Source organism: Eulemur rufifrons, chromosome 6 (genome assembly GCF_041146395.1).
Source record: "Eulemur rufifrons isolate Redbay chromosome 6, OSU_ERuf_1, whole genome shotgun sequence".
In the NCBI taxonomy this organism is placed as follows: Eukaryota; Metazoa; Chordata; class Mammalia; order Primates; family Lemuridae; genus Eulemur; species Eulemur rufifrons.
In genome coordinates, this window is record NC_090988.1 from 1,963,644 (window position 1) to 2,107,291 (window position 143,648).

General features: G+C 45.6%; 1 protein-coding gene across 4 annotated transcripts; it reads left to right on the forward strand.

Annotated features, from left to right (window-relative positions):
• Nucleotides 1-16,977: 16,977 nt before the first annotated feature.
• Nucleotides 16,978-112,085, forward strand: ETS1 (ETS proto-oncogene 1, transcription factor). Of its 4 annotated transcripts, none has more exons than XM_069470689.1 (8): nt 16,978-17,080; nt 80,972-81,091; nt 82,509-82,709; nt 85,487-85,564; nt 86,578-86,826; nt 91,075-91,335; nt 107,779-107,897; nt 108,819-112,085. In XM_069470689.1, exons 1-8 carry the CDS (start codon nt 17,035-17,037, stop codon nt 109,032-109,034), a joined length of 1,290 nt encoding a protein of 429 aa, XP_069326790.1. In that variant the 5' UTR covers nt 16,978-17,034; the 3' UTR covers nt 109,035-112,085. The 4 variants fall into 4 exon arrangements, with proteins under 4 accessions (XP_069326790.1, XP_069326789.1, XP_069326791.1 ...); XM_069470688.1 differs by lacking the exon at nt 16,978-17,080 and adding an exon at nt 49,200-49,581; XM_069470690.1 differs by lacking the exons at nt 16,978-17,080; nt 91,075-91,335 and adding an exon at nt 49,200-49,581.
• The last annotated feature ends 31,563 nt before the right edge of the window (nt 112,086-143,648 follow it).

The window sequence follows — 143,648 nt, forward strand, 5'->3', positions numbered from 1 at the left end:
AGAAACAGACACAGATACAGGAAGTATCATGGATTTTGTTGCATTTCTAGAGTTAAATCCCACGGAGGAGGATCAAGGATGTCCGCATAACTGCCTAGGAAGATCAGGGAAAGCTTCCTGAAAGAGGTGACGCTCTGAGTCTTTAAAAATACATTTATTTGGTATTCAGAAGGAAGATAAAAGTCTGTACATTGCCAGTTAAAGATGTTGCCTTGATAGCAACGGTATTGTCTTTAGCTTAGCAAAGGTGCCGTTGTTTGGAGCAAGTTTCCTTTAAATGGCTAGTGCTTTTGGAAGCCAATTTTTTTCTCTCCTGCATTCCAAGCCAAAAGGATATCCTTTTTGTAAAAGTTGATGGGAATTCTAAATTGTTGATATTATGAGAAATACTAATTGTAAATCTATTCAAATTTTGCATAGCTTTCAAAGAGGAAAGTCTAGGGGAAAAAATCAGCGTTATTGCACTTTTGTATTGGCCACGTGCAATCTTCATACTAGAATGTGTTTTAGCCACAATTCCTGGCCTGTGAAGCTAGCATGAAGATTAGAGGGTAAACTGAAATTTAAAACACAATGCCTTTGTCAGGGGGCTATAATTTTGGCCTATCTATTATGGAATGCATTTTGTCAATATGTATTCAAACATAGAATGCACACATTCTCTGTCCCAAAAACACTACTTTTAAATCTTTAATGAGAATATAAATATTTTAGGAATTTTTGTAATGACAAGGGATTGGGGACAAATTAATTAAACAATAATATTTATTGACATAGGAAAATGTCCATAGCATTATGTCAAATGTCAATGAAAAACGCAGATTGCAAAACATGTAGTGAATAACATGAAGGTGCAATTATCATAATATGTATGTGTCACATCTGTATTTGTATAGATACATTAAAATACCCCGAAGAAAGGCCGGACGTGGTGGCTCACGGCTGTAATCCCAGCGCTTTGGGAGGCCGAGGCGGGAGGATAACTTGAGGCCAGGAGTTCCAGACCATCCTGAGCAAGAGCGAGACCCCATCTCTACAAACAATAGAAAAAATTAGCCGGTCATGGTGGCACGTGCCTGTAGCCCCAGCTACTCAGGAGGCTGGAAGGATTCAGGAAGGATTCCAGGCAGTGATAACTTCTGAGATGAGCCTAAAAACTTGAAGAGGAGGGTTCACTAGACGTGAGGAACAGGAGGGTGGGTGGGCATTTCTAGCAGAGGGGATGGCACCAGAAGGCCAGCGGAGTGAGACGTGGCACCGTGTGTTCAAGGGAACAGCAGAGAGTTCCCTGTTTTGCTGGAGGATGGTGAGAAGGGCAGCCTCATTTGGGACCCACTCATTCCGACCCACCCACGGCTCTGGCGGTGCTGGTCCCATTAAAGAAAAATGAACTCAGCTCTTCAGGAACCTCTGTTGCCAAGTGTCCAAATCATTTCGGCACTATCCAGACAGGTCTCATGGCTGCTTCTTGGTTGGAGATAAATCTTAGAATCACACAGTTGCTTTGTATTTAGGTAATAAACATGTGCACATGCCAAGACGAAAAGTTTGTCCAATTGATGTTCAATCAGTTGCCATGTGGGAGGAATTCTCTCTGGCCAAAAAGCCAAAAAAAAAAATTAAAAAAAAAAACAACCCACAAAACATCCACCTAAACACTCCTTTTACTTCTGAAAGGCTTTATGTCTCTAGCAGCTGTTCTGTGTCACAATGTACAAGTGGAAAAAGGGCGGGTTCTTTTTTTCTTTCTCCAAAAAATAATAAAGCAGCAATCCATTTCTGTCCCAGAGTCATTTCCTGAGATGACAGCCCTTGAGAGCCCTGGCGACTCCCACTTGTCAGTTTCCTCTCTGGGCAAAGGGCTTTTCCCCAAGGGAAGTGTTGTTCATGTAGTCAGAGCTTCAAGAATACAGTCCGGCACAGAACGCACCAGATGTTGGACCAGAGGTTTCTTCCCTCCCTCTGTCAATTAGAAGAGAAAACATTTCCACCAAACCCTTTTCCAAGGGTGGTGTTATGAGGGGGAGTGTCGTCTGGCCGGCGGACCAAAACTCTTGGTGCCTTTAAGCTGGGCCTTCAGGACGTGGCTGCCAATTTCAAAAGTTCTTTCTTTTACAAATATATAAGTAAAATAGGCATTCCGATGGGGAGAGGTCCTTTGCTGCTTGTGAAAGCCTAGGGCTGGTTTATAGGGCCATGTGGTCACACCAAGCTTTGTGTAGTCTCTGCATTGCCTGTTCCCTGCACCCAGCAGAACTGTCTGTTTGCTCCCCATTTTTTTCCATGTTGCTGGCCAGCTACTCACCACGTTACGTGATGGTTATATGTGAGGCTGTCTTCTCCACCGCCTGAAGATAGAGCCTCGGTCTTTCTCAGCTTTGTGCTGAGTCTGATAGAATCTAAGGGCCATGAGGTCAGGAGTCTTTGTTTACCAGTGTGTCTCAAGTGTCCAAAACAGCGCCTGGCACATAGTAGGCACACGGTAATTATTTACTGACTGAATAAACAGATTCCTAACACAGGAAGCCTACTACTGGGTTGTTGACTACATACAGTTGTAGCCCTTATCGTCGGAGGTCTTGCTTCCCAAAGTTTTAGTTATTCCTGGTCAACCAGTTTGAAATCGTACAATGAGATCTTTTGAGAGAGAGAGAGAGAGAGAGAGAGATACTATAATAGTTAATGTTGCTAATCACTTACTGTGTCTCATTTATAAATTAAACTTTCTCACAGCCACGTATGTGCAGGAAAAACCATAGCATGCGCAGGTTCGGTACTGTCCAAGGTTTCAGGCATCCACTGGAGGTCTTGGAACGTATCAGCAGATGGGGGGCCATAGAACTGAGGCCCGTGAGGATTCAGGAGCTCCTTGGGACTTTTTTGGAGGAAATCAGAGAGTCGAACAGCTTGCACAAAGCCGAATTCCCCCTCTCTGGGGGAATTCCAAAAGGTACTCATTTCCAAAAGATGTAAGTTGCCCCGCAGGACCCTGGAGGGATGATCAGCTTTTCTCTAGGGGATCTGATCGTGGTTAAGCTGTTCTCAGTATGACACAGTCAGTCTTGTTAAATTTTAAGTCGCATCCATGAGTGGATCAAACACCTTGAAGTGGGGATATATTGTTTGATGACGATTTCATTAGGGACTTAAAACTCGATTTTAAGATGAAAAATTAGGAATGTTTCGCTGGGAAGGGGCCATCGAGCTCATCGAGATGGACCCTCACAGTGCGTGGTGAGGACAGGTCCGTGCTGGTCTCTGTCATGTGCGCCTCGTTCTTATTTCACGCCCCGTGTCCAGCTCGGAGTCTGGCACCCAACAGCTGCTCGCTGTTCTCAGAAACAAACTCTGAACAGGTGACCACCGATGCGGGTGTTGACAATGTTCCCGGACTGGAGCACTTCATCTTTCCCTGCTACTCGGCTTCACCGCTGAGGAGCTCTTCCTGGGGCTGTTTCGCTGCAGTAGAGATCAGTCCCTTGAAAAACTAGAGGCGGGGATCTTGATGAACATAGCCTAGTTATCCAAAACCCTTAGTTATTTGTTTTTTAAAAAAATTAATGTTGTTTTGACTGTATTTCTACGTTTGAGAGGAAAGACATCATAAAAAGGCAAAGTTTTAGTTAAAACAAAAAACGTAGTTCTGGAATGTTATGTCTTTGGGAGGTTTTTAGCTTACATCTCTCGCCGTGTGGTTTCAGTGGCTTTGTGATTGTAGCCCTTGGCAGTATAGTTTTATATTGCTGAGCCTGTTTGTATCATGTAAACACATTTCCTGTTAAAGAAGGTGTGTCCAACTGGCTGTCCTGCCGTATCCACATGGTGGACCGAAACTGACGCTTGAACATGAGACAAATCTTACTACTCTCTTTTTCTTGAAATGTATCCATTGCCTTAAATGTTAACAAGGGTAAAGGAAAAGGACGCACCAATGCAAACTGGAGAGCAATGAAGTTGAAATGTCACCTCCTAACAACAGGAATTTGGCCTCTGAATGATGTGCCTAGAAATTTAAGCTCCTAAATCATTCAACAAAGACATTTTTTAAGTGTAGAGTATTAAATTTATGAAAGTGTATAAACTAACGCACTTCAGAAAGCGTGTAGGACAGAGAAATGTTCGACGTGTGATCGTGGCCAGCGGCTGGCTGGAGAGTCTGTTGGGCCGGAGCACCGCCCCCCAGTCTGGTCATTCACACTTCCAGTGTCCACGATGGCTCTCAGCAAGGGTTACTTAATAGCCCTTCTCCTTTTTTAAAAGATGACTCCTGTTCACTCCCTTTCGCAAGGCTTCTCCCTGTCTGTCTGTGTCTTGGGGTACTACTGCTTGACGTGCCTCTGTAGGAGAACTAACTCCATCCTTCCTTTCTCTGATCCTTTCTCTATTCATCCTTTATCAGTGAATTTATGCCCCAACTGTGTATTGTGTGTCTGCTATGTGCCAGGCCTGGTTGGGGGTGGAGGAGGGTGGCACGGGGATGGAGATTTTATTTAAAAAGGCACACGAGACCTGGTCACTGCCCAACACCCAGCCCAGGGCGCCTGCTGCACGCTCCCTCACTGCCGTTGCCCGCGGCGTGCATACACAACTTGTTACCTGTGTTACCTTGCAGCCAGGGGGCTGCTCACTCTGTGCTGGGGGCAGTCGCTTTATCTTTCTGAATTCCATTTTCCTTTTCTCCCACACAACGAAGTGAACTGGTTGGTTCCTAAGACTTCTAGTTCTGAGCGTCGTGCCCTCCTCGTGGGTTCTAGGCCAGGTATCCTGTGCACCCAGCGGCTCAGCAAACGCTTTCTCCCCCCAGGTGCTGAGAGCAGGATGAGCTACTTTGTGGATCCCGCTGTGAGCAGCCCTGCGTACTCAGCAGCTCGCCCTGCAGCGGCGGTGAGTGGCGGCCCCTTCCCTGCCCCCCCACGCCTCCTCCTCACCTCCCCTTGCGTCCTGTGCCCGGACTCTCCAGGGCAGGAGAGCCAGGGACCTGAGCTCCCAGGTGGGAATCAGCTTTGAATCTTACGCAGAGGCTCAATCGTGAGATCATCTATCATTTTATCAGCATATGAAGGAAAATCCAAGATCGACAGATTTGCCAAGGAAGAGTTTTTAGTATGTTTGAATTTCAGAGAATGTGACTCAAACCTGATGAACAGTTAAAGCCAGTTGATTTTCCCTGCTCAGCTCATTTGGCGAAGGTTTTCCACGTATTGATGTACCTTAGACCTATTATATCATAACTTAACTTGTATTTGGCCTCAGACATAAAAATTCAGTAATGCAGGTTTTCTAGTCACAGAAACTGAAAGTGAAAATGAAATGTGACAACAAATTGATGGGAAAATTTTATGAATCCTAGAGTAAGGGAGGTAAGTGGAACTTTAAAATCAGACTTGATAAAGCTTTTTGTCCATAGGTGAGAAGACCCTTGCCCAAGCTATATGCTGATCAGTAGAAACGCTTCTCTTTTAACTTTTTCTAACTTTTTAAAAAATTTACTGTATAAGAGGTCCTATGATGCTTTCATTGATTCATTCCAATGTTAAATGAAACTTTAATGTGTTATTAACTCCTCTTTCTAAATTCCGTTATGTTTTTATACAAAGATAGCCATCGTAAGCATTGAATTTTCTTTTTACTCTGAAAATGAACAGATAAGGTTATCATTATTATTATGATTAACTCTTCCCAGTACATTTATGGATGTAAATAAACACCAGTCAACCTGAGCTCCCTTCTGACTTCAGTCTTTGTCCTGCCTCAGGTTCCGTGTCGTTTTCAACACTGGTGCCCTGAAGTTAACGTGACTTCACTGTAATTTTATGTTAAAAGATCTGAATTGTTTGAAATTCTTTTCTGTAGTATTAAAAATAATTTCTCAGAAGCTATTCTGTGTTCAAAGGAAAAGACACACTGTAAGGATGATGGATACTTCTCTCTTCATTGGCTGCTTGTACCACATTTTTCTTCTTTTGGAAACGGCTTCTGTTTTCATGTAAGCACCACTCACTATTCTAAAAACTTAGAATCAGAAACTATGTTTTGATTGCCCCACAAACACACACACAGCACACACAGCACGTTCAGGCCGGGGGTCGCTCGTGTCTGCCAGCAGATGTTGCCAGGGGACTTGCAGGTGAAGGCCACATACCGGCTGGAACAGTCGCCAAGAAGGTTCCTCTGGCTCCTCCCGTGGAGGCTAACATCTGAAATCAACACAAATTAACTGGATTTTTCTGAAAGATGATCTTGTAGGGATTTATTAAAAGGAATAATTATATTGTGATTTTAGGCAAAATGTGTCATTGACTTAAAAAAGAAGATTTAAAAGCCAGCCCATGTTAATTCTCTTTACCAGTATTATAATCAAACCCAACCAGATTAATATCTTGGCTAAGAAAGGAATGCCACACAAAGGCAATGAAATTAAAAAATGTTGTGTGTACACAACATGCAGGTATAATATGATGTTATCCTAGACAGGGTATCTTGAAATCGTAGGAGAATAAAAATCCTAAAACCAAATCACTCTAATTGCATATATTCAACTAAAGACTCCTCCTCCCAGTTGAATACAGTAGATATTTTTAAAACATTTTTGCATGGTTTTCATTGGTTTCAAAACAAAGAACCTACCTATACCCTACCTGACAGCCATATCTGAAAAACATTATCCACACGTGAGATCCTTTTCCCTACAAATTTCAAAGTTGCCAGAGTAAAAGCAGAAGGTGCATAAGAGAGCTGCTAAATTATTGTTCCAGCACTTTCGCTCATAACTTCTTCCTGGGACTCAGTTTCCCCATCACTGGAACTGTTAGGCAACCTCTCAGAACCGTAAAGCAAGCAAAGAAGTCCTTTAATTTCTTCACATACTCTCTCTCTAATAAAAATAAGTAAATAACATTTATTTTTTTAATTTTATTTTTTATTTTTATTTTTTTTGAGACAGAGTCTCACTCTGTTGCCCAGGGTAGAGTACCATAGTGTCAGCCTAGCTTATAGCAACCTCAAACTCCCAGGCTCAAGCAATCCTCCTGCCTTAGCTTCCTGAGTAGCTGGGACTACAGGCATGTGCCACTGTGCCCGGCTAATTTTTCCTATATATGTTTTTAGTTGTCCAGCTAATTTCTTTCTATTTTTAGTAGAGACGGGGGTCTCGCTCTTGCTCAGGCTGGTCCCGAACTCCTGACCTCGAGCGATCCTTCTGCCTCGGCCTCTCAGAGTGCTAGGATTACAGGCGTGAGCCACCGCGCCCGGTAATAACATTTACTAGTACAAACTCAAGTTCAATAAACCAGCTCTAACAGATAACCTCCAACTTTGGGCGGAGCTGTAATAAAGAGAGAATCTGTGAATTGGTCTACAAAATACAAGCTTGGGGTGCTGGCACTAGGGATACCAGCAAACAAGCCTTAGCCTCAATCCGGTCTGCTATTTCGTGCAGGAGTGAGCGCAGCCTGGTGAGCTCTCCCCCACGAGGCCGTCAAAGCCCCGGGCACCGGGTGTCTTCTCGCTTCTGCTGGAGCCTCCTTTCCTGGAGCTCAGCCCAGGGTGTTTAATCCAATAATCCAAGTCCTCCTGCCTGCTGCTCTAGTCTCTGGCTTAGTTAGACTGATCCACCAAGAAAAGAAACTCTGTCCCAGGTTTGGTAATTTTGAGAGCAAAAGGAAAACCATGACATTAGCGGGGTTTTCAGCAGGGGGAGATTTTGCCCCCCAAGGGGATATTTGGCGATGTTTGAAGACATGTTTGGTTGTCAGAATTTGAGGAGTGCTACTGGTATCAGAGGGTAGAGGTTGGGGGTGTCACTAAACACCCCACAGCACACAAGTTAGTCTTCCATGACAACCGATGAGGTTACCTGGCCCAAAATACAAACAGTGCTGAGACTGGGAAACTCTGGCCTGGAGCAGCCACGGTCAAATCCGAAGGCAGGACGGCATTATGTGTGCAGGCTGGTCCTAGCAGGTCCTGGCTACTTATACATTATTGCTTTAGAAAGAGAAATCTAAAACAAGAAGACAGTGAGAATGTGTTCCTGCTCTGAGGGGCTCTATTTAGCATGCTGTGTCGTTTGGCCAGTAAAGAATCTTCTAAAATATTCTAAAATTTTCTACTACCAGCAGATTGCTAAGTCTCAGATTTCTTGTTTATAAGTGAGAGGTTGCATTAGCATTATCGGTCATTTGCTGTGCCAGAAGAGTTCTTGACAATAATCACAGGCACAGTTGCTGCAATCCGCGCCACCCTCAGGTCATGCCCGCTGTACACGGAATGCACATTCTCTGCCTCAGGGCAGTTTATCAAAAGCAGGACACATGTTTTGCCACTTGAAAGGCCAGCCCCTCAGGAGACTATAATGAATGAAGTGATGTCACAGCTGGGGAGGTAGAGGAACAACAATTTTGGAAGTTGTCTGGCCATTGTGTGGGAGAGGGTGACCCTTCCAGGTACTTCTATGGGTTGTGTGTCAGGGACCCTTTCATCCAAGGGGAGGAAGCAGTCCTTCCTGTTATGCTCCCTCGGCCAGCCAAAGCCGGCTGGAAGCCCTGGAAGCCCCTCCCGAGGCCAGTACTTTTGTCCTCACATGCGTCATTCTGTCCTCCATGCTGTAGCGCTGGCCCAGCTGAGGGAGGGCAGCAATGAGTGGCGGGGCTGTCTCAGTTGTGACGGAACAGAACCCGTCCCAGGCCTTGGCTAGCCCGCAGCGGAGGATGCGTGCCGCAGGGCCTCGGGGTGGTGATCCCCAGGCCGCGCGGACTTTAGGACGCACCGTGAGCATTCAGAGGAAGGGGATAGATAACACTGCCCACTCATACTCTCTCGGCTTCAGACTTTCGGGGATGTAGCAATACGCTCGGGGCAAGAGTGGCTGCCCAGAGTGCTTAACTACATGGAGGTTACAGATGCCCAAGAGGTTACATGAATACTCCAAAATGCCAGAATTCCTGCGATAAGACCCTGGGTTTAGAGGACATTCCTGAAAGTTCAAGGGTGCAGTAACTGCGTTTAAAACTTGCCACTCTTTCATCCTCCTTGGATCAAAATGCTTCTCTTCTAAATATGGTGCCTGTATGTTTTGGATGAAAACAGGGGTTTAGAAACTGTCCAACAAAAGACTTTTTTCAGCTTGTGAATTCATGATACGAAAGACTTCAAAGGTGTGTAAATGGATGCCATTTATTAGACACGTAATTGCTTTTGTTGTACAGAATACAATGACATGACATGAAATCAGGGCTGTTGAAACGTGATCACTGAGTGAACACAGGGATGGAGATGTGCCTGAGTTGGGCAAATTCTCTTGTGTAAATTCTTCTTCCTTCCACGATTGGTTGATTGACTGATACACAGAACTCCATTTCCACCTTCAGGCACTCTGGAGAGGTAGAGGGGGACCCAGCTTACTGTCTCCTTTACACCAGACATTGGCCGGAGCCTTTAGTCCTGGGCCGGGCAGCTGTGCGACGAGTCTCAGCCAGTGAGAGTGGAGCACCTCGGCTTTAGAGTCAGAAAGACCCGGATTAAATTCTGTCTGTTATTCCTTAGCCCCATGACCGTGGGCAAATTCCTTAACCTCTCTGAACCTCAGTGTCCTCATCTGTAAAACAGGCAGAATGTAACTCGTCGTGAAGGTCATGGTGATGGTTACGTGAGAAAATGCTTGTCAAGTGCTTCCACGAAGATGGCCTCAGTTCATTTCCTTTTCCTTTTTAGCCACTGTCTTGTCTCTTTTAATTCTAGACTTGTGATTGTGTTAGGTGGATATGTGGGTGGAGGAGTGGGGATGATTTCCACTGGTTTGTCCATGCAGTTGTGTTGCCAGAACAAGATGGGGCTACTGGGGTGAAGATGGAGACATCCTCATTGGGAAACCTCCTTGCTTCATCACTCTGCATGAGAAACACCTCCCTTGCCACCAGATCAAAGTTCTCCTGTTCCAGGCTGGTGGTTTACAGCCCCATTGTGTAAACAGACCTGGTCCTCTTATCTTGAGTAATTGCAATTTAATTGGGCCTCCTTGGGAAGCAGTTCCCTTCCTACCCAGGGCTCTGGCTGTGGCACTCTTCACCTCCACTTCATAGGCCTCGGCAGGTCTGCCTTTGCACCTTTGCACGTGTCCACAGAAGAGCCACTGAGCCGTCCCTGCACTTCCCTGCAGTGATTGTGCTGATTCCACGAAGCTCTGTGCAGACAGCCTTTCCCTCTCTCTGGGAGTCCTGGAGAGCCATGGATAAGGTATTTGGGATTAGAGAAGTGGGAATTGGGTAAAAAGGTATTTAGAATCTAAATGGAAACCAGAAATTTTTTCTTGTTGCTGGTATGGTGATGGCTTTACTCCTGGAAAGATTGCCGAAATATGATGTTTAGGAAAATTATTTATACTCATAACTCTTAGTGGTTGTCATAGAAATTTAAGGAACAAAAGTAATAAAATGTATTTTTTCCAGCATCTTAGAAAGTGAGCGTCTCTAAGCTACTAGGTTCAATCAGCACGAACTAGAGAATTTCAGAGTCAAGCCACAACTTAAGGACCATCTCACAACATCAGGAAATTAAGGTCCTAAGAAGTTGAACGAATTGTCCCAGTTTCCAAAGCTGGCAAGGGATGGGATTTGGTTGAAATCTCCTGACTCCTGGCTTAGCGCTCTCCTGTCTTAGTCTGTTTGTGCTGCTGTAACAAAATACCCTACACTGGGCAATTTATCAAGAACAGGCATGTATCGCTCACAGTTCTGGAGGCTGGAAAGTCCAAGGTCAAGGCATCAGCAGGTTCAGTGTCTGGTGAGGGTCCCATCTCTGCTTCCAAGATTGTGCCTCGTTGCTGTGTCCTCGCAGGGCAGAAGGATGGAAGGGGCTGAACCCATTCCCTCAAGCCCTTTTATAAGGGCCCTAATCTCATCCATGAGGGCTTTGTTTCAACATACGAATTTTGAGGAACACATTTAGACCATAACAAATGGTCCTTACTATCAAATTCATCTTATTCTTTCTGTTTTTTTAGATTTTTGGTGATATAGAACTTATACTTTTATTCATGTGTTCATATGCCTTGTTCATGATAAATTGGCCTTCCCTGACTTAGGAAAAATAGCACAACTCCATTTTGTAGACTGCTGAGCAAGTTGGAATTACTGGATGATCTTTTGGCCATGACGAGTTCTGCCAACCATGTCCTGTGACAAGGTTCTGAGTCAGCCTCACCTGTATCTACACCATGGGGTGCCTGAAACTGTCACCTGTGGTGCCACTGGGCGTCTGAAGCCTTCATGCTAAGTGAGGGGCAACCCAGGGCTCTGCAGAGCTAGAAGCTGACAATGACATGCACCTCAGCTAAGATCTCTCAGCAAGAGAGTGTCAACTGCGGGCCCCAGGTTCTGCCCACTCCCTGTCCCTCAGACATGTTGAGTTTTGGCTGTGCGTGAAGGCCGTCGTGCCCACAGGCCGGTTTGAGGCGTTACAGCGTTAGGGGTGCTGTAAGCACCTCCACGTCGCCCCAGGTGGTCTGTACAGAAGCCAAGCGCAGCCTTGCCACAAGGACACAATTAGGTACCCCTTCTCTACAGCCCCCTCTCGGTGCTTCAGCCTGGAAACCTGCGGTGCATCGGGCCTGCACTTTCACCAAGGCCCAAGCCCATGGCTCTTATTGTTTTTAAAAGAATTTCCTGGCCTGAGTCTAAAATTAAATTGCCCTTTGAGAGTTTCCTATTTTGTCTGTTCCTGCCTCTCCTGGTGGCGGCGCCCCCTCGACCCCGCCTCCCCGATAGGCCTACTCCAAAGAGCTGGGAGCACTTCTGCCCCTTCCCTCTGCCTCTCCAGGGGGCAGGACAGATGTGCCCCAGAAACCGCCTCTCCCTGCCTTTGCCCTTCTGAGGCCAAGCGCGGTCTGACCCAAACTTCCCCTTAGCGTTGCCAAAACAGCTTATCCCAAAAGTGCTTGACAATGGGCGTAAGGAGGTCCCAGCTCACCAAGCATCTTCTGAGGATGAGGGAGTCCAGATTTAACGAGAAGCCTGTGCAGTTGTTCAGCCCAGTGTCTACGGACAACTGCACGCAATGAACTGGAAGGCTTTGGGCTGAGAAAGGGCCTCTGTGTGTCGTGTCGCACAGACTCTTACTGAGCCCCTGCCGGGCGAGAGCCTCTGTAACTGTCGGAGCCGGTCACTTCCTGAGCTCCGCTTCTCTCTGCTGAGACCCGGGAACGCGGTGGCAAGCGTGTTGGAGGATGGCTTCGGGGAGGAGTGAAGACAAACAATGTAAGGGCTTTAATAAATTTTAAGGGGACAGTGAATGCCACGCATCCACCTGATGACTCCGATGCCTTTTGGCTCTGCAGGCGTCCCACTTTGGTGTGCCCGTTTATTAGATGAAAGTTGTCGGTCACAAGGTGGAGAAAAAGCGCAAATGGATCGCAGGAAGGAGACGGCGTTGGCAGGGAACTTGGAGATCACGGAGGCCAGCCTCCTCAGGAAGCAAAGGCTTGGCATGGCCGAGGGACAGCCCAGAGGTTACGCAGCTCCTCGGTGGTAGGGCAGGGCTTGAACCCAGGCTTCCGGATTTCTAGCCTTCTGTCTTTCTCCCAGAGTGCATGAGCGCCTGAGGTACTTGTAGGAAAGAAAGAACACAAAAAATCCAAATTGTAAAGTCAGGCTTGCTATTACCGAGTTTTCCTTTTGCCTGAGGCCCCAGCGTGGCTCAGCCAAACTCTGCCGGTGCCTGTGGCCGCCTCCTCGCCTTCTGCCCCAGCCCAGTCCAGCCACCCGCGCACTCTGCAGCGAGCCTTTCTAGAACGTGCTGATTCACCGTGTCACGGACCTCAAATGCAGCCTCCAGTGGCTTTTTCCTGAGGCCAGATTCCCGCCTGGCCTTCGTGGCCCTTTGCGCCGTGGCCTTGCCCTGCGTGCCAGCTTGCTCAGTCACCGCTCCGCGCTGCAGCCTCCTCCCTGCCCAAGAGCGTGTCCACCCCGCACACGCGCCACCACCAGCAACACTGTTTTTATTTCTCTAAACACCTCCCTGAAGCGTTCTCATCCCTCCTGTTTCACCTTTGGGTGTGTCACCTTCCTCTTCTTTTCTTCTCTTGGCTCTTCATTGAATGTTTTAGGTCAAATCTTTCTCAGCCTTACAGTTATCGCCTTAGTCTGCTTCCTCCAGGAAGCCTTCCCTGCTGGCCTCCCCCCCTCCCCACATTGGTATTTAATCCTGTCACATGCCCTGCTGTCTTTTCCTGGTTATTGTCTGGGTGCTCCTAACGTCGCGGTTTATTTCTTGCCCATATTGTCTTCTTAACATCTAACATAATACTTAGCATAGACTGGGTGCAGCAGTCATATTCGTTCCACGCGTGCACATTGCCGTAATTCACCAGTGCCTGTCACAGAACAGCAACCACCGTTCTTGAGCAGTCTGTACTTCAGCCGTGCAAGCCGTATGCTGTACACACAGCAGAAAAGAAGGTCTGAAATCAAACAACCTGTGTTAGAATTGTCTCCATTGTTTCATTAGCTACGTGGACTTTGGAAATTTACTTGCCCTCTTAGAGCCTCAGTTTGCTCTTCTGTAAAATGGACATGAAAATACTAATCCGGCAAGATTGTAGTGAGGATTGGAAGTCACCATCGCTGTACAATGCCTGGCACACCAGCGGGCACCGAGCCGGTGTGTGATGCATGATAGTTCTTTTCAGCAGTCACCTGTGGGGTGAAAGTCTGAGAACCTGTGCTGTGGTCTCCTTAAAACTGTGACAGAGATGAGGAGTGTTGCTGGCATCCCACTGACTCCTCTCCACTTGCAGCCAGGAGAGGAAGGTGCCGATGAAGAGACTAAAAGGGCAGGAACCTGTTTTGGGTGGTATGTTTTTCAAGCAATGAGGTGGGGACTAGGCTGCCCAGGTTTCTGACCTGCTAACACCCTGCTTGTTCTCTTCAACTGAGACAGTTTCATAATGAATTGTAACTGGAGATGTGGTTCTCTTAGTAAAAATATCCTTTTCATAGTCTATGAAATAGTTATTAAGCCAGTTCATGAAATGTCTAATAAACAGGCAGGTGTCTAGATAATAAACCATGAAATGGGTCTTAGGGCATCCACTAGCAAAGATGCTTGCGGTTTATGGTAGGTTTGGGGTATGAGTGCCTTCTCATTCTTAAAAATAGGGTTGCCTGGCTTATTGAGAACAGCTACAGAGGAAGTATGTCTTAACAACACACAGAGAGTTTCATTTATAAAATAAAATATGAACTATCCTTGTTGACGAAAAGCCTGGTTTGGGGGCAGGAGTGACTCCATGAAAAAGGCCAGTCAGATAAAACCAAGCTGATGCTGCACATGGTTGTTACCCGAAGGCTGTGAGCTGACCCACGACACAGCTGCACCGTCGTCACCGGGCCTGGAGCCTCAGCGCTGTGTACCTTACCCACGAACAGGCTGGCTGCCTTCTCGCTCTCCTCTGTGCCCTGTCCCCAGATCATCTTTCTTCAGCACCTCTTTGCATCTACACCTTGCCTTCAAGGGGCCTCTGTTTAGTAGAGAAAACCTAAAGTTTTAAATAGGGATTCAAGTTCTTAGGTTCCCACCCTCCTAGCAGGGCCTGTAACAAACTGCCCACTTCCAACCTCCACAGACCCTGTTTATAACCTATGACCACCTTGCAAGGATCTCTTGCTTTCTGCAAACCATGCACAGACTGTCCCCAAAAAGGACAGATGTAGGTAACTTAGAGTTCTCCTTCGTATGATTTAGAATCAAAATTTCCTTGCTCGACGCCCTGTTCTTACAACTTTGATACTTGGTGTTGAACTTCGAGGAAGGCGCCGAAGCAACATGAAAGGACGGGGATAGATACCGAGAGTACACGGCTGGACTGATAAGTCTAGGAAACGTGTTTTAAATTGATTCACAGTATTGTTGAAGACCTGCTTATTGTTGGGAATTCAAAAGAAGTGCCTAATGCGGCTGGTTCAGGAGCTTGCAGTATTCAAGCAAATGTCAGCAAAATGGTTTGAAGCCAGAATTAAGGAAACATTTTTTGACTGAAACTCCGTAGTGTATGCTTGCTGATGCGTTCTCTGAATCTCTTGGCCCTAAACACATATAGGTGGCAAGTGTGTCATTGCTCTGTTTATGTGCTCATAGCGCTCATCAAGGCCTCCGGGCTGTGCCAGGCTGGGGATGTGAGCCTTCCATACGCGGCAGCTCGTGCGCCTCCGCGAGTCTGAAAGGTGTTAGTGTAACACAGTTGGAAAATGAACAGCCCCAAAGTAAACTTCATCCAGCCTAGTTTGAATGATTTTATGAATATTATGGAAAATAAGGTCCAAATTAATGAGGTTTTGCAATGTGCATAAAACCTTCTTCCACATTTTGCATTCAATTGTCATTTTTTCCCCTGTGCCAATATACTCTATCTTTTGTTATTTTTACTGAGATTACATGAACAGACTGTTGCAAAATGGGAGAAAGAGTAGATAGTGAGCACCTGAATCTAATGGAATAGTGCTGAATTCTTGTGTGCTCAAGGGGAGAGGGGACATAAAAGGTTGTCCACTTAGGGGATTGTCTTGGGTCTTAGCAAGATACCCTTTGGGGCTGAGAATACCATCTTAGGAACTACATTTGTTAGTAACTTAACATCAGTAAATTTAATCACATCAAATTCTGACAGAGTTTGATTGAGGTTTTTGTGTAGGTGGAAGAGCCATAAGAGAAGACAGTAGAAATAAAACAGAAAAAAAGAAAGTTGAGGATGGGCCAGTATAGATTCCCATTCTCAAGAAATCTTTCCATGAATCTGCTGTTTTTCCTTTTGCATTTTAATTTTTAACTCACTCAAATCCAGGAATGTTAAGGGTCTCATATTAAGATGATACCTACCTTATATGGAGGACCAGGCTTCACATTATATACTATTTATAACATGCATTTCATATAAAACATAATCTTATTAAATGCACTTCATATTTTATTTTGCTTTATATATAATTTTCTTATACATATTATTTTATTCAATCCTTCTACCTTATGAGATAAGTATTATTATTCCTCTACTTTTTTTTTTCCAAGACGGAGTCTTGCTGTTGTTGCCCAGGTTGGCCTTGAACTCCTGGGCTCAAGAGAGCCTCCTGCTTCAGCCTCCCTAGCAGCTGAGATTACAGATTTGCACCACCGCTCCAGCTTCTATTATTACCATCTTACAGTTGAGTCAGCTGAAGTTTAGATTAAGGAATGGGCCCATTAGTAATTGGTGGAGCCAGGATTTAAATCTATGTATGCCTGGCTTGAAAGAATAGGATTTTAAACACCAAAAAATATGGTCTTCTACACAGCACATTTGCCTTCCCTAGGGAGTACTGGGTGGAGGGTATATTCTACGTATTTCAGTAAACTAGTAAGATGGCGGCACAAGAGAAACAGACAATTCCTCTCTGGCAACCAGTGTCATGAAAACCTGCACACACTGATTAATTGAAAAATCAAGTGCATTTTATTATATAAGTCCAGTTTTTGTTTTTCCTTTGGTATTTGTAACCTATTAGTTCTATGATATTGGAATAAATTTTGTAAGAATATCCTTTCATGGTGTTTTTACAGAGTGAGATACCGTTTCTAAAAGCCAGAATTGTATAAATTTAAGATGATCAACCTTCTGCCCTGCTGTTAACCATGGATTCTTATTTGAATGTTAGAAACAGTAGCCTTCAAATTTTTGAAGAAATGGGTGAAGACAAAGGTATACATAGCCCAAGTCAGAAATTCTTCTCATTCCTTGTGTCTTTTTTGGGGGTGGGGAGGTAGGGAATCAATAGTTGGTTCTGTTCTGTCGATCATCTATAGATGATTCCTACTTATGTGTGATTGAATAATATGAAGTTGTAATTCCATTAGGGCTAAACTATAGAGATTTTCCTCCTAATATGTTTCCTTTTATTTTCCTGGTTACAGAGGCAGGGACCTAGCAACACTTACGAAGATCTTCGAATGACCTGTGGTTTCCAGGCCAATTATCACCAGCAAAGACCTTGCTACCCATTCTGGGATGAGATGCCCATTCAGGAAGTTCCAACTGGTCTTGAACACTGTGGCTCAGGTAGGAACATAAGTGACAGCTTCAGCTGGGAATGAGGATAGAGCTGAAGGACAATGGAAATTTGATGAGAGCTGCATTCTTTGAAATGACAGCTGCCGTGGCTTACGTAGGTGCGATCCCATTGTTCTCCATAGCAAGTTCCAGTCCCCCTCAATCATGTTGGGCTACTTTATGCTCTCACAGCAAGACTGAACTCTAGGAATGGGCCCAAGAAAGGTTGCTTTAAGTCTCCATTTTGTGACGAGTTCTGCCTACTGTGCATTTCCTGACACTCACCTGTTTTGGCTGTTAACAGAGGTTAGCAGTTTTGAACTGGGTAAGGCGGAGGTGTGTGAGTTTAGCTTTCCTATAGGACACAGTGTTCTCTAACTCTCTGCCCACGCCTGTCTAGGTCTGGCGTCGTTTCCCTCTGCCCTCTCCCAACCCTCCTGCTAGGGAAGCTCTTGCTCTCTCCCTTCTCCCCAGACCTCCAGCCGCGGTGCTGCCTTGGTGAACGGGAGTCTCTCTCCTCCAGGGAGGGCTGGAGTTAAGGGATCTGCTTTCCGAGGACCTGACAAGTCCAAAGTCCTGACCTGGTTCTGTTTGCAGAGTTACTCTGTTTCTCACAGAATCCATTCATCCTAGTTCATCAGCTTGGGTGTTTTCTTAAAAATAATACAAAACTGTTAAATTTGAATTTTGGGATTTCTGAAATGATTGAGTCAATTCTATTCAATTCAAATTGAGCTATTAAGTTCAATTTTCCATGAGACCATGATATGGTAATATATCTGAATAGCAAAAAGCCAGTTGAAATCTGTGTTTTCTCCCAGGATGAATTCTTAGCACAAGAAATGGCATTACTCTTACATGTTGAAAAAATGTAATTTCTCTGAGGAATTACAGGGGTAGGCCAGACGGGGGCGGGGGGGGGGCAGGGAGCCCCTGACACTAACTTGAAGGCAACTTTTTTGGTCAGTGTCTCTTTGCCCACACAATCCTTTGGCAAACCACTTTTATGATAGTGAAGAAATAAAATAATGTTTTGCTTTCTCGTGCATGCTGTGCGTTCATCAGAAATAGACAGACAGACACGGGGCAGGCGCTGCAGCACCCAGGAGGGTGGGTGCGGCAGGCGGGGAGGCTGGGGGTGCTTGCTAGCTGCCTGGCTCCTCTCCAGGGCAGAATGAAATGGATTCCTGTGTCCCGGGCTCTCTGGACCCAGTAGCCATGGATCTTGGCGGTGTTCTTTGTCACCCCTCTAGATTGCAGACATAACATTTATGCTGACATGTTCTATTTGTCACGTTTTACTCTTAGTTCCTCCAAGCATAACTACAAATGTTTCAACTGTCTACTCATTTTACAAGGAGGCCGGGAGGATTTTGTACCTGTTCACTGATTAGACTTAAGGACTTAAAGTTTGAGGACATGATAAAAGTGATCCTTTAAAAGTCTAAACAAAATAGATTTTATTTGTATAAGCCAAAGGTGAAAATGGCTATATCTGTATTTATATAATTCTCGACTCTTAATGCCACAAGGCTTAAGACTTATATTTCCCAATGCAACTGACATTAAAGCTGCCCTGCTGTAGCACTGTCAGCTCTGGATATGCTTCTGCCTGCTACAGGCCACACCTTGTTGTCACTAGTAGCTGAGGTTATCGCCACACTTGCCCATGGCCTCAAGGCCAGAATGTCTCTTCTCATGGCAAAGAGACATGATCCTTCTCTTCCTTAACTGAGAAGTACATCAACTCCCGAGTGGAGATGATTTTTCATTCTCCTCTGTGTCAAAGTTCTCGAAGGTAAAAAGGTTTTCATTTCAGGGCCAATGAGATGTTGTCTATGAAGCATATGAACAACCCCTTAGGATGGAACTGCTTTAAAATGCAAGGACTGTTAGCACTATAATACAGTCTGCTTCCCACAGTCTGTTTAGTATTGCGAGAAGGATGAGAGGATCTGGGCACATGATAGCCATTCCTAGAATGACCTGGGTTGCTGTCAGCTGCAGCTCAGAGAGGGTAGATAGCTTCCGTGGGGGTGTGGCCCCCTACCAGTTGGTGGCGATCTCTCTGCAAATGTGATGGTTGTAGCTCCCACTGTCCTACACTCCCTCTGATGGATGGATTTGGCAAGAACCCTGAGCCTTCCCAGCCCCGCCTTTGTCTTTTGAGCTTTGCAGAGGAAGGAGTTGCAGGGATATTTCTGGGCTGTGGTCCAGCTCTCCTCAGTGATGGGTATCATTTGGAGGGGGATTGTGGGGTTACAGGGAAGGGAGATGAAGACATAGATCCACCAATAATTTCTCCAGCTGTGGCATATTTCCTTGGAGATGTGTTGAATATAAAGAAAGAGAGAAAAAAATGCTCTCCTTTTTTTTCATCTTCTTTTATCCTATTTATAACTTCAGTTTCCTTCCCGTCCTCTGTCTCATGGCTACTGCCCACCCCTGCTCCCCCTACCCCACGTTTCTGCTCCCAGAAGGGATGAATGAACTTCTTTTCCAAGGACTACACATCTGTCAGTGCGTGGAATACTGACAGGAGGGGCCATCGAGGAACGATTAGGCCCCTCTCGGCGGCCCGGCCTTCGTCTGAATGTTGTTCTGTTCACGAAGGGGCAGAGGCTGAGGAGGAGGAGGGCTGGGAGGGCTGGAGAGGAGGAGAGAGAGTCAGGCTGAAGGAAAACGTGAATGAGGGAAGAAAGCCTGGCCAGGTGGGTGGGGGAGAACACGCCTTCCCCAGAGCCAGGGGGGCCGTCTGGGTAGAACAGACGTCCGAGGGGTGCGGAGGAGGAAGGAAGACGTGGTGGATGGGCAGCAGATAAAGGTGGCTGTCCGTGGACAGGGAGAGAATAATGGGAAGAGAAGTTGAAAGATGAATGGAAAGTGAAGTGGGGAGCCCAGAAAAAGACAAGGCAAGAAGGGCGGGAGGGGAAGACATGAAAGAGAAAAATAGATGAATCTGAGGACGTTAACTATGCAGCTAAAATGGGAAGCCACATTTGCATGCAATTGCCCGTGCAGCTGTACATTTCTTCATGACAATCTTGTAGTCATCATTTTCTTTCATTTCCACCTCCTCCTCCCGCCCGCCTCTCCCCTCCTCCCCATCAGCCTGGAGCCATTAGCAGGAGCCAATGGGGCTGAGCGCTGTGTTCGGCATGAATGAATGGGCCCTTTCTGTCTCAGCTTCTCGTCATCCTCTGTCAGGGAACCTTGTGAATCAATGCAGCCTCTTACACAAGACACGGCTGAAATGTCTGTTGCTGTTTATAGTCCGACTGGAGAAGGGCCCACTGACCCTGCCTCCTCTCTGTTCCCTTCCTCTAGTCTGTCCCTCAGCTTCGGCCCTTCTCTCACCCATCATAACGAGAATCAATTTTATGTCCGTCTCTCGCTCCCCGTCTGTGAGGACTCAACTCACTGACATTTTGCTGTCATTAACTACCCTAGTGGTTCCCAACCACAGCCGGGCTGAGAAGCAACAGGGAAGCAGCGAGCCTGGGGGCGGGGGCGGGGAGGAGGGGGACCCAGACCTGGCCGGAGCCCGCTTTCCACTGAGAGCTAGAAAACTGACATCAGAGACCCAGCTGAACACCCAGGACACAAGACCACAATCCCGCCCATCAATACCTGCTGTCCTTGTTGGATTTCGACCTCACAGTTATCATGGTTGTGAATGACCATCACTTGTATCAGAAAATATGACAGTTACTTGGTATTCTTCCACAGTGATACAGTTCAAACTATTTTTCATTTCAGAGATGGATGTGTCTCGAATCAGCCAAACTTATGCGTGTGATGTTGTGACCAAAGTACGTGTTTGCAAAATACTTGCTTAGCGCCAGGAAGCAGTCTGCAGCTCCCGAACACAGCAAGCCCGGCTCACCCTTACGAGAATGGGCCCATGGTCTCATTCCACGGTCCTTGATTTAAAAAGCAAGATGATACTACTTTTTTGCTTCTTGTATTATGCATATTGGTATGTCTTTGGTCACTGAACACAGTAAAACCCTCATCCGCTCACATGCAGCCTACCTGCCACTTGCCCTTCTTCATGAGAAAGGACGTCTGCGTAGTGCAGTGGTAATAAAGAAACCAGACTCGGGCCAGATTGCTTGGGTCTGTGTGCCCTTCCTGACTGTGGCACCTCAGACAACTTGATCTCTGTCCTTCGGTTCCCTCATCTATACTGACGGTGCTCAAAAGCGTGGTCTGGGACCAGCAGCATCAATATCACCTGAGAACTTGTTAGAAATGCAAAATCTTGGGCCCTACCCCAGACCTATTGAACCAGAAACTCCTGAGTGCATGAGAATCACTTGCAGAGCTTGGTAAAACACAGGTTGTGGGCTTGCGCCCCCGAGTTTTCTGATTCAGTGGGTCTAGGTCAGGGCTCAAGAATTTGCATTTCTAGGCCGGGCGCGGTGGCTCACACCTGTAATCCTAGCACTCTGGGAGGCCGAGGTGGGCGGATTGTTTGAGCTCAGGAGTTCGAGACCAGCCTGAGCAAGAGCGAGACCCCGTCTCTACTAAAAATAGAAAGAAATTATATGGACAGCTAAATATATATAGAAAAAATTAGCCGGGCATGGTGGTGCATGCCTGTAGTCCCAGCTACTCGGGAGGCTGAGACAGGAGGATCCTTTGAGCTCAGGAGTTTGAGGTTGCTGTGAGCTAGGCTGACGCCACGGCACTCACTCTAGCCTGGACAACAGAGTGAGACTCTGTCTCAAAAAAAAAAAAAAAAAAAGAATTTTCATTTATAACCAAGTTCTCAGGTGCTGCTGCTGCAGGTCCAGAGATCCCATTTGGAGAAACACTGAGTTAATATATGGAAATCATAAAGCAGCGCCGTCACTCAGCAAGCACGGTACGGATACTTGCTGTTATAACTCATTGTCCTGAAGTGCCTTCTGGGAGTCCAAAGGCAGTCAGAGTATCATTGAGTCAGAAAGCGACCCATTTACCGGCTGAGCACGTTCGGGGCCAGTGCTGCGTACTGCAGACTGAGAAGATACAATGAGCAAGGGGAAGACCCAGTCTTTGTTAAGCAACTTTTACCCACGTGTATGTGGGTGTACATTTACATGACAGAGCAAATGGTTTCCATATGAAATATTATACGTATTTATGACATCAAATTTGGCAATGTAAATGTGTGATTTCAGATCTCACTATTTAAAATCTCTAAAACAAATTGACTAACAGAATGGTGGAACTAAAGAATGCCTTTCCCAAACAAACTCTGGAAGTTCAAGTGGGAGATACATGGCGGTGAGTCCAAGTTCACAGTCTCTCCTGGGGCTTTCTCAGATGGCCGGGCGGCTGGGAGAGATCAAACCTGGGCCAGTGTTTGGAAAGGGCTATCGACAACCAGGTGGGAAACTTCAGCAGGAAAAACATACCTCCAAATTGGCTCTTAAGTGTTGAGAACATTGAGGGAATGCCAGACTGAGACGGAGATCCACCTTGCTCTGAAATGTTTATTCTCACAGCAGGTTTGTGCTTTTAACTGACCATCTCGGATGGCCCCGAGGTTCTACAAAATGGTGTTTTAAACTCTGTCTGCTGCACATATCTGTTCTTCCCTCATTCAGGGTGTGCTTTTCTTTTCTAGAGGCCCTGTTTCAGGTTCCTTGTTCTTCAAACCAGTTCTAATCCTGTGAGTGTGTGTGTTTCAGGGATGTTGTAATATTGGACTACTAAAATATTAGACTGATACTGTCCCGGAGAGGATGTTGGGCCATTCCTCTCAGCGGAAACTTACAGGTGGTCCCAGGGAGGTGAATTGGGAACCTGCTGGGATGCTCTAGTCTCAGGATTTTATTTTCTCAATTTTCCAGCTCAATGTGGAACATCTTAAATTTTCAAGACACTAAGGTACAACTGTTCTCTAGCACCAGACTAGGGAATAAAACTCCTTTCAGTAAATAAAGTCCAAACTTAAGGAAGATGGGAAGATGTGGACCTTCTCAGATTCCGACGTGACCATCATGGTGTTTGGGAAGGAGCAAGCTGCAACCCTGTCTCAGGTCCTGGCTTTTCACCGGAGCCCAGGAGGACTTGCTGGAGGAAGGAAGCAGGATTGGCCTAGCCCAGGGAGTGCATTAGGGAGAGAATCCACGTGCAAAAAGTACCCTCCCCCCACTTGTATCATTTAGTTCATCTGATAACGAGATTTCGACCAATGCCTGGCCCTGTTCTCCGTAAGAGAGGGCATGGCCCTGATGGCCGAGGCCTGCAGTTACTCCTGTTGACACTATGTTACATTGCCTCTTCCTTTCTACAGCCACCGCCCGCTCCCTTGCTTCCTTTCCAGCCAGTACTATTTCACATTCAGATTACAAGAACTTTGGGTCTAAGTTTTGGAGTACAAGCTGAAGAGCATTGAGTCTAAGCAGGAGGCGCAGCCTGGTGTGGTGGAAAGAGGGAAAGTATGCCCGGGAGTCCTTCAGCACTGCCCACTGCCCGGCACAGGCCCTGTGTGGCCTTGGTTAAGTTCTCTGAGCTTCCGGACCCTCCCCTTTAACAGGTGGGACACTGACACTCATTTCAAAGAGTTCTTGTGCCCATTAAATGGGGGTCGTATACTTAAAAGGTCAGGATGTATAGCAGGTAACCAATGAATGCTACCTTTCTTCTTTTTCTTTTCAGCATGGTTAGAGTGTGAATTTAGGTGAGTAGAAGGAGCTAGATGCCCACTCTTACCAGAGTCTTGCCCACCCGCATCTGGCTCAAGGCTAATTTTCTGCCACCTGCCAACCTGAGGCCCTTCACTGTGCCTTGTTTCACCAGCAAAAGGAGAGGCAAGCCTGGAGCACCAGGCAGGGCAGCTCGGCAGCTTAGAGACCAGGAGAACTGTGCTGTCTGGACAGACCCAGACAGCCCGGGGAAGTTAGGAAGGTAAAAGACTTTTACAAATGTTAATCACCTTTCCAGGTCCTTGGGAAAGAAGGTAACCAAGACCAAGAAAGTGAAGGCTGCAGGCAGGGTTAGTGGAGCTACAATCGAGAGCAGGGTTCCCTCCGCCTGCCTTCTGATGCCTGCTTCTCAAACGTCCTAGGAAGTAACAGCATTGCACTGCAACTCCCAGGGGCTGGGGAGAAAAAAGTTCTCTCAACTTTTTCAAACCACAAATATTTAGTCCTAGTTGGGAAAAAGTCCCGGGGGCACTGAGTTCTTATTTGATCCAAGCAGTTTGACCCCTCTTCTGGCACTGGGAGCGCGGGGGCTGGGGACTGGGACGCTGTTGGCTGGCGTCAGGCGAGCGGGCCGCACTCTGTGAATGGAAATCTCCGGGTGGGTGGATGGTGTGGGAGCCGGAGCCCAGCAGAGGGGAAAGGGGAGTGGGGGTGGGGTGGCTGCGCAGGGACAGCCTGTTGTGCTCAGTGTCTGGCCGCCGGGAGACTCTGACTCTCCAGATGTTCGCTGTGTTTATAGCTGCTGAAGCAGGAGACCCAGCTCCCTCATTAATAAGCTGCTTTCTTGCACCGCAGCCAGGGGTCTCGGCCCAGCCTGCAGCTGGAGGCGGCGGCCGCTCCCCTCCCCCCGCCTCCCCGGCCCTAACCCCTGCCCCGCCTTCCTCCTCTGCAATCCTCCCAAAATACACGAGCACACAAAAAGAAAAACACCAGCAGATTTTTTATTTCAGAGAGTAAACACTTGGGCCATGGGGGTCTGGAGGTTATGGGAAAAGAGGAAACCATCAGGCTAATCAGGCTGCACACACTTCCCCTGCTGAAATAAAACAGAAATCATTGCTCCGCGGGGCGGGCGGGTTAACCCTCGCGCTGCCAGTAAGGCGGGCGCAGGCAAGGCTGGCCCGGCGGGGCGTCCCCGGAGGGTTTCCACGCCAGAGCCTCCTGCCCGGGATGGGGACGGAGGACAGGCGTGGGCTGCCTCGGCCTCAGCGCTCTCATTCGGTCTCTGGTAGCAAGTCTGCCCCAAGCTGGGCGCAAGACAGGCGGTTGGACCAGAAGAGATGCTGGGTTTAGATTTAATTTTGCAAGAGGTTAGCGGGAGTTCTAGATAGGCCGGGGAGATACACAGATAGGTGAGGGAGTGCAACGCTCTACCCACAGCCACAGCGCACGTGGGTGTTGTTACCATTTAAGACGTGATCAAGAGAGTTGAGTGGTGCTGACTTGGGCCCAGGTTTTAGCTCTGACACCAACCAGCTCTGCAACCATGGACAAAGCATTGAACCTTTCTGAGCCTCAGTTTCTTCATTTGCAATGTAATAGTGTTGACCTCACAGAATTATTGTGAGAAAAAAAGTATTGGATATGGAAATGGTAAAGCACCAGGCATGGCATAGAGAAGGCGCTTAATTCATGATTTTGTAGATTACTGTAAATTGATCAGGTCCGTCCTTCCTTTCTTCCCTCCCTTCTCTCTTTCCCTCTCTCTCCCTTCCTTCCTTCCTTCCTTTCACTATTAAATGCCTTCAGCTTCCATCTTCATGAATCTGTCCCCTTGCTGCCTGTCTAAACAGCATAAATATCTCCTGGGAGAGGGGTCATCTGTCAAACATGAGGTCTAATTGCACTCTGAGAAAAATTACCTTTCCACTGATGCATGGGGCAACCTCTGGCTGCCTCCAAGGCTGCCAGTGTGAGTGGCCCCAGCTTTCAGTCCAGAGCCTGCCCCAATATCACTGTCTAGCCAGGTGACCACCCCTCCCCATCATTGCTGTTTTTACCAGGGCAATCCCACTCCACTCCTGAACATCCCAGTTAGAGTCACTTGAGACCTTTGAAGGATTTGACTCTTTTGAACTTTTTTGCTATTTAAGAAAATAGAACTTTGGAATCTGTTTATCTCTGCAGGTGGAATTAAAAAAACAAAAAACAAACAAACAAACAAAAAAAGCTGCCAATTCCCACTGTTGTTTCACCAGTCTTTTCTTGTTTTCCTCCTCAGACTTGCTGAAGTGGTGCTAGAGAAGCAGGAATGTAAATATCTATAGAACCAGAGTTCTAGTTGCCTCTGCCATTTTCTTTACCTCATACATAGTTTTTATCAACCCTGACAACTTTCTGCCCAGCCTTAGACCCGCCGATTCTCATAGAGCAGGGGTTCTTGCCCCAGACGACTTTCAGAAACGTGTGATCCTGCTGAAATGGCATGCAAGACTTTCCCAAGGATCTGGAGCTTTCCTCTGGATCTGAAAGTGGTCTGAGACTCCCAAGAGTTTAACAACTACTGCACCAAGTGAAAAGGTGCCTTGGTACCCTCCTGCAGTACTTAGCGTATTGTACTTAGAGAGTATGTATGCATATTTTGTAGAACTGGGATGCATTTACTGGTATACACTGTCTTCCTATAAATCTCTTTTCACTGCTGTGGTCAGTCCTGAGAGAGGGTATTAACATCTGGAAGCTGTTTCCATCCCATTGTCTCAGAGACAGAAACATTGCAGCCTTGCCCAAAGGGCAGCCACATCTGTCCTTTTTTCTTTTCAAAACCTTTTATTTCACCATCCTCAGGATGATCTCTGCACACCTATGAAGGCTGTGGACTGTGGCCTCTCTAGAGTGAGCTGGGGGTGGGTATGGGCCACTTTGGTCCACTGCAGAGGAACACAGGGAAGCCACACTGTGATCTGCTTCTCAGGGACTTTCTGGTGAATGAGAGATTTTCTCCAGCATTGTTATATCACATAGGAAAAAAAAAGTATAGTAGAAATAGTGCCTCTGAAGGGGGCAGACATTCAGAGCTAACACCCTCTCCCACCCCGAGACAATGCACAGCATCCCTCCGCGTCAGTGGGTTCTGTGTCTGTGGCTTCAACCAAGTGCGGAGAGAAAATACTCGGGGGAAAAATGAATGGTTGCATCTGCATTGAACACATACAGACTTTTTTCTTGTTATATCCTCTACACAATACAGTATAATATAACAGCTATGTACACAGCATTTACATTGTGTTAGCTATTATAAGTAATCTAGAGATGATTTAAAGCATACGGGAGGATGTGCATAGATAATACACAAATACTACACCATTCTATTAATATATAAGGGACTTGAGCATCCATGGATTTTGGAATTCGCAGGGGAGTCCTGGAACTAATCCCCCATAGATACTGAGGGACAACTGTATACAGAAGCAATTAAAGCACACAAACCACTGTATGCTGCTGTCTCTTCCAGCTGACTGCCCCGACCCTAGGTCATCTTTAGCCCTCACTTCTGATCTTTGTCTTCTCTTTGAACCACTGACTGTTACATCTCCTGCTACAAACTCAGACAAGAGCAGACCATTTTCAGACTTCTCCAATCTAGAGAGAGAGAGCTCACCCCAACCCAAGTCAGCTATTTTGATCATGATGTCTTAGCATTTCCATCTTTGGTCACTACATCAGATGGGCATTCTCAGCTGAGCAGGGAAGAGCTTGCATCCTGGTGAGTGCTCATAGGTTGAATTGTGGGTTGGATAACGAAAGTGGCGATACTTCTGGAAACAGATGCCTGTGGGCTGTTTCCTGGAGAGTTGAGTAAAGATTGGAAATAATAGAAAAGTAGGCATTTTATCCGTACTTTGTGCTTTGAAAAGTGTGGGTTTAAAGTTGCTGAGCATTAAAACCACCCTATGATGATGCAAAGTTTTTGAATTTTACTCTTTTGTTACATTTTTCAACATGGTTTAGATTCCTCTGAATTTCTAGTTAGATATCTTGGCCTCTCTATTTCTATGTTGCTTCTGTACTAACTGATTAAAAAATTAACAACATAGATGAAAAATAGTTCATAGCCCATCCTTCTCCAATTTTAAGTGACCTTCTAGAAAGTCCAAAGGAAGTCCTGTTCTTCTAGATATACTTGAGAGGTGGAGTGGTTACTGCTCATTAAATATTTTCTCTATTGAGGATCACAAGGATGTGGTCTTTTGCTTTTACAATATTCCTATGTGCTTGATATCATTCCCATTTTACAGATGAGATGAATGAGACTCAGAGACATAAAGTTACCTCCCCAAAGAAACCTAACTGTAATTTCAGGAGGCAGGTTGGTCATTAAACTCAAACCTTACTCCCAAGCCCATGCTCTTAATCATTATGTAAACTTTGCCTGCCCAAATATTTTTCTACATCTCCATTGCCACCTCGCCCTTAGTAACTATTGTCTACCCTCCAGGAGAAAAGAATAAAGCTTTTCCTCGGTTTCCCACAAACCCAAGACCCATGAAACTTTCACAGAGATGGAATAGGGAAAACAAAGCACTGTTGCCTCATTTCTTTTGGATCTTCTCTCTGGTTTCTTTTGGTCCAACACTGGTTATTTAAGCACATGAAGAAGCCTGGCAATTTGCAAGATTTCTCCAGAGACTGTTTTTTCCTTTGCTGGGCATTCTGTTCATGTCTGGAGGGTTGTCTAACCCCTTCCCCTAAGTATGGCTCCTCCTTTCCCCTCACTCCTCCCCCACACCCCCATCAACCGGCTTTGTGGCAGACAGAGCTGCTGAGCAAGACTAAATGCTAAGAAGTTTCTGAAAGGTTATACCCTTGAAGCTATCCACAGTGTACACAGCACGTGCTGAAGTTTACACAGACTTCGCAGACCTCTGAATAGAGAGACTAATTGTGGGGAAGCTGCTTTTCAGCACACAGGATGGGCTGTTCCCTGTGGGTTTTACTATCAAAAGGCTTTTAAAAGTGCAGTGTAGCCATTGTTGAATATTTCACAATGAATTAAATACCATTTCTCTCCTCGCAGCTGTTCTATGTGAGTGAGCGTAGAGTGCAATTTTTTTTTTCCTGGCAAAAGACGTCTGCTGTATAAACCTAAGCACTGGAGTAATGAGATTATTTGTGCGAATTCTTTAGGAAAAGCATTTCTTTATTTTAAGCTCAATGCAATGCAAGGCTGCTGCTCTGGAGACAGGAGAGGAGAACCTTGGAAGAGAATAGAATTGAAATGTCTCTGAGCAGAACTGGGAGAAGGCAGGGGTGATGGGTGACGGGTGAGGGGATTAGGCTTCTAGCTTGGCGCATTTATCCAGGTTTCCCTGGGGCTGCCTGCATCTCTCAGCCCTACTCACTGGGCTATGGAGGAGGGAAATTCCATATTTTTTTTTGTAAACAATTAATCACGTTTCCATCTGCCCTTTCAAAATTCCTTTCTGATCTTACATATTTTTAATTGCACTTTGCTTATTTTTACCTCAAAGAGCTTTTAAAAAACTTTAAGTGGCAAAATATATAAGGAACCAACTTTCTTTAATATTTAAGGTAGCTTCCACAACTCAGACATATCCGACCTAATAGTGTTGTACCATTAAGTGCTATACGGAGTATCCACGTGTCTCTCCTTGCTTGACTTATTTTTCTTCTTCAAATTTTTCGTTGCCTTTCTTAGGAATTGGGCTGCAGGAAAGCAGTGAGTTGGAACTAAGTATACACTCGATTAAGGTTAAATACTAGTGTAGATATAACTGTTCCTCAGGTATCATCAGGGAGTGACCAGTTGTTCTTTAGCTCTACTGAAGACCAAGAAAAAGATGGGAATAAATGGGAAAAGAAGGATTTAGATTAGCAAGCGGGAAATTTGACTCCGAGATGTGTTATTGGAGTTTATAAATTACCTCTCCCTTGGTATCTTTCAGGATATTTTGGGAGTTTGAGTAATTTTTTATTACTGTCCTTCTGGTTTTATTACATAAGACAAAAATGTCAAAAACCTTTTAAGGGAAACTGAAAGGAATGTTTTAGGAACTATCAAGTGGGAAAGAGCAGGCCAGATATGAAAAGAGAGCCATTGACTTCGAGAATAATCTTTTAATTCTGCGTCAGGGAGAGAAGCAAAATGGGGCCGCCGGCCTGGCATACTGACATGAAAGCTCAGCAAGTAAGATTCTGGGGCCAAGAAGAGAAAGTCTGAGATGGAATTTAGCATCCCTCCCATTGTTATTGGTCACTCACTCTTTTTGTCTTCCAAATTTTCCAATGTCTGTGGTAGAATGGGCAGGTGGAAATTAATAATTTTTGCCTCCCTCTAACAGATGTGAAAGTTCTGCTGGGATGTGTGAGAGAGAGAATCTATGTTGTTCTGGTTGTTTTCAGATGCATAATCTTTTCCCTCTTCCTGGCTATGAATTAGTACTTTCCATGTGCATATATATAGCGTTTAGTTCGTTTTTGTAAAAAATAATTGTTATAAAAATAATATGCCTCTTTAAAAAAATGTATAAACTAAAATCTAATGGGAAAGGCAGCCTGGCCTCGTCACTTGAATGTCACACGTTGTGGTGTCTTCCATGGGCATCGTTCTGGGACAGGTTTGCCTGGACCCCACACAGATACCTCAGAGCTACAGGTGAGCTCGCCACTTTCTCCCCGACTCGGTAACCAAATCTTCACCCTCTCTCCTGTCTTGGTGAAGGACACCACCAGCTACCAATCCCCAGGCTAGAAAACTGGTAGCTACTGACTCCCTCCTTGCTACCTTAACCCTTGTGTTGGTTAAAACTCTTTTCGTTTGCACGCGGCAGAAACCTGACTCAAACTAGCTTAAGTGTAAGAGGGAATTGATTGACTAACAGATGGCAAGTCTGGTAGAAGAGCCAGCCATGGGGACTCTCAGGAATCAAATAATCCTGTCGAGTCTCTCTGGTTTTCTCCTCTTCCTGCTCTTCTTCCTTCCTCTCATCCTCTTCCTCCCTCTCCTCCTCCCTCTCCTCCTTCTCCGCCTCCTCCCTCTCTCTCCAGCTCATATCTTTGCTTTGGTAGAAGGGAAGTCTGTAGTCATAGAAATCACCAAAGAATGTCTTCCTCCTAATGTTCACATATAAAATTGCTGGGCTGTACGCCCATCCCCAAGGCAATTAATGAGGTAATGGGGGTGGGGTGCTCTAATTGGCCATGTGGGGTCGTGGACCAGCCTGTGCGTGGGAGGCACAGGGGTGCTGTGCTCAGCAGTCCGCACTGTGTGAGGAAGGGCAGTTTCCTAAGGGAAGTGGGAAGAGTTCTGGCTCGAAGAAGAAGAAAAGGACTCCGGAGGGAGAAAATCAGCGGATGACCACTAACCACTGTGTCCTCATGTTCAGTCAGCCACCAAGTCCCGTCACCTTTGCCTGCTAAACAGCTCTTGAGTTTATCGCATGTTGTCTATTATCATCATCAGTGCCTTCGTGCAGGCCCAGGTGTGTTTCCTTGATACGGGTGAGCACCTGTGTTGTAGAGATGATCGCACTGTGTTACGATCACCGCTGTTGTCTTCCCCGGGAGACTGTACGAACCTGTGTCCTTGTCATGTTCTTGGTACCCAGCAGAGCACCTGCATTGTCACAGGCACTCAGTTAAGGTCTGTTGGGTGAACAAGCCGGGGTTGTTAAATAAATTCACCTGTCAGGGTGATTGTGATTATTACCCAGGATTTTTAAAATCAGTTGAGAGGTTACTACAATTAAACAAAACAAAACAGAACAACACAAACCCTCAATAATTTAGAATAAAATCCAAAGATCGGCTCAGAAGGCTTTTCGTGTTATGTGGTTCCTTTTGTTTCAGGGCCGGGAGGCTTGACCATTTATTCCACATTCCCAGTGCCCAGCCTAGTACTGGCCACAGGGCAGAAGGTTTGATAGCACTTGTGTCTCGGCTGGTATCTTGGTCCTCATTTGAATCATAGGTAATACAGGTTTTTGACTGGGTTAGGGTCTTAGTTACATTAGTCCCCCTTTCTTCTGTCCCCTGTTGATCAACACGTGTCGATTGGGCCCTTATTCTGCTTGGGGGATTGGGCCTGCAAAGCAGGGCCCCCTTGTCCTCCAGGAACATCAGCACCACCTGGCTGGCGGGGTGAGACCCACGTGGCCCAGCCGGGCAGAGTCGGGGCGCCCCAGGGGACTGGCGTGCTGAGCGGGAGATGTCTGCGGAGACTGGAGGTCAGGAGGGACCCAGGCATGGTGGTTCCTCCTTGGGCCTCCAGAACCCGGAGGAGGGTGAGGGTGAGGCAGTTTGCCCTGAGGGGCACTCATTTGTCCAAACTTGGTCAACAGAGTGAGGACAGAGTTTGATTTGAAAAGGGTTGTTTTAATGGTGTTTAGAATAGTGGTCACTCAGGCTCTGCTTTATGTATCCTACATCATTGTTATTCTTTCTTCTCTACCCCGAGTGGTTTCCACCGCCCCGGCCCTGGCCCGGCCCCTCCTGGCCTTCCTGCCCCCGGTGGGATGAGCGTAGACTCTGCCGTGCTTCGCGAGCTGAATGAAATATTCCATTTCTGCGTCTGCTGCTCCTCACTTCATTAGAGTTCCTGATGTTTATAAAGCCAGGAGATAATATTTTTAGGTTCCATTTGGAGTTTCCCGGGCAGCCTCTCTTTTAAGCCACTTAGGAAGTTTAGAAAAGAAGGTCACAGAAATGTTAGACGTTTTTCCACTGAACTTTGGTTAAGCAAACGGCCTTAAGATGGTGGGCACAGGCCCACGGTCAGGCTGCACTGGGTGGCAGGAAATCCTTGCTCCTTTTCGTCTGTCTTCATCTCTGGAAAAGCAAAGTTTTGTTTTGTTTTTAAAACAGTTTTATTGAGGTGAGCTTTATTGAGGTATAAGTCACATATTATACAATTCACCCATTTAGAGTGTACAATTAAGGTGTTTTTTTTTTTTTTTAGTACATTCACAGTATTGTGCAACCATCACCACAATTTAATTTTAGAACATTGTTGTCCTCGTGGGAGAAACCCCATCCCCGTCAGCAGCCAGTGTCCACCCCCGTCCTCTCTGCCGCTCCGCACCCGCTCTGGTTCCCGTCTTCATAAACCTGCCTGCCCTGGACCTGCCGTACACGCAGAGCCATGTAGGACATGGCCTTTGGGACTGCCTCTTTCACTGAGTGTAATGTTTTTAAGGTTCATCCATGTTGTAGCATTTACCAGTATTTCATGCCTTTTTGTCACCAAAATAATATTTCATTACATGGCTGTGCCACATTTTATTTGTGCATCATTTGATGGACATCTGGGTGCTCTCCGCTCCGTGGTGGTTATAAATCATGCCGTTGCGAACATGCGTGTACCAGTTTTTGTGTGGATGCCCCACAGGCTTGTCTGAGAACCAGATGGGATGATTTAAGAGCAAGTCTTTTTTGTAAAACAGAAAGGAAACTGCAACTTTAAGTTGCTACTGCTAGTCTCCCTCTAGGCTGCCTAGCAAACTAGTTCTCCCCCTTAGCTTTCTGCGTTGAGTTCTAGAACGCAGCGCGGGCCATCAGTGGGTCCCTCTGTACCCCTGCGCCTCGGAACCTGCTGTGCCTCATAACCTCCCCTCGCCCTTGCAGGTCGTTTGGTGTATCACAGTCAAACATGTGACTCCAGAGAAAGAAAAGAAAATGCAACCTTGTGTTCCTTCTAGGTATTTATTGTTCACTGAAAAATAATGACTTGCCATCTGTAAGTCAATTAATTTTCTCTTAAGCTGGTTTGCAGGTCGTTTGGTGTATCACAGTCAAACATGTGACTCCAGAGAAAGAAAAGAAAATGCAACCTTGTGTTCCTTCTAGGTATTTATTGTTCACTGAAAAATAATGACTTGCCATCTGTAAGTCAATTAATTTTCTCTTAAGCTGGTTTGAGTCAGGTTTCTGCCGCGTGCAAACAAAAAGAGTTTTAACCAACACAAGGGTTAAGGTAGAAAGGAGGGAGTCAGTAGCTACCAGTTTTCTAGCCCGGGGATTGGTAGCTGGTGGTGTTCTTCTTAATCTATGGTATAAATAATTATTTGTATTAAGGATTCTTCAACATTGCTCCCTATGATAAATATTTTGAGGCTATTTGAGTTCAAAGCTGGTTTGGGGGTGTGTGTGTGTGTGTGTGTGTGTGTTGAACTTGGAAAAAAAATGCTCTGCCCTTTATTATTTACTTTAAGCGAGACACTGCCATACAATTTATGTATGTTACCCTATTTAAATCTTACCAAAAGTCCTGTAAGTTATTATTAACTCCATTTTACAGACTAGTAAGCTGAGCCTTGCATAGTTGAAGTAACTTGCCAAAAGTTACGCTCTTTGTAAGTGACAGAGCCCAGATTTGAGCTCAGGTCAGCCTGGCTCTATCGCCTAATACTGAATAAACAGTGTGCTGGGCCTTGCACAAGTCACGAGAGATAATAGTAACCAGGAAAAGGCAGCAGAAAGCAGGCCCTGCGTGTACAATTTGTGAAGAATGCAAACTCTGAAGCTCTGGTTATGCTAAATGGCTGTGAATTTCCTCATCTCTGAACAGGAACGTTGACAGCCCTCCCTTACCTCCTGAATTACAACTAAACCAAAACAAACAGTGTTTAATTTTTAATTTACTTCAGTGTATTTGAACTCCAAGAAGAAAAAAGAAGTCAGCAGACTTTCCTAGGATAAGTTCATCATACTTTTATGATTCAATTGTATAAATCTCATTTAATGCAAGTTTGTTTGCCCAACACATTAATATTAACATATATATTTTTATTTTTCTTGTCTTATCTTTGATAAGTTTTAAAGAAAGTAACTAATAGTTGTCTGGCAGACATCCTGAATCCACAGAGTTTACCATATAGAAGACTTTTAATAAAATTAATATATTCAATGTGGGCATCTTGAGGGAATAAACACTGTGACTCCAAGGCAAGTAGAAGTATCTTTTGTCCTGGAGGTGTCAGTACATACTATTTCAGAGATCGCCCCATGTCTTCTTCCCCATCTCTCTCCCTTGTTGCAGGTGCTCACTTGGCTTTTGGTGAAGAATTTGGAATACGTGGCTTTAGAACAATGGAAAGTTTCCCAGAATGTATTGTTTGTGTGTTTGTAATGCTGTGTCCTACTTGTCCTGAAGTCTCTACTGGAACGTGTTATTACAAAATCCCAATATACACATATAAGTGGAAAGAAAAACAATTAGAAATGCATGTTTTGTGACCAGCTGCTCTTATTTCCAAGTCTTCCCAAAGTTTTCCTGCTGCAGCTGTGAGGGAGATGCGCAGCGGACTTTGAACATTCTGGGTGCAGGGGTGTGTTTCATGTCAGTTTCCCTCGCCCCCAGTTCCCATGGGAAGGGAGTGGAGTCCTTGCTCTCCTTTCCCCTAATCCCCAACTGTGATTTCATTCCTCCTCTGGTTCATCCTTGAGCTGAAACAGATGCATCACGTGGGATCCTACCGTATCCACCTCCCAGTGACGGCTTCACTTATTCCTACTCTGAGTGGAGATAAGTTGGAATTAGTGCATTAATAGCCTCTTTATCCACCTCCCCATGCTCTCCCTCCCTCTCCCCCTACACACTTTTTCTTGGTGGGAAAATAATGACTCACATGGTTTATGGTACATAAGTGATAAAAGGCCTAATAAAAAATCCAACAAATGATGACAAAAGACTTGGCAGGAGAAGGCCACATTTTAAGGTCTAGGAGTGGTAGGTGAGAGTGATTTTGGACACATGAATGATTTGAGAGAGTTGAGCTAATGTGCATCTTCAGTGTTTTGCACAGCTGACTTGGATCAAAGTTGTGCAAGACATTGGAGAGAATCCTATACCCTTGACCCTCCCTGCATGCAGGGAAGCTGGGATGCTGTCCCTCCTCTTAGGCATTTCTCAGAGGTGCTATGAGATGACATTGATCAAGTATTTTGTGATCCTTCCATGCCAAACAAGAGACAGCACTGCGGTTACTTCAATCAGAGGAAAGAGGCAATGTTAATTCACATTTACTTCTGAGGTTTGGCACATAAAACTTCTTAAAGTGACCCAAACTCTATGAAGATTATATGAAATAAGTTTCTCCTACTTGCTCCCCTAAAGGATCCCATTTGCAGCACTGTGTGGTCAGCTTAGCTTGAAGTCATCTTTCCTGCTCACTGGACTGTATTGACATGAACTGTCCACACGCCGCTCCCTTCAGTCAGTTCCAAGCTCTTCCTCCCCCTAACGAGAGGTTTCTTGTGTGTCTTGATTTGTCTATATTATGCCTTTTAACATTGCTCACAACCTCCACTGGATTCAGAAAACACCTATTTCAGGTCCACGTAAGGTATGCTATCTCTAAGATCTTAATATTGTGTTTACCAAGTGTACTTAATTCTTGTACCCAGTATCTTCCTGATAGTGCTCATATTTGCAAAACATATTTCTTATCTTCTGTTCTTACTCTAATATGCTAAAGTGCATTGATTATATGCATCTGATATTTCTAGTTAATTAATACAATGACATTCACACTTAGGTTCATTTCCAATCATTCTTCTTTTTCAACCATGTTTTCCATTTATCTTTGTTGTAATAATTTATTTCTGCCTTGTAGTATATTTTATCTGTCCTTGATAAATTAACAGGTGTGATTTTTACATGCTTAATGTTCAATGGCTGCTTTGAATTCATGCCAAGCTGTATCTGGAGGAGATAAATCTGTATTAAAATGCAGATCCCTTTATCTTCATTTATTGTCCTGTTTTCTCTGTCTTAGAAGTCTTGGATTAGTCTTAAGGCAACATCTGAGAAAGGAGGCACACTGCGGTAGAGGAGAGTAATAATGAGCTTGTTGCCAGCCAGAGTCTAATTTTACAGCTTTCAGTCCATTATGAGTATTATAAAGTGAGCTTTCCACTTCAGCAAGTGGGAAGCTTGCCAGAACAAAGTGGATGCCAGTGTTTTCTCCCGTAGTCTCGGGTTGGAGGTTATGAACTCTCTTCCTGATATGATTACTTATTAACTGCATCATTGTGGAATGTTCCTTTGTTGCTTTATGCCTTATTTTCTCTTTCTATGTGGAAGGCACCCATAAATATTAGAAAAACACATCTTTTTGAAAGTTGAGATTGTGATGGTAAAATAACAAGGAAAGAACTGACCCTAAATGTCATTGTGCACGGAAGTGAAGTTAGACAAGATTCATCAGCAGTGACTTTTGCTACAGGGCTTTATATGTTAGGGATGGGAACCATTCAGCGACTTTGGTTGTTTTTAAATGTTTGGGGATAGGACTGAGTTCAAAATTTATTTCACCAAGTACTTTAATTTTTCTTTTTCTCATTGCTAATTTTGAGGCCCATGTGTATTTCATGGGAGACTTAAATTGCATATGGGATTACTTTATAGTCTAGTCATCTACTCATCTGTATGGGCCATCCAAGAAGACTGGTGAGTCTTCTTAAAAACACCTGCAAGGAAAGGTTTGTATGGTCTAAAGAGTAAATGAGCTAGAACCTCAAAGACTGGAGTTGGTTTGAAAAGGTAAGCTCTAGAACTGTTAAGCAGATTTAGAAAATGGCTAGCCTGTTCTCATTAAAAAATTGTATCTAAAAAGTGTGTGTACCTGCGTGTGCATGCGTATGAGACCTGACAGTTTCAAACAGAGAGAAACATGTTGTCAAATCATAATGCCCTTTCCTGAGCACAATGAACGTCTGCAGTGAAGCTGGAAGTAGGCCTGGATTTACCATCTCAGGTCATATTTAATATAAAATGGTTGCTTTATTCCTTCATTCCCACATTCATTCATTCCTTATCTCATTTATTTCTTCATTTATTCAGTTATCTATTCTTCCAACATTTATGAAGCATTCACTATGTCTAAGTCACTGTGTTTAAAGCTGGAAATTAAAATTTGAATAGAATATAGTTCCTGGCCTTGAGCGGCTCAGATTGTCTTCCACGATGTGAGTTCTCCATTGGAAGCCTGTGCATGCAGGTTATCCCCAGAGTGTAGCGGAGAAAGTGCCTGATGTTTTCTAGGAAGGCCCTGGAAGCCTTCACAGGGGAGGTGATGTTTGCTTCTGAGTCTTGTTTGAGGTGTGGGGCAGGTGGATCAGGGCTTTCCAGAAAGGGCAAAGCCTGTCAAAGTGCACAAAGGGTGAAGAACTAGGTGTGTCCCGGGAGTTGCCACCAGGCCAGGATTGTTGAAGAGCACTGTCTCTCTGGGGTAAGGAAAGTGAGATGCAGGTCAAGGTGGACAGGACCAATTTGGCATTTTGGGCTAGGCTTGGATTTCTTCTGCTTGGCAGTAAGGAGTCTTTGAGGGAATTTAACCTGAGGTGTGGCGTGTTATTTCTACATCATGTGTAAAAAAAATCTGGTGGAAATATTTTTTCTTACCCCTGCTTTCCTATATAATATCTTCCCGAGAAGGCTGTGCTTCCTCTTTCACAGGTCTGAGTACTCTACAAAGAGTGGAGGAAGGTGAGGAGCAGCCGGTGGCCACCTTGGCCGCACCTCCCCAGCCCGTGACGCTGGGAAAGCCCTTGACAAACGCCACTGCAGAGGCAGCTGCGGCACTCTGCTGCGCTGCGAAGGGGCTCCCAGCACAGATTATACCTTACGATGGAAACTTTTGCCTTCCCAAAGAATTTATTTAAAAAGTAGCATCAATTTTCTCCCTTCTTTTAAGCTGGAGGTGGCTAGAGTCTGAGCTGTGGGTGAATATGGAGCGTGAACAAACTCGACAATATTGGCAGGCACAGCTTTGCACAGGCCATGGCTAATTGGCGATGGCGGTGGGGCTGATGGGATGGGGGACATTGGCTTGTCTAACTCTAGGCTCTTTGCAGAGGTTTCTGACCAAGGAAAGCTGATCAGAAGACCTGCATGGGAAGACAGGCGTGTTATTTAATTAGCTTTACAATGGGCTGACTTGAAGGCACGTGGTGGTTTTAATAGAGGGAGATAGATGTCCTTTTTTGCAGGGCTAATTGTTGGGAAAAAGCAGGGTCTTTGTTCAGGCCCAGCGTGAGGGCTCTGATCTCTTGAAGCCTAGGGCTGCCCCTGCTAATAATTTTAGCCAGAGCTATTCAAGGCTGCTCTGCAGAGAAAAGAAGAACAAGAGCAGTATTGTGCATGCAGGATCACTGCCCAAACCTCCCCAAAGTCACTGTGTAAAAAAGGAGAGGGGAGACCAAGCCATGTGCGTATTGGAGCATGTCCCCATCATTTATTTGCTACGGTTGTTGGAAAGGGCAAAGCTACACTTTCACCAACTTGGAGCTGAGGTGGGTTGACTTAACTAAGCACCCCCAGAAAACCCATTAAGTCTTCTTTCCCAACGATACGGCATTCGTCCTGCCAAGATGGAGCCGGCAACCAGTGAGAAGACTGTGGGTGTTCTCTGCTGCCAGCCTTGAGGGCTGCGCGCCAGGCAATGGCAGTGTCAGAATGCAAATTATGTAGTTGATGCCCCCTAAGTAGCAGAATCTATGATAGTAGAGGGCAGTACTAAGAGCAGCGATGGCTCTGACTGGCGGCCCAAGGGGCAAGGCAAGATACCTTTCCCTAAGATTCTTTTGGGCAGCTGGCCGGCACAGGTAGTTGATGCCAGGACATCTGAATTCCAGGTGGCAAGTCCAAGGTTGGAGGGAGTGCTACATGGGTCCAGAATTCTGTCACTAAAATGCATGTATATGGCACAATTAGAGATGTCCAGAGGTTTAGGGTTATAGCACAAGTTGCACTGTTAGAAACCTTTCAGGCGGCAGAAAAAAAAAAAAAAAAAAACCAGCCAAGGAAAATGGAAGATGAGATAAGAAAAGACTTCTGTGAAGTGAGTGCAGTGGGTGCTGGTTTGGGGAACACCTCAAGCAGCATGGCACAGGGCATATTAGACAGCACCTAGGGTTCTACTAAATTTCTGCCCAGCTTGAAAATCCGTTGCTTAAGAAGGTCTCATTTCGCTCAGGTTGTACAAAATCACTGAATGGGTATCAAATGTGCAACCCGGAGGATGCAGAGCCCACTATTGGAAGGAGTTCAAAAGGTGCATGTTCTTCTCTTAGCTGTTAATTTTTAATGGAGCTGTGAGTATATGTATGATTATAACTTCTAAATTGTATCTCACGTCTATATAGTGGAAATTAATCCCCTTTCATCCAAGAGGGATGGTGTCAAGGACTTGTGTAATGTGCATACCCAGACATGAAATTATCTTTGTCACTATGTCATGATTTTAATGGCACACACCATGAAGGACACCAGGCCCTAATCTCTGTATGAAAATACTATATACTACAGTTTGGATTAAAATTTCTGAAGAGTTTATGCTCACTGAATCTGCAGTCACAATTCTGATTTTTAAAAAAATTAATAACAACAGGTAAGAGTTATTGAGTGCTCACTCTGTATCAGGCACCGTGCAAAGCACCTGGTGCACACTCATCTCCTATTTGGTTCAACTCCGCGACCGGGCACTTTTCTCAGCTCCATTCTATAGATGAAGAAGTTGAGGTTTTCGCAGGCCAATGGACTGACAGCCGGAGAGCAGCTGAGAGGAACTCAGATTCTTGCCTATCCACTGCCAAGCTTGTGCTCTTAGCCCCTTGACTATATTGTCTCCCCAGTTATTTCAGAGTTGAAGTTTATTCTATATAATAGTGAGGAAACCAAAGCCTGATAGTTTCTGCTTGGTGAGGAACTGCAGGTGTTTGCACGGGCTATTTGGAAACAGGAACGTTTGTTTGGAATTGCCTCTTTGCCTCCACACCTCGGTTCAATCCAACTCAATTCAACAAATTCTCTCCAAGGGAAATCACTAAAATGGAAGTGTATGTGGATGCTGGGCCTTTTCTGGGTCTGGAATGCCTACTGCAAGCCATCTGTCTGTTCTCTGTCAATGCTGTGGAATTCCCTGAAAGAAAAGTCCATTATCTTTTTGATTTTAAAAAAATTCTCAACATTATTTAGAATTTTTAATTCCTGGAAAGAGCTCTCCTAGGAACCTGCCGCAGGAGAGCTGACTGCCCTTTGTTCTTCCCTCCCACAGTCCGTCCCCAGCTCCCCACCCAGCGCCCTGCCCTCCCCACAGGTCCCTTCCCACCCAAGGCCTCTCTGTGATGAAGTCTCTCAAGATGGTTTCCCAGTCTGGGGAGAACACATGTTTCCAATCAATCTGATGAAATACATGTCCATTAAGAAGTAACTTCCATGTACTTTCTACTTCCCTCATTTTCCACGTTACCTATCATTACCTATCCCTGCAAGCCCTCAACTCTGGAAAGTGTTTCACAGGCCCGGCTGATTAAGTGGCGCCTTCTTACACGTCACACATGTCGAATTTGCTTCTCTGCTCTTCACCAACTCAAAGGAAGAAAGCTTTTCATTGTACGGGAGCCAATCCAGATAGATGAGATGCGAGCTGGGTCCGTTCCACCTCATGAGTCACGGGCAGGACCATCCACTGCATTCCGACTCCTTCTCGGGGCTGATGCAAGATGCGGCGTGAGCACAGCTGGCTTCTTGTAAATTAGAGAAGACTTCATTTGTTTTTGGCCCTTAAGAACTGAGAATCAAATGTGAGCTCTAATCCCAGAGAAGCTGACATATCCCTTCTTGAGGATGTTTTTCATCTGTCAGCTTTACATCAGTGGCATGCCTCGTGGTCAGTAAATTCTAAAAGTGAATAACACTGGACACCCCGAAGTTGTTTTCATGGATTTATGTTCCTGCGTATTTATGAAACTCAGATCTTGTGCACACTCTTCAGGAGACTACACACCCAAAAAGAGGTTTGAAGCAGCATGAGAATTTTAAAAGTGCTGTGCATCTCACTTCTGTTAGTAGATTTAGCATTGCAAAGGTAGGATTCATATTAATTCACCATAATGTTGCTCAGTGAAGGATGCGTAAGGTAGACAGGAATAGATTCTTGAGTAGATGTTTATGGATGACTGCAGTAATGCACTCAGAGTATGTTCTACTTACCGGCTAAGTAAGATGTTCTCAGTGTGACACATCCAGTTTTTTCTTAGGACTCTTACATGGACCCCATTCTGCAAGAAGTGATGTAAAACAATGTGTGTTCTTCATCCTTATCACGGCTCAGGAGCAATGATGGACCCCAACCAAACCCTTTCTTTCCTTGGTTTCTCGGGTTTAAGATCAGACAGTTTTTCTGTTGCAACATCTTGATCATCCATTAGGAGATACAAATAATTAGGTGCAGACAGTGGTATCCACCACAGCAAGACAGGCCAGGGCTTCAGTGCCCAAGTCTGTGCCACCCGCTGGGCCGCAGCGGCCCAGTCGCCCCTCCCTGCCCTGCCCATTCCTATCTCCACTCTTAGCCCATCCCCTCTTCCCCCCATTTCTACTCCCAACCCATCCTCTTCCTCGATGTAGGGGAACCTGTGTAGCAAAAGGATACATTTCAAAATGCAACTCGTCTAGGGACCTGACTGACGATGGTGAATTTGAGAAAGTGGCGGGGATTTGTAACCGGCACTGGGCTCCCGGTAAAGCATGTCACAGTCTGTTCTTCCTCACAGAGACGGAGAAAATCGAGTTCATTGTATGTATTCCCCTTATCTTACAAATAATGTCTGTAGCAGTTACACGTCTTACCTTTACCGCAGCCACTGAGATAAAAGATTGAACTCGAAGTTCAGAAATTGCTGAAGACTCCTGAGCAGCCGTGCGGGAGTACGAGCAACTCGCTGTCTGAAATGTCCAGGCTGACGATCAAACAACTGGTTTGCTTTGCGCTGAGCCAATGTCATTTTTTTCACAAACAACTATACGTGTCTACACTCAGATGAAAAATAAAATGAACATTATGATCTTAGCAACGTTGTCCTTTGAGGGGCTGCGAAAAGCAGAATAAAACGTTACAAAGACCTTTTCAGTTAGAAAAGAGTCAGCTGGTTAGCTATTTAATCTTAAACTCTGGGCAACTTGGGTCTCACTTTCAACAAAACAAAGCAAAGCAAAACTGATACCTGAGATTTATCTTTCTGTGAAGATGTCCCAGGATGTTAGGAAGTCATCTGTTCATTAATTAAATGATCAACACAACTTATTGAGCACCTGCTGTCTGGAGCCAAACGCCGTGGGGCATACTAACCTGAGCCTCAGTTTCTGCCCGCAGGGAGTGCAGGAGACAGAGGAGCACATTCAGATCCACCAGGGCTGCAAAGCTGCTGAACCTGAAAGGGGCAGCTGGTGGGGATGGGGCTAAAGCGGCGGAGAGGGCGGCAAGTGTCCATGTGGGGAGAGACTAAGAAATACCCTCTATGTTCTGCATAGATGTTTGCTTTACCTTGCCTCGCACCTCTGTGACCTCCTGAGACCTTTCACCCTGATTCTATCCTGCATCCTTTGCAGCTTTTCTGGTATGAGGACCTCCCATTGATCTGTTTTTTTTTTGTAGTTCCGTGACTATTAGTGGTGCCGGACAATTAAATTGTCTTTGTGAAGGTACTGGATGCTTTATCAAGCCTTAACTTCATTCTGGAATCTTGGGGACTTATGTCCCGGTATGACAGGGACATAGAATCACTGTGAGTCTACCTCCCCTCTCCCCTTATCTCTGTCCCAACTTACCCTCCCGTTGCTCTCAGAGGAGATTCCTTCTCCTGCGCCCTCTGGTACCGTCTCCCCTTTTCCTGTCACGTCTCTTTCTTCTTCTAGTGCTCCACCCATCTCTGCTCCTTGATCTCCAGGGTGGTAAATGTTAATTCTTTGGGGCAATTGACTTGGCATCTAAAATGAAAGTGGTGTGGAGAGGGGGGAAGGTTCCACAGTGAAATTACCTTAATGTAAGTTTCCAACCACAACTGCACAGAACATCTGTTTTGAAGTTTGATGTTGTCTTTGTAACCCAAGGGAGAAGCAGGATAAGATCAGAGGAAGACCTTAGTCTTCTACCAGGATGAAACCACCTGCAGCCTTGGGGAAGGGGTGAATCCTGTTCCCCTGGGGTGCAGCGCTCCGTACTAGGAGCCTGGTTCTCTGTTCTGCCATGTTATTAAAGAACATCAGTTCTCCTGCCATCTGTGCTAATGCCATCATCCTTCTACCTCCTCAAAGGGCCAATTTAGGACAACTTAAACTGGAATCCAAATTGCATGATCTCCAGAAGCTCACAGGGGAGCCTGCATTCTGCATTATCCATGCCCAGGAGGGAGCAACAATCCCAGGGAAGCAAACTGACCCTAGGTGTGGAGGAGGGCTTGGAACCCTGTATCCCTGACTGGCAGCTCTTTGCCTGTTTCTGTGGGAGCCATGTCTGATTTGCTGCAAGAGGAACACATGATGTCTAAAGTGGTGGATTTTAAAGTGTCGCTTGGTCTGTGGATTAGGCCAATCCATCCCACATTGTTGGGGCTGCAGATGCAGTTGAATGCTTCATAATTATAGTCTAAAGAAACTGCAGACAGCAATAGAGCCAACCCAGACCCTTTCTCTCCTGACAGCCCATGCCAGGATGTCTCCCACAGGGAATGATAGTGTAGTTATCCGGAAATGTGTTTGCCCAAAGACAACACATCCAGTGCAGGGAATACTGTTGGATTTCTAGAAATCAAGTCTGATCGTCTGTTTTTTTTTTTGTTTTTTTTTTTTTATATGTCCATTGTAGCTTGCTTTCTGTCTCAAGGGTGTCTGGTAACAGATGAGGCTCAATGACATTGACTTTTCCTGCCAAAGTGAAATCTGTAAATGCAAGGAGATGCTGGGGAGAGAGGTGCAGTCCAGCGATCGGATTCTAGGACCAATGCTGCCTTTTTTAGGTTGTGTGGCCCTGGGTGGAATGATTTCCTCTCACTCAAATTCATTTTTCTCCTCTGTCAAATAGGAGGGCTGGAAGTGGAGAGCACAAATAGACTCCCACCTGGCTCTAATACGTGACAAAGCCAAGATCCAAGGTCTTGTCTTCAAAGAGGCACCACAAATGTGATCTTCCTTCAGAATTTGAACTATCACTTTCTGTGATCTTAAAGCAAATAGAAATCTGCAGTTCTCCTCTCTGATCAGGTAGCGACAGAATTTCTCAAGGGAGGCCAATGCCGGGTAGGTTCCCCATTCAACAACTGAGGAAGGGGCTTGAAGAGATTTTAAAATTAAACGTGATAGTTGTCCCTATGTCTCCCTAGAGACAGTGCAAGTAAATTCAGGATCCAAGCTTTTTTGCAAAGGGATGGCCAGACAGAGAGATTTAAAGTGATTTCTCACATATTGTACCTTATACTGGATCTTAATTACAGGAGTCAAATAGTTATTCTGACCTAGACACTGTGCTAAATGCGTTGCATGTATTATCTCATTTAATTACCCAAATAGCCCTAAAAGGTGGGTGCCATCATTATCCTTACTTGAAACATGGAGGCCCTGAGGTTCAGGATTGTCTGAACGACGTATCTGTGGTAATTCAGCCCATGAGGTGGTGGAGTTAGAATTTGAACCTCAGTGTTATCCCAAACCCCACACTCTTCACTATCATCTTTATTATAGAGAGCTTTCCAGGGCAAGCAGGCCTCCAAGTCCTGCTCTCTGCCTGCCTTCCTGCTCCTCCCCTCTTCCCTCCTGACTGCAGCTCCTCTTACCCGCATTCTTCATTGTCCCTTCTAAACAGCAGCCAATGCGTCTATCCCAGGGTAGGGGGAGCTAGGGGTAATTTTATTCTCTAAAACAGAGATGAGGTTGAGACACAAAAAGGTTAAGTGGCTTTGGGGACATCACAGAAACAGCCTGCAATCAGCAACTGCATGATCTGAGACTTGGGTTCCTGAACTTTTGGCACCCAAGTTTAATTAAGAGAGTTATTTTAATTTTCCTTCCTTTCTCTGCTTTTCCATTATGTTGCTGCTGGATAATGGTACATACTGAAGCCCCAGGCATTGTTTCCCCCACTGTGCTTTTTAATGACTAAACTTATCACATAGAAACCACTGCTCAAGAGGTGAGCTTTCGAGGCCTGTTTCTGTGTATGACGGGGACTGCTGCCTTTTCTCAGAGAAAAACGAGACCACAAGTGCAGCTTAGACAGGTTGTTGTTAATTGAGGGCTCTTTTTTTTTTTTTTCCCTAAATCTTACATTTATACCAGTAAATCAACATCTGTGAGTCATAAACTGGTTCTGGATCAGCCGTTAGTGGTCTGTTTTTGTACCGACCTTTAATAAAGCATATTTTAGCTCAAAACCCAGAGATTGTTTTGTTGAAGTTCAGGATTCAGGAGTAGGCAAATAACATTCTAATACACTTCTGGAGAGGGAGTCTGTCTTCCATGAGTGTTTAAAATTGGGTATATATTTATGTTTCCTTTTTATAAATAAGGAACCTTTTTATAAGATTGGAGTGGAGTTCAGGGAGGAGTATAAAGAAAGGAGAAAGTTAATGTTTCTTACATACTCCATGTGTTTGAGAGAATTCCTGTACAAAGGTGACTATTTTCTTGATATTATTAATGTCTAGCTCCATACCCCTGTCCCCCAGCTCCCCAGACTCTTACTGACTTGATGTTCCTAGTCTAAGGAGTTTCAGCACTTGGTTGATGTAATTAGCTAAAGCCTAAGGAATGCTTAAAAATACAATTCTGTTTTCTCCCAAGAGCAGGAGGACCAGGCTGCTGCATTACGAGCAATAGCAAACAACTATTTCTTTGGTTGATTTTTTTCCTTTGTGCCTTAAAAACCAGGAATAGTCTTGACATATCTTGCCCAAGTGGATGGAAGGAAAGGTTCAGCTGCTCTTATTTTGCTGGTAGGGAAACTGAGGCACACATGAAAGTGAGTGGACACGAGTGCTGGGGACAGAGATTCTGCTCTACTGTGAGGGACAAAGGGCAGATCTGGAGGCAGAATTGCTGACATCGTTCAGATTATCTTCACAAGCCATGGCCTATCAAACTCAAGCACTGCACTAGGAGGAACTGGTGGCAGAGTAGAAGCCCATGGTGACCAGAAGGCTGATTGTTCATCACTCAACACATATTTATTGAGCATCTGTAATATCTTAGCCCCTGAGCTAGGCATGATTTTTCAGGATGTGATAAAATAGAAATGTCATTTAAAGTCCATATGAACATTTAGAAAAATCCACTTATGTCCTAAAGAGAATATAAATTTCATTTTTCAACATTTATTAACCAAGTATGGCATTAACAGACCTGTAAAAATTTAATTGTTAATATCCCAAATATGTAAAAATATTTTAACCTGACTTTATTAATGCTCTTCATCCTAAAGAAAGTTTCAACCAGGTCCAAGGTTAGATGCATAACTCCTGATAGCACAAATATCCATAATTAGTATCACCTAGACGTGACTTTCCTGCCAGTCTGTGGTGGCCCCTGGCTATCTCCCAACCCCCTTGCTTTACTCAACCCCATTCCTTGATTGGACATTCAAATATTTGGAGTTTCTGTGCTTCAGGACTGGGTTAGAGAAAGGATGATTGACTAGCTGAGTTGTCCTTGTTGAAGAATTAGAAGGAATAAATTTCCTCATTGTGAGAGTGGAAAGTGTTTACAGTTTAATCATGGTGGACTCTTTTAGTACCTAATTTTGGTGGCTGTTAGCAGCAGTGTTTATGCTAGCCTGGGGAAGAAAGTTGAGGGGCAGCCTGGGGAAGATAGAAAGGAGTTGTTCTGAGGAAGCTGCATTTGAAGATAAAGAAGTACTCATACTTTGATTAAAAAATACCAGCAATTTCTTAAAACAATACCAACAAAACAAAATTCCCCAAAGCAACTAACTCTTGATTTGCTAGTTTCGTGTCCTGATGTTTTCATAGTGGGTATAGCAGCACTGATTCAGGAACCTTTTCTCTGCTGCTCATTTGGATGTGTGAACGTACAATCCATTCATCAGCTGTTTCCCTAAGCTTTCCCAGGACCAGAAGTGTCTGTTCTTGTCATCTGGAAGCCAGCACTGTTTTCTCATACCTTTTGGAAACACAGCTGGGTTGCAACAGTCTTTGTTCTTTCAAAAATTAGGGTTATCACATACAAATATTTTCCTCTGGTCACTGAGGAGGGCCCTAATCAGGAGCCGGAGATTTTTCTGTCCCTGGCTTCTTCCCTGATTTGCTGTGGGAAACCTGCAAGTTAGTAATGCTTCAAGGAGAAAAAATGGGGTTTAGATGAAGGTGAGCAGGTGCGTTAAAACCTACCAGAGGCAGAAGTTACAGTTACAGTCAAGTGGTGAGAATTCAACATAATGCTTAGACATCAGGAAACAGTATTAAAAATAGCTTTCTTTGAGGTTGTTCGAGAAGATTTATGTTTAATGTCTTATAGACGAATCTCAGTGCCTGGCTCTAGCTGTGTATGTACGTGTCTGCATGTACTGGTTGATTTGCTAATTAGTACAAAATATCTCCATCTATAATTACCAATGTGTCGGTGGCATATCATGGTTTATTCGGGTTCCTATCGTCTATGTCCAGTGCTGTGATTCCATCACGGCTGCCCACCATGGGCTCCACAGTTCAAAGCCACAGGGCTTTGCATCACTGTCCTGGTGGTGGTGGGAGGGCTGTCGATTTTATTTAATAGAGGAGAATCTGTGAAAGGAAAGAGCTTTAGCCGCTAGTGATATCATTAGCGGATCAGAACAATTAGAAAGAAAATAGAGCTGCTCCTTCCACCTAGCCTGCTGTAGGTAAACTGGAAGCTTGTGGGCGCCCATGGCAGGGCCTAATTTGGGTTCCCCATTCCGGACCGCCCCACCGGTGCGGGAGCGTTCGGGGTCTCCCGTGGGCTCGGCGGTGAGCAGGCACAGCGACGCAAGGCTGCACGCGCCAACGCGGCCCCTTCCTGACCCAGCCACTCGGTGGCCCTGAGAAGCCGACGGCTCCTCCAGAAACAGTCCCTGACTCACTGCCGGGCTGGAGTCCAGTATTTGCGCGCCCTTTGAGGACACTGGCCACGAATCCCCTGCGCCGGCTCGCACGCTCGGCCCTTCATCCGCATGCCTCACGTCCTGTGTGTCAGGCTTTGTGAATGAATGATGCACACGCACTCGGAAAGCTATGCTGTTCCCGGGAGGGGGCGGGAGCCGGTGACCAAGCCCTCAAGAATGCGTGGAGAATCGGACGGACTTTCCCGAAACGGCCGCGAGGCAGCCTCCGCGCGCAGCCCGCTCGTCCGCCGGGACCCTCCCTCCCTCGCGGCCGCGGCTGCCCGCCCGGGCCGCCGCCCTGCCCGCCGCCCTGCCCCGCGCCCCGCGCCCGTCGCCCCGCACCCGTCGCCCTCGCTTTCGCTTTGGGCCGCGCGGCGATTGGGGGGAGCTGGCCCCGCCCCGCCCGGCCCCGCCCCGCTCCGGCCCCGCCCCCGAGCCCCGCCCCGCCCCCCCCGCGGAGAGCGCCGGCCCGGGGCGCGCGGACCCAGCGCCGAGACGCCGCGCGCAGAGACGCCCTGAGCAGGAGGCCGAGCGCGGAGCGGGCGCCGGAGCGCGAGAGCCAGCGGAGCGGCCTGCGGCGGCGAGCGGGCGGCGGGCCGAGGGCCGGGCCGGAGGGAGCGGCGGGGCGCGGGCGAGGCGCGACGCGAGCGCGCTCACTTCTCCGCAAAGTGCCAACTTCCCCGGAGACAGTGCCGGGCGCGCACGTCGGGCGCGGGGAAAGTCAGCGGGAATTTGCGATTTTAGGGCAGAAAGTCGGATTTCCTGGGCCCCTTTCCCCTGTTACTCGTTCCCGTTAAAAAGAAAAACAACAGCAACAGCAAACTTGCTATAAGCCCGTCTGCCCCCACTCCTGGCACCATGAAGGCAGCCGTCGATCTCAAACCGACTCTCACCATCATCAAGACGGAAAAAGTCGACTTGGAGCTTTTCCCTTCCCCGGGTGAGTGGTGACTGCCCCGGCCCCCACCCAGCTCTCGGCAGGGGCCAGGGGTCCCCTCCACCTCTCCCCACTCCGCTGTTCCCCTCAGGCCGTGTGTCTCTGCAGGAGCGGGGGATGCTGCTGGCCGCTGGAGGAGGACTGTTGGTGGCCTGAGACCCTTGGTTTGTGGGGTGGTATTTATTTTCACAGCTGTATTTTTGTGAGTAGTGGGAAAAACCTTATAGAATTTCCAGCGTCACCCCCCCCCCATTTCTGCTTTTCTATTTTCCCAAGTGAGCGAGAACCCTCTGGCTTTATTCCTCAACGTTAGGGGAGAGGACAGGCAGTGCCTCAGAGGACATCATCCCCCAGAACCGGAGCTGGGTGGAGGGCCCTGGGCGGTCTGACCGGCTGGCCTTCAAGCAGACTTTCAAGTGATGTCTTGCCGCCCCGAGTGCCCCTGTCACATGTCCTTTACTGTCCTGCTCTTCTTTTCTGGGTTGAGGGTAAGGAGATGGGTGGAGAACTGAAATTATCCCCTTAACTGTGGGAAGCATCCTGTCCTATTCACGCAGGTTACTTACTTTCCTTGTGTTTCTAATGTGCCATAAATCTGTCTGTTTCTGGTACCAAGAGCCGTTAGAAGAAGGAAGGCAAGGCATCCCAACCCCAAACGTCACTTTGTGTCTTTGGTTCATCATATTGTCCAACTCTTTGATTTATATAGAGTTGAAGAAGAGAAGGATAGGAAATAAATTTTATTAGACACTGATTTTGGTGCTAAGCAGCTTAGGGGAGTCTGGCCCTACAGCATTCCCAGAATGAATGCAGTTTGGGAAGGAAAGATGCTTCTTTAGGGTAGGGAACTGCCAGCTATCCTTGGAGATTGGTAATTTTGAAGGTGAAGGTACATAGAAAAATTTACAGAGAAGGTGATGCGTTCTGGAAAATAATTAATTGCAGTAATATGCACCTCTGTTGCATGTGATTATCAATGAGTTCAGTTGCTGCTCCCTGTAGTTAACACTTCTTTGCCTCTGCCATAATTAGCTGCTTCTTTTAACCCTCTCTTAATCATCTTAAACTTTCAACACAAGCCAAGATGATGTTTTGTCATTCTGAGATCTTTTACAAATGTTAATAAAGACACATAAATCATGTCCTTTCCCTTTGGGCCCCCAAACATTCAACTCCAGGACTGCAGTGTATAAAAAAGGCTGAATTTGTTTCTTGTCACAGGGATGACGATGGTCAGAGCAATGCTAAGATAGACTGCAACCATGGAGACAGTTCAGGCACTTAGAACTACAATTCAGAAATGATGTCGCTTATGATGGCTGTGTTTGGGGGTTCAAGGAAGCCAGAATAAGTTCTGTTTGTCACAGTTAATTCAAACCATATAGAGAAGTGAAGATAGTTCACAGCAAAGACATAAACTCAACTAATAGGTGTTTTCCTTAAGAGTGGCTTGTTTCTATGTGTTGTTATGAGTGTTTATGGGGAAGAGAGATTTGGTCGTCTGGGAAGTATTGTGTAGATATGTCAGTGCGCATACCTACAATGGATCTTACTTGCTGGGAATGAAAAAGAGCCCCTGGCAACACATGTTTTAGATCACAGTAAACAGCTGAGCATTTGTTTTGGCAATTTAATATTAAATATTAGATTTAAAGTATATGGTGCTATTATTTTGGTTGTTGATAAAAAAAGAAGCCCTGGGCAAGTAACTTTCTTTAGTTTTCTTATCTGAAAATAGGGACAGTAAGGCCGAATGATACAGTCAGCATCCGCTATAAGAAGCACCTTTACAATGGCTTTCTTTTTCAGAAAAGATTTCCAAGCCACTGATCAGGTTTTGTAATTGACCTTCAATAAAACACATTTTCAACTGGCCAAAGAAATTGAGCAACCTTCTGCTATTCATTGTAAAGATATTTGATTTCTAGCATTATTATTTATTTTGTTGGAAAAAATAAAGAAAAACTTGAAAATATATGTAGAATGTAAGAACTAGGTTTTAGCTGATTTTTTCTGGACCATTACTTGCTTACATGTGAGTATTATATCCATACCGCAGAGAGGAGGATAGAGGCACAGAAAAAGTAAACTGACATAAAAATACCTAGTGAGCCGCTGGCTGAAGTAAAATTATCCCTGTTTCTAACTTCTCATTGCATGTTGCCTTGAGTAATATTGCAAGTTACCTTTGAAAAACTCAGCAAAGAAACTTCAATTGAGACTTAAACTTGCAGGTGCAAAGATGGAAGAAACATTGGCAGGGTTGCGTGCTTTTGTTAGTGGAAGGACAAGACATTGGCTAAGTGGGGATTTGCTTTGCCCATCAGACCATATAGGACATGTGTTTAAAGTTTAACTTCTCACAGCGCAGCTTTGTGTCCACAGCTGTGACTTAAATATTTGTCAGAGTGATTTCTTTGGACTGCTTAGTTTCTTATGTGTGGAGGCAACTAGTGTGGGATCTTGTCTGGCTTAAATGTTTAAACCAGAATTTCCTCCTCGCCCCTCCAAAATTTATGAGAGCCGAAGAGAAGGAGTAGAGAAGTGGGGTGTCCTAACAGGAGTTGGAAGACCTAACTAGTTGCCTGTCTTTGTGCTAGGACCTGACCAAGAACCTTTATTCACTTTTATTCTATTTTGAGACCTCACAGGATTTTGATAGCGTTAAGTACCAAATTAACATATACTTTGAAAGAACATTAGAATTGAATTTTCCTTGTAAGTGTAATATACTGTTTGATTGCAACGGGTGTGATTGCAAGGTTCTCCGATCTTAAATAGGCTAAAAATAAATATAGCCATTGGGTTCCCTCCTGGTTCTCCCCTGGTGTGGAGCCTGCTAAGAAGGGGCCCCAGGCTGGGTGCCAAAGCAAACACATTCCCAAGCCGCTTAATTTTTCCTCTCCTTCACCACTCTGCTCCACCTTCTCTGTGAGGTGGGCCTGATGTCCAGATAAGAGCAGGAGTTCCCATTTTCGATGCTTGCCCTTTTATAAGGATAAAAGGATCAGCCCCTCCCCTACCACACCGCAGCAGAGGGTGTCCATCTGTGGGGCACTGTACTGCCCTGAGAGATAGGAAGAAGCTTTGTCCTCATCCTGCTTGGTCAGTTTTTGTTTCTTCATCAGTGTAGACAAGGAAGAAGGGCAGAGCTGCCTAGGCAATTAGATCACTTGTTCACTGTGCTCCCAGATCCCTGCTGACCACGCTCCATTAGTGACTAAAGAGCCCAGTGGTTCAGAGCAGGGACTCTGGAGCCAGACTGTCTGGGTTTGAATCCCAGCTTGACCACTTAGTAGCTGTGTGACTTTGGAAGAATGACTTAATGTCTCTGTGCTCCAGGTCTTCCATCTGTAAAATGAGTGTAATCATTCTACTTCATAGTGTTGATAAGAGGATTAAATCTATGAATATGTGCAAAATCTTAAAATAGTGCCTGATGCATATAAATTCTATTTACATATGCATTATATATATGTTAACTAGAAAACAAATCAACAAAAAATGATCCTGACCAGTGTAGAATTTTCAGAAACTCTTGAAATGTCTATTGGGGTAGGGTGGTTGTATTGGGCACTTCCCCATATCTATTAATATTATTTGGGAGGGAAAAAAGAGTAAAGTTCCAGAGACTTTTTTTACCTGCTTAGCTGAGATCTCATGCTGATGAAGCTTCGTTCTGATCTCCAGGGAGCAAATGTAGTGAGCAGGAACATTCAGAGTGTCTTGAGGTCTGACTGTCACAGAGGCACAGAGTTGGCTGGTTACTTTAGGTGATGGAAGTTGGCAATGTCACCTCCAAGCAGGAAGGACATCAAGTCTAGGGGTAAGGGGGACATTTGCAGGGTTGATGGAAAAGTACAGTTTTTCAATTATGCAGGGTTGAGAAATATATGTCCAGTTATTATAAAGTATCTCACATTTTATTTATTTATTTGGTTGGCAGAGCTTGCATTCCTGGCATTTTTGGTTGGTTTGTGTTGCTGTTTTTTTGTCTGTGTAACTTTTTTTTTCTCTTAAAGAGGCCAGACCACCCTGTAGGAGCATCACCTCCCTCTAGGGGACAAACCAGCCCATGGTCAACCTCCCAGAGCCCCGCTTTCTCTGGGCTCCATCAAAATTTCTGCAAAACTGAGAGCTTCAGGATTTTTTCAGGAAAGAGGCTCCCTCTTTCAAAGACTACAGCAGATAACTCTGCAGTGGCCACAGTGACAGTATAAGTACAGATGTCTCTGCAGTTTGTGTAGGGAATAGCCAATGGCTGTGGTGGCGTTCCGGGAGCTTGCATTGAGGGTAGATTCCTGCCATTCAAAAGTTACAGGGATATTCTGAAATGCATATTGAGCCTGTATTGTGTGCCAGGCACGTTCACATAAAACAGCACTTTTATGCTTTACACTTACTCTGGGGTGGGGGGGAAGTCTTATTTTCTCCATTTTTCAGAGGAAAATGATATTCAGAGAGGTGCATACTTTGCCTGAGGCCACAGTCTAGAAACTTACAAATGGATGAGATGTTGCAGGCATTTTGTTTTTAAAAATAAAAGTATGTGATTCTCGGCATCTCTGGAAATTAAAACCTGGGCCTCTGAGAAGGCAGTACTGGTTGGTGCTTTGGGGCTGAGGAAGTACAGTGTCGCCCTGCCATCCTGCAAGACTTCTCTGAACTGAATCAGATGGGGTCATCGTTACTCCGGTGCTCCCTTGGGGAAAAGGCCTGTCCTGTGGGCTGTCCCCGGGCCTGGCAGTCCAGATATGCTGCTTTAGGAAGATGCTTAAAGGTTCAGCACTGCTGGACTCCGATTGCACAGCAGAGAACCAGGGTTCTTGTTTTCCCAGCGCCTTCCAGATGTCATAGTTCTCGCACAGGTGGGAGCTGATTGTGTTTACTTCCAAGATCAGTCCTTGCCTGAGCCTCCCGATTCTGCCCACTTTACCTCCTTCGTCGCCGGCACTGCTGTGTGTTGACTTTTCCACAGTCTGGATGATGAGAGATGTGGATCGGCAACCTAATTCATTTTTTAAAGACAATTGAAGTTTAATTTTCCTGCCTATAAAGAGGCCATGGCTAGTTATATTTGCTCTCTATGGCTCAAATTTTGCTTTTTCCCTTGCAATTTAGTTTTTCTTAAGTCCATTGCGTGTGTCGGGGTGTAAGGAAGGCAGGCTAGCCCCCGGACTCCGCCTGCACACCTGCGGCAGTCTACAGCCATGGCTCGCAGAGAAGCAGGTTCCCTGGCCACTCACTCGTCTAGGGTTACGGTGTCGGTTCCTGCATTATAGGGAGCATTTTCTCGAATGATTGGTATGTTTGGGCCCACGCGGTGATTGCAGGCAGGAGTTTGCATGTGAACAGCATGGTCTCCACTTGAGTTTAGTTGCTGCTAACGCGGCCTCAGCTCTCTTTCTGTGCTCAGATGGAACCCCTGATGACATTTGTCTCTGTGTTTGTGGTATTCTAGGTCCACCCTTCCCTCACAGCTGTTAACCTGTTCTTAACTCAGGGTTAGGAATGTCAAGACTATTCCCAAATCTATCATTTTTACTTGTCATGTGTCCGTAGCTACTTTTTGCTTTTTTTTTTCCTAGTTGGATTGAAGATACCTTTTTTCTAAAACTTTAGTGGGTGTTTTCCAAATTGCATAAACAAGCTGTTTCTACTTGGCTACTTTTCTGAAGCTCTGTGCCTATCTGCTTTACCTTTTTCTTTTAATTGTGTAGTTTATAATCTCCATGCAGATTCAGAAAGAAACAGGTCTGTAGTGTAAGGTGTGGTAGGTCTGATTTCATGGGCAGAGAGCCATGTTTACAGACACACTCAAAATATTGCTATTGAAGCTGTAAATATTTATTGATTTGGCTAATTCTGCCATATTTCCCAGGTGCTTTCCTTGGAATTAAGCCTGTCACTTGACCCTCCAAATGTGGTTTCTTACTGCCTCTTTGGCTTTTCTCACTAGTTCTTTTCTGTAGCATTTAGTTCTGTCCCTGAGAGTTGTAAAATATTGACTCAGATAGTGCTCTTAGACCCAAAGTAGCATTGGAAATTTTTAGGCTATTAGATTTTAGATCTTGGTGGTTTATAGAGGGAGATCATATAATTTACCAAGTGGCATTATTGATAATCATACCAGAATGGAGACAGTAACTGGGACCCTCCCAGCAGACAAGAGTCACCCTACTTAGACACTAAATTTGGACATTAATACTCTTTAAAATATCTTTTCTCACTTGCTAATCTTAGGGCTTAGATTATCCAGAGTAAGCTGACAGGACCAGATTAAGAGTTTGAAGCAATTCAAGTTCAGTGTGGTTTCCCCCAACCATGAGTTATATTTTTAAATTTGTTCTTGATGCATAATATATGATATTTCTCAGTGCCTGTGAAACAGCTCAAAATCAACCTCAAACAAGTTCACGTCAAGCATTTGAAACCTCTTGGTAGCTTTGGGTAGCCGTGATAAGCCGTTGAGTTTTGCTTTGCAAGGTTCTGTAGAGAAACTGTAAACTTTCTGCATGTAGAACATGTGTGTGTGTGTGTGTGTGTGTGAGAGAGAGAGAAAGAGAGAGAGAGAGAGAGAAAATGAACTTTAGAGTAGAGGGAAGTGCCATCACTGTACAGGTGAAGACAATTAAAATTTTTGTTTTAATGTTTATCCAAGATGAGAAGTTTTACTGTTGGGATAAAAAGGGGTCAAAAAAAGTGTTCTGGCTTTTTTTTTTGTACCATTAAAGTGGACAAAAACAAAAGTAAAAAAACAAGCCTTCAGTTCTTCAGGAGGGAGGAAGGGAATGATGGGTTCAATTGCAACATCCTTTTTGGCTTAAAAAAAGATGAGAAAGAAAGAATGAGGACAAGAAAAGAATAAGAAAATATGAAAGAACTAAGAACTAATGAATCAATGAAAGAATGAACAAAAGGAAATAATAAAAAAGGAATGAAGGAACTTAAGTGATATTTCATAGGCTTTTGGAAAAGCCCCCATCTGGACCATGCCCGTCCTTGGCTAGGAATTCCAGTCTCAGGTGGCCTGGTGGGCAGTCCCGGGTCTGCTGTTTCCACTCTGTGTTGTGTGGTCACTTCTGAATATTTCAAACCCCTCATGGCTGGTCAGGACAACTGTGATGAAGTCTTGCCTGTGCTCCAGGTGCTTCCATGGCTAAAAGTGCAGAAGGACCAGTGTTTGAATTTGTGGAAGTGTGCATGGATCAGTGATTATTTGTATTTTCTGTGCCCGTTGTGCCCTCTCTTCCAACGGTTCTTGGCTATGACAGTTTCATGAGTCAGCTTCATGGAGAGCACGGGCACTTGTGAAGCATCTGAAGGAGGTATAGGAACAGGGATAGGGTTATTTTCCATATAGAGAACAGCGTGGGAAGAGTGCTGCAAGTTTGAAATGAAAGAAAGGCTTACATAAACATGAAGAAAAAAACGTAGTTGTAGAAAGGGATGAAAGAAAGAAGTATGAGACCAGGACCTAAAGAGCATTTTGAATCTCAGGATGAATTTTGCCTTTGAAAGCAGGGAGATTTTAGGGGCAGAGCAGTGTTACTGAACAGGCTTATGAGAGAGGTTTTTTTTTTTTTTTTTTTTTTTTTTGGCATTACTTTCCCTCCCACTCATACTGTTAGTTGTTAAAACCTCTATATCAGTTTATCAGAATAAGCGTTAAACCTCAGAGAAGATGACAAAATCAATCAGGTACATATTTTTAGAGTACAAATGGAAAATAACCTAGGTCAAACTAGGGAATCTGCTGAATGGTGAATGTAGATATGTGTTTTTTGAAGTATTTAGGAACTCACACTATGTGCCAGGTGCTATACCTGTTCTCAATGACATTTTTGTGCAATTACAGTTTTGTGCTGGGGTAATTCATTATCATCATTCGCGTCCAAAATAAGAATGTATTGTTGAGTCTGATTTTAAAATACCCTTCAGAAAATTTATCACAGGACATTTTCAGTGAAAGAGCTTCCTTGCAACTGACTTTTATACTTCTAGTATTTATACCTCTTTCCTTTTTATATTCCTTGCTAAAAATTTACGCTAATGCTGTACATTATGCATAGCTTGTCTTACATCATCGAGATTCTATGTACGTGCACAGAATGCAGTCAAGAATCCCACATGATAAGGGAGACCTCTCAGCATGGTGAGAAGAAATACTGTGTGCAAAATAAGCAGGGTGTCCACTCTGGGCCGTCACCGCTGCAGAGTCAGGAGGCTCGAGTTCTAGCCGTGGCTTTGCATCTGCTTGTCTGTGTGACCTTAGGCAAGTCATTGCACTTTTCTGAACCTCATGTTCTTCATCAGTCAAATAAATGAGTTGGAAAAGATGACCTGTAAGATTTCCCCTAACACTGAAATTTTATCACTTCAGGTAATATTATATTTAAAATAACCAAGGCCCAAAGAGAGCACATACTGTCATTCAAGAGGTAGGCAAAATTGGGATGTTTTTAGATGTTTTCTCCCAAATTCTGTTAATAACAATTCAATCATTGGGGAATTTTGGGTACCTTCGTGAAAGGCAACTTCCACCGAGACAGAAAGATGTCAGAATTTGTTGTCAACCTTGCTCACCATGGGGGAAACAGTGTCTTGTGGTGACAGTGTTTCAGAGGTGACCACATAAACAGAGTGGAAACAGCAGACCCAAGACTGCCCACCAGGCCACCTGAGACTGGAATTCCTAGCCAAGGACAATGCTTGGTCCAGATGGGGGCTTTTCCAAAAGTCTATGAAATACCACTTAAATTATTATTCCTTTTAAAATTATTTCCTTTTGTTTGTTCTTTCATTCTTTCATTAGTTCTTGGTTCTTTTATACTTTCTTACTCTCCTCCTGTTCTTCTTTCTTTCTCATCTTTTTGGAGACACATTGTCCTGTGGTGACACTGGACCGGGAGTCACGCCTTCCTCTTGTTCTTTCTCAGTGGAACGGCTTCCTTTTCCCTACGCCTTCGCTACCTTTGCAGAGGAAGGCAGCTCCAGTGCAGGTGCCGACCTGGAGGAAGGAGATGTAAGTTGGGGTCCAGTAGGTGAAGCAGCCAGCCCAGCTGCATCCTCAGGCTGAGCATGTGGCCAGAGCAGTGAGCTTATTTCATCTGCCTGTCCCTCCTCAGTGCACTGCTCGGCTCAGAAACAGTGGCCTCCTGCATCAGGGGTGCAGTCTGCCGTGAGCCGCCTCCGTGCTTCTTCCTGACAAGGCCGGCGAGTCAGGGCCCTGCCTGCGGTTTGTACAGAGGGAAGGGCCAGGCCTGCTTGCTCCGGGCTGCTCTTGGACTGGTGTCTGGGCAGCCACTGGCTCACCCTTCAGCAGGCAGAGCTGCATGGAGGAGTCGGGGGCAGACAAGATACCACCTGCTTTGGCTCCCCGAGCCGTGCAGGAAGCTGCCACTGTGCCGTGAGCTGTGGTGAGCGTGGGCTGCTTTGCTTGTCAGAGGCCGCTCCCATGGTGGTACAAGAGCGTCCCCTGCACACAGTTATTATCTGAAATCTCATTTTATTGATGTTATTTCTGCATTCTGAGAAAGGTCTATCATAGTTACCCTTTTCTTTCAGAAGCAGGGACCTAAGTTCAGCATGCCAGTTTTGGGGGAGAAACAAGGAAAACTGCCATGACAGTGGGTAGAGTTTATCTGCTGTGTTTGCGTGGGCACTTCTCATCTCCACTCATCTTCACGTTTTCCCTTGTGCCTTGTTCATTTTCTGTGAGATACTGGGTGGTAACCTTGTGCCAAGATCCTCATTATTTCACCCTAATCCCTAATAGTGAAGCATTATTCCCACTTCCCAGGTGAAGAGGCAGGGAGGTGAAATGAATGCCCCAGGGTGTGGAGCTGCTGAGTGGAGGAGTTTAGATTCAAACCCAGCGAAGTTAACTTTTAAATTCCATGTCTGTTGTCTTTGGAATTCTCAGAAATATTTGGAAGTTTGCTGAATTTGGGGGAATTATTACGATCTGTTTGTGCATATCATTTACCAGTTCATCTTAAAACTTGGCCGTAATCTGATCACGTTTTACAATTTGACTTGTGACTTCACCACATTTGAGCCCATAGTAATCCTTTGAGTTACCAACACTTTACAAACAGGGAAAGTGCAGAGCAGAGATGCCAAGTTTCTCTGCCTGGGTTGCATGGCAAGTAAGCGGCAGAGTTAGAATGTGAAGCTGGGTTTCTCCAAATATGCAGTTTCCTTCTGGGGAAGGCTGACTTTGGACTTTGAGACATACATTTTTTTGTGTTAATCGATAGAGATTTGGAAAAAATTCCTGTCCAATTTCTTTTTTCCCATATTGAACTATAAGGCACATTGCTTTAGTCTTCTGTGCCTCAGTTTACCCCCTTTAGCAAAGAAGGTCCATTTTAACAAGTAGCAGGAGCTTCAGGCAGCTGAAAGAGTGCTTTCGGGAAGACAAAACAAAACAAGACAATAAGGAGAAACCTTTGAATCTCACACTGCATTCTCGTTATGGGAAGTAACTGTGCCAATGAAGCATAAGAGAATTAATGAAATCTTAGATGAGTGATTTGTTTCCCCCTATTAGTTTCTGTTTAGGACAGGGGGTATTTGCTAGGGCAGCAGGTATATACACTCAGAGTTTAGCAAAGTTATATTAGATTATCTCCTTAATACAATGTGGTGTTCCTTAGCAACAAAAAGTAAGCCCTCCCCCACCCTCCCAGCTTGCTGTGGACATTCTGGAAGCGAGAGCATTCCAAGGCCAAGTAACAGGTTGCTAGCCTGAGCAGTACCCTCTCAGCGTGATGCTGTTTCTGTGGCAGTAGGTGTAAATCCTGAATAGCGTCAGTGCCCTCAGTGCCCTCGGGTGCCTCTGGATTATTGGGGCAGAGGAGACGGGAATGGGAAGTTGATGGTGGTACACCTGTTTGTAGCAAAAATGGAGGTAATAGTTACAAGTTTGGCATTTTTGAATCTGTGCACTAATTTTAATGTTTGTCAGGAAAATCTTGTAAACCAAATCCTAGTGTAGCTGCAAAGTGTATTTCTTCCTGAAACTGGGGTTCAGCCCTCTGGCATAGTATTCTTCAGTTACGAATGGTTCTGGGTCAGGCCTAAGGGGTCCTTGGTCTTACCTTTGCCTGGTTTGATATTTCCTGTGCTGTCAGCTGGGCAGGCTGACAGAGGTGGTCATCCTGTTACTCCCTGCTGCCCGGTGTGAGAATCGGGATACCTGAATCTGCCTTTACTCCGAGCTGCCAGACTGTTGCCGCATCTCTGCAGCCCCTCTGTATTCTTCTTGAAGAAGAAGGATGTTCCTAGCCAGGGAGCTGCCTTTCTTTGGGCGAGAGTGGGAGAGTTAATGAGTCATGTTTAGGAAGTACTCTGCAGTCTTTGGTGATGCAAGGAGTGTTTTTAAATTAGTGGGAGATACGATACAGAGTGGGGATGCTAAATACATCCCCCAAAGGGGAGTCGTGTGTGTACCGGAAATACATCCTGGATTTCACGTTAGATCAAGAGTCCAATCTTACAACTTCCTTGTCTCTTAATGGAAACCAAATGTTCTTCAAAACTGTTGGGTGCTTGCTTTTGGTCTCTATACATATCCGCATTTCAGTTAGAGGAGTGAGAAAGGTGAAACTAGTATTTATAGAGGACCTACTATGTGTCAGGCACTTTGCCATGTGCTTTACAGAAATATAGACCTTTGAACAACATGGGTGTTTGGTGTGCTGAACCCTGTGTAATCAAAAATCCGTGTTTAACCACTCATAGCCTGCCTTCCCGTGTTGAGGGGAAGCCTTACTGATAGCATGAACAGTCGATTAACACATATTTTGTGTGTTCTGTGTATTATATACTATATTATTTCAATAAAGTAAGCTGGAGAATAGAAAATGTTATTAAGAAAATCGTAAGGAAGAGAAAATGTATTTACTATTCTTTCAGTGGAACATCATAAAGGTCTTCATCCTCATCTTCACATTGAATAGGCTGAGGAGGAGGAGGAAGAGGAGGTGTCATACTGTCTCAGGGGTGGCAGAGGTGGAAGAAAATCTGTATATAAGTGGACATGTGACGTTTAACCCCTTTTGTTCAAGGGTCAGTGTAATCTCACTCTTCAAACAACCCTATGAGGTTGGGGGTTGAATCCCCATTTTGTAGATAAGAAATTCAGTTTCAGAAAGGTTTAGATAATTTGCCCAAGGGCACAGAATTTTCAAGTTACAAATTTTAACTTAGATCTTTCTAATTACAAAGTCTTACCTACTTAGGTCTGTTTGGAGACAAAACTTGCTAGTGTTCCTGTAAGAGGCCTCGGTTCTTGAGATGTTCATCTTGTGGTGTGTTCTTTTCTAGGGTCCTCATTACTGTCAGGGTTAGGAAGAAAACATTCAGTTTGCAAATATCTACCACTGAGATAAGTTATTAGAGGGAAAGCCAAAAAATACAGTTCACATAATTTCCACTACGCATTTTCAAATCCAAAAAGGACACATGGAAGGTGGCTGACGAAACTTACTGAACTTGCAAATGGAATTAGTGTTTTGGCCCCCATTTTCCAGATTGGGAAATTGAGGAATGAGATGAGAGCTCCACCCATACTTGAGAATTCTCCAGGGAGGGGCTATTCAGAGGCACAAGTCTAGGCATTGAGGCCACTTGATGCAACAGGAATGTTTGTAGAGAAATAAACACACACATGGAATGAATCAACATCTACGTGGTGGACCTGGACTTAACCTCTGATTCCATTGGAGGTTTTTTAAAAAATAAAGGATTTATTTCTGAATTTGTGAAGACCTCTCTTGGGGGGAGCTTTGTGGCTTTTCCATGCTCTTTAATGGATGGTCTGATGAAAGAACTTTGAACTTTCAGGCTAGCTGCAAAGTCTCCAAAGGATTTTGGGTGCTGGGTGAACAAAACAGCGATTCAGTTTTTCACATGAGATCGAGCCCTGGGTGACTCGCTGCCGGGCTTTGATCAGCGCGTTCTACTTCCTGGCATGGTGCAGGCAGAGGGATGAGCAAAGATGAGTCAAGTCTCCAATTGCCCCCAACTGCTTTGCTTTGTAAGAAAATAATATTTTCAGTGTTTTTATGGCCAAACCAATTCCAAGGAAGTAACATTTGAATTTCCAGAAGCTGGTGCAGAATACACACTAGGCTCTACCCATGTAAGCAAGTCACAAATCTCTTTGGGAATCTTCTCCAGATTCCTGTTCTAATGGAGCCGAAATGCAGTTCACTTCATTTAGTAATTGGTTCTTGGTTTTTATATTTGTCAGGTGGCTTTATTTATGCCACAGATTCCTTTTTTTTTTTTTTTGAGACAGAGTCTTGCTCTGTTGCCCGGGCTAGAGTGCCATGGCATCAGCCTAGCTCACAGCAACCTCAAACTCCTGGGCTTAAGCAATCCTTCTGCCTCAGCCTCCTGGGTAGCTGGGACTACAGGCATGTGCCACCATGCCTGGCTAATTTTTTCTATATATTTTTAGTTGTCCAGCTAATTTCTTTCTATTTTTAGTTAGAGACGCGGTCTCAGTCTTGCTCAGGCTGGTCTCGAACTCCTGATCTCAGGCGATCCTCCCGCCTCGGCCTCCCAGAGTGCTAGGATTACGGGCGGGAGCCACCACACCCGGCCTATGCCACAGATTTCTTACCATGATTTTATGATATAGATAAATTCTGTTTCTCATTTGATAGGTGAGACCTCTAAGTCGAAGGGAAGGGATTTACGTGTCGGTTGCTTGGTAGTAAGTAGTCCATGTCCCTGAATCTCATAGCCTTGCTTTGTTATGTGGGTTATGATAGTCCTCACTGCAAGCAGCACGGTGTCGTGGAAAGAGCAGGGTTTTGAGGTGAGACAGCCCTGGGTTTGAATTTAGAGTTACTGTTTACTCGTTTGTTTTTAGGCAAATATTTAACTTCCCTAAACCTTGCTTTTCTGCTCCTTACAATGCAGATAATAATAAAGAGCTTTGGGGGCTATTAGGATTTACTCCTGTAAAATACTTTCTCGTTGCCACAGAGACTCAATAAACCATTATCTCAACAAACCATTGTGCACCAAATTCTGCACAAATGTTCATTGCTGCTGATGCTGTTATTACTTCAGTGGTTGTTAAAACTGTGGTTACTGTTAACCTGGTTACAGAAAATTTTCCACTTGACACCTCCATAACCAAGCGGGCCGGAGCAGTCCCTGTGGCCAGTTACATTATTTTCAAATTCCTCTCACGCATACTTACCAAACTCCAGTAAGGGCTTGGGTTATGTTCCCAACTCTAAAGCATTATTTTCAGGCATTATCCTTGCCACTTCAACAGGGAGGTTTCTTGGAATTGTTGTTACCAGGATTTGACCTTATTTTAATTGCTGAAGTACTTTCTCCTCTTTGCCCTGGCATCCTTTCTTTCCTTGGAGGTGACCTAGGCATCCAAGGTTTAGGGCAAAAACTCTGTTACCTGGTAATGCAGCCAGGCAGGATTGGAACTTCCATTCACTCAGGTGTCACTTCCTGAGCCAGGCTGCGCTGGGAATTCATTTGGCCACCTGGCCACCTGAAGATAATAAAGCTCCAGGACTGGAAGAGCCCACTGTCCTTGCCTTCTTCTCTGCCCCTCGCCCTCCTGTCACCCAGCAAACACATGCTTGTTAGACCAGCCCAGGTCTGGCCGCCGTCCCCAGAGTGCCTCCCCTGAGGAAGACTCCGTAGGAACCGCGCACCACTCGGGCTTGCCAGTTGCCAGATTGCAAAGGTTGATTTACAGCCAGAATCTGGCACCTAGAAAAGGGGATCCTGTGTCTTTAAACAGCTGCGTGCCAGTGTGTGTAAATGTGCTTGCTAATCCAGTGACTAATTCAGTATATTATAAAGCAGCAATGAGCCGGCTGCCAAGGCAGGGCTGTATCCCAACTGGAGTGGTGTGTGAGGCTCAGAGAATTATTTCTTGAATTCTGCTGCACCGCCCCTCGCTGAAATTTCATCTGGTCTGTTCCCTGACCCGGAGTCCGCACCGGCCCTCCGGTCCCTGCCTGCTCCGTGGCCACTCCTTCCCTCCCGGCCCTCCCGCCCTCCCCGGGTCTATTTACTCACGGAGGTGGAGCCCTGCCCGGCTGAGTCAGGCCCGGGAGCCCAGCAGAGCTGCTCCGGGGCATTCCAGGGGGCAAAACTCATGATCCCTCTTGGAAAAGAATTTCCCCAAAAGATCCCTTGTCGTCACAGTGTTGTGACTGCACCGTCCTCAGTCCCGCCGGGCCAGCCTGCCCCCACCCCACTTGGGTTTTGTCACCTGAGGTGCTGTCCTGTCTGCTTCTCCTCTGTCTCCCCCCAGAGGTTGGGAGAGAAACCTCCAGCCAGGGGAGAGCCGTACACATACAAATACCAAAATGAAAATATCACCCTCAGCGAGTGCTTGGCAGTCTCTTTGGGGAGACTCTTCAGGCCAGGGGATTTGAGGGATTTTGTTTGTGTCTTGGAGCCCGTGGCCTTTCCTCTCCATCCTCACGTAAGTGGTCCCAGGAGGTGCAGACGCCAGGTGTCTGCCCCTGGAAATGGACCTTGCCCAGCCTCTGCCACGGCCTCCCAGTGAGCGTGGCCCGACTGCCATCGCACAGGATTTCCATGTGACAGAGGCAGGTGTGGGAGGTCTCATCCCCTCCCCACCGTCCCTTCCCAGTAATGCCAGCCGTTGGCCACGGGCATCGTCCTTGACACCTCGACCGCCTGCCCTCTCTCACACCCAGTGCTCAGGACATCATGGGCTCCTTCCTGCCCTCCCCCCAGTGCTCTGGAGCCCCCTCACTCAGCCGCCTTGCAAAACCGTTTGCTTTACTCATAAGCACAGCTCTCGTCACGCTGTGGGCGCATCGCCATTGTGCACCCAGTGGGGCGTGTCCCCCCCCCCAGCAGGGGAACTGTGTGAAGGGTCCCTGGCTCTCAGTGACCAAGGTGTTGCCATGGCTGGGCTCCTAGCAGGTGGGCCAGCAGCTCTCTCCCTTTCTCATGTTTAAATTTATTGTCTTTTAAAAATTGAGATATAATTCGCATAGCATTCACTGTTTTAAAGTATACAGTTCAGGGCATTTTAGCATATTCGTAGAGTCGTGTAGCCATCACCAATATCTAATTCCAGAACATTTTTATCACCCCAAAAAGAAGCCCTGTGCCCATTAGCATTTGGTAGTTCTTTTTGAACAAAGGGATGCTGTCTAGCCTGGGCATGACAGGGGCTCAGAGCACACACCTGGGCAAGTGCTGCACCCTCCCAGCCTTCGAAGGTCCCTCCTCCCTCACCACTGAAGCTCAGGCTTTCTTCTGACGGCTCACTTTGCTAGGCTGCACTGTGCGGTGAGCTGGTGTCGTCTGGGCAGGATAATAGTGCTTTCACCAGCTGCATGCAGACAGTGCAGTCCGGGGCGCTTGGGGCTGTGGTGGCTGCATTTCCTAATGGCTTCCTGATGAGGCAGAGCCATTTGTTAGCAGCGGATGACGGCTGTGCATCCTGGTCTCTCCCATCCCTACCCACCCAGGCAGATGGAGAGTGGCTTCGGCTCCTCCCCCTTTTCATTGATCACTTTTTCTTTGCTCTCCACCCATTGGTCTGTCTTGCCCATTGATCTGGAGATTGGGTCTGCCTGGCGACTTATCAGCCTCTTGGGTTTGCTACTGGGAGAGGCGTCCGATGCTGTCTGCTCTGGACCTGCGTGGGCAAGACTGGGGTAGCAGCAGGCTCGCCAGAATGCTGAAGTCTGGGTGTCTGGGGCCATTAGGAGAGGCCCATCGAGAAGGAGAGGAAAAAAATATGGAAGATAAAAGAGATCACAGCTAGGTGTATCTTTCCTGGCCCTTAGGCCTCTGTGTTCTGAATGCATTTGCATTTAGAACTGGAGCTGCTTGTGTTGTTTCAGGCCATGGCCTTTTTGGGGTTAGACCGATAGTTTCATTAATTAGATGCATCAGGTTCAACTCATAGGCCAATGCCCCTGATGTTATGTTTGGGCTTTGTCAGTCAACCCTATCACTGTGTTTTGGTAACTCTATTTGAAATACCAGTGGGACTGGAATGGCAGTGTTATGAACCTTCAAATGACGTGATGGCAATCAATTCTTTTTTCAGTGCTTCTTAGATAAAGTTCCCTAGATCACTGAAATTAACTACTGTCTTCACTCTTTCCGGATTGAGAGGAATAGTACCCTCCAATGTCAGGGCTGTCACGCGTGTGGTCATGTGATTGAAGCTGAGTATTGGAGATTGCTTGCTTTATGATCCCTGGTATGCAACAGGAATCTCTGCTCCCAGGAAACTCTTCTGTGGTAGAGTTTGACCACTGGTATTCAAAACTTATCACCTGGAGTGGAAGCAGGTGGCATCATGGGTCCATAGCATCCCATCATGCTTATTAGATCTCTGGATGGGTTGTTCCTCTGTGGTTCTTAAGAACTTGGGGAAGAACGGTGTTTATCCAGAATGGTGACCCAGGGCCTGATGGTGGTAAAGATATGAGGGGGACCTTCCCCTTCCTAATCCACTGCTGCACGTAAACAGCAATGGTGTAGAGGGAAAAAGATGACCAGACAGGGAGTGAAGAGGTCTAGAAGTAGTGACCACATGGCTTAAGTGAGTTGATGTCACCTCCCTGAGCTTCGTTTTCCCCATTGGTAAAAGAAAAGTTTTGAACTTGAGGACATAAAAAGTCCCTTCTAATTCTGTGTTCCAGAGATCAGGTAGGACCCCCTGATTAGTGACAGAGCTTGACTTCTCTTCCTCTCCACTTTTCATTTATTTTATAACCACGTCTGGTTGTCAGGAAGGAGAATGCTCCTCCAAGGAGTTGTTAATGTTTTATAGCAAATTCTGTAAATTCCTCTTTTCTACTTTTTGGCACTGGATAAGGCTCTATGCATCCTATAGCCATAGTGGGGGCAGGACAGAGGCGCAGGGAAAGTGTGACCACACCAGGAGAATGCACGAGGTGCTTAGGTAGGTCTGCACAAACCTTGGGATAGTCTCAGGTGTTACGATAGGCTTAGCAATGAACCTAATGGTTTAGGGGGAGTAGGTAACCAGGCTGCCTTTGAAGCTTATCTCTTGGGGTCCTAAACACCTCCTTTGCAGCTCAGAAAACTGGAGCTGGGACTTCAAAATTATTAAAACCACAGGATTTTTCACTCCTCATTAGGGACGTACATTTGGATTTACTGAACTGAGTGGGGCCTTCATTCCATGAGATGTTCAATGTTGGGCCAGTGCCGTCGGTTTTTGGTGCATTAGCTGGTGTGCAGGCATTTTCTGAAGACTGTAGGTATAGGGAAGGGCTGTGTCATGCGCTTGCCAGACATGCTATGGGTGGGGCTTTTCGTGTCTTCTCTGATGTCAGCCTTGCTCCAGGGTAAGAATGTGTGTCTCTCTGCCTTATCCCCACTCCTACCATGTGGTTCCCATGTGGCTCTTTTGAATTACACTGGGATGATTCAGCAGGGCCCTTGCGGAAGAAGGGAATGTTTAGCTGTGGGGAGCGGGGCTTGGGGGAGAGGGCAAGGAGGCAGTGTTTGAATGAAGTCCTGGGCCAGGTCAGTGGCCCGTGCACTCACTTAGGTCTTCACAGTTTGCTGCATATTAGGTGTTCAAAGCTTCATCTGGGTTTCAGTCTCCACCATCTGCATAGAATGAAAGAGGTACTGGAATGTTTGCCTCTTGCAGCCCTGTGCGTTTTATCTCAGTTATTCTGGTAGTTCAAGTTTATTAGCGCACCCTCCAGATGCTCTGAACCCTGAGCATCTTGATTCGTGCACTTGTGAGGCCGATGCAGAGAGCGAGGGGCTGGGAAGGGACACTGCATCCACTTTAACCATTCCTTGGCTCCACGGGCACCGGCAGTGACCAGCACTTGCCTGCTCTGTGCTTATGCCTTTATATTATAAAACATTTAAGTGTTTGATACTAGCTCCCTCCCAGCATGGTGACCTGGGATATTCTCAGTGAAACATCTTAAGCTATTTAAATGAAAAGGAAGAAAAATGATCTCATTTAGGTCTTTATATCTACTTAAATGTTGGTTTTCCAGGAACAGGAGGGAAGTCAGAAGCTGCTCTGCAGGGGATCTCCTTAGTAAGCCCTGAATTTCTTGTCTTTGGGAGGTTCCAGCTTTGCACTTAGGATTCTTAAGGCTGTAAGGTTGGACAGGATCCAAGGGGTGCAGTTGCTGACTGTTGGCTTCCTGCTGCTGCTGAGGGCTGTGGGTGGAAAGGCGCAGTGAAGGCAGGCAGCGGACGCAGGGGGCCCGCCTCCCGGGCCTAGGTGCTGCTCCTTTTCAGTTTGGTGTCTGTCGCAGGCTGATCTGACCACTGGTGGCCCTTTTTAGTAAGGCTGTAGGAGGATTAGGAATGTAACTAACACAGTTGGGAAAGATTAAAATTGATTATCACTCCAAAGCCATGTGAGAGCAAAAGATGAAATTCCAGAAAATAGAGACACTGTCAAAAGGGGCTGAAGTACTGGGGAAGGAGAGCTGGTCACTGAGATAAGATACAGACATATCTGTGAATTTCGTCTCTTTATTAGCCTGGCCTCTTTATTCCCTCCAAAGAAGTGAGGAGAGAACTCTCCCATGGAAAAGCTCTGTTACAGTGTTCCGGAACATGTGCAGTTAACAGACCTGGTAAGACTGCTGTTTCAGAAACCATACAGCTGCCCTCCATCGATTGGTTAGTGTTTCCTTGTCATCTCCACCCTCCTCTGACCTCTATGGAGAGAGGCCCTCCTTGCTCTGGGCTGGGTGAAGCCGCAGCTACTTTTCTCATCTACTCCTCGGCAGCGGCGGTATTTTAGCAGTAGGCAAGCAAATTTCTTCACTTGGCTAAAGAGATTCTTTAGGCTAAGAAGGAACTATGTGAGCAAAAAGGAAGCCCATTCCTAAGCAGGCAGCATTCTTGGTGACCTCATCTTCCTCCCAGCTTGGGTCCAGTTGGAGCTGTGCATGCAGGGCAGACTTCCAGTTCCTCCTGTCTGGGACTAACAGTGGCAGATATAAATAGACCAAGACTTTGTCTGTAGCCATTGTTCTCTAGCTGCCCATTGTTTCTGGAAGCAGAGCATTGCTGTGGCTGCAGGCTCTCCCCCTCCCTTTCTCCCTTCTCTGTGTGTCTTTCCCTCACTGTGCAGAGGTCTGAATTCCAGCCCAGCCATTTCTGTCGGCTGCTCTTGCCCCGTCTGGTGCTTAGGGATAAACTCAAGGGGAGGAACGGGCTCCACAATGGGTAGATGAACTGAATATTGTAACCTCCTATTTTGATTCCAGTAATGCTTTTGTCTGAGTCTTTCTGTGATATATTTGTGGTCAAGGCAAAGATATGTGGATCTAATGATAGTAAAGTCAGGGGGATTTGTAACTGGTTGAACAACTATACCCAAAGGGTCTTGATTAATGTGTCAGTGTCAGAGTAATGCATGGTCTCTGGCATTATGTTATGGGGATCAGTACGTGGGCCTTGCCTTTTCAACATTGTATCAGGGGCTTAGAATAGAGAAAGATGCAGAAAGCACACTTAGTAGGTTGCAGATGGTGCAAAGCTGCGAGGGACGGCTAAGAGGATGAGGACAGATTCATGGTACAGAAAAGATCCCTGGACATAGAAACATGGGTCAGAACAAACAAGGTGAAGTTTAATCTGGCCAAATGTAGAGCCCTACAATGAGGTTAATAAAATTCAGTGAGTAGATGCAGAACTGGCGCGATACCAGTTTATAAGGAGCAGGCTTGGCAGCGTACTTGGAGAGGCTTTTGTAAGGAGGCTATTAGAAAAATCCCTGTTGCCTTAGTCTGCACCAACTGAAGTTTATGGAGTAAAACGATCATCTCATTGTACTCATTGAACTCCTGAACATGCAGTTGGCCTGGGAATGCGCGGGTGCTCTTTAGGAACACAGGCGTGGCGCAGTGCTTCTGGGTTGGGGGCCGCCACAGACCACGCCAGGGAGGAATAAAGCAATTGAAAAGCTGTCAGATGAAGAAAGATTAGCTTGTACTTTGTGGCTTCAGCCTGCAGAATGAGAGCCGATGGATAGAACTCGTAAGAAGGCAGATTTTAATTTTATGTCTGTAATCATTTTTTGAAATAATTATTATGGTTTATAAGTGAAATTGAATGGCTGAAAATAAAGGTAGCCACTGAATGTCTTAAGTGAGCAGACTTCTGGGAAGTGTGGTGGGCTGTTTCCCACTGATTATCACTCGATGCCAAATACTGCTTTGTGGATCTGGAAAGCTCGGTCCGGGTGTGCTTGTCTAGGGCGTGTTGCTCCGCGCCTGTGGCTGGCATCCTGAGAGCGTGTGTCTCCTGCTCGGGAAGATGGACTTACGCGTTCGTACTTTTCATCGTGGCTTCCCTGGGTTAGAGGAAGACAGTGGCACTATGTGAATGTGTGTGAGTAGGCTTTTTCCTTGTCTGTCCAGATTTATTTATTAAAAGCAGATACATCTGCATAAGAAAGCGGTAGAATGCGGGAAGAATGTCCACTTTGTTTTTCTTTCTGCAGCACCAAGACATGTGGGGTTTCAGCTTCCTCCAAGGGGTTTTTGAAGACTGGCTTTTATCTCAAACAAGGCTTTTTCCCATTGGAAAACAGTCCTTTTTTGGTTTAAAAATATATTTATGTAATGTGTAAATAAGAAAGTTGAGAGAGAATTTCCTTTCAAAACTGATGAAAAAATGTTGCTTTCTGAGCCTCATTAACTGGGAGAAAGTCATTGTGTCTTCCCAGCCCAGTGGCACTCGGCATTCGGTCCCTATATTCTGGTTTAAAATTGTGCAGTCTTCCTTCTGCTTCCTCCTTTCTTGCCCTCTTTCCTCCCTTCGCTGCCTGCCCTTCCGTCTCTCTGCTACCCCAGTGGCCACTGCCCGCCCCAGTCCCAGTCTGTCTTCCTTCTGCCTTCCGTGCTCGCTCTCAGCCCTGGAAGAGGCCTGTCTCTGTGTTTGTTTCCTGCGTGGGAGGGACAGGCAGGCCTTGAGAAAACAGTTCAAAAGTGCAGAAAAACTTTACCTCTTCCAGCCTAAATAAACGGGCTCCACTCCATTTGTTTGCCCAGATTTCTCCTTTGCCCATGGAGAAAAGTCCTCATCCTTCACCCAGCCCAGCCCAGGCTTTTGGTGATTCTCAGGACCCCTCCCCTGCCCCGTCAGCCCCAGAGCAAGTGCCAAGTGGGCCTGGAGTGGAGGGTCTGACCTCAGCTCTGGTCGGATGTGCGGCGGAGCCTGCAAGTTGTGTGTGTTGCAGCTGCTGTCTGCAGTCTGGGGGACAGGGCCTCTTCCTTGCTCCAGAGCGCTTTTCCCATGATGAAGAGAATGGAGAAAATGAAAAGAAATGTTCTTGTGCCCCGTCATTTCTGCTGTCGCTGCTTTGAACTCTGTGCATAGGTACAGGGAGAAAACACCTGGCTTCAGTGCCTCAAGATCTGGGATGGAGCCCTGGGTGTATCAGTTGACCGGCTTGACAATCTTGGTTAAATCGCTTGTGAAACTTGTGAGCCTCAATTTCCCTCACCTATATGGTGGAGACAATACTAAACTTCGTTGTTTTGAGAATCATACTAGGATATTCAAGAAAACGTGTTCAAAAGTGTAAAATCCTATTTGGATAACAGTAATGATAATTATGGGTGGGAACTGAGTGAAAGTAAAATGAATTGGTTAGCTCAGTTCACCAGCACCCCCAGGATCTCAGAGGATGAGCCCTCAAGGGCTGACACATAAAGCAGAAGGATGGAAGCTGGGCAATAGCAAGGTGGGGCCGTCAGATACGCTCTATTTTCTTCCTGTGTGGCGTTATCAGTGTCACATAGGTGCCAAAAGCCTCGTGAGCCTGTCACAAGTGCGTTAGTTGAGGGCAGGGCAGGAGTCTCCCCACTCACAGGTGTCAGGCGAGGATGCCGTGCGGCTCTGCCGAGCCGGGAGCTGCCGGGGCCCAGTGCATGCCCCCTCCTCAGTAGTGTGGGCACCACGCCTCTGTTTCACCACGAAGAAATCAGACTGTTCTCGGACATTTAGGGCTTGTGAAATGGATGGTGGCCGTCAAGTGTAATCATCCATGTGGGAAAAAGATTTGAAACATGTGAAATGCCATGTAAATGGCATAAAATGATCACTTAAGAACTTTTAATTTTCTTCCAAGTGCTCTATTGAGATGGTCCTTGTATGCAGGAATCTTCATAGTTGAAACATTCTTTTAAATTGTGAGAGTGTCATTAATTTAAAGTCCCATGCACGACTAAGGCAGAAGGCAGCTTGAGTTTTGGCAAATTCCAAACATACAGAAAAGAGTTTTGAGCACAACCACACTTTTGTTTTGTGCTGTGTAGATTGTGAGATGGCACTCTTAGGAAGTTTTGAAACCAAAAGGCATCTTATTAGGTCCACGGTATTCGGGTAGCTGTGAAGTGCTGTCATGGCAAACATATTTTAGATGATTATTGCTACAAAAAGGATTTCTCCCTTAGCATATTGGAGGATGCAGAATAGGCAAGAAATTAGTCTGTTTGTTAAAAAAAAAAAAAAAAAACAAAAGAGCCAGTTTCAGGCGATCTCAGTTTCCATTTATTTGTATCTCAGAATCTGATTTTTGTTTTTATTTTTCTCAGTTGCTTTGTTGTACCTGGGGAAATTTCTAGATTCCTTCTGTCTATCTCTCTAAGCATTGGGAAATAAAATCTTATATATTCTTTTAGATTTTATATTTTATAAGATGCTTTTCAGTTCAATCAAGTCAGCAGTACTTTACTGAGCACCTACTGTGTGTTAGGCTCTGGCGTTTCCACGCACGTTGCACTCAGCCTTCGCTGTGGGGCAGGTGGAGCGGGCTGTGCAGTGGAGGCGAGCGCCGGCTCAGAGTCCTTGAGGCCCGGTCCCTGCGCCTTCTTGGGGCTGCTAGAGAAAACACGTATTTAGAAGTCTTTCCAGCAGGGCATAGTCATTCAAATATTTCCTCTTTTAGGCCGTTTGCCCAAAAGTTTAGGGTGGGAGATTTGAACTATTCTAAGGAAAGAGCGAGAAAAGTTAGCTACAGGACCCAGGGGGCAGTTCTGCTTTCTGGCTCGGATCCTGGAACGGAAGAGCTCGCTGGGTTTCCCTGAACACCTGGAATTGATTTGGGTTCTTCTCTGACTCCGAAACATTTGCCGAGGTGGAGGATGGTGGAGGGGGTAGGAAAGAAATAAATCCAGCGATTAAAAATAGCTTTTGCGTGTCAGGTGCCTGAACGAATTTGGGAACATGCCTGCAATCCCTTTTGTCTGGCAGGTCTGAACTCCGGCGCTGCCGAATTACAACTGCTTTCATTTGTTTTTCCTGCTTCCCCACCATGTAATGGTCAAGGGCTCATTGGAACCATGTGTGAGCCCGGTGAGTCACCAAATCCTTGGGACTTCAGTGGTAATAATGTGTTAAAACTCCTTTTGGGGGGATGGGGCAGGGGGTGGACGGAGGGAAGGAGGGAGAAGTCTGAGGTCACTTCCTACAGATGTTCAGCATACTGGGCCCTCTCTGTAGGCTTCTTTCTCAGGCCCTGTGCAGAACCCGAGGCCAGCCTCCCCGTGCAGCCTGGGGCACACTTTGCCTTGCAGAAGACCCTGTCTTCTGTCCTAGGGCAGCTTCCCTCTGCAGAGAGGTGTCTACCTCAGAGTTGGCACGTTGTACCTGAACAGTGTGCATTCCCTAGTGGCTGTGTGCATTGGCAGCAGAACCAAGACACAGCAGTTTTGGACTGGCTTGCATTTTTGGTCAGTCAGGTCACTGGAAGGTGAATTGGGGATTTTCTGTGCAGCTTCTTTCTCCCTTCTTGGGAGTGGTTTTTATTGGCTGGTGACCTCGGGGAGGTTGGGCATTAAGAGAAAGGTCAGAAACCCAGCTGCATGTTTCCCTAAGTGACATGAGTCTGCTCCAGGTCTCTGTGCTGTCCTATTGTTGGACAGTGATGGACTGTCTAGTTGGGATGGATGGCCCCCAGCAAGGGCACTTGAGGCATTTCTTGCATAACTCTTGCTGGAGCCAAGAGTCCTGCTCGTCCCCCATTGCTTTGTCACATCACTGGCTTTATGAAAACAGAGCTGAGGAGGTACACTTACCTCCCTTCTTTGCATTAGCCTCAGCCAGAAGCTTTGTGGATTATACTAGGTCCCTCAGCTGGAAGTCCTGCCTGCCTGGCTTCTAGCACCTGTGGCAGGAATCAGGAGAGAGGGAAAAAGAAGACACAAGTCCCTTCCACTCTACTTCCAGCCCACCCTTGCCTGAATGAGAGAGGGCAATGGACTGTTCCTGAGATGCCCTTTCGCCGCTTCTGAGACCATTAGCATCTTTACTGGGTGAGTCCTCTTAGAGGCCAATGCCAACTTTCCAGGGAAGATCAGCTTCAGAGTCAGAGCGATCAGTGGCTGTGGCCACAGCCATTCTTTCTATTTGTGTTGGTCTGAGGGATAAAGGCACCTTATCTCCTATACTGGGACTGCTTCCAGGGAGTTTGGCAATGGTCTTGCCTTTCAAACTTCCCTTTTGGTGCTTACTGGATTCCCTAGCCTGTGTTTGCATGCTTCTAGGTATATTGCAAGTCCCTGAGGATGTTAACCGTTAGGAAGAATTGTCCTGCAGTCCTCTGCTTATAGGAGGTGGAGGTCAACGGGACTGGCTTATCATCCTGACTCAAAATCAGCTTTCTGATCCAGCTTTTCCACTTTGCAGATCATGGCAGTGTTGCTCTCAAAGAAGTTCTGTGGTTCAAGTGGGCCAGTAAATGAAATATAGCCCTAGATTTAAGCAGCAGGGAAAATAATTTGAAGCCCTGTTCTTTTCTTGGAGTTTCTCTGCCTTTTGTAAATTTTCATACTCTGATCCTCCTTTATCTAAAAAATATCCTTGTGACAGTAAAATATTTGCGGGTGAAATATTGTCTGAGGTTAGCTTTACAATTCCTTGGCCATGTGTGTGGAAGATGAAATAAAAATGGGTAATGTTGATAGATTTTGAATAGCGGTTCATTGTACTATTCTCTCTACTTTTGTGTGTGTTTGAAAATTGCCAAATGAAAAATTTAAAACCCTATGAGAGATATAGACACCACCTATTAACAGGCCGCTTTTAGAAATAAATTAAGTGAGTCACCTAGTGAGATTACACTGATGCCACAGCCAGACCCCACGAATTTCGAGCAACAAGTCAGCAGTGCATGCCCCTCTAGCTCTTTCCTCGTCTTCAGAAACAGTCCTATCTTTCCATTTAGACAGTGGTTCTTTTTCCTTCCCATATGTATCAGAAGGTTTCTTCTTGGTTTCCTTTTACTTTAAGAAACATATTTCAGTAAGCCTTTATGTAACTAATTAACGGTATATTATATCACAGTTGCCCATTAGGGTGACTCAGGGGTCCGCACAGACAGGGAAGGAAGCCGGGTTGTCATTTAATTTGTTTGCTTCACGTGGCAGGAAGAAAGCCTCACTACCTTGAGTTCCAGGAAAGGAAAAGATTACAGTGGATTCTGTAAATGTTTGTTAATTATGTCCTTATGGTTCTAGCCATATGAAACTCTGGGTTTCGTGGAATAGTTTTGTAGAAGTTTTTAATTATTTCCTGAAATTTATCTAATTTTTAAAGTAATAAACAAAAAAATCCCATTTTCTCTCTCTCAGCTCTGAAAATTTTAATTTTCTTGGATCTCTGATCCATTCCTATTTGCGGTGGAATAGAGTAGAAAGACCCTGGATTGTAAGAGTTGGAAGACTGGCTTCCAGCCCTGGCTGGTTCTTCCTGGCCTTATAACTTTAGGTCAAGCTCTTGATATCCTGGAGTCTTGGTTTCCTCATCTATGAAATGGGGACCCTGTAACACCTTTCTAGGCCTCTCAGAGGTTTCATTTTGTGAGGCTATTGTGGAATAGTGTGTGTGGCGGGTCTTGGCAAACTGTACAGCAGCTTTCAGATGTCAGGCAAGTTATTCATTCGTGGTGTTTCTTCCATGCTGCTATTCATTGTGACAACACCCAACACACGTGGCTCGTATCATTGTCATCCGCTAGAGTTTGGCCGAGTCCGGTGGTCACACAAAACGGGGACGTGAACCCTGGATTTCTTGTTCCTGGCTGCGTCTCTCACTCCTAATCCCAGGATCCCAGACGCTCCAGTCTTCCCTCGCTCATCTGTTGGGAACGGTGAGAGCATAGACTTGTGAGGTCAGTGGGCGAGATGTCTTGAACCTCCTGCTGACAAAAGCCACCTCAAGTTTAGGTTCTGTGTAACGTTGTTGGTGTGAGCCATTCGGTTTCAAAGAACTGAGAAGAGTAGTATGAAAAGACACGTGAAATACCCTTGAATGGTTCTTGGAAACTGAACAGCCCTTAACTTTAAATTGCATATAAGTGAGTGGAAACCCTTGTCTTGTATTTCACTTGAAACATCTGTGAGGTGACTCAGGGTTAGGCCACAATGAAAAATGAGCAGATGTTTCTCTGCATTCAAAATGCCACTGTCTTATAATGCCCCCCGATTCAGGGAAAGCCACCGGCCCACTTCTGTCTCAATACCGTGCAATCTTGGGACAGTTATCTGTTAGCTTCTGCACAGCTTTCCTCCCAGAAACCCAGGGTCATTCTTAAAAATGTGGGCTGAGATTTAGGGTCCTAAGGAATAAACAGTGGGCAAGAAACCTAATATAATTGTGGTATCTTTATGTCTTCAACTTCCAGTGCATTGTGTTTAGAGCCTCCACTGGATTGGCAATAGCATTTCTCTAGGTCATGTTCTCAGCATTTGGAGACAAACATGTTATTTGAATTTAAGATATTGTAATTATTAACTCAAAAGGAATCTCAGTATTTTTCCATAAAATACAATTAGTTAATGTCTATGGAGGTATTGATTAATTTGCAGATGCTAATCCTAAAATTAGAAATATTTGGTACCTAACGTAAAAGTGTTATAATAGGTAATGAGGTAAAATATTTTAAGAATAACAGAGATGTCCCCTTAGGCTAATCCACATCAGATTCTCCACTGGTGTAAGGATTTCATTGCTGTTATTGATCAATGTAATTAACAGAACTGCTACAATAATAAGCAACACAGGGGGATTTTTGCATTAGTGTTTTATATGACGAGTTTAATATTTTCTGTTGATAACCACTTTTGAACATGATTATTTATCGTCCCATTTAAGTCCCACACCACTGGAAAAGACAGTCCTTGCCAACTGTTTACTTACTTACAGAGGGGGTTTGATTTTTTTTTTTAAACAAAATTCCACACTTTATAAACATGGGCATAAAGCTCTGACTTTCCCATCCGAGTCCTTTGGGTCCAAGGACAACGAGATTACTTCTCTGGAGCTCATCATGCCCCAGTGCAGGGGTCCCCAGTGTGTGGGGATGGTTTCCACCAGCTGGGCTGTGACCTCTTTTTCAGGAGATCCAGCACTTGAACCCCACAGCCAGCGGGCAGAGCTGGGCACTGCCAACGGGGCCCCTGTGCAGCTCCAGCCCAGGTCGTGTGACTGGGCTTTTGGAGATGGCATTGAGGTGAACAGGCAAAAGTAATTCCCGCTGCTTGCCTGGAGGAGAACGAGTGCAGACCTGGAAATGCGGTCCCCTGACAGGAAGCAGGAACTTGCGGAGAGCTGTCAGCTCAGCAGTCCCGTCCAGACCACTCTGCCAGGGCACGTGGAGTTGTGGGAAGCAGACTCCGGGAATTCTTTCTCAGGCTTTCTGCCGTCGTCCGTGGCCCTCCCCTCACGCCGGCGTCCCGCTGCCCCGGCTTTCGTGCTGAGGAAGCCCCGGGCCTCAGAGTCAGCTCATCCTGCAGCTCTCCTTGGAGCAGCACGGTGGCCTGGCCTGGCTTTTCCACATAGGTTGTCCTGGCCAATTTCTGCCATCGGTGAAGTCCTTTTCATCGAATCATAAATCTAATGGAGGGAACAAACACACGAAACAAAACCTACACAGTTCAAGTTCATGAATTTGTGTTGGGTGAGGGCGAAGGGAGGAGGGTTGGTCCAAATTTGGAAAAATTTAATTCACTCAACGTTTGTTGACCAACGTGTGTGTTTAGCTGTGAGCTAGGAGCTGGGTTGGGGGGGGCTACAGTTATCCCTTCTCTCAACAGCAACACTCTCTGGTTAGCTGGAAGTCCCTTTCTCTAGAGTAAAACTGACTTCTACTCTAAGGGAACAACACATTTCTGGAGCTGCCGGGGGAGCAGCCATGTGTGTCTTCGTGACTCACTTGATGATTACTCCATTGTTTGAAGGCTGGATGTTAAGTAGTCAACATTCTATCCCCTCCCCCAATTTCCCCCCCCAGCAATCTGGGATTTTCCATCATTTTGTCAACCTTCCTGGAGACATGTTGATTTTTCCACTAGACTTTTTTGGGCATGTCCCAGGGCAACTCAAACTCACCACTCCCTGGAGCTCAGGATCCCCCATCGCCGGCAGGGCCTGGGAGAGCAGTTAGGGAGCCTCCGGTGCTGCCAGGCAGAGCCTGGGCTCCAGCAGTTTCCTGACAGCGTCACCAACGGTAAACAGGAGGGAAAGTGCTGCCTGTCCTGCTTTTGCGCAGTGTAATTTCCATTCATTTTGACATTCAGAGGGAAGATATTTGCTTCTTTTTTCCCGAAGGTTACCAATTGTCATCTTTTCCCTTATATGTTTCCATTTTAGTCAACTGGTAACACACTCTGTATGTCCAGGGAATTTTTTTTTAAGTAGCCAAGGTTTGGAATTGGCCAGGTGAAGAACTGTAGTAGGCTTGCCTGGAACTTGCCCACTGACAGACAAGTCAGTTTCATAGGCTACACTGAAGATTCAGGTTTCTTAGAAATCGCCTCAGTAAAGTGTGTTACAGCCAAATGGCCACAGGAAAACGAGTGGGGATTCTCCGCCCATTTTTTTGCTTACTAGCTGTTCGTGAAATTGTGCCTGAGGTGAACGCAGATGTTTAACTTCAGGCGTATTTATGTCCTGACTGTGAGAATGGTCTGCGAGTGCAGGAGAGGTGGGCGTGGCGGAGAGAAAGGCGCAGGTGGGTGTGGCAGGTGATGCTGTGTTTGTGACCCTGCGGGCTGTGAGGCCTCGCTCTCCCCCCACCTGTGCAAATCTGTCGTACCTCCTGTGTGCGCTGCACCTTTGTTCGCTCACATTATCCGCACTGCCACCTTCTTAGTCAAAGCCACCATTACCTCTCACCAAGACTGATGCAGTAACTTCCTAGCAAGCCTTCCCGCGTCCATTCGTACTCACCTCCTAAACCATTCCTTACAGAACAGCTAAGGGGATCTTCTTAAAGCAAAGTGTGGTCGTGCCACTTCTCTGTGTAAAACTCTCAACAACTTTCTGTTGTACTCAGGGTGAGGCGACAAGTCCCTTGACGTGCTCCCTGCTCCCCTCTCCAACTTCATTCCAGGCAGCTGTCCTCTTTGATCACTCTGCTCCAGCTGTGTTGATCTGTTTGATACTAAAATATATCACCTCCCACCCCCACCTCTCTCATGACCTTCATTTATGCTATTCCCTTTGTCTAGGACTGTGGTCCTCTAACTTTAGCGGTCATCAGATTGCATGGATTCTGTCTTGAAAAACACAGATTTCTGGGCTTCATCCCAGAGGTTCTGATTCAGTAGGTCTGGAGTGGGGCCGAAAATTTGCATTTTAACAATTTTTAGTTGATGCTGATGTAGCTGGTCTAGGGAACCACACTTTGAGAACCACTGGTCTAGAGTGTTCTTTGCTTCCTAAACTCCCATGCGTCCTTCACATCTCAGGTCAAACACCTTTTTTCTTCTACGGGAGGCCTTTCCGGATTCCTCCAGATTTGCAGGAATTCCCATTACACGTTAACATTGCATACTGTACTTCCTCTGAATCCCTCATTGACATTGTGTTTGAATGTTTACTTGTGTAAATGGAATTTTAGTGACTGAATCCACTGCAAGAATCAGGTATCTAGCTTTCTGAGGGCAGAGTAACCATTGCTGTCTTGTTCAATGCTGTTTCTCTAATTCCTTGCACATAGCAATGCTAAATAATTATCTGTTGAATGAATGAGTACTGTTACTGCCTTTTCACAGGTAATTGAAACTACGTGGTAACACTAATACTCAGTGAGTGTGAGATAAGCAGGGGCTGTGGGTAAACTAGCAGAGGTGTACAGAAAGAGTAAACATGTTCTGTTTGTCAAGGATGCAGGACGTTTTAGGCAAGAGTTAGGACTTTTTTAAAGGTGCCTAGCTCGTTGTGGAAAGCCCCTTAAACTTTACCTGCTCTGGTGATGATGTCAGCACCATTGTTTCTCAGCTTGCCTTCTTCAGCACATCCATGCATTACTGTGTTTATGAGTGGTTGATTACCTATGCAATTTTTGTTATTCATATGCTGTTTTTTCTTACAGATATGGAATGCGCAGATGTCCCGCTATTAACTCCAAGCAGCAAAGAAATGATGTCTCAAGCATTAAAAGCTACTTTCAGTGGTTTTACTAAAGAGCAGCAACGACTGGGAATCCCAAAAGGTATGTTTTTGTAGTTGGAAAAGGAGAGGCTGGAGCCAGACCCTTGGGGAAGGTTCATTTCCTCACCTGCAGTGTGTGAGGCAGACATTAGACTAACCACACTTGAATCAGCCGTGGTGGCCTGTTGCTGACGTCGGTTAGAACAGTCGTAGACACATGTGTCCATGCTTTTCCATCGCCCAGGCTTGTCCCCGCTATCGCGGTTTTAGGACAGTGGTTCCCAAACTTCTCTGTGCATTGGAATCACCTCTGGATCTTTGAAAACTTCCACAGCCCAGGCCATATTCCAGACCAATTAGATCTTAATCACTGGTGGCATCAGTATTTTTGAAGGTCCCCAAGTGATTCCAACCTGCAGATGAGTTTGAGAAACACTGTCTTAGTGTCATTCTGGGCCACCATCGGATGACCTCTGAGCCGCATTTCTTGGAATGTACTGATTGCTCTTTTCCCTTCCACGCACTTTGGCAAAATGTGTTTGTCCTTGGGTGTCCTTATGTGAAAGGGTTTATTCGGGAACATGAGAGGATTAGAGTTGTCAGAAAGGAAAACTGTCTGGAATAAGCCTTCCCCAGAGAACATTTCGTGAACAATTGAGAGCAGAAAGAACACTTTTCTACTGCGTGAGAGTAATCCTGTCGTCAGAACAGGCAGTTCTAACAGCTCATGAGGTCGTAAGCAGAATTGGAGGGGCCCCTTGGAGCAGCGGTGACGTGGGCACTGCAGCCTGCCCCCCTCTGAGTCCTTGCGTGTCATCGGTGGGTGCAGCCACGGTGAACCTCAGGTGCTGTGTGAAGGGCATGTGTTGTCCGTCCTCGGCCTGCTCAGAGCTGGGCTGTGGTGTGTACAGACTTTGCCGAGTGTCTGGGATAACATGGGCCCCTGAAGTTGTTACCAAGTGCCGTTTGAATGACTTACTGTTACTGATTGCTACAATTGTTACTAAACGTACGTGGCTAAGATAAAAATAACTGAGAATGATGGTCTGAAGTGCACTGTGAGAGTTCAGAGCAGAGCGGGCACGTGCCTGTGCAATCTCTAGGAAACACTTTACTTTGTTCTTACTGCCGTTAAAGAAGCCATTTGTCCCTTGTCCAGGGCTTTTAAAAAAGTCCAAAGGGAATAAGTCAGTGAGAGAAGGGATTTGTGGAAATTATTGCCCGCACGGAGGGCAGAGAATACTCATGGAACCTTCTGGTGATGCTGGCGGTCTCCAGCCGGCCAGACAGAGACGGTGGGATGTTCAGCGCGGAGGAGGGTCTGGAAGGTGCCCCCTGATACGTACTTACGGCCGGTGCTGCCTCATTCTGTGACTGGGATGCACCCTCAGCTGAGTCCAGGCCTTCCACGTCCTCTCTGCGGCTCAGGTCGGAGTCACGGGCCTGACCTGTGGATCTTCCTCTGATCTCTTCCCCAGACCCCCAGCAGTGGACAGAAACCCACGTTCGGGACTGGGTGATGTGGGCCGTGAATGAGTTTAGCCTGAAGGGTGTGGACTTCCAGAAGTTCTGTATGAATGGAGCAGCCCTCTGTGCCCTGGGTAAAGACTGCTTTCTCGAGCTGGCCCCAGACTTCGTTGGGGACATCTTATGGGAACATCTAGAGATCCTGCAAAAAGGTAAATATGTGGCAACAAGGAGAGGTGGAGGTTGTGTGGGCTGCTGTGAGGGGAGGTAGGGGCTACGGGAACTCGCCTGGTGGTGGGATGTTGAGGCCTTTGTCTGGGAGTGTGCCATCATGGCCTGCATGGGCCACGCGGTGTGCCTGGTACAGTGCCAGGACGTAGCAGGTGCTCTTGGGTAAGTGTTCACTCCTTTTTCTTCTATATAGTGGAGGTTTGGGTTTTAATCTTCATCAATATTGTACTTTTGAAACTTCCCCTGGTATGTGAAATTCTGATCCTGGTCCTTATCTCAGACCCATGCACTGTTTGAACAGGCAGTGCCCACAGCCAACACCAGAATATGTTGTTTTTCTGGCAGTCATACACACTCCCTCCATCTGTGGCCACGTGATCCTCGGCCACAGCCACAGGAAAGCTTAGAGCTTGTTAATAACACAGGCTTCTCTGCCCACTCAGTGGGCTGGAACTGCAGCCGTGCAGCATACCTTTCCCAGCTGCAGCAGGAACTGGGGTTATCTCGGGACGCTGTGTTGCAACCTTGTAATGACATGGCCTCCCCTACCAGCCTCTTCCAACCTTTTTGGACAAAGTGACTCATGTACCACAGTCCTGGCTGAGTATAGAAACAGCAGCAGGCGGCAAACTTGGGTGTTTTTGCGCTTATTTTTCTGAGTTTCTTCTTAAAATAAATTGCAGTTACCAGCAGTCAGCAGTGCCCTCGAGCTGACTGTAAGCCTAGAAGCCCATTGCCCTCTCTAACCCAGGCCCACCCTGTCCCTGTGGTCACCAGCTCCAACCCTTGGCACAGGCCCTGGGGGAAGGAGGAAAGCTCAGGATTAGCACTTCTAGTCCATATAATACCTTCCTTTGTTTAAGAATCATTTCCACTCTGCAATGTACCAGGAAGACCCAAATTAGATTCCTCTGGGCTCAGAAGTATTATCTTTATTCCTTCTCTTCAACTTCTGTTGCAAAATAATAAACAAACACAGTAACGAGCCAGGTGAATCTTTCTGTGGCTGCTGTCACCGAGGACGGGCGGGCGGCTTGTGCCGGAGCAAAGCACGTGCCCCGTGCAGCTGCGCATGCGTCCGCCCGTGGGTGTTGCCGTCAGCGGCCTGTTTATAGAGGGAGGCAGGGTCCTGACAGAGCTGACTTAACGTTGGCTTCTAAACGTAACAGCAGGTTCCACCAGACTGTGCAACCCAGTCTGTTCTACTGGGAGAGCATGTTGCTGTTTGCCATAAGGGAGCTGCCAGGTGATTTGGGGCGTCTAAGCCGGTCTCTGGTCATAGTTACCATGAATGTCTCTATGATGTCTCCCTGTTTCCAAAGTGCTGTAAAACACATTTTCTATATGGATTATCAAAACAACCCTATGAGATAGGAAGGACAAGTACTGCTAGTGCCCTTGTCCATAAAATGAGGCTCAGGTTAGGTGATTTCCTCAATATAACTCATTTCCTTAAACTTTAACTTTTAAATCTTTTTAACTTTTTAAATTTAACTTTCTGTGCTGTGTTCTTTGTATAGTATTAATAGTATGGACTCATGGAGAGCTTCTGGCCCCTGAGACAGGTGTGGACTACCTTGCTTACAAAAAAGCAATTTAGGAGAATTAGGATATAATTCAATGTGTTAAACAAAAGTCATCTCATCTCGCCCAATGTTCTGTTGAGAGAGGCAGTAAGAATCCTCTCTCTGCAGATCCAGATACTTGGAGAGATGAGCAAGATATGTGTACTGAGGCTACAGCTTTTGTTCTGTAATTAAAACTAATGTCACACAACACCAAAAGAACATAGCTGTTTGGGGTGGGGTGGAAGGCCAGAGGTACAGGGGATGTTTCAATCTGATAAACTGCTAAAGCAAAGTTTAATCATCTTATCTCAACTGGGAACTATTTTTCTGTGCAGGCATAAACTTGTTTTCCCATCAGACTGTGCTCCCAACAAACTATCAAATACCTGAGGAAAAACCCAAACCAACATGCCTGCTTATGTCTTATTCTTACAGTGAAATATAATCAGACTACCCCATGCAAATCAGGCTGTAGCCCTTGATCTCAGGGAAAGTGGGGACCCCAGGTTCTCCCAGTTCAGTGGAGAGCCTTTCTGTCCCCAGTCGCCCTCCACCTCCTAGAGAAGCTGGCATCTGGGCAGTGTCTGGTTGTGGTTTTCTCCCCCTTTACACAAGCCCGGCCACATTTCCCCAAATGGAGTCACCTCACCAGTGTCCTGCTTCTTGTCTGGGCCTGAACTTGAAATCTGAGGGTAGTGGGAAAAATACAAAACAAAAACCAGACATCTGTTAGAGAGAATGGAGGATACAAAATCTGCCTGCCTGAAGATTGTAATACATTTCTAAAAAGTTTTAGAATTGATCAGTTTGAGGATTGGGGGACTGATCTTGGTAACCTCCTGGGACATCTTCCTGCCTTTGACTCTAGTGTGGGCCACACATGTACAGCACAGCATTGAGAGTGAGGGCTCCGTGCTCTCCCAGCCCTGAGAGATTACTCACTGATTCTCTTTCCAAGATATTAAATCCCATTTTGCAGCTACTGAAATAATAAACTTGGCCCTATTTTTGTGATCTCACCCTTAGACAAGGCTCCAGTCAGGGTAGACTCAGACACCAACTCAGCTAATGAACATGCAGATTTCTTAGAAAAGGCGTTGAGATCATTGTGGTCCTTGCATCCAAGATCTTTCTAGTCCAAGCATTACTTACATATTGACCTTGTTTTGTTCCTACCCTGTCTGTTGCAGAGGATGTAAAACCATATCAAGTTAATGGAGTCAACCCTACCTATCCAGAATCCCGTTATACCTCGGATTACTTCATTAGTAAGTTCATCTTCCACTCCTCTTCCCTCACTTTGCTCATTATAATAGAAAGCTTGGAAAGAACGCCTGCCTAGTCTGTCTCAGCCTCCTTCATGGTAATTCTACGGACAATAATACTTTCTTAAATGTAGACTCTTCTTTGTTATTTATTTTGTTATCCTCCACAAAGCAAAAGGTTTCAACCTATGTACATGTTTGAATCACCTACAAGTTCCTACACACTAGGATGTCTCTCTGGCATCTTTAATGTGGAAGTCATGCAGAGAGAATACAACTTGACCCCTAAGCTTTGATATAATTTGACCCTGTGCACTCTGGTGGCCAGCAGAGGGTTGGGTTAGGGATTTGATCTTGGACTTTGTTCTTTCCTTTTCACCGTGGAGATGACAGCATTTCCTCTGAAGTCCCTGTGTAAGAGTGTGCCTTGCAGCTTCAAATTCTATTACAGGAAATAAAGCCTTCCCCTTTTTAGTGGAAGATACTCCTCTCCATAGTGGAGAGGTGGCCAGAGGGAGAAAATGGGCGTGGGGCTGTTACACTGATGTAAGCCCCACGATGTGGGGCTGCCTTACCCGATGGCCCTGCTTTCAGAGGGAGTCCTAATCGAGTTTGTTTGCATTTTATCTTCTTACTGCATTGTAATTTTTATTCCCATAACACGGTGATATTAACTACTCTGTATCAAGAGCTGCTGTGTGCTCCAAACACGGGGTAGGCATTTTACCTGTACATTCATTTCATCCTCATCATAGTGTTCTGAGGAAGACTGCGATCCTCCCCATTTTATAGATGAGGAAATTAAGTCAGAAAAGGGATGTATCTTGTCAAGGGCCATCGCTGTGAAGTCGTAAAGCAAGGTTAGAAACCCAGGCCCTTCTGACTTAAAATATTTCCCTTTTATTCCCTAAGGTAGCCAGTTCATTCCCCGAGTGGGGTCACTGTAGATGGTGAGGAACTGCTTGTTTTGGATGCAAACCTCTGCTCTCTCTGATGGCAAGCATCCTCTGTTCCAGGCTATGGTGTCGAGCACGCCCAGTGTGTTCCCCCATCGGAGTTCTCCGAGCCCAGCTTCATCACGGAGTCTTACCAGACGCTCCATCCCATCAGCTCGGAGGAACTCCTCTCCCTCAAGTACGAGAACGACTACCCCTCGGTCATTCTCCGGGACCCTCTGCAGACAGACACCTTGCAGACCGACTACTTTGCCATTAAACAAGAAGTTGTGACACCGGACAACATGTGCATGGGGAGGGCCAGTCGTGGTAGGTCAGACTTCTTCTCCGAAGGCGCTTGGGGTGACAGGAGTTACCTAACCCTGTGAGTTGTTCAGGTCCCGTTTTTTCCCTCACTTGTTAGACCTATAGATTCTGCAGTTTCTGCCTTCCAGTCTTAGAATGTTTAGATATTAAGAATTTTCCGTCATGGTATTTTAGCCAAATCCATCATGATGACGAAGACCATGGGTCTATGGTGGGATTCAAATCTGACGGGATGAACAGTCAGATGTCTTATTGGGGTAAAATATTTTACCCAAATAATAACTGTAGTTGAATTTGGTTGTAGGTATGCTCTATCTTCTTCGAGAGCATTTTGCTTGAGGAGGACATAATCAAACACGAGTGGCTCGGGTGACCATCCTGGGGCACCTTCAGCTTGGCGTGTGTCCGTGCTCCTCCCAGAGCATTCCTGGGTCAGACCGTACCTCCTGGCCTGGTACCTGGAATGACCTCTGCTGCTCAGCCTGGGATCTTTAGCCCCCTGTGACCTCTTTGGTTTGGGAAGATCCAGGATGGTTAACCAAGGGTTTATTTGGAACCAGTCATCAGCAGTGTGGTCGAAGCATGTATTTAGCTAGGGGACCCAGGGAAAGAGGTGGCCAGAGGTTTCCAAAAGAAGGTGCTCCTGTTAACATGACTACTATAATAATGATAAAATATTTACTGATGGTGAAGTAAGTGTTTCAAAATAGTGCTGGCTGGCATAAGGCGTAAAACAGTTTTAGGATCAGGACGTAGACGCTCAGAGGGACAGCCCACCTAGTAAGGTGCCCAAATTGTTCTGTTTCTGGGAAAAGTGTTGTGTGCTGTAAGGAGGGCTTTCTTCTTCCAGCAAGAGGTAGCTGATTGCTAAAAAGATGACTTTTCTGGTGGCTAAATGGGAAAGAATTACAACCAGTAAGAGGAACAAGAGAAAGCTGGTCCAAGGGGTGGTCAGAGGCCTCTGGTCCTAGAAGTGAGGCTCGGGCTGGCCTGCTCACGAGTGCTGTGCTGGGACTGGCTGTGCGGGATGCTAGGCCCAGAGGTGCCTTTCCTGTGAAGGTATCACCCCTTACCCATCGCGGGCCACGCACACTGTCACCTTCCTCGAGCATTTGGGCTCACACTTCCTCACAGCAGGCCTAGGGATAGCTACAAGCCCTGCACAGGGAAAGTCCCTGCAGAATCAGAACCTGCAGTCCTCCTTCTGACGGCCTCAGGCTGCTTGTGTTTCAGACCAACGGGGCTGGGTGGGACCGGCCGGCTTTCCCCTTTCTAGCTCTTCTTTATTTTGGGTGCGTGTCTATTTAAATACATACACACAAGTGTATGTATGTCTGTGTCTTTTTTTTTTTTTTTCGGGCAGGTCAAAGCATTAGAACAACTTTCTTTCTCGTGGGACTTTTTCATACTTATATGCAATGAGGCTAATCTGTGGGTTTGGGCTCAGCCATGCTGTAACTTGGGGTAGACCTACTGTCACACTGTTCTAAAATTGCGTCTGGCTTTGCGTTTGTGTGATTGTTCCTCCTCCTTCCCTTTCCTTTTCTTGGTTTTGATCCCCACCACCCTTCCAACCCCAAATTAATGACTGTGGACCAAAAGTGACCCTTACAAAGAGGCATGAGGTATTTCTTTCTGGCTCCACTCTCCTTCCCTCCCTCCAAGTTCAGGCCACAAAAACTTGAGGGAAGACCATTTTCTGCATGTTAGAAATGCTACAAACAGGACATATTCCAAGGGCTGATTGAATCTGAGATGGTGTGATTGGCCTAGACCAAAAGTGTTACTGTTAGCTGATTATTACTACTACTAATCATAGTACAGTCTTCATCTCCTGCGCTATAGTGTGCGGCGTGCTTCTGCGTCCCACGTACGTGGACTCTGAGGACCGTCATTGTGCCAGCGGTTCAGTGGGTTGCTGCGGGGCTTTCCCATCTGCCGCATGGAGTGCGCTGAGGTCTGCTCAGTGAGGTCAGAGGCTGCGGAAGGCCCTTGCCGAGGCATTTCTCAGAAAGGCTGGCCAGTGGACATCTTAGAGGACTATCTAAGAGGAGTATCTAATTCAGTTGGATTCAACCCATTTTTAAGGCAAATAGCCATAAATGAAGGTTCCCAGCTCCAGGGTTGTGAAGTACAACTAAAATGAAAGCTGCCTGTTGTAAACCGCAGCTCTCGGCAGGGTTGCATTTGGCTGGGGCTTGGGGATTGCCAGGCTGCGAACGGCCCAGTTTAGTGCCTTTGCTTGTTGGGACTCCTTGGAGATTTAACTCTTGCTTGTAGAAAACCTCGTTTCCCTGCCCTTCAAATATAAAAATGGCTATAGAGATAGAATCATTTCAGAGAGACATAAGCATAAATACTGCCTAAACATCAGCGACTCAGTGGGGTGTTCTTCATGAATATACAAGTCCTCTTTCTTAGGCTTTGGGTGAGTTTGTCTCAAGGAAAAAATGAATGACCATTAAGATCAATAGCTAGTATGAACAAACATCGTTTGCGAGATTCCACAAAAATTTCTGTTCTGCTAAAAAGAGGCTATGGCATTCTGATTGTAGGCTGCTTTCCTGAGTCATTGAATGTGAATTTCTGGAAGGGACAACTTCATCTGTAATAATAATAGAGAGGTACCAGTGTGACTGTGGACTGGGTAGGCAGGGCTGGTAAATCCAAGAAGCTCTTTAATTTGCCTTCCAGAGACTCCTCCTCCTCTGCATGGGTAAGTAGAGGAAGGAATGAAATGAGTTGGATAATGCCAGCTTTCTGTTCAAAGCAGCACTGGGGAAAGGAGGCACAGCAAATCTACAGCAGTGGATTACACAAAAAGTACATGCTCGACTGAATACGTTGTATCTGGAATTTTCTTTTTAATCTTGGGAGTAATATATTTTCCTATATATTTAATTTTGGTTTTGGCACCTGTTCATTTTTGGATTTTATTATTTTAACCAGTCTCCACTGTTATGGAGGGGAAAATATACCAGAAGCTTACTAATATGAGGTTGTATAAGCCAATGTTATTCTGGAATTTGAAATTTATAGATCAGCCACCCCTGTGCAATTGAGAGTTGACTGGCAGATATTTCTACGTGGGTATTCTTCACATCCCTTTGCCTCTTGCTTGGTGCTGAATTAAGGTGGCCATCCAGTCTCTTGTGATTTAATTTAGGTTACCTGAAAAGAATCTGAAAGTAGAATATAGAAAACATTCCTGTGAGCCTTGTTAGCTATTAGATGCATTTTATTTTCCTTCAATACTTTTTCTTTTTTGTTAGCCTCCTTTTTAGTGGCATTTTTTGCCAGTGGAAATTTCTCCAGGAGCTATTGAGCAATCATAGCAGCTGTTTATAACCTGGTTTGGGAAATTAATGAACTTGCATGATCTTGTGGTCAGTTAAGATGCCTTAAGCAACTCACAGAGCAAAGGGTTTCTGACACTGCTGTGGACTTAACTCTTTAATCAACTTCTTCTTTTTTTTTTTTTTTTTATTGCCCACACTTTCCCAGTGTGTAGTATACATTTCAAGTACAGAATTTTACTGGAGAGGGTAAAGAATATGGTTTTCTGTTTAGTGATAGTGGTTTTTTTGTTTTTTATCTATGGAAAAAGCATCCCATCACTTCCTACTCTATTTGGGAGGGCATGGAGGCAGCACATGTATTTCATTTTAAAATAGTATTTGGGAAAAATGCTAAAAAAATAACACTTTAGTTCTAAGGTCAAAAAAGGCTAATCTGCTCTTAGTCTAATGGAATTTTTTTTTCTTATGACCAAAATATTTTGCCAAATTGGGCCTTTTGAAATCATCTCAGTGGCTTGAGTTGGAATAAGGAATTCAGCCTGACACTGCTCCAACTTCTTCATGTATTCATCCGGCCCGATACATCAGCCATCAATCCCATAATAACGTGTGTGAGTCTCAGCTTTTAGATTTTTGGCTTTAGAGTTCTTGAGGTTCCACACACAACTGTGTCTCTCTGACAGCTGTGAGCAGCATTTGGCTCCGAGCCGCTGCACCAGGAGCTGTGGGCCGGGCAGCAGAGTGGCAGTGGGTTCTCAGCCTGGGGCCCCGGGCAGCCCTCGCCCCAGAGTTGACCCATGACTCTCGGAGCTTCCATTCCCACCGGCCCCTCCCTCCCTCCGTGCCTCCTGCGGTCTGATCAGCAGTCTGTCCTCCATAAGAGGGATTTTACAGTTGTTTTTTCCCAATCCCTCCTCCCTTGTACTCTTCCCGCCTCCTCCTTTATCTCCAGGTAAACTCGGGGGCCAGGACTCCTTTGAGAGCATAGAGAGCTACGACAGCTGCGACCGTCTCATCCAGTCCTGGAGCAGCCAGTCATCCTTCAACAGCCTGCAGCGCGTCCCCTCCTACGAAAGCTTCGACTCAGAGGACTATCCGGCTGCCCTGCCCAACCACAAGCCCAAGGGCACCTTCAAGGACTATGTGCGGGACCGTGCAGACCTCAACAAGGACAAACCTGTCATTCCTGCTGCTGCCCTGGCTGGCTACACAGGTAGGCGCCTTCCCCTCACCTGGGCAGCCTCTGTCTGCGTGTTTCTGTGGGTGGGTCCTGGAAGGCACGGTGTGCGTCTACCCAGAGACAGAATGACAGACTCCTTCTTTTGGGGGGCAGTGGGGAGAAGTCTCTAAGAGGTCTGTAGTGTCTCAAGCCACTCTACTCACTCATAGCTATTGATTTTTGGAAGCAAATAGTATCATTCTATCCCAAGAGATCATTTCCAAGAGTGGTAGGAAACTTATATTTTGGATCTTTTTCCGTATGTGGGAGAAGGAGCCCTAGTGCTCTGGTGTCCTGGAGACCGTGCCGTGGCGTGGCGTCGAGGGGCTTTTCCTGGCCTGCTCTTGGGAGCTCTTTCCCATGCAGCGCTGGCGGCAACAGCGCTCACAGGCACGGCCAGCGCCTCTGCGCTTTGGATGCCACGCGGCCGGCCGTTCCGACACGGGACGGCATCTCCAGTGGCCCTGCACCCTGTCTCCATCCATCCTGGCCTACCCAGGAAACGTCTTTCTCACTTAGCTTTATGATCGGTTTTGTTCCAGGAGTGAAAGTTACAGTAGTGGTGAGTGAAGAAAGATCCCAGTGAAAAAAGATGCAGAAGGGAGAGCTTGAGCTGTGATTGGGCATCTGGTGGTGGAGGGAAATAGTTCAGTGTTTGCGTGGCTTGTAGCACATCTGCCTGACCTGGGAGGCATTTGAGGAGCGCACCTGAGAAATATCCAAGGAGCATTAAGGTGTTAATAACCAGATCTCTCTGTAAGATTATAGTGTTTTTTAAAAATTAGAAATTGTGTTGTGAGTGGAGTGGAGCTTACTTTAAGCCTTGATTACTCTGATGTGGTCTAGGCCTTTATCCTCTTAGAATCCCCTCCACCCTGGGCCCTTTGTGACAGACAGCAGAATCTGTGTCTCTGCTGCAGTGTCCGTCTGATCTTAACAGTACGCTAGCTAGTTCCTTACTCTTGCATTCAGGGAAGCCTCTGTTTTCCATGAGGAAAACCGGCTGACCTTTGAGAACAACTCAGATGCTTAGAAAAATTACTCCCAGTCAGAGATCAGGAGTGTGTCTTTTATGTTGCATTCCACGTAGCCCTCGTGAAGTTCGCTGTGTGAGTAGCGCTCGGGAATTACGTCTGTGTGTTGGGCAGCAGCAAGGTCAGGGCCAGAAGGAACCTAGAGGCCCCGCTTTCCTCTGTCTGCAGTGCCCGCTGCTCTCTGCGTGAACATGGTCAGCGTGTGGGAGCTCGCTTCTTTGCAAGGGAGCCCTTTCCTATCTGCGACAGCAGATCATTAGGACGTTTGCCCGTTTCAGTGAAAGGTATCTGGAATGGGGAAAAGCAGATGAATCTCTCTCAGGATGCAGAGGAGTACCAGTTCCTGCTGGGATAACTCTTAGGGGGTGGAGAACTAGATGCCAGTTGGTCAAACTGCTAAAAACTGGGGGAAGTGCTGCTTAATTGGGAAGAGAAAGGAAAGGCAGAGGCAGCTCTTAAATGACTTTGTGGCCTTGGGAGGTTGTCTTTATCTCTCGCTGGTCTGCTGGCTTCTGTTCTGGTGCGGGGGAGCTATGCTGTAGGTCTGGGTTGCGTTTGAAGTCACCACACCTTGTGTGGACAGGCTGTTTGATGGATGCTGACCCCTCCCTCCTGCCCTCCCTCCCTTCCTTCCTTGCCTTCCCTTCCTATCTTCCTCCCTCTCTACTTTCCTCCCTGCCTCCCGCCCTTCCTTCCTTCTTTCTCTTTTTCTTTCTTTCTTCAGACATAAGGTAAGGGAGTAAAATACTCAGTGAATGGAAGAGAAGGGACGGTGATTATCAGTTCAAAGTCTCAAAGACGGAAGTAGTCATTTGAATTAAAAAAAATTTTTGAAGCATCATACCATTCAGTTGCTGCTTCTTTATAATCGGCAACGTGACTTTTCATACCATCTCAAATGGTGGTGGGAACAATGGCCCAGAAAACAGAAGTCCCCCGCGCTCCCTCCCACCTCTAACACACTGTGTGATTTTAGGCAAATTTGCCTTGTACCCTTTTCTACTTTTAGTAAAGTAGAAGTATTCATCCTTATCTTGGTGGTAGGAGATCGGTGAAAATGTAATTGAACCAAATCAATTAAATAAACAAATAGGTGCTAGGCACTGCCCTAGAAGTAGGGAGAAAACCTGTTAATTATAACAATTCGATTATTTCTGCAAATGTCTGACCACGTATTGAGTGCAGACAAGACAGTAGCCCTTGGGGGCTCCCTGTCTTCCCGAGTTCATGGTGTTGTAAATGTCCTTAGACTTGAACCGCTCTCTCATGGCTGTGGTCCGAATGAAGGTCGGATTTGTTGGCTGCCCAAATGGGGGCTTTTCCCTGCACTTCGTGCCAGGTGAACCTCGTGCGTGCACAGCGAACGGGTCCTGTGTGGCATTTCCCCACTCTCACACCCTCCTTGTGGTCCTTTCTCATTTCAGGTACATCCTGGGGAGTGGAGAAGGGGATGGGTCACACCCGTGCAGCCTCGAACACCACCTGGGGCAGTCACCAGAGAGCCCAGAAATGGGTGTCTGGCTTTATGCGGACAGGTTAAGAGGACCTGAAATTTGGGAAAGTACTTTGGAAAGTGGAGATCATTGTTCAGGACTTTTTATTGCTCATAAAAGTCATACCTATTTTCTGTCTCAAGTTCTTCCCTCCCTTTCTGTCTGTTCCCTTAACACTTGATTGTTCCAGAGGACGTGTGGCCACATGGTCGGAGCATTCGTACCTGCACATCCCTGTCTGTTGGTCCGAATGAACTGAAGGGTGTGTACTTAGATCTCCGAGCCAGGGAGAGAATTCCTCTTCCTGCCACCAGACTTGGCCCATGTCACCTCCGGAAGAATACATGCCACTTCTTCACATGGTGTCTTAGTTACTGCACTGTAAGTGTGGAAATCAGTTAGGAACTGAATTTTCACATTGTCTTGCACAGTTACATTCTTCCTCCTAAGATAAGAAAATTGCATCAACCTTCACTAGGCTCCCATGGCAACTTGTTCAATTAGGTCAAGATGTGGGGGCAGATAACAGGGCTTGAAAGCCTGCCTGTTAGCTGGGTTAAGAATACATCAAATGCAGTGCTGGCTTCCGCCAGAACGTACCTCCTTGCCTCGCTGTGAACTGCTTACGGTTATCACCTGATACAATCAGAAAGCTCCATTTTCTTGTGCTCGAAGATACGTTATGAACCCTTTTAATGACAACACCGTCTGAAAGAAGTAGCCCAGTGTTTTCTATACGTTTCGTAAACCTAAGCAAAATGCTTTCCAGGGCCTGAAAAACATGAGCATCTCTGATTTTTTTTTTCAGTGTCATTACACATAGAGTAATACTGTGGATTGTCAAATAGTATCCTCCCTTCCTCTTAATCTCTCCAGCCCCACTGTATAGTTGATGAAACTGAGGTGCAGAGGAGTGTCCTCTTCAAGGCCATGTGTGTAACTGCAGTCTGCTCACAGCAGCTCCTGTGTTGAACCTCCAGAGCTGGATGTCTCACCCGAGTAGAACCTCTTTTCTCCTTGTTAAGGAGTGAGAATACTCCTTGGTTATCTCAGTTGCCCCATAGCAACTGGGACCTTGTCTCCCTCTTGTCACTAATTAACACTGCGTGCACATGGGGGTGGGTAAAGCTGGCCTTTCTTGAACAAGTTGCCATGGGAGCCTAGTGAAGGTTGATGTAATTTTCTCATCTTCGGAGGAAGAATGTAACTGTGCAAGACACTGTGAAATTCAGTTCCTAACTGATTTCCACACTTACAGTGCAGTAACTAAGACACCATATGAAGAAGCGGCATGTATTCTTTCGGAGGTGACACGGGCCAAGCCTGCCACATGTAACTACACACAGGAAGTCCACTCCCATGGCTTCTGTAGCTGGTCCTGAGCAGGCCAGGGATGGGCCCTGTCAGCGCCTAGGTGTGTTCCCACCCTTTATTTGCAGTATGAGTGAAGTAGCTCTCTTTTTTCCTGGAGCCAGAAAAAGGCAAAGCCCAAAACCATTCATTGACTGTAATAAAATTATATTTTATAGTGTCGTACAGATACGTAAATAGATGGTCTCTCAGTTTCCTTAAGGCTAAATTGGGAATTATCTGGAATTCTACTTTCAAATTTTATTTTTGTGTATGAGACATCACAAAAAAAGATACCAGTCTCGTGGTGAAAGAAGTCCCATACAGTCCCCTATAGGTCCTCTGAAATTACTTCCAGCCTGAGATAAATCCTTTTCTTGCCATTTCATAGCCGGTCTAAAGTCACAAAGTCAGAAAGTCCCAGGGCCAGGCCCAGAACCTTGGAGTCCTGGCTTGTGGTTGAGTCTTAGGGTTAGTAACGCAAAGCTACTGCTAAAACATGTTTTTGAAAATAAACAACTGTACTGCAAAAGGAAGTGCTTCAAAGCCCTTCAATTCAGAACGAAACCTGAGATTTGGCAGCAGTACCTGAAATCACAGTTTTCTGAAGGAAAGCTGGGTTGCAAAATAGTCTCTGTGTACTCGGGTACATGGCTGAGGGAACTTCTGGGTTGAGCCTATGTGAGTGATAAGGAATGGGGAGAGGGGACGCCCAAGAAAGTTACTAGTGCAGTGTGTATTTGTGCAGAAGACTTCCAATATTCTAAACACAGGTGTGTCACTAGGAACAGTGTAGAGCTTTTAATTTGGGGTGATTAAGCTAAGAAGCTCTGGAACATAGTGTCTCCATGTAAATGTTGTTGATATAAGACTGTGAATTGACTAAAGTTGAGAAGGACCAACTTGTTGACATGATCATAGGACTCTGGTGCCCATTGTATGCAGTAGCCACCTTTTCAGAGGCCCAGAGAAGTTAGGGGACTTCGCTGAGTTCTTGGGCCAGGCAGAGCTGGGGCTGGTTTGCAGTGTTGCTGAAGCATCACAATCTCAATGTGGAACATCCTTGGGCAGCACCTGGATGCATAAGAGGAAAAGAGGTTGGGAATGGGAAAGGCAGAAACAGAGTGTCTTCCCTTTCTTGCTTAGAGGCCACTGTGATTAGCAGGTTACCAAAAGCTGGCCAGACCCCCCGCAGGCTAACTGCAGCCTTCCTGCCGGCCCGCAGCTGAGAAGCCAGGAGGGATTCTATTCCCTGTGCTGTGTTTGCAGGTGGATCCTTAAGGGGTGCATGGGATGGATTTGGGGATCTCAGGAGGTGGGTTCTCGGCATGAGTTCACGTGCTGCTCAGTTATGAGATTATTGAGAAAATACTTCAAGCACTGGGAAGGGAAATTGCCAGGAGGATTTGAACTGGAGGGAGCAAAGTTGTTTCATTGTTTCTGCCTCTTAACTAATTAGTTTTCTGCCAATTTTCGTGATCATCTGCCACCAGTAGAAAAAGATCACACGGTAAGAGGATTTGGCTTCACTATTAACTTTTAAAATAGAAGTCTTTTTAAAAATGTGGAAAGCAGAGGTTCCCTTTGGAGGCCACAACTGGCTGAACCCCTAGTGTCTTGATTCGGCTACGGTGACACCTTACAAGCTCTATTTATACTTTAGCATCTGTCCTGGCCCTGGTGCTATTTCCAACTCTCTGAGGCCTTCTGGGTGCCTGAGTTTGGGAGGGCAGGGCACGCACAGGCTGGCCCATCGCTTCGGGTACAGCCCCTCTGCCTGTTGGAGAGGAGTCTCTGAGTCTCACATTTTTGGTGTCACTGTTTCTTTAACAAAATCTCACTACAAATGATGGAACTGGGTGGTGACTGTTCTGGAATTTCACTCTGTCTCCAGTTTGAAGCTCCACCTTTTTGCCTTTGAAGCAGAGTGTTTCCATCAGCCAGAGGCAGCCATGTGCTGCTGAGGCCTCCACCCAAGTCCTCACTGCCTTTGAGTAGCGCCCTGGAAACTCCCCGTCGCCTCTGCTGGAAAGGCCCTGCCGGCTGCCCCAGGCATCCTGCCTCTGCCCCGCTGCGGAGGGGGAGCCGTGGCTGCCCCTGAGGGAGGCCCACTTTGAGAGAAGCCCTGCTCTTCCCGGCTCGCGTAGATGGGACTGTCACGGGTGCCTGCAGGTCGGAGGGCTCCCGAGCTCCCCATCCGCCCGTCACTTGGGGGGTGCTGCAGATTGAAGTCCCTGTTAATAATTAACACATGGGGGGTGGCCAGCCCATGCTGCTTCACCAGGGGTGACGTTTAGGGTCTGTGTCATTTGGACTGAGAGCATGGACTCAGGCCCTGCCACGGACGGGCCGTGTGACCATTGGCAAGCTGACATCTCTGTACCTCAGTTTTCTCATCTGCAAAATGGTGATAATAATAGTTGCTGTCCCAAAGGCCTGTTGTGAGGATTGATGAGTTCACTTAGGGAAGGCAGCCAGAACAGTGCTGGGTACACAGGAAGTAACTAGTGCTAGATATTACTACCATTCCCTATTGTTCTCCAAACCTTTTACGTTTCCAGTATAATTCTAAGTTCCTTGAGGTCAGAGGACATTGTATTTTACTTATAAAACTCAGTAATTGCTGGGGTCACCCAGTATGTCACAGGGCATAGCAGATACTAAATATTTAGTATCAGATTAGGTCACTTTGCTTAGTCGGCTCAATCCACATGTATTAAGCTCCTATTTTGTGCTAGACTTTTCCATTAATTTTTTTTGTCCTTCACCAAAAACCACTTGAGGAAGGTTGTATTACCTCCATTGTGCAAATGAGGGAATTTACGTTTTTCTTTCTTTTTAGAGGAAGAGGTCTATGCCAGTGTCGCACATCAAAGGACAAATAAGCTGCCTTTCAAAGTTTTCCACAATGTCAGACAATTAGGAGGAAAATGTCCAAAATAGTGTGTATGTGTTAGTCTGCTGAGAAGCAGATGCCTACACACGATGAGATGTGTAAGAAGTTTATGGGGCAGGGGCCTCTGTAAGGAAGACGGGGAGGAGGCAGAGAAGAGAAGGAGGGGTGGGGGGGCCTTAGACCACACTGTGGGTCTGGAGGAAGAAGCTTTGGACCCGAGGAGCCTCCAAATGCAGCTTGGCTCCAGGAAAGATTTGGCCAGGCCCAAGGGACGCGGCTGCCCGGTGGGGGAGCTCTCTATCTCAGTGGGGGGCCTGCACACCACAGCCCCCACCTGCAGTCCTGGGCTGGGCCGGGTTCCAGGAAGCGTGGCCTTACGTGGACGTGGCAGAGCCGGCCAGCTATGCTCCGCAGGAGGAGATCTGGGTAGCACGGGTGGTGCGACAGCCATAGAGACCTGCCCTGTACTTGCGGCTTGTCAAAGAGGCCAGCACAGCTTTCCACCCAGCTAGTTGTAAGGCACAACTGGGGACCATGGGTCCCAGTGCTCTCGGTGGCCCATGATGGGCTTCTGAGCTCACTGCATAGTTTTGACTGTAACTTCTCAAACTTTATTGTCTTTTGTTTGACTCACCTCTCCCTGAGAGATAATGAGAGTGAAAGTTCTCCTGGGGTGATTGAATGCGAAAGTTTAAACTCTGCAGTGAGGCTGGGCCTTGCTTTGCTGGAGATGTTCATAGGCCACGGCTCTGTGGAGGTGTTTGACATTCAGGGCCCAGGCGGTACAGTTTCTTGTGAAGGCATCCGAAGGCCGGGTTCTCTGTCGTTTCTTCTTAAAAGGCGTAGGTAGGATACTTTCAGCTCATTGCATTATGGTGAAACACGAAGTATTTGTTCTGCTAACTCCATGCTGTTGTTAATATTCTGTTTTGCTATTGAGCCCAAGCTGGCTACAATGCCTTATATTTGAGGAGTGTTCAGAAATTACTTGCTAGATAAATGCTTGAAAACTTCACTGTGCAAATGATCAGTTAGGATCTAGTTCAACTACCTCCTTAAGGATTCTAATGTACCTAACTAGTGATTTCTCTCATCCGTGATCTGAAGGAAAAACTTTACCCCTAGGATAACATGAATTCCAGAGATCGAGTTGAGAATCCTCCTGAGAAAAGTTAGTCTTCAGACTTCTAGAGTCCTGTTCTCTAACACTGATCAGTAAAGACATCTTTCTTTCTTCTTGTTACCTAGATACTTAGGGAGGCATTTGTTGGGACATTTACATTGGTTAGAAAAACCATATCTTTGGTTTATAAGAACATTCTCATCCCCTACCTCCAAATTCAAACCTAACTCATCTCTGGTGACTTCTTAAAAGAACCAGTTACCTAGAAGACATCAGGAGGAAAAAGCTATAAAGAAACCCACTTCCTGACTTGAGCTTCACTGGCTCGCTGTCCAAGTTTGTGTCTGGGTGTCAGCGTGAATGTGGTTAGATAGAGTTAGTGGTGGATTTAGAGGAACGGGGTGGCTGCATTTGAATAGAGGCTGCCCCTTTAAGAGAGGAACAGTCCCCTTTCTCCTGCTGCCACCCCCGCACATGTGTACTTGAACTCTTGCAGGTGTGCAGGGCCAGAGCAAAAACAAAGGTCTTTCCCTCATACACTAAAAATGCGTAACCGTCTTGTGCTAGACACCAGGTCAGAGTGGCCAGCTGAGCCTCACATAAGGCTGTCCTGGGGGGCAGCCCCACCGGCCAGTTGCCCGCCATCGGGGCTTGCTCTCGTGCCTGTCTTGGTCACTGAGGCTGGACAGGACTTTCTGATTGACCCCAGCTAATGCTGTGGGATGTGTCTCTTTGGGCCCAAACTACCAGCATGTGTAGGGAATGCTGCTGAACTCGGTCTGGGTCAGCCCCACGTACTAAGTAGGTGGAGGGTGCCTGGTGAGGAACATGAGTGATGGGGAAGGGCGCACTGGGGAAAAGAGGATCTAAGTCCATCTGTGGCCAGAATTGCCCCGAACCATAAATGTCTTTGACACTTTCACTTGCAAAGCAGTTTGCATCTGCTGTCTTTTTTCGTGTGTATATACTTTTAATTATAGCAGGGATTTCAGATTCATCCCTAACTTTAAAAATCTTAAATGCTTATTCTCATTTAAAATGTTAAGAAATTTTACATTTATGTATTTTAACTTTTTCCCCTTAACCTCTAACTTTCTACTTTTTTAAAGTTGCCATACAAAAGGCCGATTTAATTCTTGGAAGCCTAATTAAATTTTATCTAGTGCTTTTATAATTTTTTTTTTTTTTTTTTTTTGAGATGAAGTCTTGCTCTCTTGCCCAGGCTAGAGTGCTGTGGCATCAGCCTAGCTCACAGCAACCTTTAACTCCTCCTGGGCTCAAGCAATCCTCTTGCCTCAGCCTCCCAAGTAGCTGGGACTACAGGCTTGCGCCACCATGCCTGCCTAATTTGTTCTATTTTTAGTCGAGAGAGGATCTCACTCTTGCACAGGCTGGTCTTGAACTCCTGAGCTCACGGGACCCTCCTGCCTCAGCCTCCCAGACTGCTAGGATTACAGGCGTGAGCCACTGCACCCGGCCCCTTATAATTTTGTTTACATTTCTTTTTTGTCTTGTCTTTCTTTGAAAATACTGTTTTTAAAAATATATTTTCTGTTGTTTCATTCTTCTGTTTAATTATATTATTATGTATTCTGTTGCCCTCAAACTGTTCTGTACTGTGGATGCTTCTTTAGCGCGCACGCTCTCTCTCTCTCTCTCTATAGATATATGTGTGTATATATATTTTACTAACATATTTATAAATATATTCTTGTATAATAAGGAATTAATTTACATCTCTATATGGTAAGAAGCAGAGATTACTGCTTTCATTTTATAGATGGAAAAACTAAAGCCAGAGAGCTTAAATGAGTTGCATAAGATTGCGCAGTGAGTCAGGGAAGAGGTGATGTTAAAGCCCTGTACCCCTGACTCCCCGTTTGGGGCTTTCCCACAGCAGATAGATAGATCTATATAAATTTTACGGGACGCTGTCATCTTTCAGTCCTCCATTACCTGACATGTGACGTGGTTTGTTTTTTTTTTAATTTTTTGAAATACTTTGGGGTTTTTTGTTTTTGTTTTTGATCTAACATGTGAGAGACATGAACTTGACAGGCGAAGGTTGGTTTTAACTGATTTGAGAGGTATTTTCTAACTGTTTTTCATTGTTAGAAACTGGCTCTCTCAACAATACATAAGTAAGTACACAAGTTTATGAGGTTGTTCTTCAGCATTGGGTTCACCAGATGTGTTTTTTAAATACCTGTTAGAGTGTTCTTTGTCGTTATGGGTTGAATTATAAAACTTAGGGGCACATTCCCAGAGCCTGTTGACGCTGCGGGGGTTCACCAGCCTGGGCAGTGTTGGCTGGCTACAGGGGCTGCCGTACATGGAGCATGGTGGACAGGAGACGAGACTTGGTGGGGCCAGGGCAAAGGAAGGGCACGGCTCAGAAGAAAGGGGAGAAGGCACCCACAGGCAGAGAACGAGGCCAAAATACCAGGTAGTCCCGGCCCTCACTTCCCTGGAAAAATCCTCGCATTGCTTTGTCACTCAGTCTCTTGAGTTCTTCATCCTCAGGCAGGGACTTTGTGCAGCATCAGGCTGAGTTTGGTTCAGAGGGCCAGAGACTGCCAGGATGTTTTCTGTTTGATTTGTCATTCAGCTTCATTTCCTAAGGACTTAACAGAAATAAAGAGATTTGGGACTCTTTTGTGAATGAAGATTTAGAAGGGGGTGGACAGAAAGGGGTTATGCCTAGATTCCACCGTGCCCTCAGAGCAGGACATCCCATGGTAGTCTGAGAGGAAGACAGATACACTCAGGAACAGATGGGTCATTTCTGGATTCGAGTGTTCTGTTTTTGCCATCGTCGTTTGGCTGTGGGTAGAGACACCTGGCTGGAAGGGAGGGGCTAGTCGGGCCTGTTCCTCTGTTTCGGGGCCACCTGCCAGATGTGTGCTATCAGGGCAGAGTCAGCCCTGCTGCAAGGGTGACCAACCATGAGAGTTTCATAGGTTAAAATAAATGCGGTGTTTGATTTGACTTTGAGAGTAGAGCTAAAGGAGATCAGCTTCTCAAAGTAGCAAATTAACCCCAAAAGAGCAGGAGGTGTGGTCGTTTTTATTTTGGGATGCATGCTGATGAAACACAGCCTGGGGTCACCCATATTGTTTGGCCCCAAATATAGCTTAATAGAGAGAAGCCGTTGGAGTGGCTTTTCAAATCCTTATACTTTTTTCAGAGGAGGATTGTTTCGGTCCCATAATTTAGTAAATGTTTACTGAGCACATGCTGCAGACGAGATACCGTACCTCACTCACACTGAGGACATAAGGATCAGTAAGACACAGCCTGGGATCTCAGGGAGCTGACGCTGGAGCCCTCCAATGGCAAAGGATTGTCTGGTGGTTGGTGTTTGTTGGTGAGGCACTGTTCTAGGCTTTGGGTCACAGGAGTGAAAATCAAGGTCCCGGTCCAGAGAGCACATGTACTAGTGACGAGAGAGGTGGACAGCGTGCAGACCACTGTGGCTGGTCTCGGTGTTGGCAAGCCACAGTGGAAATACAGGGATGCCCAGCCTTGGCCTCCATCTGTGTGGGAGACGACTCTTCTAGGTTAGCCTCTCACCAGGGCACAGATGCCAGAGTGAGAACTTGTGGCTGAAAGGGAAATGAGGAAGGAGGAGAAGGCAAAACTGAAGTCCAACCCTGACCCTGTTCACTGGCCATGAGCTGGGCACTGCCAGGGGCAGGCAACTCCCAAACCTGGAAAATGAGAAATTGGTCCATGGAAAGGATTGTCATCAGGAACATCTTACCCAGATTTTGTCCTAGCCTATCGCTGTATGATTTGTGCTGCTCAGTTCTTAGCCTCAGGGTGAGGGACCAGAGGCAAGCGTTTTTAATAACTAGCCTCATCGAGACAGGTGACGCTCCATCAGCTCCTGGACAAAAAGAAGGAACTTAAAGTATGACCCAAGTGAGCAGGAAATTACTGGAAGATTTACCTTTTCATGAAAAAAATGAGATTGTTGCCTTAGATTTGAGGTGCCTCCCAGGTCCCCTCTGGGGTAATGTCCTCTGTGCGTGTGTGATTTGCTCTGCTGACCTGAGACTCTGCCGGGTACCCACCTGGTTTCTCCTCTTCTGCGGCGGCATCATGCTCTTCAGGTGAGGACTGTCAGCGTTGTAGGGAGCGTTTACCTCTTACCTAGAAGTGAGGGGAACAAGGTGGGGGGGCAGTTCCCGCCGCCGCCAGCGCTAAGGGAGGCTTGGGTGGAGGCGCTTCTGGGAGGGGCTTGCGGAGTGTGTGTGGTGCCCTCCCTCCCACGTGGCTTTGGAAGAGACCTCCTTCTAACAGGGACCCTCTGTTGTTGTGGCTCAGAGCTTCGACTTGAGAAGCATAGTTTCCCAGTGATGCCACTGGATTCCTGACGTGTGACACCAGGGCAGCACAGTGAAGGGCACTGTTGACTGCCTTGGGGCTCCCAGACAGGGACCCCATTGTGAGTCACACTGAACATGTGAGCTCTCTCCCCATGACTGGCGCTATTCTTAGAACAGTTCTCTGCTCCCAGGGACAAAGGTCACTGGGTCCACAGTCCATTTGGGTAGGAGGGTGGGGCTGGGCCCAGGAGTGAGGGGGCGGTGCAGGGAGAAAGGAGGAAGAGGCTCTCTAATTTTAGGTTGCCTTGGAGCCAGAGCGAGAGATGGAGCCCTGGAGCCCTGTGCATTCGGGCAGCCCTGCTCTAGGCAGTACTGAAATACCCTCTGCAGGAGCTGTAACCGGGAGTGCTAGACTCAGTCACTGTCTGGAGTCAGGGGCATGAGAACTGCCAGGCGGGCTTGGCTGTGGCTGCCAGATGTGCGCAGCCAGCGTGCATTCCGACCCGGAGCTGCCTCTGAGCCTTGGGCTTCCAAGTGGCCCTGACTTCCCCTCCAGACCTGGGGTGAGAGTGACATGTTGCATGGAGACAGGCTAACGGGTGTTAGACACCCCCCCGCCCTGGCCCCCCAGGCCCACCATCCTGAAGCCAGTGTGGAGTGTTTCCGCTGGCCCAGCGCTTGGGAGAACAGCGCCACGTCTTTCCCGCTTCTCTTGCTCCCCACAGCAAGAGGGCAGTTTGGGAGTTGGCAAAAGATAGAGAGGGGAAGCTTTGGGAGGGGTCCTGTGTTCCTCTCGTTTGGTACCATACGGTGGGCTTTCTGAGGGGCAGGGGCACACAGTATGTGTCGGGCAGCCCGGCGGGCTTGCCGGACTTCCTTGCGGGACTGGGGAGGGAGGTTGGAGCTCCCATTGTGCCGACGTTCCTACGGTGAAACGAACCAGAGGTGCTTCTTCCCGTCCGAGCTCCTGTGCTTACTCCAGACGCCTGCTTCTCCATGTATCCCTCCTCTTCCTCTTGGTATGAATAGAAAAAAAAAAAAGAGTTAAAGGACCCACCTAGGACCTGGGTTCCCAGTGCCTGAATTTGACACTTTTACGTTCCTCTGGACAAAGGAAAACTCATGCTGAGGAAAAGAATCCTCCAGCAGGGACTCACCCTGTGCCTGGGCCAGGCACAGTGACATGGGGGTCAGATGTGCAGAGAGCAAGGGCTGGAGCAGGGCACGTGCCCCGCAAGCGTTTGACATTTCAGTTCGGGACATGGCACGAGCAGGAAAAGCAGGAGTCATAAGTCCCTCCCAGGAGTCCTCTGCGATGAGCTGGTGCCAGCGACGTGGATTGAAGGCGCCTTCTCTGCTTTCTGGCTGCGAGTCCCGAGGGCAGGGGACGGTGGTGAGCTCTTGGGCTCCGCTCTCCAGGACTGGCTCCGCCCTGCCGAAGACTGGGACTTACCCAGGTGGAAGGATCCCAGTCTTCTCATCCCTTTCCTCAGCTCCATATGATCAGCCCTCTCTCCCCAAAGAGATTTTAAGATAGTGTGAGAGAGGTGCTAAGGTAAATAGTGTGAAGGAGAAATAATGAATGAAGTGACGTAACTTAACGGCCACCACGAGGGCGCCTGGCCAGTTGGGCTGGCAGCGTACCTGTGGAGGCAGACGCCCAGGTGAGGAGGCAGCACGGCCACTAGCGGTCAGACCAGCGGGGACAGCCGCTGGCCGCCAGTGTCCCGCGCCTGCCGTGGGAGGTGGGAAGAGAAGAGTTGCTAAAGCCAGGTCCTTCTGTCCGTTGCATCACTGCATCCAGGCAGGCAGTTTAGGTGCCAGGTCTCGTCCAGGGGCAGCGTAGTGCTGAGATGAAGAATCTGGGGGCCAGACTGCCTGGGTTCTAATCCCAGCTACTCCACTGCTGATCGGAATGGCCTTGCACAGGTTAGACAGCCACAGCTTGTCCGTTTGCTCCGCTGTACCTGGGAGAGACAACTAGCATGACGGCAACACCTACGCCAGGTGACAGGGGAGGACTAAACGGGATGACCGTAAGCCTCGCGCTCGTATGTGGTGCATGTAGCTGCACAGTCATGGCTCTTGTTGGCCGCTTTCTCTCTCAGGGGTCTTAAAGCAAGTCACCCCCGCCTTACGTCCAAGGTCTGTAGTCTTGACACAGGAGAGGCCTCCGTTACGTAGCTTTTGGGGTAGGTGCTTTTTATTTATGTGTCTCTATTCAGAGGTCCTGTTGGTGTCCACAGTCATTGTGAATTCATTCAAAAAACCTATCATGCCATCTGGGCTCTTGCAACGCATTTCTTAAGAGAGAGTTGCTGTCTTACCACCGTGTGCCCGTTAGGATGGCTTCTCAGTGTATTCCTCAGGTAATGTCATGTTTAGTCTTGTGAGCCCAGGCAGGAAGCAGTGGCTGGTGACTTTTCTTAATTCTTAAGAAACCTGCAAATGGATCTGAGCTGTAGGAAGTTAAGGCTTTACCAGTGTAGACCTCTGGGCTTTTCTTCGAATGTTAATTGATTTTATAGACTTTCCCTGAATCACTTTATTGTAGAATATGTATAAGGTTTTCTTGCAAGATGGTTTTAAATAGCTAAAGGGTAGACTCTCAGAAAGATGAAGTAGAAATATTTCATGTTTTATGTTTAGCCTGGGCATTGCTGAGGAAGCCGCCATTAGAAAGTTATTGCAGAAGGAGCGCTTCCTTTGGCTGCGGGACGGTAACGCATGTCAGGGCTGTTTCCTCGTGTGGTGTCCGTGCAGGTGCCCTGGTGCTCGGAGTCTCCAGGCCTGGGCACTAGACCAGCACCAGCATGTGCTGACTGTGCCGCGGAGCAAAGTCACGGCACTGTTCTGAGCACCTTTTCCTGCACCAGTAGAGCGGAGGCAGCAAGACCGCTGTGCCTACCTCACAGCCGCGGGGTGGGGTGGGTTTTAGGAGCAGGTAAAATCATGCACTTGAATGGGCCTTATAGAAGTATAAGGTATAGTAAGAGATTACCCTTACAGATCATAAAGGCTATTTCTTTTTTTAGATCAACAGGGAGCCCAAAGCCTGTTTCCTGTTGAATATCAGTTTACTATGGATCAGACAAATTTGAAACTTGGGTTAAGAATTGGAGCTAGAACATTCCAGGCTTTGTTCATCTACAAGGACTGGGTCTTTTCCCAGTCCTGCTCTGCCCCGATTGTTTATGAGATGGTGTTATAAGGCACAGTGTAGACATGTAACAAGCAGCGTGGACTTTGACCCCATAATTGTTTCTCCAGCCACACCCAGAAATTATATAATAGCATTGTCATTTCAGAATAGAAAGTTATCCTGAGAGGAAATCTATGTGATAGAAATCCTTTAGCATAGTATAAACTGCCTGTCAAGAGTATACCAGGCCTTTTAGAGCTAAGCTCTTGGCAGTGTTGATGGCTAAGACAAGAGAACTGTGTGTGTGTGTGTGTGTGTGTGTGTGTAAGTCAGAATATACTGAACCCATGAAGAATTTATGAGACAGTCCTCATCTGACCTCTGAGAATTTTCTGGGTGGCAAATTAATTCCTCAAATAGTTATGTTTTTTTTTTAATCCACTGAATTTAAGATTCATGGTGATGCCTTTTCCCCTTCCCCCCTTAGTTTGGGTGTTGCCTGTATGTGGCCTGGGAAGGTGGGGTGGTGTTGGAGAGGAGTATGACGGTTGGAAGGACATCTCACAGTGATTTCCATGTGCGAGGACCCAAGAGTAGTGATCCTTCCTACTCACAAATCAGAGGCCAAAGTCTCCCTTCCTAGAGGAGTGCCTGTGAGCTTTGACTTCTGCTTGGAACTGGCGAAGACATTCATTCCTTAGTTAATACTTTTCTTACTTCTTAAGGTGAAAATAATGACTGGCTTTTTGTGAAGACACAAAAGATTATGCTGCCTTAGAATATCTCAGAGGATGGGCTCAGTATTTTCCTTCTAGAGTTTGCTTAGCAATAAAAATGGACTGACCCTTGAGTCAATCAAAATAAAGTAATTTATATATTTTCTCGTATGCTTTTCTTTTGCGGGGGGGTTTCTTTGTCTTTTCTATCTGTTCAAGCATGTAACATTTCCTCCAATATTTTCGCTGTGTGTTGCCTGCCTTTTCTCCCCGCGGGAGCTGCGGGGGGCACGGAGGGAGTGCTGGGCGTGGGGATTAGTGGATGGCAATTCACAGTGGCTTGTGCTTCCAGGCAGTGGACCCATCCAGCTGTGGCAGTTTCTTCTGGAATTACTCACCGATAAATCCTGTCAGTCTTTTATCAGCTGGACAGGAGATGGCTGGGAATTCAAGCTCTCTGACCCAGATGAGGTAAGAAAGGAGTGGCTTGAGAGTGCTGTGTTGAGGAAGGGTCAGAGAAAACCCTGGGCAGGGGCTGTGTGGGGCTGGAGGACGTTTTCCAGGTTTGGGATCCCAGCTCTGTCACTTGCTACTTGTGTGACCTTGAGCAGGCAGCCTTGTCTGGGCCTCAGTTTCATCATGTGGAAAATAGAGAAAATATCTATGTCACCCATTCGTTACCCAGGATTAACTGGTGTCGTGCGCACCAAGTGCCTGGCGCTTAGTCAGCCTTTTATCAGTAGAGGCGCCTTGCCTGACTTAGCGCTCTCCCTAGCCGGGGCTGTGAGTGTGAAAGGGGCCAGGCAGTTCCAGAGGCCTTGGAAGACTGAGACAATTTGTTCATTAAGTTATTCTTTCGTTACACAAACGCCCACTGAGTGTGGTTCTGTGCCGTGCCCAATTCTGAGGATAAAAAGCAATGAACGAGAGAGACAACATCTCTGTTCTGACAGACATGAGAAATATTTATGCCCTGCTGTAGAAAAAACACTTCCTGTTGATGAAAGGCAGGTACGATTGCAGCTCAGCCCCTCCCTCCACGCCCTCCGTTAGCTTCACGCTTTCAAAGCCAGGAAATCCTACTAGTAATGTGGAGAAAGAGGAGAGTCTGTAGTGTGGCTTTTCTTTTGTTTTCCAAAATCAAATATTTAACCTCATTCAAAGTTCAGGTCACTGTGTTTTCATCAACTTGACTACCATCCCTGCCCAACCCTTGAAAAATGGAGTTCAGAAAAGACAGGTCAGAAAAATACCTTCCATAGCTACATGGATCTCTGTCTGTCTCACTTAAACATCGTGGGGCGCCGTGGGTGGGGTGAGTATGGGCATGTAAACATGCGTATTAGGGTCGCCCTATCGATTTTTACCTATTCTTTTCTTTTAAAATTGTAGGTGGCCAGGAGATGGGGAAAGAGGAAAAACAAGCCTAAGATGAATTACGAGAAACTGAGCCGTGGCCTGCGCTACTATTACGATAAAAACATCATCCACAAGACGGCGGGCAAACGCTACGTGTACCGCTTTGTGTGCGACCTGCAGAGCCTGCTGGGGTACACCCCCGAGGAGCTCCACGCCATGCTGGACGTCAAGCCGGACGCCGACGAGTGATGGACACAGGAGGGGCCGGGGGAACCTTGCTGAGACCTTTTGAAGGACAACCGCATTGGTCGGACTCTTAATTTTTAATTGTTATTCTATTTTTTATTTTCCAGAACTCATTTTTTACATTCAGGGGTGGGAGCTAAGTGAGCTGCAGCTATAATCGATTGTGCACGGTTGGAAAAGGAAAACTAGGACTTGTGGGGCGGGTGGGATAAGAAATTTTTGAGCACATTTTCAGGAGAGAGAGAAGGGTCTTCTTAGAAGCTGGAAGGGTCTGGCTTAAGAGAGGACAAGACTAATGTGTCCAATCATTTTTAAAAAATCATTCATGAAAAAAATGTGTCTTGAGTTATGAACCCATTAGCAAGAGTGATTGCCACATCAGAAGTCGCCAGGCTGATGAAAGGCAATTAACTCACTTTTGTTTGTAGATCTGGGCGGGCAGAAAGAGGGGTGGGATTAAACATTTTGGGGGGAGGATGCGCTAAAAACTGAGAACTATTTACCTTTCACTCTTCTTTTGAAACAAAGATGGACTTCCATGGGGAGGGGCCAACACAGTTTTGTGTTAAAATTTATTTTATTAAATTTTGTGCCAGTATTTTTTTTCTTAAAAATCGTCTTAAGCTCTAAGGTGGTCTCAGTATTGCAATATCGTGCAAGTTTCTTTTTATTTGCCGGCTGAGGATTCTGTCACGGTGAAAGAAAACTGTTTATATAGACCCCACTGGAAAAGCAAAGCGCTATCACTGAGATCAGGGATCCCAAATTCATGTGAAGGAAAAATTAATGTTGATTTGGGTACAGGGGAACTATGCATGTGAATTTCATCTACAATTTAAAAAAAACTTATTATTACACCCCTTTACTTGTTATTAGCGGATTCTCGGGTTTGGACTTAATGTTGAGCTAAGAAGCATTAAGCCTTTGAACTGAATGTATTTTGCAGCCCTGGCTTTGAACCACATAAACATAGGAGCACTGTTGAAGTCATGGAAAGGAAATCAAAGGGGGAAGATTGGCTTGGTTCTTTCTCAGTTCCATACCTGTAACATAGATGGCTTGGAGTAAAAGCTGTATGCATGGGCATTACCCCTCAGGTCGTACGAAGTAAGTCCTGAATGCATGTCGTTCCAAACTAACACTCTGTAACTTCTCTTTCATATTTTATTTTTCCAGCATCTTTCATTTTTTGTTCATACTCTCCCTCCTCCCCATTGTGCAATCAGTAGAGAGAAATGTACAGCTTTCTGATCGGTGAGTGAAAGAGTGACTTCAGACATGACATGAGTTGAAGAGTTGACCTTGCTGGGTTTTAGAAGTGATGGAAATTAAGAGAGCATTTCAATAAAAAGGGACTTGGCTGTCTTTGGAAGAGAATAGTTTAAACCAGTGGGGTAGGATGTCAGGTGAGACTGTATGTGCCGGTACGCACAGTGTTAGGGCCTTGTGCTTGCATCTGATATCTTGGCGCAGGGTAAGTCAAGGTTAATTGCAGAAGAGAGGAATGACTTGAAGGCAAAAGAAACAAGGGAAGGAGCTTGAGTGAAAAAAATAAGGTGTCCATGACATTTGAATATATTTTTAGTTCCCCCAAAGTTCAAACACAAACTTAGTCAACTGAGGTAGTCATCTTTCTGCTGGTTTTGAGGAGGGATCTGAAAATGGGGGTTTGCGGGGAAACCATCATCTACCTGGTGAGAACAAGTGCCTAATACAAGTAGAATCCCTCCCACTGTGTGGGTGCCCAGTTAAAAGGATGAGGAAGGAGCAGTGGCTTTATGGACTTGGTGAGAGGGGAAGACACGTTCAAGATGAGCTGCTCAGGGCTGGCTCCTTTTGGGATTTAGCTGAAAATTGGAAGTACTAACTACCTTCTAGTATTTCTTCAAGAAAGCTGATTGTTGACTCCCAGATCCTCTTGCCGACCCTGAATTGTCAGGAACGTAGCTGTGTGATTCATGAATGTCCTCACACTGATCAGTTGGAGAGTCTATGTGGAAAGCAAAGGCAGAATTATCCCAGCTGTGTATTTTGATCTTTTGGATCCAGGTGCCTTAATGAAGCTCTCAAAGTATTTTAGGAGCTGCTCAGGGAGTGTCAGGTGGAACTGTTTGGACTACATTGTTTTCTCTTAGATTATGTGATCTTTGTTGGGCACTGGCAAAGGGTGTGTCTGAGTGTGTGTGTGTGTGTGTGTGTGTATTTGCAGACATGCAGAACTGCAGCTGAAATAATTACCTGAGTTTTCTAGTTAAGTCTTTTGACATTTCAGTAATGGGCGAGGGTAGAACCAAAGCTGGGTATCAGTCATTGCTTGCTGTTTGCAAACAGGCATAAAATCACTTTCCTAAATCATCAATCTTTCCTATTAAATTTATGCTGAAAACTCCCCTTCTGTGAGTCTGTCTAACCCTGCAATTCCTGTAGCAGATAAGATGTAAGAAAGTGCCTCCCGGTGTTCCTCAGCCTGCTTGTTGGCTAAGATTCCCTTTTTCTCTAGGTCCGCCGTTGTCGGGATTTGTAGGTAGTGTATTAAGACAGCTTTGTCTATCTGGCCAGATGCTTTTTCTCCTTTTGTCCAAAGGCCAGAGACCATCCCAAGAAGAGTGGTGGGTGGTTTATACACTGGAAATGTAGCAAAATTGTTGCATTTATGCTTTTTAAAAACACATGTTAACTTCAGAGGGACGATGGGCAAATCTGGTCTAGCTGGGTGAAACGCTTATTTTCCTGGAGATGCCTTAACCTGTGTTGGTTTTGGCTTTAGGGTTCAGAGTCACTTCCGTTCCCTTCTCCATTCAGAAGAGAGACTTCCCTACACAGAGCCCTGGGGACTGTGGGGACTGGAGGTAGCATTCAGAGATCAGATGTGCTTTTCCTCACTTTGGAGATGAACACTCTGGGTTTTAGAGCATTAACCTGCCTAACCTTCATGGTGAAAAATACACCTGTCTTCTAGTCATGCTGTGCATGCCGCTTTCTCTGTTGGGGTCTATATAAATTTGTTAAACTCTTACCTACATTCCAAAGAAGTTTCAAGGAACCATAAATATATGTATACATATACATATATAAAATATATATATTAAAATGAAATTATCTCTATCAGGAATACTGCCTCAGTTATTGAACTTTTTTTTAAGAATACTTTTTTTTTAAGCTGAGAAGTATAGGGGTGAAAAAGATGTTATATTGTGTTTGACTATTTTCCAACTTGTATTTTCATATAATTTATATTTTTTAAAAGCTGAAAATTTAACAGCAAGATGAAAAAAGGAAAAGCAGGTGCTTTTTAAAAATCAGAACTGAGGTAGCTTAGAGATGTAGCGATGTAAGTGTCTATGTGTTTTTTTTAAAAAAAAGCAAAAAAAAATTCTTATGGGGGAGTTTTTTGTTTGTTTATTTTAGTAGCTGATGCTGGCACATCATTTTGCTGGAGAGTTTTTTATATACTGTAGCCTGATTTCATATTGTATTTTAAACTGTGTGAAATTAAAAACAAAGAAATTAATTCATAATGATGTGGCTTTGGTGTGGTTCTTTCCTGTCAGGATCGTGTTTGAAACAGGACTTCTGCTCTCACCGCCTCAGGACTGATTTGGACAAAGATTGCCCAATAAAGCAAGAGTTATGATAGGAATATAGGGAAGTAATCTAACATCCCAAATTATTGAATATATTGTGTCGTCCTTCGTGGAATGTCCCACGTCCCTGGCCTTGTCATACCTCATTTGTTCAAGTCTGAAGGACGAGAGCCACGGGAAGGAACTCTTAGTGACCTAGCTGATGAGCATTGATTCCAGCTGGGTGCAGTTCCTGATGCTCACACAGAGCCGGACATCGTTGCTGGGTGCTCTGAACAAGCGCGGTGTCCTTGTTTCTGCCGCTGACGCTGACTCTGCTCTGTGGCAGTTTGGCCCCTTCATACCCATCTCCTTGGCCCCAGCTCTTTCGCTGGAGCTGGGAATTGGGAATGACAGTGTCCGTCAGGACCCCAGCAACCCGTGTCATACATAAATCCCTATTTATAAGTGCTTTGGAGAGCAGTGCTTAGGAACACATCCTACATGGTGCTTTTCCTTGTTGTTGAAACTGTAGAAGGTGGATGTTTTTAATTAACACCAACGTTTGCAACATGAATCCCAACTCACAGCTGGAAAGAGAATTTTTGCTGAATTGTTCACAAAGAGAGCTCTGTTTTTGGAAACTCTTTTTCTTCAGGCCTGGAGCTTGAGGTTTGCTGAGCACACGTTCAGCACGGACTGTGTGGTCCAGTGGTCAGGGAGCTGGACTGGCCATGAGGAGGGCTCCGGGCCCTCAGTCCCAGTCAAGCCACCGCCACTCACCGGAAGCTTTGGGAAAACGGCTTGAGGTCCTTATAGTTTTCAGTTTTCAGCTGCAAACCTGGGCAAAGCCACAACTCCTGAGCCAACCTGAGGCTAAATTTGAGCTCTTCTCCCCCTGAATAAACAGAACCCAGAACAGTTTCTGCCTCAGTCGAGGACTCGGTGAGAAAGCTTTCCTTTAGTGCCAACTTGCTGTTTCCCCTCCTGATTTAATGCTGACCAGGGTAAAAGACACAAGGTATATCTGAATAAAATCAGTTTAGTCTTCTGTTTCTTCAGCTAGGAGCCGGAGTTTAGACGGGGGGACCCCTCAAGCTCCTGGGCTTTGGTGATTTCTCTTAACGGTCCTGCCGAGACCACTGTATTGAAGCCTTGGTGGGGGGTGCTGGGGAGAGAGACGGTATCTTCAAAGACAATTGCAGGATTTGGGAGGATGGGGTCTGGTGAGGATGGAAGGAGACACCAGGGAAAGGGGAGTTGCACAGAAGGGGGTGGTCACAATCTACAGATCTGACGGGCTTTCTGGAGGTGTTGGGGTAAGAAAACTGGCCAGGTCCAGTCTGACTCCCTGCTGCTACGGCTTTGGAGTGAGCAACAGCACCCAAGCCAAAAACAAACAAAAAAAATTGAGCTAATGTCATGAAATGTAACTATTTCAACCTAAAAAAGGAGGAGGATTGTGATTTGTGCTGCTTTGGGTCATACGAGGCAGATGGCGTGAACGAGACCGATCTGTGCCGTGGAGGTCTTCAGCATGGCCCTCGCAGACACGGGGCCCCTCCGCAGCCCGAGTGCGTCGCGCACTGCAGGAGGGTGACGATGTCTGCGGACTCCGGTGTCCCTTCACAGCACCTGCTGTGGGTGCTGACCGTAAGCTGCCTGTACCAGATGGACACGAATCTCCTATTTTGTCTCTAGTCGGGCAGGCCCACACGTCGACGTTCCTGCCTAGTCCGTGGAGAATTTGAGTCTGCGACCACTGGGTAGGTGTCTGTCCCCATTCGTGTTTCCTTGGCATCAAGCTCGTTTCATTCTACGGCTTAGAGTGGAGGAGAGCACAAGAGGTCACCAGGTTCATCAGAGGCCCAGGGACCGCCAAGCCCTCGTCCTTTCCATCAGGCCATGGTGCCGCCACAGAGCTCCGAAAGGTCTCCCGTGGCGACGCTGGCTGACGCCTCACTCTCCGCGGCGCCACAGCCCTGGTGTAAGAGCTGCACTGCGCACACCACTCATGGGACAAGGACAGAGTTCTTTCAGTGAGGAAGCCGTTCGCCTCCACAGCCCTTTCCCACCCCTGCTTCTTCCCAGGGGCTGCTCGGGAAGGCGCTTTGGGACGTGGTTCCCGCGGCGCAGAGGCCCTTCTCTGGCTGAGCAGGGATCCCTGACCCACCCGACCAAGGGCCCGGCCCTTGCGTTTCATGGGCACGTCGGCGCGGCAGCCTGGTGGCTCAGCGCCGTGGGTCCCCGCACTGTGGGAGTCTTTATCCAAGAACAACGAATGACAGGAGAGAACAGCACCGTCCTGGCTCCTTTTGCAACGAGGCCGGCATTTAAGGCACCCAGTAAAAGCAGGTGTTGGTCAATTGATGAAAATGTTAAAAGGCTTGAAGTTGAGGAAAAACCACCTATTGAGAATTTAGAACCCCAAATGAGGGCGTTAGGTGGCTCTGGCCTCTCTGTTCCTTAGTGCCATTTCCTGTTTTATTCAATGTCGTAGTTTCTTTACCTTTTCCAATTTCCTGGCAAATACTTCTGTTCTTGGAAAGCCAGTTTCCTTCGATTGCCGGACGTCCAAAGGAGTGACAGTGCCGATTGCCCAGGGCAACCCTGGGGCATCCACAGGGACCAGACAGGCAACACAATCCCCAAGGCCCGCTGGAGTTTCCGGTCCCATCTCTGACCTCTCGCCCTCCAGCCAGGCCCACACGCTCTCGGCCACAGCACTCACGGAGATCGGCGTCGGGTCAGCTCTGGTCGCTGTGCAATGTGAGGTAGAGGCGAAGGAGATTTTCAGCAGCCACTTGTGGTAATTACCGAGGGTCAAGAGAGAGCCACTACCTTCTCCCTGTCCACTTCACTCCATTGGCCTGAGGCACCAGCCCTGGGCAGTAGCAGGCTATTTTTAACCTTTTTACAGGCAAACCTGCAATTTCAGCTGTGACTTTTTTTATACTGTTTCAAGAGCTGTCTCCCAGATGTGCCTGGAAATAGTAAGTGTCCAGAGATACTCAAAGATGTGGCAACTGTCTTTGCAAGCCTGGGAAGCTAATGATTACTATTGGCTTGGTCTGGGATTGGCTTTTTGAGGCAAGAACATTCCAAGCTTTAGAAGGAGAGATGGGACTGAGAGCTTCCAAAGGGCTTTGCAAATTGTGCCGTGTTCATAAGAAATGATCATTATTCTTACAGATCTCAGGGGAGGCAAGTTCAAAAGTCTAAAAGTGATTGAATTGGGGAGCCCTCTCTCTGCCAGTCTTCCTGTTCCACTTGTTCTGGCTTCCACGGGGACAGGAAAGCTTATGAATATAGTGCAGCTACGGCACCTTTCAGTGGGGACGTTCGTCCGTGGGAGAGGAAAGGTGAGCGTGATGGTGGAGACAATGACCAGTGTGACCAGCGTTTGGAGTAAGGGAGATTTCATTCACGTGCCTGTTTTCTCTGTGGCCAATTGTTCATGATAAGAGCACAGAGCTGTGTTCTTGAGCCCAAGGGGACTTAAAGTATTTTCTTCCCTGACTAATCATGGAACACTGGAGAGTAGGGAGGGTGCCTGAACTCAGCAGGGTGCAGCTGGGAGGCTGTACTAACTCCAGGCGTGGGCCTCTTGTTTAGAAGCAGGTAGGGACCAGGTGTGTCACCTGCATGATGGTGGCATGTGTTAGCTGCTCTAGGAACCCCTATGTATAGCCTCCTTGCAATTCCATATCAGAGCCTGGACCTCAAATCTCAAGTAGCCTCTCTGCTATCACAAGTAGCAATCTAAAACTTGAAGCCCAGCCAACAAAGACTGAATTAAAATAAGGGTGACCACACATTCTCATGTACCTGGGATAGTCCCAGTGTCCACCCACTGTCCAGGCATCATTATTCATAGCAGTTCCTGTCACTCCCATGATACTGTACATGGACTCCTCGTCAAACCCAATAAACCCTAGAAGATGGTCAGTGGAAGAGCAAACACCAGAATCCTAAAATTCTAATTCTGGAGTCGACAGAGACCTTGAAGATTATCTGGTCCAACCTCTTCCATGAACTGAAGGTTCAGAGAGGCCAAGGGACTTGCCCAGTGTGTCCACATTAGTGATAGAACTGGTGCCAGGATGTAGACCTCGCTGTCCCCGGGTCCTATTCCCCTGCCGTACCGAATCTCATCCAGCTGCCAGGCAGTGCATCCTGCTTTAAAGCTGACCCTAGCTGATTCGGTATTGATCTTGATAATTATTATTTCTGTTAGTTTTGATGGACACAATCTGTTAAGTGCTGATGTTTGGGTTGGGCATGGGAGATTAAGAAAGTTGGATCCTTGGGTGGTAGGAGGTCTTGTATCTCTTAGTTTGCAGAAACTGAAAATGCACGGTCTCTGAGATCCCAGTTTATGGGACTATAGGATGTTACATTCAGAAGATACCTTACATAATGATGCCACCAAACAAATTTATTCAGATAACAAAACTTTCATTAAGCACCTACCGTGTAGTTGGCACTGGGTTCAGTGCTAGGGAAACCACAAGGAAGAAGATGAACATGACTTTTTCCTTCACTCTGCTTTTAGTAAATTAAGGTTTATAGAAGAGTGAAGGGAAAATTACCATCCAGCGCAATAGCACTATGGTTTGACGCTGAGGGGACCTGACCTGAAGGAACGCACGGCCTGAAGGTGAGCGGCCCATTGGCAGGTGGAGGGACAGAGGCGGGTTGCTAGAGGCGGAGCAAGATGCAGAGCAGGGACAGAGCAGGGACGCCAGGTGAGGAGAGGGTGGGTGGGAGATGGCCCGGGGCCTCGTGGGCCCTGTGAGGGGTATCTGAGTCCTGGGGAATCTTCGGGCAGGCTCAGTCACGTGATCTGATCTACGTGCAGAGAAATCGCTCTGACTGCGGAGTCGGAAACCAATCAGAGAGGACTGGGGTGGAGGCAGGAGACCGGTTGGAGACTGTTGCGTTTGCTCAGAAGAGACGCCTCTCAGAGGAGCAGCAGTGGGCACACCAGGAAGATGCTCGGGACACAAGACTGCCGGCCCAGGTGACAGGTGGGTGTGGGTGGGGGGTAGGCTCCGGGCTAGGACCCAGGCCTTGGGTGGTATGCAAAGACGACGATCAAAGTCCCTGTCTTTAAGCACAACATCATCAGAGTGTGGATTTTGGCTCTAGAAAGAACTTGAGATCAAGTCCAATCCACTCATTGTATAGATACAGGCTTTAAGAGTAAGAGAGTTTCAGTGACTTGTCTGGGATCCCATTGCTACCTCGTGACAGAGGCAAAATTAGAATTTAGGTCTACTAGCTCCAAGGCCAATCCCCGTGTACTTAATGAGGGTTGTGGGCTTGTCCCTCCAAACACAAGCAAGAAATAGTCTCTGTCTGTCTTCCTGCCCACTTTTCCTTCCAGCTTCTCCCTTCTTCCCTTCCCTCCTTCCCTCCTTCCCTCCTTCTTTCCTTCCCTCCCTTCTTCCCTCCTTCTTTCCTTCCCTCCCTCCTTCCCTCCTTCTTTCCTTCCCTCCCTCCTTCCCTCCTTCTTTCCTTCTCTCCCTTCTTCCTTCCCTCCTGCCTTCCTTTTTCCCTCCCTCCCTCCCTCCCTCTTTCCTTCCCTCCCTCCCTCCTTCTCTCCTTCCTTCCCAACTTCTCCTTTTTCTTCTGGGGACAAGAGCTATTTAGCTCACAGAGGGATGTGACAGGGTCCCTGCATGACTGACACAGTCTGTCTCTTCTCATCAAAGTGCTAATCTTTCCCTGGAGCCCTGGGCACCTGCTTCCACCCAGGTTGTAGTTGGAAGACAAAGCGGAGTTCATTTCCCTGCTCTGGCCACCGATCTCAGAGCGTCCCTGAGAGCCTCCTGAGCCCCACTTGCCATTCTGATCTCTGAGCCTTGCTCCCAGACTTCTACTTGGGACATAGGACAGAGCAGCTGCCTGCCCGGTGCTGTTGTATCTTCCGTCCCCGACTCTGTGTTTCTTGCCATCTCTGTATCTTGGTCTCACACTCCTCCTGGGCTGACAGCCTCCTGCTTTAAAAAAATTTTTTTTTTGTATTATTCTAATCCTTGGTGATTCTTCCTCTCTCCTTCTCATCCATCCATTCCTTTATTCTCCATCTTGAGTTTCCTCTTTTTGTCTCTCACATGCTGTGTTCCTAGAAAGGAAATTTGATAAGCCTAAGGGAAGAGCCAGTCACATGCAGAAGTGTGGACTCTGAGGCTGGACAGCATGGTTTTAAATCCCGGCCCTGCCTCTGAGCTTTGTGACATTGGGCAAATTATTTAACATCTCTGTGCCTTGTCTTTTTCATCTGTGAGATGGTGATAGCGGTGCCAAGCTCACAGTTAGTCTATGTTAAGTGCTCTGTAAATGGAAGCTATTTGTAAATCTGAAACTATGGTTCAGGAAGGTCATTTGCTCCCTTCTTTGAGAACCACTCTTTCTCTGGACTCCTCGGATAAAGAAAAGGCCTCAGCTTTCAGGGAGAAGACTTTGGACGGCCTGTTGGAAGAGAGGGGGCTGTCTGTTCCCGCCTCCCGCCCCTGGCCGGGCTCCGGTGCCAAGGCCTCCCTGCCCACTGCGGGCCTGGTGCTGCTGCAGCTGCAGGTGGGCCGCGCGGCTGGCTGCGGGCATGGAAAGGCGGACGCGGTTCCGGCCAGCTCAGGACTCAGCGTTTTCCACTACTCCTCGCTCTGTTTGTTTTGCTCTTTAGGCTCCCCCCGCTGAGCGGGAACTTCTGAATGACGTCCAACAGCAACGCTGGGCTGCCCAAAGTCCTCTCCCACTCTGCAGCCCAGAGCTCCTGGCGTCCCCTCCCGTTGGCAGCAGAGGCAAGGGGGCCTGGCGGCCCATGCAGCGCTCCCACACAAAGTGCCATTGTATGGGGCTGGTCTGTGGGAGACAAATGAAAGGGATTTCAAAATCAATGGCAAGTTATTTTTATCCGTGGAACGGCTGAAATGCTTTCTTTTCCATCTTGGAAAACAAACCTTAAGGGATCATTGTGCTGCAGAGAGTGTTTTCATTTACTCTGGTATTTGAGCGTTTAGGAGGGAGGGCTCTAAAAGACCTGGACCCAGAGAGAATGAAGTCTAGAAACCCGGCTTCAGCCAACACGCCTCTGCCCCAGGCAGGGGTCTGCTGGGAATGGCCCAGACCCCCTCGAGAGTGTGGCCCTCAAGCCTTGGAGCAGTTCTCCTGCCCAGGGCTCTGAGTGCACACTTTGGTCCTTCAGAGTGCGTGCCTTCTAGTTCCATCTGCCCTGCCTGCTGGCTCCCTGGTTCTTTTTTTTTTAATTTCAAAATACTACGGGGGTACAAATGTTTTTGGTTACATGGATTGATTTTGTTATGCTTGAGTCAGGGCTATAAGTGTGCCCACCACCCAGATAGTGTTCATTGTACCCCTTAGGTAGGTTTTCGCCCATCCCTTCCTCCTCCCCACTCCCAACTGCTTGATTTCCACTGAGTTTTACTTCCCCCATGCACATGTGTGCTCATAGGTTAGTGCCAATTTAATAGTGAGTACATGTGGTGTTTGTTTTTCCACTCTTTAGATACTTCACTTAGGATAATGGTGTTCAGTTCCAACCAAATTATTGCAAAAGGACTTAATCCATCCTTCTTCATGGTTGAGTAGTATTCCACAGTATTCATATACCACATTTTGTTAATCCACTCATGAATTGATGGGCACTTGGATTGATTCCACATCTTTGCATTTGTGAATTGTGCTGCAATAAACATTTGCATGTAGGTGTCTTTATGAGAAAGTGACTTATTTTCCTTTCGGTAAATGCCCAGTAGTGGGATTGCTGGATCAAATAGTAGGCCTATTTTTAGTTCTTTGAGGAATCTCCATACTGTTTTCCATAGAGGTTGTACTATTTTGCATCCCACCAATAGTGTATAAGCATTCCTTTCTCTGCATCCATGCCAGCATCTATTGTTTTTGGAGTTTTTAATAAAAGCCATTCTAACTGGGGCAAGGTGATATCTCATTGTAGTTTTAATTTGCATTTTCCTGATGATTAGTGACATTGGGCATTTTTTCTTACATTTATTGGCCATTTGTCTATCTTCTTTTGAAAAGCTTCTGTTCATGTCTTTTGCCCACTTTTTAATGGGATTGTTTGTTTTTTTTCTTGCTGATTTCCTTGAGTTCTTTGCAGATTATGGTTATTAGCCCTTTATCGGATGTATAGCTTGCAAATATTTTCTCCCATTCTGCAGGTTTTCTATTTGCTCTCTTGATTATTTCCTTAGCTGTGCAGAAGCTTTTTAATTTAATCAAGTCCCGTTTGTTTATTTTTGTTGTTGCTGTAATTGCCATTGGGGTCTTCTTCATAAATTCTTTGCCTAGGCCAATATCTAGAAGAGTTTTCCCAACATTTTCTTTTAGCATTCTTATGGCTTCACACCTTATATTTAAGTCTTTCATCCATCTTGAATTAATTTTTGTGATTGGTGAGAGATATGGATCCTGTTTCATTTTTCTGCATGTGGCTATCCAATTCTCCCAGCACCATTTATTGAATAGGTCTTCTTTTCCCCAGTGCATACTGTTGTCTGTTTTGTCAAAGATCAGTTGGCTTTATGTGAATGGTTTTGTATCTGGATTCTCTGTTCTGTTCCATTGGTCTATGTCTCTATATTTGTGCCAGTGCCATGCTGTTTTGGTTACTATAGACTTGTAATATAGTTTGAAGTCTGGTCATGTGATGCCTCCAGATTTGTTCATTTTGTTTAAGATTGCTTTGGATATTCAGGCTCTTTTTTGGTTTCAAACAAAGTGTAGAATTATTTTTTCTAGATCTGTGAAATATGACATTGGTATTTTGATGGGGATTGCACTGAATCTATAAATCATGTTGCATAGTATGGACATTTTAACAATGTTGATTCTACTGATCCATAAGCATGATATGTTTTTCCACTCATTTGTGTCATCTCCCATTTCATTCCTCAGTGTTTCATAGTTCTCTTTGTAGAGATCTTTCACCTCCTTGGTTAAGTATATTCCTAGGTATTTTATTTTCTTTGTGGCTATTGTGAATGGTATTGAGTCTTTGATTTGACTCTCAGCTTCACTGTTATTGGTGTATAGGAAATATCATCTGTGGATACTGTGAAAATCTCTATGCATATAAACTTGCAAATGTAGAGGAAATGGACAAATTCCTCGAAACACACAGCCTCCCAAGACTCAATCAGGAAGAAATTGAACTCCTGAACAGACCAATAATGAGCAATGGGATTGAAGCAGTAATAAAAAATCTTCCAACAAAAAAAAAAGCCCCAGACCCGAAAGATTCACAGTTGAATTTTACTAGACCTACAAAGAGCTGGTACCCATACTGTAGAAATTATTCTACAATACTGAGAAGGAGAGAATCTTCCCCACCTCATTCTATGAAGCCAGTATCACCTTGATATAAAAGCCAAGAAAGGACACAACATAAAAAGAAAACTACAGACCGATATCCTTTATCAATACAGATCCAAAAATCCTCCATAAAATACTAGCAAACCAAATGCAATAGTACTTCAAAAAAATAATCTGCCATGACCAAATTGGCCTCATCCCAGGGATGCATGTTTGGTTCAACATACAGAAATCAATATGTGTGATTCACCACATAAACAGAAGCAAAAACAAAGACCATGTGATCGTCTCAATAGATGCAGAAAAAGCATTGGACAAAATTCAGCACACTTGCATGATAAAAACCCTCAACAAACTAGGCATAGAAGGAACATATCTCAGAATTATAAAAGCCATATATAACAAAGCCACAGCCAACATCATACCAAATGGGGAAAAGTTGAAAGCATTCCCACTAAGAATTGGAACAAGACAAGGGTGCCCACTGTCACCGCTTCTATTCAACATAGTGCTGGAAGCCCTAGCCAGAGAGCAATCAGGCAAGAGAAAGAAATTAAGGGTATCCAAATTGGGAAAGAGGTATCCACATCGGGAAAAGTGATCATATTGTCACTTTTTGCAGACAATATGATCTTATATCTACAAAACCCCAAAGACTCCACCAAGAGATTCCTGGAATTGATAAACAAATTCAGCAAAGTCTCAAGTAACAAAATCAGTGTACACAAATCCTTGCTTTTCTCATCCAAATCCTTAGCCTTCTGCATCTTAGCAGGGTCCAACTGACAATATTGTGACTACCTTTCTGTAAGGCAGCAGTCTACAAAGGGGGAAGTGCCCACTCCAGGAACTGACAGAATACAGCATGGCATAAGGAAGGAAACTGTTAGAACTCCCATTCATATTCATTTTTAATCTAAAAATGGGAAACACATTTTTATTTACCAATGTTGAATATACATATGGACCTTGGTACCCTTAGTCAAGCTCCCTTGGGTCATTTGCATATATGCAAAGCACTGTGAGGGAAAAGTGGGAATTACATAATGTGGGAAGGGGGTGTATGCTGGTGCCCTTATTTCTCTTTTAGCATATTATGCTATTTTAAGCTTTGCATATACACAGTGAGTTGATTTACGAACCAGATTATCTAATTTTAACAAAATAATCCTCACAAAATGGACAAGTGGCTTAAAATGTTTCCTGTAAGGAAATTGTGGATTATAGACAATAGAAACAATTCAGGCACAAGAGGACAAGGAAAAAATAGTTTTACTTTTTCTACTCCTGGAACACAATATTTGCCAGCCATGTATTAAAGTAAAAAAAAAAAACAAAACACACACACACACACACACACACACACACACAATGATTTAATTATATTTGACAAGATTTGGTCAAAAAATTTTTCCAAATTATCAAGACTATATTAAATGTAGACATATTTATTGTCATTAATGGTAATTAGTGTTCTGGGGTATCATGATTATCAAGCAATGGTAACAGATATTAGCTAGTGCAAGCAATTTATAAATAAACAAATATACATGTACTGGAGGTGGTTCTTCAAAATATTTACTGATGGGAGTATAGGGTCAGAAAAGTTTTGAGATTGCTTTAAAGGAATATTTGCTCAGGGCCAGCAAGATTTCTGTTTGTGGTGGGAAAAGCCCAACATTTGCAATCAGTAAAAATCAGAGTTTAAATTCTGACTCTACCACTTAAGTAGAGTTTACATATTCACTTTACTACATGACTTTGGGAATACATGTAACTTCTCTGAGCCTCAGTTTCCTCAAAATCACAATAATGATACTTACCTCACTACTTTGAGGATCAATGAAATACTTCATGTTATATGCCTAGAACAGAACTGGAGATATCGTTAAGTTCTCAAAAAGTGTTTTGCTTTAACCATTCTCATCTAGCTTCCCCTGGGAAGCTAGACAAGATTGGTGGGACCCTTTGCTAAAAAATCCTACCACTGATTCTCAGAGAGCATTCCGTCCTGGCTGAGAAGGTAAGCCTCTGTTTTCAACACATCACAAATGGGCTGTTCTTGGCTGTAAGAGGAAAGAAGGTCTGAGTGTGCATGTGTTTAAACCACTCTGGGTGGCTTCCTAACGGTGTGCAATAAATGGTTGTATGTTGGTTTCAGTCCAGTTCCCAGCAGACAATTTTTTTTTTTTTGCTTCAGAAGGCATCATAGAACAGTGCTACAATTGGCAGTAATTAGCCCCCCATGATGTAACTCAGCCAAAGGTCTCAGAAGTGAATGAGCCGTGGAAATTAAGAAGCCCCCACTGAGCCTGGAGCCTGGCCTTTGGCAGAGCATTTGGCACAGCCACCCTAAACTATAAAAAAGGAAAAAGGCAGTGTCTGTGCATGTATGTGTTTGGGTGGGTGGGGAGTTCAGTTCTTCTGGTCTTTTCCCAGGGTCCTATTTTGCACACAAATACACAAGATGAAGGCTGAGGAGCCATCCAAGCGAGAGAGCCATAACCTTCCTCCCTACCAACTGTCAACCATATTGTTGCTCAAACTCAGATTTACATTACCTAATCAAAGTCATATGCTAGCTTTGAGGGAACATTGGCCAGCTTTCACAGATGGAAGTCCCTGACCCATTAGACTCCCCGTTCTAAACAGAGCTTCACACTTAAGTCTTAATCCTGGATCCACTACCCCCTTGTAGTTGGTCCTGGGAGAGCTTTCTGGGAGTCAGAGACTCCATTCCAAGCCTAAGAACATGATCAATGAATGTTTCCTTCACAGTTGTAAGCTGGGAAATGCAAAGGAAAGCAAATGAACCTTTTCAACCTCAGCCCTCAGGGTAGGTTGTAGATATTGAAAGAAATTCTCTACAAGAAACAGTGTCCAACAAAAGGAGGAGTGAGCTGGTCTGACTGGAGGATCTGACCTGAACACAATTCACTGGCAAACTGCTCTGGCCCATTTTCACTGGGTGACCTCACTGGTGTGCTCTCCTGCAGTCCCTTCCAGACAGGTGACCAACCTGTGAGTCAGGCTTGCCTGGGCTAGAGGCAGCTGATATGGGGAATATACCATTCCCATTCCTCTAACCTGGCAGTCTTGATCCTTGACCGCTGAGACTTTACTCCAGGTGCAGGCAAAGTAGCCCTTGTCTTTACGACCTGCCTACAGGTTATAAGGAAGGAACACAGTCCTTCTCTCTCCTATGAGCTCCCATGCAGACTCTAGGTCTTTTGGATTTTCTCTGAGCCACCCACTCTCCTTGTTTCAGGTCAGATTTCCTTGAGTTTCAGATTAACTATGCTTGATTTGTGACTTGATACATTGGGATAATTCATTTTGCCTTTTTAAGATTGAACTCCCTGAGTCCAGTGTGGCAAGTCCTGCTCTTGTAGACAGTGATATAGTTCTGGGATTCTTCCATCCTGCCAAGTACTCTTTACTCTCTGAATTTCAAAAATCCATCTTGGGGGCTTAATTCTCTTTTTAGGATCAAAACACATACTTCATAAGCAAGCAAACCTAAGACCAAGCTGGAGGGCCTTGAATACATAACAGTCTGTCTGAACTACCACTTCCTTTTTTTGAAAATGAAACTCTGCTTCGTGGAGTTATACTGATCAAATGGAATAATATAATAAAGTGACTTTTAAAGGACCTGCTACATAGCAAATGCCAAATAAACATTAGTTTCCTTTCGTTTATTCATTATACAAGGTAAGGCGTTCTCTCCAAATAGTTTCATTAAAACCTAATTTTATGCATTTTAAAAGGTACATATTGAAAATTTAGATAATGTTGAAAAATATTCAAAAGATAATTTAAAAATCACCCGATATTCTTCACTATTGAAATTTTACACATACATTTGATGCTATGATTTTTAAATTGAGGTAAAATTTACATACAATGACATGCACAGATTTTGTTCAGTTTGATGAGTTTTAATAAATACATCTGTGTAAGCAATATCCCAGAAAGTTCCCATATCTACATCCTGAAGTCAGTCACTATTGTGATTTCTGTTACTGAGGGTTAATTTTGCCTGTTCTTGAACTTTATAATTTATGAGACATTGGGTAGAATACTGAAAGGTTTTGCCTCACTAGTGGAGCAAAATTAGCCTTAGACTAAATGCTGTTCTATTCCTGCCAAATAAAGCTGAAAAGCAAGACTTGAAAGGGTCAAACTATTTCCAAGTAACTTAGCTCAAGAATATTTTTAGGAATACAAAAATATCCAGCAAGTCCACAATGTCTGGCATCCAATAAATAATTGCCAGGCATACAACGAGGCAGGAAAATAGGACCCATAGTGAAGAAAAAAATCAGCCAGTTGAAAATTTCCAAGAAATGACACAGATGATAGAATTAGTAGACAAGGGCATTGAAAAACAGTGACAATTTCACATGTTCAAGAAGCTAGAGAAAAGACTGAATATGCCAAACAGAGATATGGAACATATAAAAAAGACCCAAGTCAAAATTCTAGAGATGAGAGCTAAAACATAGGCGATGACAGAGACATCGGATGGGACTGATGGCAGATTCAACACTGAAAAAGAAAAAATTCATAAACTTGTAGTCATAGCAATAGAAACTATCCAAAATAAAACACATGTAAATGAAATACTAAAAAGAAAAATGAGAAGAATGGCAGTGAGCTGTGGGACAACTTTAAGTCTCTGAGCAAACATGCAACTGGAGTCCCAGAGAGGCAGGAAGTGTGACAGAAAAAAAAATTTGAATAATTATTAACAACCAAAACTATTTCAAATTTGATTAAAACTATAAACTCACTGATCTAAGAAGCAGAATCCCAACAAACCTCAAGCACAAGAAACATGACAGAATTATACTAAGACACAGCACAATCAAATTGCTTAAATCCAGTGATAAAAAAGAAGTCTTAAAAGTAACCAAAGAAGACATATTACATACAGAGGATTAAAAGTAAGAATCACAGAAGATTTCTCATCAATAACCATTCAAGCATGAAGATAGTGCATAACATCTTTAAAGTAGTAAAAGTAAAAAAATATCAGTCAACCTGATTCTAATGCCATACCTAGTGAAAATATCTTTAAAAACAAAGGCAAAACATAGACTTTTTCAGATGCAAAATACTGAAAGAGTTTATCACCATCAGAGCTGCACTACAAGAAATTATAAAAGACATTCTTCAAGCAAAAGAAAAATGATACCAAATGGAAAGGTGGACATATATGACAGAATTAAGAGCCTGGGAAATAGAATTATGTGGCTAAATATTCTTCTTATTTAAATCTCTTTAAAAATTGACAATTTAAAGTAAACACAAGAGCAATATAATATAGGGATTATTACACGTGTGGAAATAAAATGTATGACAACATTAGTACAAGGTTCAGGAGACAGGGAATGAAAGTATATTGTTGTAAGATTTTATAAGATATGTAAAGTGGTATAATATTACTTGAAAGCTGACTGTGGAAAGTTAAAGACACATTCAATGATCCTAAATCAACCATTAAAATAATACAACAAAGGAGATAAAGAACAATAATAAAAACATGCAATTAATCCAAAAGAGAGCATAGAGAGAGGAGAAAGGGAAAAAAGAACAGATGGAACAAATAGAAAAAAAAATAGCCAGCCGGTAAGTTTAAAACCAACCATATACATAATCACATTAAATACAAAGAGTTAAAAAACCTCAAATTAAAGTCACAGATGTCAGATTAGATAAAAATAAAGACTTAACTATATGTCACCTACAAGAAATGTTCTTTAAAACAAAAACAGGATAAAATAAAAAGATGTAAATTGATACACAATGTTAGTACTCTCCAAAATAAAGATAATATAGCTATATTAATCTCAGGAAAAGTAAATTTTAGAGCAAAGAAGATTACCAAGTATAAAGAGGGTAACTTAATAATGATAAAGTGGTCAATTCATCAAGATGATATAATAATCCTAAATGCTTATGCACTTGATAACTGAGCTTCCAAATACATAAAGCAAAAACTGATAAAGGAGAAAGAAACATATCCATAGTTTTAGTCAGAGATTTCAATAATTTATAGAAAATGTAAACAGAAAGTCAGTAAGTATCTAGAAGACTTGAACATGAAATTGACCTAATTGACAATTATAGAACACTGTACCCAACAACACAATATACTTTCTTTTCAAGTATTAATGAAATATTTACAGACATAGACAATATGTTGAGTGAGTGATAAAACAAATCCTAGTAAATTTAAGAGGATTCAAGTTCTAGAAAATCTCTTTTCATGGCCACATGGCATTAAGTTAGAAATTAGTATCAGAAAGATATCTGAAAAATCCCCAAGTAGTCCCAAGCTAATACTCATAAATGACTCATGGGTCATAGATAAAATCAAAAGAGAAACTGGAAAGTATTTTGAATGCAATGAAAATGAAAGCACAACACTAAAAAATGTGTGAAATGTAGCTCAAGCAGTACTTGGGGGAATATTTACAGCACAAAATGCTTTATATTGGAAAAGAAGAAAAGGCCTCAAATCAGTGAACTCAGCTTCCACCTTAAGAAACTAGAAGAAGAAAAGCAAATAAAACCCAAAGAAAGCAAAAGAAAAGACATGAAAAGATTAGAGCCCAAACCAATGAACTAGAAAAGAAAAGAATAGAAAAAATCAATAAAATCAAGAGCTCATTAAAATCAATAACCTTCTAGCTAGACATATTAGGAAAAAAAGAGAGAAGTCACAGACTACTAATATCAGAAATGAAAAAGGTGGCATATCTAGTTTCTAAAGACATTAAAATATAAGAGATCAAGTAGTACACGCTGATTTCATTTATATACTATATGAAATCATTTATTTCATTTATATATAAAATTCTAGATAAAGCAAATGATTTCGTACTGAGAGAAAGACCAGTAGTCACTGAGGATGGGGGTACAGGGAGGAATGGATCACAAAGGGCCACAAGAAAAGTTTGGAGTTGATTAAATGTTCACTACTTTGATTGTGGTGATGAGTTCATGAGTATATACATTTTAAAAGCTGATGATACTGTACATTTTATACATGTGCAGTTTAGTGTACTTTAATTATACCTCAAAAAAGTTTCTTTGTGATGTTACCAGTGACTGATTAGCTCGGTTGGTTGATGTTCAGTGTTAAAGAGGGCAAGACTGTGAGCGCGAGTCATTCGTAGGCCAGCTAGTTTCTCTATTTCCAGTAGCAACAAAAGGTACTTCTATTCTGCTAAATTTTAAGGTCATTGAATTAGTGTGAATGGCTCAGGGAAACCCATAACCACTACAAGGAAAATATAATTTCTCAAAGTAAATTGTTTACAGGCAACGGATCTTGGCAGATTTTGATTTACAATGGAAAACGTTTTTTTTTTCTTTTTTCTAAAATGTTTTTTAACTAATACCACTTAATTCTGAATTTCACTTTATCCCTTAACACCAAATACCTAATTAATTGACACAGTATTACTGAAGATCTAAGTAATTGTCACTTGCATAAGTAAACATGCATATTTTCATGTCATTTCTTTGCATCTGAATATCTGTTCTACCTTTTCTTTCTTTTTAATGAAATTTAAATAGTTTCACTGAGGTATAATTGACATGTAATAAACTTCACAAATTAAATTGTACAATTTGATAGGGTCTGACATGTTGTATGCTGTGAAACCATCACCACATTGAAGCTAATGAACACATCCATCACTCCAAAGTTTCCGCAAGCCCTTGTGTGATCCCTTCCTCCCATACAACCCCCACCTGCATCTCCTGTCCTCAGGCAACTGCTCTGTTTTCTGTCACCATAGATTACTTTGATTTTTCTAGAATTTTTTATTTATTTTTTTTTTGAGACAGAGTCTCACTCTGTTGCCCAGGCTAGAGTGAGTGCCGTGGCGTCAGCCTAGCTCACAGCAACCTCAAACTCCTGGGCTCAAGCGATCCTCCTGTCTCAGCCTCCCGAGTAGCTGGGACTACAGGCATGCACTACCATGCCCGGCTAATTTTTTCTATATATATTTTTAGCTGTCCATATAATTTCTTTCTATTTTTAGTAGAGAGGGGGTCTCGCTCTTGCTCAGGCTGGTCTCGAACTCCTGAGCTCAAACGATCCGCCCACCTCGGCCTCCCAGAGTGCTAGGATTACAGGCGTGAGCCACCGTGCCCGGCCTAGAATTTTTTATAAGTGAAGTCGTGCACTGTGTCTTTTTGGGAGGGGAGGGGAGCGGGGGGCATCTGGCTTCTTTCCCTGAGCATGATTTTGAGACTCATTCATCTTGTTGCATTTATCAACAATTGGTTCATTTTTATTATTGAGAAATATTCTATTGTATAGATATACCACAATTTGCTTATCCATTTATCTATTGATGAACATTTGAATTGCTTCAAATTTTTGCCTGTTACAAATAAAGCTGCTGTGAACATTTATGTAAAAGTCTTTGTACAGATGTGTTTGTTTCTCTTAGGTAAATACCTAAAAGTGGAATGGCTTGGTAATATGGTGGATAAATGTTTAACTTCTCTTTTTACATCAACTTTTCATTTTAAAATAAATTTGAGTTTATAGAAAACTTGAAAGATAGTATGATACATATACCCCATACTGAATTTCCCTGTTAGTAACATCTTATATTAGTATGGTAGATTTTTCACCATCAATGAACCAATATTGATACATTATTATTAACTGGGGTCCACATTTTACTCAGATATTCTTAGCTTTTACCCAATGTCCTTTTTCCATTTCAGGATCCTAACCTGGATATCATATTACATGACTCTTTAGCTCCTTTTGGCTGTGATGGTTTCTCAGAATTTCCTTGTTTTTGATGACCTTGACTATTTTGAGGGGTGCTGATTAAGGTATTTTGTAGAATGTTGAGATTTGTCTGATATTTTCTCATGATTAGATGGAGGTTATGCAGTTTTTAGAGGCTGTGTTCACTTTTTAAGAAAATTCTATGCCGTTTTCCATGGTAGTTGTACCATATTACATTCTCACCAATAGTGTCTGAGAGTTCCAGTTGCCCATCATCCTTGTCAACACTTGATATGGTCAGCCTTTTTACATTGAGATGTTCTGATGAGTATGACAAGATGTCATTGTGGTTTTAAGTTACATTTCTCTAATGACTAATGATGTTTGGCATTTCTTCATGTGCTGATGGGAGATCTGTATATTGTCTATATAGTGTCCAAATCTTTTGCCATTTTCTTATTGAGTTGCAAGAGTCCTTGATATATTTTAGATAAAATTTTTTTCTTTTGGTCAGATATATGTGCTTGAACATGTTCTCACAGTCTGTGACTTGCCTTTTCATTTCGTTAATGGTATCCTTTGAAGATGAGATTTCTTTTTATTTTGTGATAATAAGATTACATTTACTAATTTTCTCTTCTATGGTTCCAGGCTTTTAGTGTTGGATAAAGAAATTGCTTGCTTACCACAAAGATTTTCTACCATGTTTATTTATAAAAGTTTTATAGTGTTATGCTTTACATTTAGATCTATGATTCATTTGAAATAATTTTTGTGTATGATTGAGTACAGATCAAACTTCATTATTTTTTGCATATGGATATTTAATCGTTGCACTGACATTTGTTGAAAAGATCTATCCACAGAATGCTTAGTATGTTTGTCAAAAATCAATTGAATAAAAATATATGAGTCTATTTCTGAACTCTCTATTCCATTCTGACCTATATGTCTATATAGTCTTCTGATCTATTTGTCTAGTTTATTCACTAATTCCAAACTATCTTAGTTATTATTACTTTATAATAAACCTTGAAATTAAGTAAGGTAAGTCCTCAAACTTTGTGTTTTCTTTTTAAATGAAATGTCTTATTTTTAAATGAAAATAGCTTTGATCATTGCATTTCCATACAAATGTTAGAATCCACTTGTAGATTCTACAAAAGGGCCTAATGGAATTTTGATTGATACTGCATTGAATCTATGCATCAATTTGGGAAGAATTACTTCTTTATAATATTTGGTCTTCCTAACCATGAGCATGGTATACCTTACTATTTATTTTGGTCTTCTTTAATTTCTTTCAGGAATATCTTATTCTTTTTAGTGTAGAGCTCCTGGGCATCTGTTGTTAGATTTATTATCAGATATTTTATATTTTATGGCAACACTATAAATGGGACTTTTAAAAATTTTACTTTCCATTGTTCACTGTTAGTTTATAAGAACATTGATTTTTGTATGTTAACCCTGTATCCTACAACCATGCTAAATCCATTCATTAGTTCTAAAATTCCTCAGATTTTTCTGACATAAAAAATCATCTGCAAACAGGGATAATTTTGCTTCTTCCTTTCCAATAATTATATATTTTATTTCCTTTCTGGTGGGACTTTATTGCAATATCTAGGTCCACTGATGAATTTTGGATGCAGTTTGTATAATCAAGAATGAGGTAGACTCACACTGGCCTTTTGCAATTCCTTCATCCACTGATTTTTATTTAATGTACTACCAAATAGATCAAAATGTTGATTAAAAATTAATCTCTTATACCTAGAAATGTAAGAAAATGAAAAAGTTTATGAGATGATGGACAAATATTTTTGTTCTATCAAGAACAGAATAATGGGGTGTGTAGCATGTGATATATTAACACCTATCATTTGCATGCTATTTCATGAATTTGAAGGTATTTTTGTATCTCACACATAAGTAGACAAAAAATAGTAAACAAAAAATCCCAAGGAAGTAACCAGTTTTTTGTTTTAAAAATTCATCCTCTGGTGGCAGTGTAGATTTTTTTATAACAAGTAATGGGAAATAACCACTGAGTGATAATTTTTGGTGTAATGAGGAAGATCCTAAGGTCTAACTTAAGTCTGGAAAATTCATCCAAAACTAAAAAACTCTAGCTCTGAGTTTCGACACTAATAAAATAAATAAGCTGTCACAGTCAGCATACTTAGAGTTCTTAGAGAAGAGTTACAATTCCAGCATTTGCTCATATTTGTGCAGTAGCTTATAAGAATAGAAAGGCCCTTACTTTTCGGCACTTGCCAAAAACCTTTGCAATTAGGAAGGCCTTGTTAGAAGAAATGTCCATCCTGACATGCAACAAGCACTAGTAATGATCATCATGGGACACAGAAGAAACTCAGTGGCAGTGAAAAAAGGGAATCAGAGTTAGGACACTGAGATTTCCCTTAGCCAATAAGCAAAACTTGATAACAATTGCCAGAACAATATGTGGCTATATCTGTCATTATTTATAGAAAAGTGTGCATGTGTTCATCTGTCTGTTGACAGTTTGTACATAGTTCATTCAATATCTTGAATGCAACATTTTTTGGTGATTAATTCTTTTTGTTGGTTTTTACATGTCCTGAATAGCAGTACTAGCTTCTAACACTTGATCTCAGAAGTCCTACCTAATGCTTGCTGTCAAGATCAATAGTTAGGAAGGGGTGCCTGTTAAGTGCTATACCTGCCTCACTTTCTCATACATTATTACATTTTTCATACTGCATTCATTTGAGTAACACCTTTGGAATTTGGGGCTACAAAACTTAGACATCTCTAATTTCCTCATCTGTAAAAATTGGAATAACGGTAGTTAGCATGTTTTGGAACTCCAATCCCTTATCACCTAGCATGTGGACTAGTGCACAACCAGCCTCTAAACCTCCCCCACCTCCACCAGCTCAGTTTCTTACTGCTGCTCACGTGATATTTTTGGAGAGGAGCAAAGGGAAGGACTCGATCTTAGAGTAGACCCTGCAGGGTACCGGGACTGAATGTGGGAAACAGCGGGGGTGGGAGGGGCCGTGCTGGCACCTGGATTTCAGGGTTGGGCGTCTGAGAGGAGGGAAAGCAGGAAGTGTCTCTGATCAATTTGTCTGTCTTACCTAGGAGCTTGCAACATAATTCATTGATAATTCAACCACGCTTGAGTTACATCCTGAAAAAGAGGGCCTGTGAGTTTCATTTGCGTATCCAGAGGGCCTTGCACACTGCCTGATACGTAGTGGGCTCAAAATACTTTTTTAATTTTTCATATTTTTTGAAAAACACATATAGTGCTTACTATGTCCCAGATACTATTCTAAGTGCTTTAAAAATATTATTTCTCATACTCTTAGTAACAATCCTACGGGATAAATATTAAAATCCTCCCTTTACAAATTAGGAAGCTGAGGCACAGAGAGATTAGGTAACTTGCCTGATGTGGCACAGTAGTGCAGCCGAGCTAGGTTTCGGGTGCAAGAACGCTGGCTTCAGAGAGGTTGCTCTCAACTATTGTGCTACACTGAATAAATACGTGAATTTCTTGAAGCCTGCTAAGTTAATACCTCCAAAGTGACTTCTGTCTCCTTTTAATTGATTAACGTCTTTGAAACTCAGCTCAGGTGTCCTCTAACATTCCGGCCCCTCCCTGAGCCCAAGGCTGGGTCACAGCCCCTCCTGCGGCGGGTCTCCAGTGTCCACTCCCTACCTCCGTTGTAGGGCAGACCTACCCTCCCGCAACCGCCGTGCGTGTCTCCATCCCCTCCCCGCCTTCTGAGCTTCCAGACGGCAGCAGACTGTCTAGCACATGTCTGTGGTCAGAGCACCCAGCATTCATTAATTGTGGCTAAAATCAGAAACAAACAAGGTCGGCACCCACGTGGCAGGGTGCCAGGCAGACACCTGAGAGGGAGCAGGAGTCGTGCTGGGGATGGGGAGGGGCGATGCACAGGTGGAGCGAGACCTCCTGGGGGGGCCTCGCCTTCTAATCTCCCCGAGAGGGGCGAGGGGCAGACCTCCCTCCAGTGGAGGCCCCAAACATCTGTTTCTCATCTTACCATCCATTTATGATTTTCTTCCTCTTTCTCCCTCTGACTCTTGGGGTTGGCTGCAGCCGGAAAGCCCGTGTGGAAGTGAAGTTCTCGGTAAATCACCGAGAAGGCTCCAGGGCTTTAGGGCTCATTTTTCACTGGAAAGGGCCAAGCCCAGCGGAGGCTGGTGAGGGCTGGTGAAAAAAGCCTGGCCCGGGATAGCTCTGTGCCTTGTTTCTGCTCTGTGGGGAGCGAGGGTGTGTGTGTGTCTATGTGTGTATGGGTGCGTGTGTGTGTGTGTGTGTGTGTGTCTATGTGTGTGTGTATGGGCATGTGTGTTATGTGTGTGCGTGTGTTGTATGTGTCTATGTGTGTATGTTTGTGTCTATGTGTGTATGTGAGTATGTTTGTGTGTTGTGTGTATGGGTGTGTGTTGTGTGTATGGGTATGTGTGTCTGTGTGTGTGTGGGCATGTGTGTTATGTGTGTGCATGTGTTGTGTGTGTATCTATGTGTGCATGTATTTATGGGTGTGTGTGTTATGTGTGTTGTGTGTATGGGTGTGTGTGTCTGTGTGTGTATGGGCATGTGTGTTATGTGTGTGCGTGTGTTGTATATCTATGTGTGCATGTATGTATGGGTGTGTGGTGTGTGTGTATGGGTGTGTGTTGTGTGTATGGGTGTGTGTGTCTGTGTGTGTGTATGGGCATGTGTGCTCTGTGTGTGTCTATGTATGGGTGTGCGAGTGTGTTGTGGGTTGTGTGTATGTGTGTGTTGTGTGTATGGGTGTGTGTGCACGTGCACACGCACATGTGCTTAGGTGTTGGTGCAGACCCTTCCTTATGGTTCTCGGTAGGAGTCAGGGAGTCAAAGCCCCTGAATGGCTGGGCCTGTGTGACTCCCCACAGCCTCCTACCTCAGCCCACTAAGGACAGGCTGCTGTCCTCCATGAGACAGTGTCTGGAGAGGCCAGGTCTGCCCCGGGCTCTGGCTCCATGCTTGCTGCCCACAGGCTTCACAGCGGAGTGAGCAGGGGCAGGGGGAGAACGCCCAAACCACCTGGCCACAGTCTCCAGCCTGGAGCTGAGCTAAGCAGAGGAGGCTGAGACCATAAAAAGTAAATAATAGGAAATGCCATCTTCTAGATGGCTTCTGTGGCACTGGTGGTAAACTTCACTTCTTTGCAACAATGTTGCCTTTTAAGTTTGATTTCCAATTAATTAAGCTACTTTCCTGTTAGGCATTCGGTGAGAGCCAGGTCAGGGCATTTGGTGCCATAGGCTGAGAACATCCCAGGTGGACCTGTTCTGATGCTCATGCTCTTGTTTGGACTCCTTACAGACACTGTAATTCCATGAAGATCACTTAGCCTCCAGGTCTGGTTTCATCAGTCTTTATAATTCAAGTGAGGCTGTAGTAGGAATAAGTAGATTTTGCTTTGAGATTCTCCAGGGATGGTGTTAATAATTATTTGTTACACACTCCATCATTCTTGGGGGAGGTTTTTACTGGAATTTCAGGCCTTGGTGGTTCTTCCTGGAAGCCTTGGAATCACCTAGGATGGGCCACTGTGGTGTAGTGCTTGGCTGTGGGTATTATCCGTGGTTTCCTCTGCTTCTTAGCCCATCAAGGGCTGAGAGCAACAGCAGAACCAATTCTCAGCCTAGGGTTCTTTCTCTTAGTGAACTGGCCCAATTTCGAAGACTAAATTTGATATTCACATAGTATAAAAAAGAATTTCTGTGCTACATCCCAAGGAACACCTGGGGAAATGTAGTTTCCATAAAATGTTGAGGGTTTATGAGAAGAACAAGTGAGATTATTTGAAATTGAGACCCTTCTTGACAAACCAGCGCTCGAGATTACTGTTATACAAGTGCGGTTCCTATTTGTTCTTTAGCAGTTCAAGAAAGAACCTCCTCTTTCTACATTGCTCCAAAACTTTAACCCCAAGAATAAATGTTTCAAGGCTACAACTGTGGGGGAGTGGTAATCTCCTGGTAGATTTCAGACTAAGAGGTAAATGACTATTATCAGAGCCAGAGGGGAAGTGGGAGACAGCTTGCCCATCTCGACTGAACGGAACACATAACCCCCTACCCTTACTATAGACAAAGGTGAAAAGTCCCATTAAAAGGGCCTTGATTCAAATTATAAGAACATCTGGGAATCTCCCCATAGCTTTGTTTGGCTCAATCTTTGTTACTGGGACAATTCACCATACCTGGCTCTAACTTTCCTCAGAATGAGTCTAGGACAGAGACCTCACAAAGCTAATAAAAATAGACTTTTGGGGGGATGGTCTCAACCATAAATTTCACAGAAATGCACAAACATGTTGAATCCAGCAGTATTATCTTGTAGACTGAATAGTAACAGTAGCAACAATAACATCTAACATTTGCAGAGTCCTTGCTATGTGCCAGGCACTGTGCCAGTCACTCTGCATGGTTACATCATTTAATTGTCAGAACAATGCTTAAAGGAATGTACTTTTATTGCTCCCATTTTGTATATTAGAAAACTGAGGCAAGGCAGAAGAGCAGTTGCCCAAATTCACACAGCTAAGTGCTGAGCTTATTCCTATCCAAGCTGGTTGGTCGCCTGCAGAGTCTACACTTACACCCTGTGCTTACTGCTTCTCTGGAAACCGAGAGTCCTGAGACGCAAGTCAACATTTAGCCCGCGGCGTCCTTGGATCATGCCTTGATGTACCCTTGCTATTGAACTAGTAAACACGGCTGATATTCAGAGTTCCAAACAGGCAGTTCTCCAGGAGCTGGATGCTTTGTACCTTTCTTCTTCCGTCTTCCCAGGAATAACTGCTGGCAAGATCTGCAGTTCTGATACTCATGTTAATTCCATTTCAGTGGCTAGACGTGGGTGGAAATGGGAAAGGGTGAACCTGGTTACTGCAAACGTATAAAGGAGCAGTGATATTCCTGGGAATGTTAGCACATGACTTTCTGTGAGTGAATCCAGAGCAGAGTGAGGAGAGGATCAATGTTTCCACCCCTCCAGCTCACCTTCCCACTTAGCAATGTGTGACAGAAAGACTGAGAAGGCCCAGTGTGACAGAACACCGTGTTAAAATGGCCCCAAGCCAACCAAGGGAATGGTCTGGGATCAAACAGCTTAGCCAGGGGAACTGCATAATTCCACAATACCCTGAGAGCCCAGTGGGTATCTCATAGGTGGCCACCAAGCAGGGACCTGCCATTCTCCTTCTTACTCGGACTACTCTAATTAACAAATCCCATGCTTTGGAAAAGGGTGGATGGGTGGGCTCCAGACCCTCCTTCTGCAGCTGTGACCTTCAGGCAAGCTCTGCTTGTAGGCCCCCGAGCTCACAGTGGGCTCTGGGAGTGAGTGTGATTTGCATGCCTTCCCAGGCAGGGGAAGAGAGGATGCAGCTGAAGGGGAGGAAATCAGCCTCCCACAGTGAACTGGGAGACCTGTCAGCCAAGGTGTCAGCTAAGACACCACCTGTCAGGAATGCCCCTTCCCAGAGCCGGAGGGTCTGAGTTTCAAAGGCGACTGGAGAGTCCTCCCACTGTTGCCTGCTGCAGGGCTGGAAGCTCCAAGTCACCTCACTCTCCAAGAGGAGGGTGGGCATATTTTCTTCCTGGAATGAAACACAATGTGACTAGAAGGCAAGGCACATGGATGGTTCAAAGAGCCTCTGCCTCGTCTTGTTGCCTGAAGGCCTGGTTTCTAGTCCAGCAAGTTGCCACGTCTTCCCAGGCCCCACTTACCAAGCCAAAATCATAATGCTGCCCTTTGCAGGCCAGCTGCAAGCCTCCGGTGAGGGCACAGGTGCCAGAACGTCCCGTAAACTGTAAGGGACTGTGCTTCTGTAAGAGGTGACTATTGCACCAAAGCAAGGTAGTGTGTTATTAGTTAATAATATATTTTAAGTATGTTATTACTTAATACTATAAGCAGCTGATATTTCAGAGATACTGCATTAAGTACTCTAAAGTACTCTAATAAAGCTTATGTAAGGATATATATTACATGTAAGAGTAACTCTAATACATACAGCACCTACTATGTGCCAGGCACTGTTCTCCACACTGGCAATACGCGAGCTCCTTGCTCTGCCGGGGCCTACTTTCTCCTGGGAGAGACAGACAGAGGACAATTATATGAAGATACTGCAGGTGATTTCAGACATGACTGACAGCTGTCAAGAAAATAACAGAAAATGGGACAGCGAGTCACCGGGGGTGGGGCGCACAGCAGTTTAGGTTGCGGGTTCCCTTCTGAGGAGGCGACCTTTGAGCTGAGACGTGGAGGAGGTGAGGGGCCAGCCATGGGGCAGTGGCTGGGGTCTCGGGCAGGAGCAGGGGCCTGGCAGAAGCAGACTTGAGGACAGGCAGGGTCTGGCAGGGTGGTCGGAGCCAGTCCCCTAGTGGGACCCGGCGCGGGATGAGTTTTATGGGCTCGCCAGCGGGTGTGACCTTGTGGGCCACTGTTAGGATCTCATTCCCAGAGGAAAACCACTGGAGGGTTTCGGCGAAGAAGCCACATGATCTGATTTGTATTTTCACAGGAGCCCTTTTGGCAAGAGTGGAAATAGGGAGCTCCGCCGGGAGCAAACCGGTGGTCACCGCCGACGAGAGGGGCTCCCTAAGTGGGACGCAGGGCCTTGGCGCGCCGTGGAGCCAGGACTGGGACGCGGGTGGCCGGGACTCTAGGGTCCAGGCCTTCAGCATGACGTTTGTCCCAGCCAAGGCCCGCGAGCCTGGAGTGTGGCGTGGGCGTCCCGGGCAGGCCAGACCCGGGCCGCAGGGGCCGTGGGCTTTCCCGGCTCCGTCCCAGGGTCTGCGTTCCCACCACCTCGAGTCCAGGGTTCCCGCTGGGTGGTGCCCAGAGCGCTCCACTGAGGCCTGTGGTCTCAGAACGACTCCCCCACATTCCGCCGCAGGGTGCGAGCCACAGGGCGAAGTCCCCACGGCTCTGTTTCGCCATAACAGCTGCCTCCATGGCAACAGCGTGTGATGTCACTGGAACAGCCATCCGTGGGACTGCGGGGCAGAGGGAGGAGGCAGAGCTGGGAGCTGCAGCAGACACCGAAAGCAGGACTTACCGTGAGCGCCAAGGTGTTTCGCACACAGGCCCCTTTCTGCGGTCCTTGTCCTATCAGTTCCTTTTGTTTAAGCTTAGCAAATCCAGATGTTTTTTGCATAGTTCAGGCGTATTTGGCCCAGACATAGACTTCTCCTCCTCTTTCATCCAATCTGACAAATATTCATACTCACCTCCCTCTGGGAGTCCCAGGACCCCTGAGGGCTAGAGCGGGTGACGGGTGGCTTCTCTCTTCTCCCTTGCTGCCCCTCAGCACCCCCAGGCCAGCGAGGTTTGCTGTCCGAAGGACCTCATAAGACATCCAGCAGCCTTTTCTTAGAAACCGGAAACTGTCTTCAGCCAAGTACAAAGGAAGTGAGGCACCCAGCAACCTGAGCCTAGGCCTGGAGGCCACAGGGAGGGCTCAGCTCCCGGCAGGGCCCCGGGATGCCCGGCCAGTGGGACTGATCTCAGCTGTGGCTTGGCCATTGTGCAAGTGCTGGTAACGTTCACTGAAATACTCCCAAAAGCATTCTCTTCAATCCTAAAAAAAATAGACAATATTACTTGTTTGTTATTTTTCATAATCTTACAGCCTTTTCATTGGACAGACACTCATCACTGGCAGGACTGGAACGATTACTGACCTGCCGCTTGGGAAGTCGTTTGCATGGAGGAGAATGTAATAACATGAAGATGGTATTTCTTCCAAATACAGCTCGGGTAGCACTGTGCCCAGGTGGGCACTTGGCATGTTTTGTTTCCAGAGCTGCTTCAGAAGTCTGTAAACCATCTTTTGGGGGATAAATATCTCTATGCTCCTTGAGGTTTGGGACCACATCTTCTGTTCACTGGGGCATTCTTAGAACCTAGCTTGATGCCTGGAATTCATTCGGTAGCTGCTCAATAAACAGGCATCAGATGGACTAATGAATAAATGAATGAATAAACCAGTGAAATTAGTTCTTGATTCCTCACGATTGTAACAAGCCAGTGTTGCAGTGGGGTGCTACTTCCCAGAGACTGGCCGAAGGGATGCACGAGGGAAAGAGAGTTGGTATGTGGTGGAAAATAGCTTTCTCCTGGGACGTTAGGAGAAGGAATGTTGGAGTTGAAATCAGAAGAGCCAGTATTAAATCCTGGCTCTGTAACTGAGTAGCTGTGTGACCTCAGACAAGTTGTTCAACCTCTCAGAGCCTCAATTTCTTTCTCTCTCAAGCAAGACTTTTAATGCCTACAGAGAGTATAATCATGCTGGGATTAAATGAGACAAGACGGAAGACAGCAGAACAGAGTGTCTAGCAGTCAGTGCCTCTGCACACTTTTGATAAGCTGGGCCCTGGGCTCGGTCTCGTTTAAATGTACAGAATCATTTATTGTCCCCCTGATGGAGCTCCCATCTATGTTCCCAAACAAGCAGCGCCCTACCCTCCTCCTGGTGTTCTTGCCTAGAGGCCACACAGCCAGGAAGGCGCTCTTGTCCCAGCTGTGCTGATTCTCTCGGACAGATGGCTACCCCGAGTGTGCCCAGCCTTCTCTCTCTGTTTACTGAAGTTGGCAAGGCCGCAGCATGAGGAAGCATGTCTTAACGACTTATGTTTTTGGAGCCATGAGGCACCAACCACTGATGGAATTTTTTTTGTGTGCTTTTACCCAAAACTGGGCCTGGGGATGAGAACAAATTGTTGCCCTGGGCCCACCCTTCCTTCATGAGCAACAACTCACCCCGAGGGGAGAGCCACGCCCCAGCCCTTGCCCTGCCTCGGGCTCTGCTCTTCTCTGTCCATTCCTGCCACCACCCCCGCAGGGCACTTCTGTGACAGCTTCTCTGGAGGCAGCCCCACCCCCTCCTGTGGCACCTGGGCTTTCCGATGATGCGCCTGCCAGCTGAGGGAGCGGTTTCTGTGGTAAGGTCCACCTCGGTTCATTTTCCATTAGGGTCACCAGGCAACCACCAGAAAGTGACAACTACTGACGCAAACTCTGCTTCACCCAGCGACAAGCTCTGCATCCCATTACTAAGCCTGGGCTGGCTCCAGGGCTGGCTGTGCCAAGGGCGTCTTGTTTGACAGGGCGGGCTGGGGAATTCCAGCCATGCCCTTGGCAGTGCTGTGCTGCGGAGAGTCCGGGCCAGGCAGTGAGATCGTGCTGGGTGGGTCTGGCAGAAGCAGCGAGGTGTAAAGTCAGACACGGATCCCGAATAAAGGATTCACCTTTGACTCATACCAACTGGAACATCTTTCTATTGGGATGTCACCCAGCAAATAAACTGCTATGTTACTGAAAACTTTAGTACCAAGTTCTTATTTATATATGGTGAGTTCAAAACAGATTTATTTCCATGTTTGAAATTTATCCTCCAAGTAGCTATTTGAAGTAGGTATGGTAAATGGTATTGTCTCTCCATTTTAGAGATGGGGAAATTGAGGCTGGGGGAGCAATTGACTAGCCAATGTTATATCAGTGAGTAATAAATTGATGGAGACCAATCTCAGGTCTTCCTCCTACATCAAACTGTGGCGTTAATCTATCTTTCTTTCCCAAGGATTCTGCTCTCCCTTGAAATACTAGCTAATTAGTCCAGGCATTTACTTATTTATTCATTTCAAATACCTACAGAGTCCTACTGCATGCCAGGTAGTAGTAAAGCAGTGAATAAAACATGCAACCGCCCCACCCCGTGGCACTTAAGTTCTGAGGGAGGACAGACAAGTAAGTGTATGTGAAATTTCGGGTGGAGATCCGGACGCTGGGGAAGAGCGAAGCCGAGCTGGAGGCCGGAGAGATGGTGTGCGCATGCGTCGGGGCTGGGGGAGAGCCTCTGCTGTGCGCAGGGCAACTAGAGCAGGCCTTTCAGTAAGTGGCATTTGATACAAGCCTGAAAGAAGTGAGGAAGTGGGCCCCTGGTTGTTCCTGGGCGTGTGCCGTATGACATCATGGATTAGGGTTTGCATGCCAGCTCTGTAGGACAGGTGTCATTGCCCCAGCGACAGATGAGAAACCCTGAGAGAATAGCCTTCCAGGGATCCCATGGCTGGTGAGTAGGTGAGAGAGGGTACAGACCGAGCTGTCTGAAAAGCTCTGCTCCTAATCCCCACCAATTTCAGGCAGAGATACCTAATCAGGTGGGAGATAATTTGGGAAAGGGTCCTCCTTACCAGCATCCCTCATACAACACTTCGTGTCTGCCAAATCACCTAGGTGATTAATACAAGGCACGTACTGGCAGCGGCCTCTTTTTATTACTTGACTTCCTTTTCATTTTCCATTTATATTTCATATCAGGCAAAGGACCAGAGAGTCCAGGGATCTCAGTCAACTCAAGTGTGTTGTAGCTAGAGAGACCAGAATCATGATACTAGCACTTCTTTTCGAATCTCCCTTATTCCAGGAACTATGCTAAGTACTTTATATGTACTATCTCACTTAAGTTTCACAAAAATCCTATGACGTAGATACTACGTTCATTTTCATTGTATAGATGATGAGCTTCTGTGAAGTAACCCAGCCAAGGTTACACGGCTAAGACGTGTCTCATCTAAGATTCAACTAATTCATCTCTTTCACCATAAGCTGAGGTCTTGACCAATTGTCCTGAGGAGTAGGCCAGGAAAGTTTAAGTGGCCAGAGCTGATGGAGAGATGGTATCAGGGCCAAAGTCAGGGGAGTTTTTGTGTTGGGTTTGTTAGGGTCACACATGTATCTAATATACTTAAGTGGGATAAATTGGGCTTGGTTCTAAGTGAAACCTTGTATCTCCGGAACTGAAATAGAGGATTATAAAAAGCAATTCATCGATTCACTGAGAAAATGGGGGAACC

Excerpts from the sequence above, each read along its gene's own strand:
- ETS1 (XM_069470688.1), top strand. The coding sequence starts at position 49,500 with ATGAAGGCAGCCGTCGATCTCAAACCGACTCTCACCATCATCAAGACG. Across the intron at positions 81,092-82,508 it reads ACGACTGGGAATCCCAAAAG|ACCCCCAGCAGTGGACAGAA; the intron begins GTATGTTTTTGT and ends TCTCTTCCCCAG. Across the intron at positions 82,710-85,486 it reads TCTAGAGATCCTGCAAAAAG|AGGATGTAAAACCATATCAA; the intron begins GTAAATATGTGG and ends TGTCTGTTGCAG.